The following is a 141,612-nucleotide window of genomic DNA, read 5'->3' as shown; positions in this document are numbered from 1 at the left end:
GACGGCTATTTGTTGCATTATTACAAAGTAATAGCTGTGTAAGTTAGCTCTGTGGCTAATGGTTGTGGCTAACATCAACTTGGAACAAACAAAACACTTGAAATATTTCCTACAAAGCAGATTTCTGACTCCGCTTACACATACCCCTTCTGCTGGTATACTGCTGAATAAAGAGCACTGATCAGGTCAAATAACCATAAAGGAATTTGAACTTGTGATTGTGTTATAGTTTGTGTAGTTGGAAGTTTTATCATCAGTCCAAGTTGAGTGTTTAGATCTGTACACAATGCATATTTTTGTTTGTATGTTTGTGTGTTATGGTGATTATTTCTGTCACTATCACACAGATGAATCTTGAAAAATGTTTTGCTGTTGAAAACACTTTGACAGTTGTTTCCTTGTTCATTGAAGAATGTGAAGCACCCTTTTTGAAATGGCTGATCATTCTTTATTGATCTGACATTCTTGTAGTTGATGAACACTGAGCTGGCTGTTCACTAGAGATGCACACATTATACTAACACTATTTCACTGTAATAGATGCCTACTCAGCAGTCATGGAGTGCATCGTGATTAGTTTATTGTTGAAATACTGGTCCAGTATGATGGTGTAGGTACTCTGTTGTAATGTTTTGCAATGTTGCACAAATAAAATTTTCACTTCTGTTATTCAGCTTACACATAGTGGTCTCCATCTTAATCCCCTTCTTTTACTACGTCCATGCATTTTCTCAGAGGTTTTCCTCTGTCTTCACTGCTCCATGTCCAACATCTGTACAGACTTAATGTAGGTTTTATGCAGGACTAGGTAATAATCAGTCCACTTGCAGTATTTGTTGATATATAAATGTAGTAATTGAAAGTGAATTTTCACATTAAACACACAAAGTGGGTTATGATTGTCTTTGGAAACTTGATCTTTAAAAAAGCAGTTTGATATTTTGCTTTACATCGAGTAAACACTGAAGTATGATTTTGGAAAAACCTTTTCTACCCTGTGCACAACTTTGCCTGTTGTGCTTTCTAAAAAATGCCTTCAGGCAGAAACAGTGTTTTTTCAAAGCTGAAGATATCTTTATAGTTCAGGACAATGACATGTGTTCAGATTATGATTCAAGTTAACCCACCACATGTGTGTTGTTTTTTTTTTTTTTTGCCCAGAGGCAGAGAAGCAGAGTCGCATGGCTGCTCTTTTGGAGAGGCTCCATGCCAAGCACAACGCTTCCCGCCCATGGCAGGAGACCAGCAAGGTTGTGCGTCAGGCCATGGTGAGACAAACACATCTTTATTTCTAGAAAATAAAATTTTCAAAAAAGCACCCTCTGTTTGTAAAGCTGAATGCTATGAGTCTGCAAATTTTTTATGTATTTAGATGTTTGTCATCAAGTGTGTAGTATAATGCCATCACCCGAAATACAGCATTTATCTCAACTTTGATCTTTGATATGTGATATTTTGGAATGGAGGCATTTTACATGTGAAAAAACATGCCAGTAGGGTTGCAAAGAAATATTCCTTGCTGAAGTTCTCAAAACTAAGGCAATAATGTATTTATCCTCCAAACAAATGAATGCTATCACTGGTAAACAGGGTGTATATACAATTCACCACAGTGACATTGTTGTTTTTGAACAGAAAAGGTTGCTTTTGATTGCAAAAAAAAAAAAAAGTACTGCATCTGTGTGTGACAAAGATTTATTTCAGAGAATGTTAAGAACTGTTCTTGGTTTACATTTTCTGTAAGCTTTGTTAACAGAAGCTGCATGCACACACCTCTAACACTGGCTCCTTTTTGTATTTAAACACACACTGCATCAAATCACAAAATCTTGCACAAGATCATTCGTTTATAGCCATTAATCATGTAATTGCTTAAACATGTGCTCACATTAAAAACTTACCAGCATGGAACTTTAACAGTGACATTTAAAAATTGTATGTATATTGTGCTGACTAAGCCAGTGAAAAACCAAGCTCAACATTTGCACTTGTTCATCGAGCACATTTACTTTATCTCAGTTGTTCTCTCATGTATTTGTTCCCAGGAGAAACGCGGGATGATGAATACAGCTGCTCACCAGCTCCTGCTCAACAGCTTGGAGACTCTGCAACGAGCGCTGAAAGGTGAGACTGTCAACTCAGGAAGAAAATATTATCAGGACAGAAACACTGAGGGAAGCAGGGAAATGTTTTCAATCCTGAGCTGTGCTGAATCTAGCTTCTTTTAAACAGAAATAGCAGTGATTTTGCCCTCATTTATTGATTCCGTTCCTCTTCACTCCATATGTCCTTCCTTCATCTGTGCTAGTATGTTTGATATATTCACCTTAACGTCTCTGCCTTTTTTTTTTTCAGTCTCATCTCTCTCCTCCATGACCGATCGTCTCGAGTCCATCGCTCGTCAAAACATGTATGTTTCTTACTGTTTTCCTCACGTAGAAATGACAAATAAGTCCAGAAAGCTGGGGAAGATGTAATTGATCATTATTTACAGCTTTTTGTTCAGTGTGCTTCAACTGTTATTACTTCAGTGGTTGTGAAACAAACTCTTCATGTCTTTTTGTTTGTCGTTGCTGAGCAGGCTGGGTTCTCACCTCAGCCCATCAGGAACGGAGTGCTACATCACCTCAGACATGTTTTATGTGGAGGTGCAGCTGGACACCGGCGGCCAGCTGGTGGATGTTAAAGTGGCTCATCAAGGAGAAAACCCTACGGTGAGTATCGCTCACATGGGAGTTTACGAACTGAGCTATTGTCATTAGGACTTCTTCACTTATTGGAATTGTAAAGTTTCTTCACACAGCTCTAAAAAACTGAAGCCTCTTTGGATTAATGCCTTTTGGAAAAGCTGAGTTAACCTCTGTTTCGAACCTTTTTTGATCACAGAGTTGTCCCGAGCTGATTCAACAGCTTCGGTACGTACAAGCGACACAATATGATGAGTGACAAGCTGACTTCTCACTCACCGCTGTATTTGCATTTGTGTGAAGAATCTCTGAACCACCTTTTTTTTTTGTTTTTCAACAGGGAAAAGAACTTTGAAGAGTTTTCCAAACATCTCAAAGGACTTGTTGATTTATATAAACTTCCAGGTGACAAGTAAGTAGACTTGAAGGCTCTAATGCTGTCTGCGTGAAGTCACTGTCACAAGATTGATTTTGATTTTTCCCCAATGGATTGACTTTGAGTGTACACTTTAAGAAAAATAGAAGAAATTAGTCTTTCATCTTGACAGTCATGTCATTCTTGTGCGATGCTGTTTCTTTATTTCACATTTAGCCTAAAACAAGCATTTTCATACCTGCAAACAGCAGTCGGAAATTATAGAAATAAAAACTAACCCCAGATTAAAAGCCTGTTTCACATGACACAGATTTCAAATTTAATTGAATTACCTTTCTAATCATTCTGTTTCAGTAAGCTGAAGACCAAGATGTATATCGCACTTCAGTCTTTGGAGCTTGATCTCACCAAGATGATGCACATGTTCCGGTAAGTTCATAAAACCTGTTTCTGGACATTATCAGTGTCCGTATGCTGTTAATTCTTAGCAAATAATGGGTCCAGACTGTCTCCCTCCCAACTAAAGAAAAAAACAATGTTAAAGATTTATTTATTTCACTTTAAAGTGTTGTAGTTACAGAAAAGGCTGTTGCATGTTTGGCAGTTTTACCAAGTAGAAGAAGGGGAGAAATTCAGATTGTTTCAGTTGCTCTTTTACTGATTTAGAGAATGTAATAAAGCCAAATGCTTCCCACAAGTGATGAATCAACCCCCCAAAGAAATATTTCCCCAAGTTACTGCATAAATGAATAGATAACAGGGGACAGCTGAGATTTAGAATCCAATTTCCTGATGCAGTAATGTGTATGCTTTTAGATTGGCAACCAATGCGAATACAGTGGAAACCATCCTTCATGGGAGCGTGGGCTTGCTGACAGCGAGGAGCGGCGGCCATCTTGTTTCTCTTCAGTGCTACGTGTCCCCCTATGATGTATTTGAAGAGGGAGTGGGCTCACAGCTCAACTTAACCGACAGCAGCGGTAAGTGTCTGGTCAAGAGCTGCTGTCCAGTGAACGAAGGACACATCAGCTTCTAACCACAACGTGATTACTGCTGTGAAATCTCAGTTGGTTGTGTGGATGTTGCTGCAGTGCCTCGTTCTCTGGGCGTCAGCGTCTCTGTGACCATCGAGGGGACCTCTGCTGTCTACAAGCTCCCGATTGCTCCACTCATCACTGGATCCCACCCTGTCGACAACAAAGGGTAAGGGAATGATTCACGTATTCTAATTTACATCCGGCGTGCCCCGAACTGCTGATAGCAAAATGCAGCGGTTGCCAATTGAATCTTTGCTGTATTTCAGAACACCATCTTTTTCCACTGCGACCAACTCCAACTGCGTAGATCTCCCAGCATGCTTCTTCCTCAAGATGAACCGCCCCATGCCTTTTTCACTCTCCTTCATCCAGAGGATGGGAAACGCTACTTGTGAGTGATGTTTGCTCGGGGTGATAAATCCACTGATGACAGACACGTACTGTTGGAAGAAAGCTTGTTTCTGTGGATTATTTGACTTTTTTTCCTTTTTTCCTCAGCAATCCCGGTGTTTGAGACGTCACCCAGTCTCTCACCCCTCTACCAGTTAATTGTCCAAAGCCAGCTGGAGCTGCTGGAGGAGGGCGGCTCCCCACCGCCAACCTCACACAACATGCATTTCTATTCTGTAAGCAGAGACACAGGACAACACCGGAAACATGAGTACAACGCATGCCTTTATTTTCAGTGATTAAAACCTGTTCCGTGCATTTTTAGGTGTTGCCAGATCAACAGCACTGCTACTTCATGAATGGCGATGCCCCGGTGCAGGATGGACATTCCCTTCAGGGAGCGCTGGTCTCCAAGATTCCCTTCCGCCACCCAGCTCAAGTCCCAATCCTGCTGGACATCATTCGGCACCAGGCAGCTTATAACACCTTAATTGGTAGCTGTGTGAAACGAACATCTGTTAAAGAAGGTTTGTATCCAGATTCTGATTTCCTGTATTTTATTAATCAGCACATTTTCTTTATTTCTTTTCTCTGCATAATGTGTTAAGTGATACAAATCTTTTGTTCTCCCTCCAGATAGTGCAGGCCTGCTGCAGTTTGAAGTCTGTCCTCTGACTGACTCCAGTTTCAGTGTCTCTTTCCAGCATCCAGTAAATGAGTCCTTAGTCTGTGGTGAGTGCTCGCTTACATTTTGGTAGCATTTTTTTTTTTTAAATATGAATATTAAACCCCAGATATTGAAAGAACCCACATTTTCAGACCTATTTCCAGGAACAAAGAGCTCATCTTATAATTCAGACCATTATGGTTAATGAAAATGTACAATCAGCTGATTTATTGTTGTTTTCTTCCCTCTAGTGGTGATGGAGGTGATTGACTCCAGGCAGGTATCATGTAAGCTTTATAAAGGACAGTCAGATGCTCTCATTTGCACCGATGAATTCATCACAAAAGTGGTCCAGAGGTACGATTCTTATTTACTACTCAATGCATAGATGTGGGTGTGTGTGTGTGTGTGTTTTTTTAAAGATAACTCTTCACTTCTTTGCTTAGGTGTATGTCCATCCCTGTAACAATGCGGGCCATTCGGAGAAAAGCAGAGACCATCCAGGCCGACACTCCAGCTCTCTCACTGATTGCACAGACAGTGGAAATCATGGTGAAGAACAACTTGCCCCCCTCTGGTAGTCCCACGTACAATATGGCAGCAGATGGATCTAATCCCATGGGACTGCCAGGACTCACAGGGGGGAACACGCCCACTGGAGGAGGACCACCAGGGGGACCTAATTTTTCTGGTCCAATCGCCTCTTTATTTGGAATTTCTCGATCAGAAAGACAGTCCCAGGGTGGAGAGTGTCTAACTCCTGGAGCGGTGGCTGGCCAGCAGCAGTTACAGCAGCAACAACAAAATCAAGGCCACTCGGACGACTACAGCAAAGTCACCCAGAATCCCATACTGACGAGTCTGTTACAGATAACTGGAAGTGTGGGTTCCAGTCCCAGTTCCCAAAATGCACCACCGCCCCATCAAACTCCACCCCCAACATCCTCTCCTGCCAGCAACACAAAGAATCACCCCATGTTAATGAACTTGTTGAAAGATAATCCCACACAAGATTTCGCTGCCTTGTATGGCTCCAGTCCTTTAGAGAGGCAGAATTCTTCCTCTGGTTCTCCACGGACGGAAAGCATGAGCGGGGCCTGCCCTGGAGGTAACCCCAAGGGTAAGAAGAAGCGTCCGCGGGGGCCTGAAAAGGGAGGCGCTTTGCCTGGAACAGCTGCAAGCGGCGCAAGTGGTGGTATGGGCATGAAATCACAGCAGACGTCGTCCATGCCGCAGCACCACCAGCACCACCCGGTCACTCACGAGGACGATTTCCACCGCGAGCTGCTCTCTATGGATGTGGACGCCTCTCAAAACCCTATCTTTGATGTGAATTTGACAGGTGATGGCCTAGACACACCCCATAGCATCACTCCAGCACCGAGCCAGTGTGGAACGCCGCCTTCCGGTCCCAGCATGCCTTATTCCCAGTCTCATGTCCAGTCTCAGCAGCAGCAGCCACCAGGGACAGCTCCACCACGAATGGTTCGTCTGTCTAGCTCTGACAGTATTGGCCCTGATATTACTGAAATCTTGTCAGATTTACCCGAGCAAACTGGAAAAGGCAGTGGTGGGAGCCATGGGCAACACGCCATGGGCAGTGGAGGAGAGGATGGAGGCCCCCTTGGGACACCCATCCGTGACTCCTCCAGTTCAGGTCAGGGTAGCACGGTGTTTGATTCTGCAGACATTTTCAACACTAACAGCAATGAAAACCCCTTCACTGACGCCGCTGACCTGATTGCTGAAGCAGCAGCAACTGCTGCCACTCCCACCAGTGACTCCTCTTCCACCAACTTTTTTCCTGATGCTTCTGACTTCAACCCAGATCTCCTGACCTCAGGCCATGGTTTTTCCCAAAGCTACTTTGATGATAGTTCTCCAAGCGCTGATGGAGACATGGACCTCAAGGGATTTGGTCCAAGCAGCCAGCAGAATACCCCATCAGGAACTCCTCAGAATCCTACTCCACATGGACAGAGCACTCCTGAGCCATCACTCAAAGACCCCTTCGATATGGGTATAGTTTTTAGTGGCAACAGTGGCAGTGGTAAACCGCTTCTGGGGCAAGCTCCTGATCTGGGAGACACTCATGGTGGAGGGTCGCAGAGCCCAATAATGATGGGACTTGGAGCAGCGTGTGCTGATTTCAAAAGTAGTGAACCAAAAGTAAAACAGCAGCAGGGTCTCATGAGACCAAAAGACGACAACGGGGGCAGCGGAGGGAGCGGTTCTGGGATGGGAATCGGGACAAGTTCAACGGAAGGCAAACAGGTGAAACGCAGCCGAACTCCATCCAGTGAGGGGAAATCTAAGGATAAACCTCCAAAACGTAAAAAGCTGGATCCTGATGGGAAATCTCCTTCTCACAGTTCAGGAGGACGGCCTTACACCCCTCCTAGTGGAGGCTCGGGCTCTGGGGGAAGCATAAGTGGAGGAGGCTCAAAGTCTCCTGGCAGTTCGGGACGCTCGCAAACCCCTCCCGGAGGTGCAACCCCCCCAATTCCAAAAATTACAATCCAGATCCCAAAGGGAACAATAACGGGGGGAAAAACTTCCTCTCATAGTGGATACACTTCCAGTAGCTCAGCCACAAGCAGCACAGGGGGGACTGGAGGAACCAGCAGCAGCAAAAGCCACCATTCACACTCCTCATCCTCTGGAAAGATGAAGTCCAAGGAAAGCTCCATGACGCAAAGCGGCAGCTCCAAGCCAGGCAGTGCAGGAGGTGGAGGTGGACCGTCTCAGTCGAAAAGCTCCTCCCAAGGAATGGGTGTTGGCAAACCTGGATCTTCACCAATCACCAAACATGGGATGTCTGGGCCTGGAGGTAGTGGAGGTGGAATGGGGAGTGGTAATAAAATGAAAACCCAAGGTGGCAAACCTCCTGGGTCACTTATGAATCCCAACATAAAGCCCAACATTTCTCCCTCCCACTCTCGCTCCAGTGGCTCTGGTGACAAACTCTCCTCGCCAATGAAAATGCAGCAGTCCCAGGTTCCAGGGACCCCTCCCTCCTCCAAGGCTAAATCCCCAATGGGCTCAGGGGGAAGCAGCTCTGGTGGATCCAAGTCCTCCTCTGGCGGAGGCATGGGCTCCCAGAAACCGATGGGTGGCGGCTCTTCCTCAGGGTCCACATCTTCATCATCATCCTCCAGCTCCTCTTCCTCATCTGGTTCCATGGGCTTCTCTGGGGGCTCCCAGTCTCAGTATGGAAGTGGCGGAGGTGGAAGTGGCGGCGGCAGCGGTGGAGGAGGAGGAGGAGGGAGTGGTGGTGGAGGAAGTAGTGGAGGCGGAGGGGGAAGCGGAGGAGGAGGAGGGGGATCCGGAGCAGGGGCAGGGCAGAACAACGCAAATAATCCCAACGCCAAAGGGAAGTCTCCCAGTCGAAATAAGAAACCCTCTCTAACGGCCGTCATAGACAAACTGAAGAGTGTAGGCGGTGGAGGAGTGGGAGAGGATGGTTGTGAGGTTGGGCCACCAGGAGGGGGAGCTGGTTCAGGATCCACTCCTGGCGGTGGTCCCGGAAACGTTCCCAGCGGACCCTCAAACATGGGTCCATCAAAGCACACCTCATCCTCCCAGAGTGGCGAGTATAAGCGGGAAAAATCTGACAAAGAGGCGAAAGCTAAAGTGTCTGTGTCGGGGGGCAACAGTGGGGATAAAAAACTGATGGATCCAAAGTCAGGTGGGGTTGGTGGGACCACTCTGGCCAAAATTATCATCAGTAAACCAGATGGTGGTTCTCCGAGCATCAAGGCGAAAGTGACCCTGCAGAAGGCAGGAGATGGATCCGCGGACTCCATGCGTCCCCAGATTTCTAGCCTCAAAGCTTCGCCTCTCTTCAGTGGCTCAACTCCCAAACACGACCGCTCCTCGCCCAGCCACAGCCGCTCCCCGGGGTACACCCCGCTCAACCACGACAGCGAGAGCGAATCGGGCAGCAGCTCCGTGGCGGAGAAGTCCCACCAGAACAGCCCCAGCTCTGACGACGACCAGACCATGCGCCCCCTTCCTCCTCAGGACTACATGAGCTCCATTCCCCTCAGCTCCGGGGAGAAACACAAGAAGCACAAGAAGGAAAAGAAGAAGCAGAAAGAGAAGGAGCGTGAGAGGGACAGAGACCGAGAACGGGACAGGGACAAAGAGAAAAAGAAGTCGTCTATGTCGATGGGTGCGTCATCGCACCCGATCAAAACAGACAGTTGGTCGCGGTCGCCCATCTCAGCCTCGGATTCGTCGCTGTCCATGCTGGGGTCAGATCGTCCATCTCGGCCCAGTCCGATGTACATGAGAAATGAGGACGATGACCTCATGGACTCTGCCCTCACCGGTAACCTTTAATTTCATTTGAACAGTCCTTCTCGTTTCTCCATTTACCATGACATTTTACGACATGCCTTTCAACATACAAATGTCTATTTATTTTACTCAAGCCACAAATTGCAAGTTGATGTGGTTCTCAGAGTAATCATTCACATTTTAAAGCTGTGTTTTCTTGTATAAATATAAGTGTATAATGTTCTGGAATGGAATTGGCAGTTTTTTTGTGAAAGTGAACTGGACACTGTCATCCTCCTCAGATGATCAACCTCCTTTATGGTCAAACAAAATGGTTTCAAACAGTATATTTTCTAAGAAACAGACATTTTATGTGTTCCCTGTGACATCTGAATGATTTTACAGTCTCTAAATGGTATGTAAACTTCTTCATTCAATACATTTTCAATGTGCATGTTGTTTAAAAACATGCCAGAATGCCAGTATACTGTATGTTGTTGTTGTTTTTTTAAAAAAAAGTATGACATTGATCGAAAAAGTATTGTAAAGCGAGAATGGTTCAGTGTTCAGTTGCCTTGTTTTTCAGATACAACAGGGACTTTTTAGATTTTGATACCTTTTAAACTGTTGATGTGTAAATTTGTTAAGATGAAGAAGAAGAAGGCTATGGCAGATCATTACGTTGATGACAAAGGAGAAGGAGACATGTTGGTAGCTTTTCTAACTGTACATATTTTTGAAGCTTGAAATAAAGATTTCACTTCCGATAGAATCATGCGATGATGTATTTTTTTTTTTTTTTACAGATATCCTATTTTAAGTATTTTTGCCACTGCTGCATAAAAAATGCACTTCGGTAATAGAGAGAAGCTCTGCATGTGCATCGCTTCTTTCACCCACAGTGAACTGGGATTGACGCCCACACCATTAATTGTTTAAGTGGTTTCAGGAATTATGGAACGTGTACTGGCCATGCCACACAGCTCCACTAGAGGGCAGCAGTGTACAAGTCTGTTCAATTATTTTTTACTTTTGAATGAGTTCCCAGGGTATGCTTAAAGTTTAAACCCATGTGCACATCTTTACAGTTTACATCGGTTCATTCATGGAATTATAAAATAATGGGTGGATGGGATGGAGAGCAATTAAAGCAAAATGTGTAGAATTCTAAGGAAAACAGACGCAATTGTGCATGGCGTGATTTATCCTTTGTGGAGATTTATTGGTGCAATCATGTGCAAAACATGAGAACAATCTAAACGACGGTTATTTAAAATGTTTGTGAAGCAGGTGCTGAGCTTATATATCGTCAGGAATGTGATGTAGTGACAATGTCTGAAAACTGAGACAGATACATTTTTAAAAAATGAAGTTACATCAAAACAAGACAACACAGTTCAAGAATCAAATGAAGCACGAATGAAGTGTCTCTATGGTCTAGTTTTAGAAAACCTCAACAGATCAGACATGTCTGGCCTCTACTTTGAGACACCCTGAAGGGCAAGAGAGCACAAGTGGGCATCCAACGATGAAGACCACCAAATAAAGTTTTTGCATGTGTCAAGATTAAATGTAATATTCATTTCACTCAAATATGCCAAGCCGAGCTGAATCAGAGTGAGAATAATGTTTGCGCAATAAAAAAGCCAAACATAACATGGTAGATTTATGCATATTTCTCCCAATAATGAAGACTTTTATAGAGCACTCATCAAAATATTTGAGAATGCCAACCACAGGGGATTGTTGAAGTGCACTGAAATATTTATTCACTTCTGACACTTAGATCAACATTATGACTTTTATACATGAAGGAATCTGTTGTGAAGATATGTAAATTTGTGGCATCTGTTCAAAATCATTATTAGGCGAAACATGAAAGGCCGCCTCATCTTTGCATGCTCTCATGAGTTATATGACAACGTATATAAACCAAACATTGCTTCAGGCTTCCCACTCAGCTCATCCTCTGATCAATCGTCTCACATTTCCCCGGCTCTCTGCTGACGGTGCGGTTTTGTTTTTACCCAGAGGCCCTGACCAAACTGCTTAGCTGTCATGAAAGGATGGACTCCTGATGTTATTATGAATAAAGTTGTTAAATTAAGAAGAAAAAAAAAAGCCATGGCATTTAGCTCAAATTGCATAAGAGCATCATCAACCATGTGCACTTAAACAGGCAGCAGCCTGACTTCCCGTTCCTGTTGGCGCCCCCGAGGGAGGTTCTCTAACCCTTTGTACTGTATATGTTCTGAGGATGGAAGTGTCATATTCAGCTAAATACTGAACCAAGGGGTTGCTTGAATGTCAGCGCTGCCATTATAGTTTATCCGCCCTTGTATCTTCCAGCTCCTGCAGAACAGTCTGTTACTCAGATGTCTCCTGTGAGCCACTGCTAAACAGTGAGCCCTTCACCTGCAGCACTCTTACGTTTTAATGCAGTTTCTTAAAATTGTGCTGATCTCCGGCAACCCAGCTTCATTTAGCCACATTAGATCAGTATACAGTAGAACCTTTTGTCACAGAGGCTTCCTTATGGTGACTAAGTGCCCACATCCTCCTGATTTTGTTCTGTTTTCTTTGATCCAAACAAACACCGGCTCGGATATCATCCAGCACTTTGTTACAATCAAAGACCTAATTTCTTCCAGGCCACCCAATTTATCAAACGCCAGAGGAATAAAAGAAACCCTGAGACTGAAAGCCCCTTTCCCTCGTCTCTCCTCTCTGCAGCTCCTTGACTCTTTATTCCCCGCCAAGCTTTTCAAACTGCTGATCTGCTCTTTTCTGCCGCACGACTAATTTCTCTATTGTTGACCCTGCCACTCAGACTTTCCCGCCGCCTTTACACGTGAGCCTACCGCTTGAATTATACATCCACGTTTTCCACCGTTTCACCGCCTTTTGTGCATTCTGTCATCAATCCTCAAGCAGGAGCCCGAGGCCGCCTGGAGGTCCAGGGGACGTCGCAGAGCAGCCGACAGGTCCAAACGTTTTGGTTTGGTGGCTTTCTCCTCGCTTTCTCTCCCGCACTCAATCTATGATTGTCTTCATGTTTTGTGCAGATTTTTCTGATTTTCCAGAAGGGAAATATACCAGTGAAAAAAGATCCTCCAGCTCATTATGCAACTCCATCTGTGGTTCAAACCTGCATATCCTCATTTTTTGGTAATGACTGAAAATAATGTAATGATGTGGCCATTCTGACTATAATGAAATCGATAACATAATATCCTTCCTAATTATTAATATATCTATTTCCAACTATTACACCTATTTTTATTTGCAAAGTTATTTACTTTTAAATGCTGAATCTTGTTATAAATTATTAGGTTATTTGAAAAATGTTCATATTAAAAAGTAAGAAATGGCTTTAGTCAGTGTTACATTACTGGTTCTTATTCATCCATTTAAGGATGCAGGACCCATTTAAGGATCCATCTTTGTATTTCATCGGAATGAAACATCTACACTCTTCACTTTTGATTTAGTCCTTCAGTCTCAGATGGATTTTGGCAGAGATTGTACAAAAACTGTACATCTGTTGACAATTATTTCCACGCATTTTGTCTTCACAAACACACAGAGATATTGGGTCTCAGCATCCCCGACAGCCCAACATTACATCTGCCTCAAAATTAAATCTACTCACTGATCATTCAGATCTCTCAGATTCAATTTCAGTTCTCGTTCCACAGTTATTTTGCTCCACTTGATGTGATTTTTCTCTCACCTTCCCGGCTGACGTCGGGATGAGCATCTCTGTGTGTCAGGAGCAGCGGTCAGCAACACCGGGGGACTGTCCCCTCCTCGCTTCCCCTTCACCCTTTATGTCACAGACTCACCAGAAAACAGATGTTTTCCGACAGCTCTGCTCCACGCTGATGCATCAGCGAGGATGAATACAGGACGGCGATGCATAACTTTCTTTGCATAGTGTGAACTGATCCAGCAGCAGCTCAGCATGGGGGAAGATCAGCAGTGATTACTGCTGGCCTGGAGGTCAGTGAAGTGGACTTGGATTGAGGTTTGCTGGATTGAATCCCACGGCTGACAGGTTACCACTGTGGCTCCCTGAGTAAGGCCCTTGACCCTGCCCCGAGCTTGTATTTTATCTTAACAATGTCAAATGCAGAGAAGGTAATTAATAAAACATACTTTCCTCCACTTGGCGAGTTGGTTGAGGAGACGTGAAGAGCCGAGGCACAGGTTATAGACTCAAATGCATGACCACTTCAGGTTAAAGCCAAGTGTACTCTCTCAGTCAGCGCAGGTAAACAAAGGTGAGGGCATAGTACTGTGGGACACAAGGGTGGAGCAAAAACACACTGAACGCATGCATGAAACATGAATAAATGCAAGACATGAAGACAGATCATGGCACAAACCAGGGCGGTGTGTAAACTGCATGGTATTATAAAGAACGAACTACACTATCTCATAAAGTTCTCATGAAGCTCCAGAAGCAGGGACTTTACCTTGGGACTCATTCCTCGTGAAAGCACCACAAAGCATGTCACACTCTCATTTAAGACTTTTGATTGCATATAAGAAGTTTGTTCATTATTTATTAACTAATCCTCTTTAACATGAGAACCTGGAGAACGAATAATCTCCCCCTGAGAATATGTAAGCAGTCTGATTCTTTCTCTGCCTGGTTGCGTTTCATGTCCGTGTTCATGTCTCATGATGGGCAGCTCTCATTCTGCCTCACGGGTTTAAGCTCCTTTTGCTTTTATGATCACAAAAAAAAAAAGAAAGATTCAGCAACGAGAAAGCCGTTCGGCTGGTGTGGAGCAGGTTCATGAGATTTTAGGGAAGAGAGACACAAAGACGGATGCAGAGTTCAGCAAAGTGCCATCTTCCCTCCAGCACATACGGAAGGGCTGCGGTTCATGACTGCTGATGAGCTGTATAGCATGGAAATAACCTCCCAGCTTATCCTGTAGATAAGCAAGCAAGAAGGAGGGGGGCAGTAGTCATTTGCCAGTTAGTTAAGCTTTATAGCCCCGCACAGTCAGACGCTGGAACGGAGGGAGGGAAGAAGGAGAGGAAGTACGAATAAAAGAAGACGGCAGGAGAAGAGAGTGAAGGTTTATTTTCAGCCTGAGAGTGCTGCATTCTTAACTAAGGATATTATTATCCTATGACAGCCACTGAAAAACTCGAGCTCATCCTCAGAGGGGTACAGCAGTCTGCTCTCGGTATCGCTCAACAATCATAAGCTTGCAATGGTGTCACTGTGCCAGTAATTTGCATCCCTGTGCACGTGGATGACTGAATCATAATTGTTTTGGAGGGAAACAGCAGCTGCAGCTGAGTGATGTGAGACTGAATTTTAATCCAACTCAACATTTTCATTTACAAGTTTTCAAACTGTGAAAATTATAATTTGTTCAGGATAACTTTATTTCTCTGATGAAATGAATTAGTTCATTTATCAACAGCTAGTTTCAGTGTTAAAATATGAAATCATTATTCATGGTGAAATGGGAAAACGACCAAAAGTGGAGTCACTTTTTGTTTCCTGTAACCTCACATGCAATTTACGATCCTTGGGCTTTGGAGGGTCTTTTAAAAAAGGCTGCGCTGAAGAAAGTTTCTCGAGCTGTATCAAGCTTTGGAGTTATGCTGAGGTAAACCGAAGTGAGTGGCCGTAAAACTGTAATGCTTGTGAAACTTCAGCAACACAGAACAAAGTCAAAACGCACTTAAGTGCCGTGGTGTTTACAGCACAGGGCATTTGTCGTTGTTTCCCTCCTATGGATTAAAATCCCCAAAAGAGATGATGAAACATTGAGAGGCACAGCGAGAAATGCTGAAATAACAAACAATAATGGAGCAGGTTCCTCCTGAAAACGAGTTCCAATGAGATTACTTGTATGGATAAAGGTCAAATAAAAAAGCATCATGAAAACATTCATAAAATTCTTTTTTATTCCTCGGAGCTCCACAGTGCATTATAGAAATGATTTAGAATGATATGATAAATATATAACATCTAAAGAATTCCTCTATTCCAACTTTATACAGCCAGAAAGTTTTTTTATGTAATCCTCAAGAGACAGCAGAAGTAGCTATGTCTCCTTTTTTTCTCTGATTAGATTTACACTAATCTTGAAAGGCATGCTGAACTTCTCAACTTTTTGAGCCTTGATATCCAACACGGAGGAGCCTTACAGCAACATGTCTCATTTTCTTTTCTTTCTGTACTTCCCACAGTCTTACAATGTCTCTCTTTTTTTTTTCTCAAACTGAACCATCCCGAGTAAAGTAAGCTCATTTAAATTTCTTAAATGAGAATTTCACTGTCTGATCTCTCCAGGGCTTAAATTACAATCACTCCATATGAAGACTGACAAAACACAACCTGTCCAGTCAGCAGATATTTATCCTTCAGATGTGTAAATGAGGCGTTCTGCTCCGCTTCGTGAACCGTTTGCACCAAATCAAACCTGACGTGGCTGCGAGTGCTGCTTCGAGCTGAAAGGCTGGTGATGGAGCGGGCCACTTAACCTGTGTCCCCCTCTCGCCTCGCCTGTCACTGTCCCTCTCAGCGCAGCTACAGTATCTGTAATCTTCATCATAAAGACATCGTGGTCCATTGTCCCTTATAATCTCAGCGGAGCTGAGGAGTGAGTAAGCAATTGGCAGGACCGACCGCTGTTGACGTGTCGAGCAGAAACCTCAATGTCATTCTGGCTGGCTGCCCATCTTATCTTCTCCCTGCCTATTTCTCTCTCTCTCTCTCTCTTTCCCCCACACACAGAATCAGACGAGCCGATAATCCATCTTCTCCTATGGCACTCTGAAAATCTACCACTGTATTATTCCTGCAGACTACTGCAGCACAGTGACTGCGCTGCTTCATCACGGTTTATAGAGCCTTTACAGGAAGATGTTTCCCAGGGGAATATAATATTCATCCCAGGGAGATTCTACTTTTAATGCAAGACTTGTGTAATATCTAAAGTAATTTATAACTCTATAGTGTCTTCTTTAAAGACACTCTAATGCCTAGCAATGATTTCCAATATGAAAACTGCACCTCCTTCTCATAAGTAAGAGTGCTTTTCTTCTGCTTTCTCCTGGCGTTGGCAGAGAGTTTGATCATGTATGATTTGGCACAGGCTTTAAGCGTTCTGCCGTTTTTGTTCAGGGACTCCAAGCAGTTCGATTCAAACCGGTTCACATCCAGTTACAAGCTGCTTTCCCTAACTTCTAATTTCACCCCATGAGAATACGGTGGCAATGACAAACTGAAAATTGCACTTTTACAACTGAGAGGCAGTCAAACTGATGAATATTTAATGAAGCCAATTAATATTGAAATTATTTTTAACTCTTATAATCGCCTTCCAGAATACATCAGACATTATGTGAAAGAATATATATCAGACATCCAAACCGTCCAGGAAATTTTCCATGAACAAGTTCGACACAGGTTTGCGTGAAGTATTTACAGACACACAAATCTGTTGAGACTATTCGCTGGGTTTAAATCGTAAAAACGGTAAAGACTAAACAAAACTACCCTTTCATAAACACTGAGCTGCTTCTCATGTAGGGGGGAATCATGAGCATGCAGTAAATCCTAAATTTAGTTACAGGCGTCTTGAACTTCTGCAGCAAACCATGTTTTCGTGCAGGAACAACAACGCGACCACAAAGTGTGAAACAGAAGCTCCTTTCGGGAGCTAAAGTTAGCGATCACATCTGTTTAACAAATCATTTTCACACCTTAATCTAAGTGTGCTTCTTGTGTTCATTTGCAGTATGATTCCTTCATTCAATAACCGCATGGAGGGATGGATGGATAGATGGATGGGTTTTTGGTTAACACAGTCACTTATAGGGCATAAGACTTTTTTATTTATAGATGTTGTAGGGCGGTGGTTGGTTCAAGCTGCAATCTATTTTCTTTAGACTGCTGGGAGACCTTTAATGAACTGAGCAAGAAAATTATTTTGGTGCTTCTTCCTCAATTGTTTCTGTTTTTTTTTAAGCATGTTTCTCTTCATGTCTCACTTACATGGCACGCTCACACTTTTACACATTTCATATTTCACAGCTCGCCTGATGAAAAGGCGCTAACATCAGCTCGTACACCAGTTGGTCTGTTTTCACATTGTCATTTTCTGCCTCTCAGTGTAATTTTGCTCCCATTGTGGAAATAGAGCAGCAGACATGAATGCCTAGAGAAAAAAAAAAAAAAAAAAAAAAAAAAAAACTGACGTGTACATGAGGAATCCACACACAAAGTGGGCCATGTATTCCATGTGGATCAAGCTTATGGTGAAAAACTCTTCAAAGTGATAAATAAAAAAAACAAGGCTGTTTCACACATGAGCAAACGTTTGCTTGTTACACCATGAAAGAGATTTGTCTCCCATCAGGAATTAGTAGGTTAATGTTTGACCCAGATACTGCCGGGATCTGTGGATGTTCGTTCCATCAGTCTTTAAATTAAGCTTTCTCATTTCCATAAGAAAAGGGTCTTTAAAATAACATACATTTTTACTGAGTATGGCTTATATTGTGGCTTCGAGGAAGGCTGAGAAACCAGAAGTGTTTCTTTTTTTAATCCTCCAGAGACAACTGAAATATATCTCCTGTTTTCTCTCAGTACACATATACTAATCTCTAAAGACATGTAGGACTTTCCAAGTTATTGAGCCATGACATTTAACACAAAACGCAGGAGCATGACACCAACATGTTACGCTTTCTTTTCCAGCTGTGCTGGCAGCTTTCTACAGTCCTACATGCTGTCCGTTGTCTGGTCTTCTCAGGGTATGTTACACAGAATCGAGAGATTTGCCTCGATCTCAGTGACAACACTGAAAATATGAAGCTCTGCCTGCTTCCAGGCTGAGTTGGCAGGCGAAAGATTTGCACTGTGTGCTGCACACAACAAGATAGAGCACAGTGACAGTCCTCCGTGACCTGTTTCATATTGCACAGACCGGCGTGTGATTGTAAGTTGATCAGGCAGACTCGGGATTATAACACATGCTGCATGAGACTATTACAGTATGTTTGTTTTGGATATTTGTACTTATTACATAAATAAAACTGCAAGTGCTCTGAGTGTCTGGCACATATGGCCAACGGTAGTTTCATTCATGGTTAATGAGATCATGCAGTCTTAGCATATTCCTATAGCGCTCGCAATATTTATGGGTGTGTGAAGGCAAATTACATCGCAGCACATTACACCGCAAACAAAGATTCCTTCCATTAATCTCACGGAGGTCTGCTGGGGGCGACAACAGATTACAGAGAAAGAAAGGGGACACCCTGCTCAGGTCACCAGTCAACCAAGAAATAGACAACCACAAACACACGCACACACACCCACACACACACACACACTGATTCACCTCTGTGTACCATCAAGAGATACCAGTTCATCTGATGCACATTTCTGCACATGTGGAGAAGAAACAAAGACAAGAGAACATGCAGCCTTTCAAAGAAGAGCTCCCAAAAGTGGAGTTGAACCCGAGATAATCTCACTGTGAGGCAAGAGTGCGAACCACGATTCAACTCAACAAAATGAATTTCAGAAAGTCTACTTCTTTATTGACTAGTGGCCATAGTCCATCAATAGAATATTGGTAAATCCTAGCCTTTTTAATAACACAGCATGATATTTCCAATACATTTTCAAAAAAATTACAGTTGAACTTTAATGTATGGATTGTTTTATTGACAATTCATGAGTATCACTCTGTGGAAACACTGAGTGAAGATGATCAATATTATTTCTGTTCTTCTTTTCCGTGCTGCTTTTTATATAACATTTAGTTTAGATTGCCTTTTTAATGAGTTGTTCTGTGCATAATTGAACTGACCATTAATTACTTGCATCAACAGGTTTTTAAATTCACTGCAATGTCATATTTAAATAATTTTTTATTGCTTTTGAGACACATTGTCTTCAGCAGCCGTTACGTATTGACAAGGCCGTCTTTTGACTGACGCTTTCATTACAACTTGACATTACCCAGAAGGATTGTGGATGTAATTTTGGTTATTAAAATCAGTTGATCCCATGCAGAGAAGGTCCTTCAGCCCTGGAAGTGTAAATACATCACTTACTTTCTGGCACATTCTTTTGAAGATGAGGATTACATGATAGAGTTTACATTATCAAGGTCATTTCACAGTATTCTTATCAAGGTTTAATTGAAGTGAGGTGCAGCATGAGAGCAATTCAGCAATTACATAAATATCATGATTTCAATTCTGTTGAGTGCTGTTTAGACACATACATGGGAAAAAAGCATGGGCACTGTTTATATCCATGTATTTCCAAGGTACATTTGCAGCGGCACAGTCACTGTAGCTGCTTAGCTGTTAGTGCTGTTGAGAAAGAAAAAAAAAAGTGCTGAATTGTGGCCAAACCGCACCACATGGGAACCAGTCAGACTCAGCAACCCAAGCAGAGTCTAACCAAAGCATTTTAGAGCAAAAACAAAAGTCTCTGGCCACCCTGCGCTGGGAAAGCAGCTGACGTCAGCTTCCGCTTCCTGCTGTGAGATGGCTCTTTTTCCACTGGAAACAGATGAGAAAACTAGTAGTTGGCATAGATGACGAGTGATAACGAGGAAACGAGGAGGAGTGTTCAGGGTGGCAGATTTTAAAAAATGGAAGAGAAGAGAGGATAGATAGAGGGGAAGCAAAGGAGAAAAGAGGGTTATGCTAATTTCAATGGATGGGGAGATTAGACTCAGGCATATCAGGTTGTGTGCTTTCCATGAGAACCTAATCCCGCTTACTTGCTTCTTGCTGCTCCACTTCGCACACACACACGGTTAAAACCACTCACACATACTCTCATATAAATGCACATTCCTATACAGAAGGTGTTGTGCTGTGAACAGTACACTGTATATTTTAGATGACAGTTATGAAAATGTGATGAGATACCTGGAGCTGCAGGGAATAGAGACACACCAGTGGGACAATTCAAGTAAAGCCAAGTCAGTTTGGTTGTTTTTTTTTTCTTTCTTTTCTTCAAATGCATCTGGGATCAATATCAATGTTCTAGATGTGAGATTCTTCCCATGTGTGCCCTCACAAGTGTTTAAAGGGACAATGCTTTCATATAAGTCAAGATTGACATCCAAACGAAAGCTACCTTTAGGGTGCTGACCATCTTTCAAAGAGAATAAAATGTAATGTCAAATGTATTCCTGGTGTTTTAGTGTGCGGGGTTTTTTTTTTTATGACTGTTTGCAAAAAGAAAAAGAAAAAAAAACAGTACTAGAGTAAGTGGATGCAGGGTAGCATATTGTAAGTAGAGCGAAAAAGTTCCCTCGAGCAGTTAATAAAAGATGATGCTGCAAAATGAATAGCAGCATGAGCTCCGGCACGATGTCGGAGAGAAAGATATCACTACGTGGCTCATTCTCCTTTGACTTCTATATCCTTTTTCTATCGAAGCCTGTTTACACACAAAGAGTCATTTGGGATGTCTTTTTCAATGAAAACACTCAAATAAAACTGGTTGATCGCTATTCGATGGTATTTGCATTCACCAAGAAACTAAACATCAACAATTTATCTATGCAAAAAAAACTTGTCATGATCCAAGGCACTATTTTGCTTGAATAAATTTTTATAATGTATATATGTAGCATGATGCGGTGAGGTCAAACCCTCACAGTATGTGAAATTTCAGAGCTGAAAGCGTCACGCTGGCACACGGGCACTGTCATAAATGAAAGCCTTTCACAGTGCTGAACAGATTTTTCATGCATTTAAGATATAATAATACACAAGCCAATCTGCATAATTACCTGCTTCCCTACAACATAATATTGTTTGGTGACGGAGAAAGACAGGGGCTGTCAGAGCATTGTCAAGCTTCTCAAGGCCAGCTGTGATTGTTTCAGACAACTAGTGGAAGGAAGAAAAAAAAAAAACTGGGACATCGTGTTCAGACCTACTCTGCCTCTGAGAGAACTTAAAAGGAAAAGAAAGATATTCTCAATGATAGATAGATAGATAGATAGATAGATAGATAGATAGATAGAGTTTCTTCTTTGTTCATTATCGTGCCACAATTGTCCCGTTAAATTCACGTTTGCCAGCACAAGTTGCAAAAACCATCAGTAGTCAGTGCCACTGCTTTGTTCTATAATTAGCTTTGTGTGATGGCACACGGTACACACTGCACGCAGGTTGCTACCATGACAAGCACCACCAACTTTGCATGATAAAAGAAATTCTATTATTAAAAACAGACAGAGCTTGGTGAGAATGAATCTGGTTTCACATGGGCTGATAATTAGTGGAGGACTCGCTCACAGAAAGCCATGCAGGCGAGGGGAGCTGTCCGTGGTGCTGAATCAGCCACCCGTGCTTGGCTCCCAGTCCTCCCCAGTCAAAGTCCTTGAGGTGCACTTTCATTCTTCTAGGGCTGTTTCAACCTGTATTGTGTTCTTATACTTGGTTGCTTTCTGCGTCATTTGATTTTGAGAGCCTTTTTTTTGCAAGTTGATTGATTTTGTTGTGTTTTAAAAAATATTCTTGTAAATCATCCTTGCAGGTTTATGTGTACAAAAGAAAGAGCTAGAGAAAAAGCAATATTAAGCCAGTGCTTACACTGTTACTTCTGACTGTTTTGTGAAATCCTTAAAGCAACAGCTACAGATGGGTAACATTGCAGGATTAAGTTGTAACTCAATGGTTACAGATGTTTTCAGGCATGGATGAAATTTGGTTATAACAGTAAGAAGAGTTGCAGACAAATGACCATTAATGGTCTGGAAGCTGTTTTTGTTAAATTGTGCTTACAAATTTGGGAACAGCATACATATAGAGTTTACATCAACTCATTTAAAAACTATATTTGTCATGACATAATATACTAGTTGTACTATAGTTCCTATATGCACTGATATGAGTTAAATATGGAATGTGGGCATCTTGAAAACAGTGAAGTGAAACTATAATGTAACATCAATATAACTGATGAGTGCAATGCGCATATAACTGCAAATGTAACACAGGACTGACTTTGGACATGGGCGGTAAAGCATCTTCAGTAACATTGGTTACGTCTTTTTCAATTGTGTGTTTTTGCTTTTAAAGCAGTACAAGAAATAAGTAAAGAGTAAAACTTTATATGTTTCAATAACATTTTAAATAAACTGGAAAATTATTAAAATCATAAAATAAGCATACAAAATGTCAACTTTTCTTTCCTTTTTTTCAAAAGGACTACTAAACATGCCTTAAAATTGATATGGAGCTTTGCACAGACTACGCAGTGACTGGCTCCATTATGTTCACAAACAAAGAGAGCAGACATTTGAGGCAGCGTTCATACAGTCTGTCCACATAATTATGGTTTCAAGACTATTTGTTTGGCTGCTGCTTCCCAGTTTACGTTATTCAACTAAAAAACAGCAAGACACATTTTGACCTCGCTGAGTTTTCTACGACAGGAGACTGCATTCTCTGTGCTGCACTTAGGTGGTTTGAGTCTGAAGGTGCTCCTGTTGACCAGGACATCCTGGAGGAAGAGAATCATTGTTCTTAACCCAGTCCAGTTTATTGTCTGTATACACCCCCAACTTTATTCTAATCTACCTTTGAAATTGAGGCTCAGTTGAAGCTTTTAGTCACCGTTCATCTCTCTCTATATATATATTTAATGCACCATATTTTGAGCTGCTGGTTTCCCTCAGGCGGTTTTAACAGAGATGTATGACAGGAGGGATTCAGTTACTCTCACCTGGGTCTAGTACCCCCCCCCCCCCCCCAACCCCACCCCCTTCTGTCTGCGTCATCATCGCACCAGCCAATCAGAGGAGTCCCGCTGGCGCTTCTGGTGTATTTTTGGCGTTGTGGGCCAATCAGGACGGGCCGAGCACTTTGTCTCAGCGAAATCAAAGTTGTTGTAGGAGCGCTCCTGCGAGAGAGGAGAGGAAACTGGCTGCGGAGTGAACCGTGCATGACCAGCCTGGCTGCAGCTGCGGGACATTTCCCTCCACAAAGCATCGTTTTTTTATCCCTCTGCTCAGCACGAAGTGAGAGGAGACGCTTCGCCGCGGATGGATGCCAGAGCGGAAAGATGAGCTGCGCGTCTTAAAAACCTTCCTACCTCTTCTCGTGAGACTGTGCAACGATGTTTAAACCTCTTTGTGTCTAGTTTTCTTTTTTCTTTTTTTTTTTTCCCTCCCCCTCTCGCGCGTCGCCGTGGACTTGCCACTTGGGCTCAGCTTTGCTGTCAGAGGAGCTTTTCTCGAGCTGAGATGACGGAAATCAGCGAAAAGGAGAATGAACCTCAGAATCTGCACCGACCGCAGGCCACCGTGCCCAGCCAGCAGGAATCAAAGGTAACGCACCTGGACACAGCTGGAAATCAAATCAAATCAAGGAGATTGAAAGCTTTTCTTGTGACTTGGCTGAAGAAGAAGAAGAAAAGAAGCACACAATCAATTGTAATGTTGCAGAAGTGCGTGCGCTGCGCGTCTCTCCAGGCTGGAGATGTGGTGGCTGCAGGGCTTGCATAACAACTTTAAGCTGCTTTAAGTCTCGTAACTAACCTGACTCTAAAGTTAGAGGGCAGGGATTACGCTAACGTGTGCACGTTTCTGTCACATTTGCCGGTTAATTGATGCACCGCAAAAGACTCCAGAGTGGACAGTAAGTCAGGTGTATAAAATGCTTTTCTTCCAGGGCTGTATTGGAATTTTGGAAAAATTATCGTTCTCACAGCATCAACATGCACCGCAGAAGTCTTGAGCAGAAAAATCAAGGGGAAATATATATTTTAAAAAGTTAACAAAATGCACCACTTTGGAATTCTATTGGTGGGCTCCACAGATGCACGAAAACATGGAAAAAGACCCAAAAAACCCAAAGCAAAACTTTAAGTGCAAGAAAACGAGCTCTGTTATTTGGAGGAACAAAATTCCAAACACTTCAAACATTCCAATCTCAGTGTTTGCAATATTTATTGCAAATTACATAATTTTAGCAATACTCGTCAGGCTTATCTAACATTTCAAGTTCATCTGATATTATGCAGCTCCATTTAAAACGGTCACGCTTCGTAACATCCCTTATCTTCTGTGCATTGATCATTAGAAGTACAGCGTTCTAGCTGAGAGGTGGTGCATATGATGTTCATACCGTCCCATTGGGACCATCATAAGAAGTACAAGATGGCAAGCATAGGGGGAAAAAACTTCAGTTTGTAATAACCCATTTCTTTTCTTGAGTTTTTATCTTCGTCCATTGTGGGTTATTTGATTAAATATTAAGTCTTGTAACCACAACTGATGAAGAAACACTTGGAAAAGTCTGCAAAAGAAACTTATGAGTCTTATGTTCCTGGTAGAAATCTCAATATTAGAACAGAAATGCTTTTATTAGTAAAGGTAAATTCTTGAAATGAGCCTTATTCTACACCAATAGCAACCTCAGTTCCAGAAGATAACACACCAACAGATCACGTCATGATTGTTCATCGCTGGTCCTCACCATGGGGACGTGGAACAAGCCTGGCACGGCGGGCTTTGTGTTGTTGCTGTTTGACTACCGACAGCACAATGGATGGAGGGCAGCGAGGTGCTGCGTGAATTTATGAGCCAATCAGCCAGCAGATGTTTGCTGTGTCTCGCTGGGGGCTGGGTCATAATTCACACAAATGGTCGTCCAGACAAAACACAACCGGGAGGAAACAATCCTCCAAGCTGTGTCAGCCACGCAGCTCGGTCGTTTGCCAAAACCTCTGCTGGCAGCCATGACCGCTTCAAATCCTGCAGAAGAAGAATGGAGGAGGGAGGAGAGGGGGATTAAATGTATGTTACAACCGGGGGTCTTTAACAGTAGTTTTCTGAAGGGTATCTCTAGAGCTTCACTTGATTTTTTTGTGTCGCACTCAATGTTCTCACTTGGCTTTACTCATTTCAAAGCAATTTCTAGCTTCTGCTTTCCCTCCTCTCCCTGTTTTAGCACCTGTCTGCGCAGCCTCTCTCATCTCTTCATCAGTCCTCCTTCATGTCCCACTCCTCTACCTCTCTCGGCTCTCAGAGTATTTATTACAGCGCTAAGTGGGCCCACCAGCTTTCTAGAATCCATCTAATAGAGTGAGTGACAAAGAATGAATAGTTTTTCAATCTTCTCCACCTACAGGCAAGGTGATTGCAGCAGAAAATCTCTAATTCCACTCCAAGTGCCTGACATTCATCCCCTTTATTTTCCTTTTACCTACAGATCATAAAAGAGAACCAACACCACCCTCATGTCTGCACTTGTTATTTAAAACAACATTTAGCCCCAAGACTGAAAAGAGGCAACTGGAAATCTGTCAGAACTGCAAAAAATAAACCCTGTTTGTTTTCATTTCTATAAATGGTCTATAAATGGTCATTGTTCATTAAAGTCCTGGTAGGCTGTCTGAGTAATACAGTGAACACACACACACACACACACACACACACACACACACACACACACACACACACACACACACACACACACACACACACACACACACACACACACCAGCGTCCATGGGGAGCAATATGGAGTTGCCCTCTTTAACTTTGAGATTCGAGGACAAACTGCTTGTTCACAAAAATTGCGCCATTTGCCAGATGTGAATACTCTGAGTTTACAGTACTATTGGGATTATTTCAGGGAATCTTGATCAAATGAAGAGAAAAAACTGTATAAAGAGATTTACTATAGCTTCATGTACCATTTAGCACAATGGTCGTAGTGAGCGCCATCTTGAGGCTGTAGATCTGCTTTATTTATCTGTGCAAAACAAAGTAAAATAACTGCAATGCCAAACTATAAGCTTGAAGTTGTAGTCCAGGTCTGCAAAATATTTGACCGATAAATCAAGAAAGGAAAACCAAGAAGCAAAAAAAGTAAGAAAAACATGTTTAGCCTAAACCTTAGTCAATGTGTTTTCAATCCAATGAGTTGACAATAAATAGTGTCTCAGTGGATCCGTTCGTCTTGGTAGCTCAAATAGCACATGATGGACTGAATTAAGTTTCCTCGGTGTGTGAGCATTCATCCTGAGCCAATTCATCATGACAGGATTTCAAACACAAAAGAAAAGTGCCTTTATTATTTCGTACCTAGTGGCTACAGTGCCAAAGTCAGAAGCAGAAAAATCTAAGAAAAATGGCCAAAAAACAAGAAAATGGAACAAACTGCTCCGTTTCTGAAACACTCTTGGTGTTAACTGCAGACTTTAATGTGATTTTCCAAAAAAACAAGAAAAAGAAAAATCATTCATTGATACAGCTGGTGGAAAATAGGAACAAGAGAAGAGGATTGGTATTTAGAAAGACATTAATATCATATTCTCAAATATATTCATACACTTATGAAAATACTCAGCAACACACAGGGAGAACATGCAAACCCAACTATTAACTGTGATCTTTTCTGCTGTGAGACACTGACCACTGCACTACAGTGTGTCCTCAATGTATACCAGCTCTCCAAAATAAAACTAATAAATACCTTTGAACTTTGTATATTTTTGCGGTCGTTGAAATGACGGCTGTGCACAGAAATATGTAAAACCCGCAGGAACAGAGATTTGCAATCATTGCAGTGTTGTTGCCTCGCCTCATGGAACCTTCATAAAGTTTATACACTTTCAGCCCACACAAAGACGTTTTTATGGAGGTGAAATGATGGCAGCAGTTTCTGTCTGACTTTGCTTTTCTCATTCATTTGTCAGAGCTGCCATCCTGCTGCTTCTCTCACGAAGCCTGGATCAGCATCGCTTCTCCATTTAATTATTGTCCTGCTTCCCACTCGGAGGTTGCATTTGGTTTGTCTTTTGCTATTTAATTGGATTTGTTTAAATTAACCTTTCCCCTCATGCCACTTCTCTTCTCCCTGTGCTTTTTCTTCCCCCTTTGCCATACCTCTCTCCTTTCTTACTCGTTCACTGATGTAGTTGCCAGAGAGTTTGAAAGGATAAAGGTGATTTAAGAATAGGAAAGAACAGCCTGAGATCCTGCCGGGGATAATAGAATCGGTACGAGCGAAACAGGGGTAAATAAAAAAAGCGCAGTGGGATACATCAGTCAGTAGTCCGATCTCTGACAGAGGTTGATGTGTTTGTGTTTGACCTGCCAGAATGATCGACCTGTCCTGCTCACTTGTGAAAACTATAGTTGACTCAGTAGCAGATGATTGGCCGTGGGAGACAGGTTATTTCCAGCTAAAAAAAATGAATACACAACAGAAAGCTAATCTTGGGTGTGTTGGAGTTTATAAATCATTCTTCACCTTGCCCACATTGTGCTCGTGGATCCAGTGTTGACCTTGCTCCGTCGTGATTAATGACGAGGTCATTGAATTACTGTCCTTGATTGAGTTCAGAAATGTTGCTGATCCAGCAGTGTCCCATGTGAGAGGAGTCAGATGGGAATAAAACTGGACTTTAGTCAGCATTGACCATATATGGCTGCTTCAGAGAGTGTGGGTTCATGACGTAGCAGACAGTCCGATAATGAATATCATTTACGGACAGCATCCTTCTTGAAACAGCCTGAAATGATTACTGATTGCTTGATCATTTACAGAATCGTCTGTTACCATCTGTATTTTTAACATTTGCAGCATTTCTACTAATTTTTCCATCTTTACAGTAAGCGGTCTGCAAGTGTCTTCTGTTTTGAGGTCACTATTAAGCACTTTCCCATCTTGTTACAGTCTGATCTATTTTCAAAAGTATTGTTTGGATGTGTTAAATCAATTTTAGTTTAGTTAGAATTTTATAGGTATCTCAGTGTGTTGTGTGACAGTGAACTTGAGTCATTGTCCTCTTGAATGTAATGCGGTTGAATGAAGACGGTTTGACAGTGAACATAATTCATGACAAGCTTTAGCACATCCTTGCGATCAATTACTCAAAGTGGCAACACAGTGTCATGGAATGCTCAATAAAATGCCGACACATGCTCATCTTGTTCTGTTTAGCGTCCTCAAAAGTGTACACACTTAAGCCACCATCAGATGTAATGTAGCTGTTCTGGCCATGGGTTTCTGTTTGCTCTGTGAAGCTTTGTTTAGTGTGAACATTTGAAAGTAGTTAAAGTCTCAGTGTGCTGAGTCAATTATGTGAACATAATTGCAAAAAAAAAAAAAAAAAAAACCTGGTATGATCTCTGCCCCTTGTCTTCCTGTGGGGACAGATGTTTCAAAAATGTATTTTTTCAGATCTTTGGTTCATCTCTAAATTTATACGCTTGTTGAGGCTTTAGGCGATATCAAAGGCAACCAACTGTCAGTTGGTTCTTTTACCTTTTGTAAAGACATCAAAGAGCCATTGTGATTGTCACCTAATGCTAACTGTAAAAGCTCCTTGTGCAGTTAAGCCCTTTAAACGGCCGGATTTGGAACTGCAAGCTTCTTTTGCAGCACGCTCTGGCAGGCAGCTTGTGAGGTTTGGTGGCTCGGTGGCTGCTCGCATGAGGAAACAATCCTTCAAACATCAGCCCGACACTTTGATGCCACGTATAAAGATGTGAACGCCTTCAAGGAAGATGCGATGGCAGCGTTTAGCCATATGGAGACACTATAGTGATATTTCTGTAAAATTCAGCTCAACCACTTCCCCTCTTCATAGTCATATTTGAATAGGCAACATGCTTATCTGTCTTTTGACTTTGTGACCTTTCTACTGTCACCTTATAGGATTATATTGCCGATGCATTCGTCATAAATTAGTCCCAGGTTCCTAGTTGAGTGAATGATTTGAGTTTCATGGTCCAGCCTGAGGGACAGGTGAAGATCAGGTCATATATAAACCATGGGAGGTTTGAGGGACAGGGACAGGGACACACACAGCTCCAAAATTGCTAATGAACGTGTGTCCCTGAGGGTGATGGAGGCTATAACATGGGAACATTAACAGCAGGCTGAACAAAATGAACATGAATTAACAATTCTAGCTCTCAAGGTTAATGAATCCTCCCCTGTTTCTTCTTAATGTAAAAACTAAAATGTCACAACGGTTCAGGAAGTTGTCAATATCTTCTAAACCGTGTTATGAGGAGTACAGCCTGTTCAGCGAGGCATTACAGCTTTGCATTCGCACAAAAGGTCATTTTGGTGGATGCACTTTTTACCGAACAAGGTCCAGCTGGACCCGTTCCTAATGAGGTCACCTTTAATTCAAAGCACAGGGCACTACAAGCAGAATACCAAACTTGATCTGGCTCCAGCGAGGTTTTTAATATCGCAAGCAGCCAGAGATATCCTGAGACACACTGCAGTGGGCTTGTTGTAGACCAAAAGCAAAACAGACTCTGGGGAATAAACAGCTCAACTGTGGCTCAGTTGCAGATAAGGCTTCTGCAGGGCAGGAGACCAGGAGAGAAAAACATCTTCTCAATATGAAGCCGCTTTCTGACATCTGCCCTGTTTAATTATGCAAGCCAGTATATATGGAACTAAACATAGTGGCCCTCATTTGTGAAATGGTCTTACGGCCACATGAAAGACGGGATCGGCGTTTATCAATATGATCGTACGGAAAGATGAAATGTCACGACAGGTCTGACGTCGTGTACGCAAGTTTGGGTCAATGTGGATTTGCGGTGCAGCACAGAAAAACCTGGCGGAGCGTGAAAATAATTATAAAGCAAGCCTCAAACATGTCATAAAGCACAAGCAGCACATATTCAGTACAGAATAAAAAGTAAAATAATAAAAAATAAAACAGTGCTCTTACAGAATATGTAATGAAAACGTGTGTGACTTTATTTTGGCCCTGTGTCACAGATGAAGCACAAACCACTTCGCCCTTTTTGGCTGGATTCTCCATGTGGGTGGGGGTCTTCTTAAGTGGTGACCGTAGCTATGAGTGGGAGTGTTTGTGGTTGTCTCCTTTGTGTTTGCCTTGTGACGATCTGGCATCCTGTCCGCTGCGTACCCCGCCTCCACCCATGGTCAACTGGGATCGGCGCCAGCACCCAATGACCCCGAACTGGATGAGGGGGTTTAGAAGATGAACGGCTGAGTGAATATAATTAATTCTTGGAGCTTTCAGCTAACTGTATATTGTTACATCATGAGTTTTAATGTAATGCAAAAGATAAAACAAGCTCTTATTTCAATTTGAACAAGCATCATGAAGTTGACAGAGCAAGTCTTTATGCAAATCATGGCGAGACTGAGAGCGCTGACTTTAATGCAGTCGCACGGCGCTCAACCTGAGCTGACTCGGTGACAAGAAGCAAAGCAGAAGGTGAGACAAGCCATCTGTAGGCACACATGCAGAGAAGTGTTTTGTCACACATGCCATGAATATGCAACATCAAATAGGATATTGGCCCCTCTGCAGCTGTCCTGCTCACACACACACAAATGCTGGTTTTTATGTTTTTTTTTTCTTCACACAATAAAACATTTCTACAAGAATATGTCTAATATTTTTAGGTTATCTCAGTTTTAATGCCGCGAAATGAATGTAAAATCATTAAAGCTGCAGCTCCATGTCGGCGGCAGCAGCAGGCTGACTTTTTGCCTTTCACAGGCATCTTGTGTGAACACCCACCTCACTTCTTAATCATTAATTTATCCAAGCATTCCCCACAACAGCCTATTTTTAGAAGCCTCTGCCAAACGTCTCTGCGCCGGTTTTGAGGCGGCCGGAGAACAAGGCTGCGACCGGCTGATGGTGGTGCTGCATTTTTTTTTTTTTTTTTTTTTTTCATCTCCCGCTCTCACTGTGCTCCTTCCCCCCACTTCCTGCTGCTGAAATACGCTTATATGCTTCACTTTCTTTGACTGCCCGCATACGCTTACTTTTACGCTTTGCTCTGTCTCCCTCAGACCTCTGTCGGCTCGAGTACGCTACACTACTCGCTCTGTGATGTTACTAATTGCTGTCAGTAGTTCGGGGTGTGATGAGGCTCCAGTTCTGTGATCCATAAATAGATTTCTCAAAACCTTACCGAGAGACGCAAGGGTGCCACGCACAAGCGTGGAGCTTCGCATTCATTAGATGTCAGCGACTTTTCTTCTATTTCCGGGGGAGGTTTTTACAGGATGAGAGACACATAGTATCAAGCAGTCAACAGTAGCTGTAATAAAATATCTTCTAGAATCAAGTTAAATTGGTGATTTGCGTGCAGCGTTATGTTCTTTTTCCTTAAAATATGGATGCACGTACTTGTTCATGATGTTTTCAGTCAACACGCACTCGAAAAAAAAAAAAAAATCTTGGATTTATGAATAGTATTTTACCAAGCTTTTACTACACTGAGATGGAATTCTGACTTCTCGGGAAGCAATTTTTGTGGCGACGATGCATTGAACTGAGGCTGCAGCACACCGTGCTGGAGGTCAGAGCGACTGTGAAATCGAGCCGACCTGCATCCTGAATGAAAACCATCCAGAGTCGCATTAAATTCCCTGTGTTACTAGAATGCAGCGGGAACTGCTTTCACTCTTCTGGGAAGGTTGGGAAAGCTGCCACGGTCCACGGACAACAGCGTTTCTCACTGATGGAATTGAGGCCAGGCCAGGCGAGTTTTCTTCCACCAGATTGCCAAAGCCATTTTATTTGGCTTAGGGACCTTGTTTAACAGGATATTGAAACAGGGGAGAGTCTTGAACGTTGTTTACAGAATAGCACCAGCGTGCTGTGGTGTGGAAATTTGGAAATACAAGAGATGAAAAAGCCATTTCAGTGATAATCATTTCTGCTTGTTTTTCTTTTTGATCATGCGCATATCTGCGAAATGGGACACATTTGATGTTGTTTTTGGTCATTTTTGAAAACAGGTATGATGAAGTGAAATGCAAGTCATCATAAACAAAATGCAATGCAGTGAAGCTCACTCTGGTTGCGTGCACGAATGCACACTGCATGGAAATATCATCTACTTCAATTCCATCATTCAATTGCAGTATTCATATTGGCAGTATTGTTCATTGCAGTGATGATGAATTTTTGATATTTTGTGCCGTCCTAAGCTGGATTATTTATTACTGCAGAAATCATGTGAATAAGACAATTTAAACCTTTGACGTGAACTGTGCAGGTTTATTTTCACTCCTCCATATGGCTCTTCAGATAAGTTTAGAAAGGTATTCTGACACTGAAAACACCGAAAGACTACACACTGACATTTTTCCGTCCTGCCGAAAAATATGATCCCTCTGCGTCTGTTTCATGTAATATTTATCGATAGCTGGCATCCCATCAAATCCATTCGACACTTAGAATTCAATAGAAATCCTGTAAGTACCGACTTGTTTCAGTTTGCTGTCGTCGTTTGGCGTCATAGTGTCCAATTCTCACGGTTACACAAACGTTTGAGGCCGCTAACAATACAACATTCAACAAGCTCTCTATCTTTGACTCTTTCTTTCGGCCCCATTCTTGTCTTTCTTTAAATCTTTTTAAAGCCTCAAAGAGATGTATTAAGCCCGTGATTATTGGATATGTGTTGTCTATTTCGTGCCTGAAGAAGTTGTTCATTTTCCCCTGGAAGCTGAACATAAAGGCGGTCTTTCAGTACAGTGAAGATTAACAAAGTCGGACAAGTTGGAAAAAAAAAAAAAAAAAAAAAGCTAATAGAGAAGAACATCCATTACCGAATGGGCCACCAGTCGAGCCAAGAAAAGGCCATTAAGAAAAGCATGGACTCAGCTCCCTGTAGGAAACATTTACGAGAGGAGCTCACTAATGGGTCAACAGAGAGGACTCTTTTCATCACTCAAACTAATTGGCATCTGTGAATCTGTAGCTCAAAGAAGAGGTGGGGAAAAAAGGAGCCTGCTCAATGCTATTGATTGGGTTTTCTGTGAAGGAGTGCAGATGTGTCATGCGGAGCATTTTTTAAGCTCCGAGATGCAATAAGTCACCACCTTCGACTCGAACATACACAAAGACAGCAATCTAAAATCATCCTGTTAGCTGTTTTTTTTTTTTTTTTTGTTTGGAGAGAAAAAAAATCATCTTATTGTGCTACATTGCTAAAAACAGACAGAAAAGTAAGACACAGACACAGCATGAATCCAGAATATAATAAATAAAGTATGACTTTGAAGTTTGAGGCACGGCGCTAGTGATCAAAGTGGTGTCCTCAACCCGGTCCCGAACAGACAGCTAATGAGCTCCGTGCAGAATAAGGAGGTGCTCTTCAGTCTCAGGGACCGGTTTCGTCCTTGCCCTCATTTTCCACGCCGTTCTCCTGATGAATGAGTCCACAGCAGTTCGTATTTTCCCATGTTGGGCCCCATCATCTCCTAAGTCCCCGTAATTGTTTGTCATCATCAGTTTGTCATTAATGTGGCTTAAGAGCAGTTGATGGCAGGAGAGCAGGAAGCGGAGGGAGGCAGAATCAAAGAGGGACGCAGCGTCCTGTGCATCGCGCTTCACCGACTACATCAGACGCGAAGGTACAGGTCGCTCAATAAAACTAATCAAACATGAGTTTTAAGGGAATATTGACTCTGCTGAATTCACAGGGGGATGGCAAGTTCAGATCTAAGGAGAGGGAGGGTAGAAACTGGAGGTGGAAGATCAGAAGACGGCGTGGCGAGACAAGGGCGTTGTGAGGGTCGAGCCTCCGGACTGATCTGTCAAACACTGCACTTCTCCTTCAGCTGGACTCAACTCAAGATTTCGGACAAGGGCAGAAATTCCATTTCACCGGACGAAACAATAGAGAGAAATATTTCTTAAGGGCTGTTTTCTGTTTGGAGGAGGTACAAAAAACGTTGCACTTAAATTTCCTGGAATAACATCAATATAACTGGAAATAATTCAGTTCAATATAATAACATCATGCTAAATAAAGGCTTTAATGTTAAACTTGTATTTGCAAGAATGAGTCAAAAATAGCCATCTATGTAAGGACAGTCCTACTCCAAGTCAGCAGTGGAGTAACACTCTCATCTCTCCTGAAAGTGTTAGTTGAACAGGATTTTTCTTTTTAATCATAACACTAATAAACACACGCTGAGAAATCTCACCTGAGACTATGAACCTGCCTGACTGTAAAGAACTCCGCTGCCTTCGCCCGACAGCACAGCTATGAAGCTCTGTGTACCGCGGGACGTTTCAGATGATTGAGCTAAATTGCTTTTATTCTGAACTGGATGAAGTGCTGTAGAAGACCGATGGATATTGTGTTTCAATTGTATTGTAGTGTTTTTTGTTTTACCTATTTCTCAACATTTTACTTAAAAACTGAAATAGAAATATCTTTTTTGTTTAATAGTATTTGACACTTTTATTCAATTTGAAGAAAACAAAAAGTGTCTATGTTCACATCAAGCTGAAGTGTGAGTGGCAGCGACTTGCTGAGACAGACATTCCTCACAGCACTTGTTGTCTTCTCTGATGGGTGAAAATCCCTAAAACTCCATTCTGAAGGAGTTTCTTGTCATTTGAAGTCATTCTCTGCGGCAGGAGGTCACCTCAGCGACTTCTCTTCTCTTTCTGTCTGCAGCTGCAGCGGCTGAAGCGCTCCCTTTCGCTCAAGTCCGTCATCCGCAGCAAGAGCATGGACAACTTTTTCCAGCGTAGCAACGGCGAGTCGCGTCCTCCGTCGGCCCTCATCACCACGCCGCCCGTCCCGCCGTCTCCTCCCCCCTTCTCCGAGTCCCCCCTGGCCTACGAGCGCTCCCCCTCCCTCTCCCCTTCCATCAGCCCCAACCCCTCGTTGACGTCGCACTCCCCGGCCATCAGCCCCTGTCTGTCCGTGACCTCCAAGAACCAGCTCAAGTCTCAGGCCCAGCTCATGCAGCCCGTTAAGACCCACTGCTTCCAGGAGCACGTCTTCCGACGGCCCGCCAGCTGCCAGCGATGCAAACACATGATCCAAGGTAGGCGAGAGGAGCCGCCGCTCTATTACTACCGGACGGGTTAAACCGACTGGTTTTGGTGTCATTGCAGGAAACTCCAAGCAGGGGTTACGTTGTAAAGCGTGTAAGCTGGCAGCCCACCTCTGGTGTTCGTCTGAGCTCTCCCAGCTGCCCTGTTATGGAAAGGTAAGGCGACTTCAGAAGGAGGTTTCTCTGCAGTCTTATCAGTCACACCACACGCACATAAATAGAAAAACCGCACAAAGGTTCACTGGAAATGTGACGCAGAAGTAACATCCAGCCTTCCTGTTCTGGAGTGTGAAACCTGTTTCAGCTGCTCCTGAAATGGTTCCTGAATGTAACTGGATTTACAGTATGGAAGGTTTTATTGAGACTTGACAGTGAAGAGAACATGCAAATTACACACTGAAGCCCAACCCGGACTCCGACTGGAGACCTTCCCGCTTTAAAACGAGAGCGCTAACCTCTACACAGCCGTGCAACCACAACCAGAGATAATGTGTTTAATTATTCTGGTCCCTGAGAGAAGCCTGCTCCTTACATCCCTCCCCATTGCACCTCAGTTTATTTAGAGGCTGTTGTGTAATGTCATTAAGGATTAATATCTTGTCTTTCTAACAACAGAATCATTCATGCAATTCTTATTTATTACACCTGCCACAAGCTTAATCCCTGATTAGAGTAGTTTAGAATCCATCTCTAATGTGAAAGTCATTGAATTCTTTTTATTTTCTCCCAGTGACGTGTGCCCAGAAATGTTCGTCCCGTAGTGAATTCCATTTTAATATTTAGTGTAATTGCTTGTAAAATTCAGTGGGAATAGAGAATATTGTCTGTTGGGCAGAGACTAGCCAAGGATGTATCGTGTCAGCAGAATTAAACAGCATCTGGATGCTGTAATTGTCTCTCTCAGTCAGCTGGTAATATGCTTAGCCTCAAAGCCCCCGTCTTGTTAAAAGAGGATAATGCCCTTTTCCAGACCAGCAGAGACAAAGGTAGGGGCTTTAATTGGAATGTGGATTGACCATGGCTTTGCAAACCAGGCTGGAAACGTGTGAAAGGAGCCCTGGGAGGAAAAAAAAAAAAAAGTCTTCTGAGCATAAATGCCACAGCAGCAACAGAAATCCATGGAGGATGACACTGATCAAGTTTATGTGGCCGGGCCCCAGCATTTCTTCACTCAGCCTTTTTGTCCTTCCTCCTGCATGCGCTGCTCCTCTCGCACGACGCCCTCCTCTCTTCCTCTCTCTTGTCTGGGTGCTACATTTCCTTCCTCCCCTTCTCAACTCCGTCGGAAAATCAATATCTCTCTGTACCAGCTGGTCTGGCTAATTCAGTGTGAAATTCAGTGTGTTTGAGGCACATACAATCCCTGGAGGATATGACACGGCAGGCTCTCGCCAAGCCTTCGGCTGTGTCCTTTTCGATCACCGCGCACTCATCAAAAGCAAGGATTAGGCTTTTTACTGGAAGTGGAGGCAAGTCTGAGGCCACATTGATGTATGTTAAGGTCCAGAGTTCACCGACTCGACGGAAGTGAGTCACCTCATCGCATTTCTATACAGAGACATCACTAGTGAAATGTTGCTGGGATTCTAATTAAATCGCTGTAGTCGTAGCAAAAAATGAACATCTAAGAGTTGAGCAAAACGTAGAGAGAAATTATCAGCCGAAAAGAGAATGTGGGAAGGAGTTGCTTGTCTGAGCAGAAATGCCGGCGGCCACACTCTGGGGATGACTCCGGGCCAGACAGAGGCTGGTTGCTGCAGGGGCATCATGTCCATTAACAACAGGGACCGGGAGAAGCAGCCCATCGCAGTGTGACTAATGTGTGACTAATCTGGAATTGATCTTTGCAAGTAATGCATGAAGTAAGTAATTCCTAAGGATGGAGGGTGGCTTAGTACATTTACTGAAGTGCTGCGAATTATTGGATTTTGAAGTCATTTTAATACAAACATCTCGGTTTTATTCATTTTTCCTTATGAAATCGCTGATCTTCTAGTGGTTTATAAATGAATAGATGGAAACGGTATTAAATTATAGCTGCCTTTATTTTATTAGAGTCATTGAGATTACACAGTGCAGATGCACGATGCTACTTGAGTAAGCCTTCATATGAGTTCATTGTAATGAATAACGAACTGTAATGCAAGCTCGTTGACTCTTATTAGGTTTGCACCTATTTGTGAGTTCAGTTTTTTTTTTTTTTTAAAGAAAATCTCAGAGGAAAATGTATTGAAATGCCAGCAGCTGTTGGTCAGCCATGCAAAATATGAAAGTTTCTAAATTTATAAATTTTGAAGATATTTTTTGGATTCAAGCAGCATTTGGTGGAGGTTGGTGAAAATCCTCATGACTAAAGTCAGTTATTATCAGACAGAAAATAGTGGGTACTAAATGAAAAGGCTGTGACGTCTGAATCAAAAGCATTAAGCAGCACAAGCTGCTCTAAATAAACTCACTCCACACGCACACAAAGAATACTTTTACATAATACATAATTACTTTGGTACTTTGCTGCATTATTGGTTATTATTTAGCCATTTTCACTTCTCATCAGTGACAAGAAAGTACAAAAAAAAAGAAAAAACAGAAAACCGATGAGCCAAAAGTGAGTTTTTATGTAAATTAGCTATTTTAATTCTTAAAAAGTATTATTGATGACTGCGCTGCGCTTGGCTTATCCTCAGCACATTCGCTGAGGGCACTGATATATGGCGCACCGCTTCAAAACATCCCCAGAATCAAAGAGCTTTAAATGACTTTGGAATCATGACAACATTTTGGTAATCAATGTTAATTAAACTTAAAGATGTATTACAGTTTTATTGGAAGGCTGGGCTTGCTGAGCGCTGCACAAAATAATTGCCTCGGCAGGAGCGCTCTCCACACACACACACACACACACACGCTCAGTCTTGTATTTCTATCCTTGTGGGGACCTTCCATTGACTCCCATTCATGTCTAGCCCCTAACCCTGACCCTTACCCTAACCCTAACCCACACCACAACAAAGCCTAACCCTAAAGAAATGTTTTTGCACTTTTACTTTTTTCAGTAACAACAACATGGTCAAGAAAACACTGTTTCTCCTACTTAGGACCGGAAAAAGGTCCCCACAAGGCACGTCGTTCCACGTTTTGCTATCCTTGTGGGGACATTTGGCCCCGACAAGGATAGAAATACGAGAACACACACACACACACACACACACACACACACACACACACACACACACACAATCACCATCCTTCAATGTAGTGCGAGCCTCTTCTGTCATATTCCAGTGATCAGGGTCGATAATTGATCCCCGACTGAACAGAGTTTTAACTTGTCTACTTTCTTAAACTGCACATCCGGTAATATTTGTGTTTTCCTTGGTTTCAAACTTGTGATAGATTACTTTATATTCTGCCAGTTGTTGCACATCACCTTTTTTTTTTAAAATAACAGTTTGTAGTGCATTTTAATTATCTCTTGTTATTTAACATAGACTGATGTTAAATGAAGCATTCAGCATCCTTACTTAAATAGAGCCATTATTGCGTCCTGAGTTTTCTATAAAGTAGGCCGAGACACAAATTGAAACGGGGATAATTAAAGCAGCAATAGGAAAAAAAGCGTCAGAAACACCCAAGCTCCTGCATGTGACTGTCTCTGTACGCTCAATCTTCAATGGCTGAAAATCAATTGGACTGTAGAAAAATATGCCGATGATTGATGAATCGATGCCACAGATGTACTTTACCAACAGCGGTGAAGATGTGCTGTTTTCCTGCTAATCCGACCATACTGCTGAGAGAAAAAGGTAAGAAAGTGCTGAAAAAGACGTCCTGGCGGCGACACTTTTCACAATGCATCAAGTAACATAAATAAAAAAAGCAAGCTATTACATAAAACTGAGATACTATCTTTATCGAGTGTTTCTATTTCAGGACTTGAGTGCATTCTCTTCACCGCTCCTCTGTTATCAATAAGACTTTGTAATATTACCTCTGTTGATTTATGTACGGCAGCAAAAACACGTTTGTCTGGCTAAATAAAGAAACGCAATCCGTTATCAAAGTCATACAGTAGCAGGTCTCATCTGGCTGATTTTAAATTTGACAAATCTTTGAGGTGAATTACTAGAAATAGCGTGGGAGCGTGTGACGCCGCAGTGTTTGGGGACGGTTCTTTCCATCATGAGGTGGGCAGCGATAACGCCGCCGCAGTAATTTGGTCATACATCACAACAGCTGATCTAACCTTAATGTGTCATGGCAGTAAAATACACCGAAGGGATTAATTTTGGTGCTCAAACAGTTTTCTTGTGTCCGTCAGGCGACTGGAGGTCGACTCATTACTGTCAGGTTTATGTTTCCGTCAAGAGGTTATTAAACGGTAGGGGGGGAAAATACTGAGCCATCGCCTGCTCGTTTATCACGAGCACTTTTCTTCCTTCTGCAGGCCATAAACTGAAGGACTCGAATGAAAAAAAAAAAAATGTCAACAGCAGTAATTCACTTCAAAGCCCTGAAGAGAGGAGGACGGGTCGACACATAAAGATGGCATTCGCCTGTGTCTTTGACAGATATCCTGGGTCTATATTAGCTCCCAACAATCTTTTACTGCTCAGTTCCGTGTCCTGGTTAAATGTCAAATGGGGTTCTGTTGTTTATAAATGAGTAATTATCTTATGAGCATTTACAGTACATATTGAAAAGATCATAAAATGTCATAAATGTCGCAGTTTTAAGCACATCATTGAATAATCGTATTATTCTGTGGCAGAAATCTAAACACGAGTGGAATTGTTTGAGCTGGGTTCTTACTAGAAATATGTTGGCTTGTGTGTGAGCCATCTGTTTCCCCGTTTTCTTGATTTTCCCACCTGTTTTAAATGTCTCACTGGTCCAACGCACCTGATCATCAGACCCACTTGCACACAGCGTTCTGGAGAAAAGCTAATATAAAAGTGTCGGTTTTATTCTCACATATGAAAGAGGAGTATTTGTGTCAGTAGCCTTTGTTGCAGCTTGAAGCCGGGGCTCTATTAAATCCTGGTCCTGGAGGGCCGCAGAGCCTTCAACACCTCCGTGCATTTACAAGCGCACTTCCCCTCAATAAAAACCACACAGGTTTGCAGTTTCTCTCTCCTCTGCTATCCTGTTTCAGAGTGGAGCCTTTAAGAGGAACTTCAGCTCCCCTCTGCTGACCAGCGATCCTCTGGGTGTGGTTCGAGAGGCTCCTGCTGCCCAGGGTGAGTGATGAAAGTGACGAAATGAGCGACTGGATTCCGGGGATGACTGATCGCCGCGTCAGCGGCCTTCGGCCGTTTGTTGATATGTGTGTCAGGAAAGCGTCGGTTCTAAAATTGCACATCCGTTTCGATCGATCTGGCTTCATGCAGAGGCGGATAATAGCGCCGTTGACCCCGTGTACGAGGCGCTGCGCTACGGGACGTCGCTGGCTCAGATGAGCCGCTCCAGCTTCGGCAGTATCTCAGAATCACCCTGTCACGAGGTAACGAAAAAACACACTCCCACGTATAGGCCGCCATCGCCAGCCAGCCCCTGTCATTCATGTAAACTCATGTTGACATTAATCATACCCAGAAATATTGTTGACTTTGCTTCCTGCAACCTTGTCTTGATCTCAGGAAGAAAAACTGCAAGAGAAGCTAGAAAACCAGCCGATAGCAGAAGAGGAAAACATCCCTGGAAGTAAGTCGTATCATCTTTTTGTTTATTTTCCTCAAATCACGTCACCTTAACAGCTTCAAAGATGATTTTTTCTTTTTTACCCAACAGTGTAAAGAAATTCCTTTGACATTTTTCAATTAACTCTCTTCATTTATTCCTGCTTTCAGTGGCATTTTTCCTTTTTTTTCTTAGATCTTCAAAAATGAATCAGCAGAACAGATTATGATTTAATGGGGTGTATCCATCACCGTGACTTTTCCAGGACAAGAGACGAAACACCATTAAAATCATCGTCCTAGAAGGTGTCATGTATAATCCAAGTAATTCAGGGAATTTAATGTTGCACTAAATGGATAAAATGCAACATGGTAACTCCTTCGCTTCACAGCCGTTCATTGGCGGGTTCAGATGGTTTAATCAAGCTCAAAACCAGCTTTCTTTTCCTTTAATAAGTCACAATTCAAACATTTTCCATTCAGTGTAGTGTTATAATTCAGTCATTCCTTTCCTTTTTTTAGCTTTTTTTCTCAGCTAAGCTGAACCAATGTTTGATCTTAAAACCGACCATTTACTGTACATGTCATTAAAAACTACATCAACATAAACGGTACATAGCTCCTGAAAAATGTTTAGTTTTCCTTTGGAAAAACCTGAAAACATCTCAGTTGACAAATGTCAGAAAAGCTCTATTCTTAGTGTTTTCCTACATGAGATGTTAAGGTGCTTGAAATGATCCGACATGTTTGTATTGAAGACATTATGAGTTAAATGTCAGAGAGTCAAAGCGCAACATTATGCTACGGCGCAGTATAGAGGTAGTGTGTGTGTGTGTGTGTGTGTGTGTGTGTGGGGGGGGGGGGGGGGGGGGGGGGGGTATGTGTGTGTTACTCCACTGTACTTTTGGCTCTTTGTCTTTCGTCCCAGGAGGAGGGATCATCTCTGTTTGTGCTGCTGCCACTTTACAGTAAATGACCTTCACTTCTGCCTTCTCTTCGATTGCTTCAAAGTGACAAGCTCTCTCTCTCTTTCTTTATCTCGTTTCTTTTCCTCACTGGCTTCCTTTTTTTCTTTTATTCCCCCCCACATGTGACCTTTCTTTGTCTTTTGCTTTTCATCATTTCCCCCCTCCTCTCCTTTTCTTTTCCCTCTATCTTAACGTATCCAGTGCTCACTCCTCCTGAAAGCGAGAAGGCTGATTCAGAAGACAGGGTCAGTCTGAAGGTGTGTAGTCAGCATTCCTCTCTTGTTTCACTTTCTTTCCCTTCTTTTTTTTTTCCTTCTTGCTGCAATTGCACTCTTGTCAGTGTCCGTCAAACTCTCCTTCCCTTTCACGCAGTTTCAAACCTCTGCAGGAGGAACCGTACAGATAATCTCTTGATCTCCCTCCATAACTTTCAGACGCCCAAACGAGTTGAGGTTCACTCGATCCACACCTACGTGGCACTCTACAAGTTTCTGCCTCAGGAGAAGAACGACCTGGAACTACAGTTAGTCCAGCAGCCTTTTCTTTCTTTATATACGTCTGTGTGTTGATAGAAGTGACCAGGTGAGAGAGAATGACTGACATTCCCTCGCTGTCTGGGATCTCTGGAAGGACAAACCGCAGCATTGAGTGCATGACTGGTGGAAAAAAAAAAAAAAAAAAGGGGAGATTTGTTTGTTCGTAGGTGCAAAAAAAAAAAAAAGCAAAAAACTGCTGAGTGTGGTAGGACTCCCACCAGTAATCTGGAGGATACATCTGTGCACAGGCAGCAAGTGTTACTTAACACTGAGAAAATATCCCATTCAGAAAAGAGGAGAAGTTGGGACATATGCGGGTAAGCCGTGCAGTCATGAGCGCGGTCCGGCCAATGTTGCTGATTCTTCTCACCTAATAATATATGAGGCATCTCAAACTGTTCTCGAGAAGAAATTATATAATGTATCCTGTCAGATTTCTGCACAAACAAGACCCAGATGAAAGTTCTTATGAGACTCCCTGTGCAGCCTGATACACATTGTGCCTCCTTATTTGAATGGATTTGATCTGTTGTGAATCACTTTACAAACAGAAAAAAAAAAATGCTTTTACTGTATGAAACCAACCAGCAAATCGTTTTTAAGTTTTTAGGATTTTAGTAAACACCATGGTGAATATTAAATGAAGTAATAATATGTTCAAGCCTTAAGAAATGCTGTTCAGAGGCAAAACCGTGCATTGAATCCATTAAAAATTATACAAAATAGTTGTTCATTGACTTTCTGTCCACTGATGAATGGGATAATCATTATAGCGTAATATGACAGGAAGCTGAGAATGAGCTTCCCTAAAGTTTGGAAGAAGTGGGAACAAACCAAGTTCAACAAAGAAGCACATTTTCCTTCATTGTGCGTTTAACATTTGATATTCAAACGCTGCTTCTGAACCTTCAGTCACCCAACACACAAACTCTGCACAAACTAACTTCTGAAACCTGAACTCAATATGAGTTTAATCTTACTTTGAACTTACTTTTCTAACCACTGTCTGTGGAACAAAAGCTATGGATGGTGTTGTTTGGGAATGTTGATGAGTGTATAAGAACTCTCCTCAAGCACTTTGTTTGATCGTCTTTTTTTTCTTCCTTTTTCCTGCAGGCCTGGTGACAGAGTTCAAGTTACAGATGACTCCAACGAGGACTGGTGGAAGGTGGGCTTTCACATAAAATCGCTCAAAAGCGCCGCCTTTCCGCTAAATATTTCAAAAACCTCGCCTTTTCTGTCTTTTCTCCTCACTGAGCTTACGTGAATAAAATATCCTCAGTGAGAATCTCCAGGCTGCTCATATGGCCTTCAATTACACCATTCAGCTTCCTCCATTCCAATCAGCTGTTTAAAAACAATCAGACTGAAGAGTGTGTGGACATGCTTGAAGGAGAGCAGGTGGGAGTGTGAGCGCAGCCGGTTAGTACGAAGAGGAGAAGACAGATTGCAGTTGGTGTTTAATGAGACACAGAGATTTTGACCTTCACCGTCACCAGGAGAGACGCGTTGTTACATAAATGGAACAGCAGAGAAAAGTAACGGTGTATTTATTTCTACTAAGTGACAGGAGAGTCACCGTGTTGATCTTTTTTTTTTTTTTTTTTTTGGAAAATTAGTTCTTCTTTAAAGGACACAAACTGTTCTGATGTTGTTCCAGTGAAATCCACGAGCACAAACAGCCCAAAACAGAGATTTCAGCTCTACGGAAACCTACTACAGTTTCACTGTAAACATGCTCCTGCCTCATATGAGGAGCCAACACAAGCAAAATGGCTAAATTTGGAGTCATGTGACTCCGGCACTCTTGGGCTTTCCACGCTCGTGAGCCAGAATCTCTGAAGAGGGAGAAAGAGGGAGAGAAACCAGGGATTAGGGCTACACAAACACAAACGCATTTTAGTGTGGTGGCGATGCAGCTAATTAGGAAACAAAAAAAAAAAAAAACCTCAGAAATCTCTTTTCATTTCCATTTTCTTGCTAATTGTGATGGTTCATTTGAATTCACTTTTGTGGCATTGATATACAAATGTGATGCATATTTAGGCAGCTGGTGAAGTAAACAAAACGAGAACACGAAGATGGTTATTGTGGGCTCAGCCGAGCACCGTGAAGGACCGCACAGTGGAAGCAGCCTGAGTTGTGGATGCTGCTTGTGCAGACGCACAAGCAGACAGATGATTGAAATACAGTTGTTTCCTTTTGTAAACATGGCAGCAAATCGAGGCTCAAACCAGCCACAGTAATAAATGTTTATACAGAAAGCAATTAATCACCTTTTGCCCCGTTCTGTCCGGCCCAGAAAAGGACAGCGAACACAGAGGCCGATATGTTTGTCCATGTTTGTCCATGTTTGCGCGTGTTTACCAGGGGAAAAGCAGAGACAAGGTGGGATATTTCCCGGCCAACTTCGTGCAGCGGATCCGTCCCGGTGAGCGGGTGTGGAAGGTCACTACCGGTTTCCACGGCAACCGAGACAAAGGCCAGATGACTGTGAAAGAGGCCCAGGTGAGCAACCATAAAATGCATAAAAAATATTTCCCCTTCTATACACACACACACACACACACATACAGTTTAAAATGTATGCAAATGAATGCAGAAAACTGCTGAGATTACAGAGGACAGCGTGCTATGGCTTTCAGTGGAGCTCACTTTTTCGCCCGAGTCCAAAAACTCGCTCACATTACTGAATGTCACTCGCCCCTCCTCCTCTCCTCTCCTCTCCTCCCTCCCTCCCTCCCTGCTTCAATCTCCCACCGACTCTCCCCCTGCAGATCTGTGTGGGGAAGAACGAGGAGGCCGACGGTTTCCTCCGGCTGAGCAGCGGGAAGAAGCGAGGCCTGGTCCCTGTGAAGTACCTGCTGGAAATATGACGGCGGCACGCCTCTCCTTCCACCCCGATGCAGGAGGAATACTCAGGAGTGTTTAGCCAAGAACCTCACTGACCACCTACCACCCACCTCCACCTCCCCCCGCCCTGCAAAGGTGGCGGCAAATTAGCGACCCAAGTGGACGGCAGACTGCAACTTTTGCTTTTTACCGCAGACGACTTTAAAGAGACGCTCTTAAAGAACACGAGGAGCCAACTTAGAGTTTTTGAAGCTACTTTTCTTGTAGCACAACCAAAACTTGGGGTGGTTTTTACAAAACACTCACGAGAAAAATGTAGCATTAAATGGATACATTGTGCAGGAAGCCTGGCTACCTCAATAGCCATCTCCATGGGCCGTGCGAATATTAAAGTAACGGAGAGAGAGGACTACTTTATAATGATGTCAAGGCATGTTGAAGCCTCGAGGACCTTGTGAGCAGTCAGTCTTCATTTCATTGTTTGTGGATAAAGATTGTGGGGAAAAAAGAACTGTTTATTGTCGTCGTGCAAGCACTTTTTGGTTTTTGATGTATGTTTCATACAACTGAGGGTTTGAGCCACAGTAGTCAAGTTCTGTGTGTAAAGACTGCAGCTCACATTGTGCACGTTTGGCTGTTCCGATGCAGATTCATCATGTACATACCTGTCACTTCCGGTCTGACTCAAAAAAGGATTCAGGTATCACATAATGTAAAAAAAGTCTTGTCAAAGTCATAACACACACACACACACACACAGACACACACACTGGGGTTTTCTATGTTTCAGATTACTCTCTAATTAGAATATGTTACGTTTTTGCTCTTCACAGCTCCAGTGTGACAGAAGCTTTTAAAGCACCTCGGGGAGTTTTCCACTATGCCCTTCACTCGCACTCTTCCACACGCTAACAGGTTTTTATAACTCGCTCTGCTCCACGTAGCTCTGAAATCAGCCGCGAGCATCTGCTTCACGCCGTTACAATCTGACCTTCGTCTCCTCTGTGCGTACCGTTTGTAAACTCGCCGTCACGTGGTCGTGCACTACAGTGTGAGAATGGTGTTGTCTTGACTTTGTCACGCGCTTGCTGGAAAGCCGGGAGCGAAGAAATGGCAGAGGACGATTGATTTAAAACCAAATTCAGTGTTGTCTGTAGGAAAATAGTGGTTTGTCAATTTTTTTAGTTTTAGAGAAAGTTGTGTACCAAAACTTGAGTTGAATAGCTTTTATTTCTGAGGGACTGGATCAAAACTCACTTCACAATTTGGTTTATTAATCATATTATAATAGGTGACACAGTGGAAAAGCTGCCTTTGTCGGGGCAATAACTGTACATACAAAACATGACAGTATTTGTACATAGCCTTATAAAGATACTGTATATGTTGGCTCTGAATAGCACTCAGACCAGGAGGTTTGCAGCTATCCACAAGCCAACTCAGGGCATTACGGTTACAGTTAGAACTTACAGAAAATGATTTATGATCTCACTTGCCTATGTATGCATCTCTGTACTCAATAAACACCTAACCCTGTCAGCACAAATCTTTTCAGATACTATGCACAACAAGTTCTAGTCACTCACTTTATTTTGTATTCAGCTTAGTTCCGGTGTAGCCACACATGTAAAAATGTGCTTTTTGCAAAGAATTTGAACTCCAGCTTTTACAAAAAAAAAAAAAAAAAAAAAAGTGCCCGTCTTCACTCTGCGTGCGCCATTCTGCTCCTGAACATTGTCGTCACTGACTAGAACCAAGACTGGCTCAGGATCAGTTCAACCAGGTGACTCCTCCATCTCACCTTTACGCACACTACCAGGCTAGTTCTCTGCATGGCTAGCTGTCCTGTGATCTTCACACCCCTTAATAAAGTCAGATGAACTCATAAGTCGCCTGTGTTTCTTTTTTTTTGCTTGATATACTCAAATTAAGTACATCAAGTATTGACAGATTTAATTTTTACAACTTGGTGATGCATACTTTAACCATGAGCGTTCTTAGCTGCATTGTAGGCCATAAAAGGTGCAGGCAATAGGTAACGTGAATCTGAATATGATGCATTTAATATAAAATGAATTGTGGAATATTCAGCTATACCCCTTTACAGATTTTTTTATCATATATACTGTGCATACAACTGTACTTTCTTGTCATCACAGCTTATTATTAGACTCATGCACAATTCATCATTTTATAATATTTAGCACTGAAAGTCGACTACAAAATTATGGGCGCTATATTGAACATCATTTAATAGTTAAAACCATGATGAAGAAATGGTTACAACATAATGGCACATTGCTATGGGCTAAAATAAACAAGATTTGAATATTCACTCTCTATCCATACAGTAATTTCACAGTTAAAATGATTTCAGTTAATCAGAAAGAGAAAATGTTGCCCTTCGTGGCCGCATCAGTGAGATACACACTAGGATTCCTCATTTGAGCTGACCGTGTAGCGCCTCAGAAGGCTGCTGGTTCTTAATGACCATAAATAATATGATTAGCTCCCAATAAAATTAATTGGCAGCGGGGAAGCTGCTGGCAGGCCATAGACTAAGCTGGCAAAGAAAGTGTGTGTCTGTGCATGTTCCGTGTGTGTGTGTGTGTGTCCCTGCTGTGGTGCAAGGAACATTTCTCAAATCATGACCCAGTTCTGCTATCAAACTGGATCAAACGTGATTTTTGTTTCTTAAGAGAGGGAGAAAGAAACGCGTGCGTCTGGCAGCACATCAAGCCACTCCTATATTTCACGAAACTGCTGACTTCGGTCCTGAAGACGGCGCGGCCCTTCAGCAGCGCTCTCCGCTTACCGTACCGCTGAGCTCAGGGAGCGGAGGAAGCCAGAATCCTCCCCCTGAAATTTTCTTTCTGTGGCGATAAGGACAGAATGAAAAGCTGCTTCCGCTTTAACAAATCATTTTCACTCCTGTTTCACGCTACATCCATCAACATCACAACGAGACTTTGATGTGTTCAGTTCGTGGCGACGAATCCACTCCACCCGTATCAAAGACACTGCTCCTGAGCCTATCATGCCAGCTCCAGAAAACGATATAAAACGGCTCATTAACGCCGCGATTTGTTACACCGTCATGTCGTATCCTATTTTGTTGCCGCTCCGTTCTCGGCCTCTTTGGAAAGTGAGCAGCTGCTGCTGGCTGGCCTCGCAGTCGGGGTGAAGATCGCAGCACAACGGTGCAAACAGGCAACAATAACAGATTCTGGAGGAAAAGATGAAAGAGGGAAGCATTCTGGAGATGAGAAGACACCTTGCAGACTTATGTGTCCAACACAGAAGTAAAAAAATAATCCCCATGCAGGTCTTCACAACCGGATGTTAGTGTACAAACAGGACAAAGTCATCCTTCAGTTTACGGATTAGATATTGTAACATCACAGCTCATTCCCAGTCAGCTCTCATGCTCCAGTTCCATCATGTCGTCACATGTAAGCGCGGAGGTGACGTCTGAAGTCTGAGCGGTGCCCTCCTCGCCGCCCGCAGGGAGGAAAACTCTCGGCTGAGCTCAGACTGGAAGGTGACGATAATAAACGGCCCTTTAGGGAAATGTCAAGCCTGCAGGTGGATTCTCGAGTTGGAGATCAAGTTTATGAAACATTTTATGAGCAGTTATTAATGTACCAGCAGAGCAGAGCGGCGGAGGGTAGAATTCACATTAGGGTCCTGATGTGTATTAATGTGCAGGATATGAAGCGGTGTTCCATAGTATTTACAGCCTTAAGTTTTTTATTTTGTTTTTTAATAACCAGAGATGGAAACAGGCCAATTACCATAACAAAGTAGCATAGCTATTCAGGTAATTGTAACAGTTTGCATCACGCTATATGCTTTGCTACCTGACATTAAACTGTATATGACAACAATTTCATTTGATACTCCAATTTTTTTAATAGATAAATGCTTTGATTAGTTTCGGAGCACAATTTGAGTAGGATTAAGGTTTGGTATTGTGCAATTTAAAAAAAAATATGTTAATAACAGATATTTAAAAAAAACAAGACAAAGAAAAGAGTAAAAAAAACATACAATTCATAGTGTAGTATGCTTATACAAACTTATACAGTACGCCCAAGTTCAGGTCACTTACAGTTCTGCCTCTTTCTTTTCAGTGTCACATTTTCTCCAAATTACACTTAATTGTCTTCAGCTGTGCCTCCTTACTCCCGTTGTGTACTTATTTGCCGGTTTTCTGTTTTCCCTGGTCAGTTTGTCTGTGTATCTGTAATCGCTCAGCCATGTCTTATTGTGGTCATCTGTTTTCAGTTTAAATTAATGCGAGTTTTGATTAGTTACCTGCTTTTAGAAGCTGTTTTGTTCTGTGGATTGAGGGAGTAAAACTTTCCAGAAACTGAAGCAAAACAAAAATAAGCCTTCAAATCATAAATAAAACTCCTGAGATGTCTTTCCTCCTCCCTGCCTTATGCTGCCACCATCCTTCAGGTTACAGTCATGTTTACATTCTTGGCCAACTGGACCATTAAATATGAAGGAGGAACACGGGGACCACATGTTTAATGCATGGTCTCATCTCCTGCCACTGCGGCTGCCTACACTTTCCCAGGATGCATGCTGCTTGCGCAAACATGCTGTCTGTGGCAGGATGAGCGCCGCATGGCAACGTCCAGAGCGAAGAGATGATACAGCAGGCTGCAAGTGTCACCGAGTCAGCGTATATCTGCCGAGCGGGTCTCGGAGGCTGAACAGGACAGAGAAAGTAGACCCAAGGGGCCGACACATGAAAGACACGCTGGAGACACACACACACACACACACACACACACACACACACACGGGCGTACAGTCACATAAAACATGCAAATGCTCACCAGATATAGTGGCATACGTCCTGTAATGAAAGACACTGTTTAAAATAAGTATGGCTGACCGGGAGGTTACATAGATAAAGATGTTGGAATTTTCTCTGCGTTTCACTGAATAATTAACAGATGATCCTCTGAAACGACTGGCGGAGAGATGAAGAAGACCAAAAAAAATCAAAAAGCTCTTAGGATTGACTGATAATCTGTCTATGTTGCATCCTGCCTTCAACAAAGAAGATGGACGGATGTAGAAAATAGAAGTTAAAGTATTTCTTGTGATGTTTAAACAACTAACATTCTACATGTCCAGGCTGACACAACCAAAACTTTTCAATCCCTCATTTCAACTTCAAAGTCGCACCTTGTTGACTGCGATGCGACTGTCTCTGTACCTCAAGTGAATATCTCCACGAGATGTCAGTCTGTCTACCAGATGGCCGTCTCTTTGGTTTCCACAGATGTTTTTTTTGTGAATTAAGCCCTCGTGGCGCCTCACCGAAACACAGCGTGGTGCCCCGGTCTGGCCGATCCACCCCACCTTCACACCTGCTCGCCGTGCCTTACCTCCGCGCCGCCACTCCAAAAGCCGCACACCGCAATGAGATTAAACTCCACAGCTCTTCACCCGCCGTACTCTAATCAGCGAGTAGCACTCCACCCCTCCTCCTCCTCCTCCTCCTCCTCCTCCTCCTCCTCCTCCTCAACTCCCCCCGTCTTTAACCTCTGGCTTGTGATGTAGCTTTGATGTGATTGTTGGCCTCTTGACTTGCCTGCAAAAGGAAAGTCAAGCTGTACAATTAATGTACAAGGACGGGAGGACATGGCTCTCGGCTGGGGAAGGAGAACGTTTTCCTTCACGTTTTTCCAGCTCAAATCGGCCCGTTTCTTTTGATCAAGAGGGTTTAAGAGGGTTAGTTTGCGTCGGTGTTCATGCTTGTTAACAAATGACTGCGAGCCTTTTGGTGATGGATTGCTCCACAAGCCTTCAGCTCTGTGCTAGTTACACAGTCAGAGCTGCATCAGTGTTATGCTGATGAGCTTGTTTAGTTGTGGTTTGCGTCAATGATGGAATTTGAAACCACTGCGAGGTGCAGTGATGCAGCAGTGACGTGTCTGAGTGCTGTTTCACTGAACATCAGCACTCATGAAAGGTCCACATCCATCAGACTTTTGTATTGGATGAAACTTTAGTAAAATGTAACATAAGCTGCAGGAATTTATGTGATCCCTAAACTGCTGCTAGAGTTTCACAGCTGGTGCTCAGCTGTAATGGAGCGTTAACAGGATTTTTATCTGCTGCGAGGAATCGTCTTTCCCCAAACAAGGTGATGTGATGCCTCAAGGTTGGGCAGCATTCTGAAACACCCTGCACTTTCACCTGAGGTCTGGCCGGTTAGTCTGACGCCTGGCAGGCGATTAGAGAGAGTCCGATTTTTTTGTAAAACTGTTTATTGTGTTTGCTGGTCGGTCTGCATTATTTCTGCTGTCAAAACCGTGATGTTTCCTGACTCTGTGGCCCTCAAATTGCAGCTATATGTGTCTTCTAAGGCCTGAGTGTGCTTCATTCCTCACCTTTCATTAAATTGCTTCCAAATTCAACACGCTCTGAAATCTTGAAAGCACTCCGAAATCCATTAAGTTGCTAAGAAAAGGATTTGAATTCCTGCGGACCGATTTTCTTCGAGCTCTCACAGTGCATTTGTGCATCGGAAGATATTAATCTTTCAGCAGGCATACTCCAGCTCTGTCCTCTCGCTGTATGTATATATAAACTGGACACATCACAGTCCTTTGTTTTCATATTCCCATTCAAGACAAAAAAGTTATTTAAGCGCTCCTCTTACAGAGGTCAGATTTATTCTGTTTGAGCTGAAGTGTCACAGACCGGGTCCGTGCTGTTAAGGCACAGGGATCAGAGAATAATTGGAGCTGCTCTGTTTTGTTAAAGATGCTTTGCTTGACCTCAGCTGAAGCTGGTGGTTCTCTCTTCATCCAGTTCAACAACTATTATGACAAATGAAAAGATTAAAAAGCCCAAAAAAAAAAAAAAAAAACAGCTACCATGCACAGTGAAGATTCAGCAAGACAGGCGAGGAGTTGAAAGTAACTTTTGCCTTGCAGCTGGAAGAAAGAGCAGAAAGATGAAAACAGGGTAGAATGCAGGACAAAATGAGCTGTCAGAGGAAAAAGCTGCTGAATAGTCGGGAGCTTATGGTGAGAACTTTCCAGGGTGGAGTCCGGGTTGGGGGGGACCAGAGGCCTTACTATGTAAATTTTACACCCTGTACTCATAACGCAGTCCAAAAACATACATTTCAGACTAATTTGGAAATAGGATCTTTTCAATATTTAGATGTTATATTGAAACAGTCTGTAGACACATTGTGGAAGCACATCGATCTCTTTCATCTAAGATCCTATCTTATTTTACTTCTTTTTGACAATCAAAATTCTTTTTTTCTCACAATTGAATGTAAAAATTTCTTACTGAGTGACTCAAAGTTCAAATGTGTCTTGTTTTTGGTGAGTAAGATCCATTTTCCTGGTCAGTAGGAAGATATGTGAGCGTTTGATAACACCGGGAATCAAACCTGTGTTCTCAGACCAGAGTGATTCTAACCAAATTATGAAACTGGACGCTGACAACTTGCTGATATTAGTGAAAGGGTATTATTAATGTATCCATGTCCATTTTTCTGAACAGTATGTGAGGGCAGTGTTTTCTGTGTGGTAGATATTCTACACTCTATCGCTGTTTCCGCCATTGCTGCATTACCTCCTCCTTGGATTGCTGCTTTGAATGACTTTATACACTGTTTTGTGGTGCAAACTTACACTGGAATGCTGAACAGAGCAGGGAGAGCTGGAGAACTTGGTGACACCAGCTGCACATCAGGGGAATTGTCTTTAAGGTGACGACTTGAGTATTGTTTTCCCTAACTGACATTTGCATCAAACTATCACCTTTAATGATGAACTTCTGTCCTGCCATCTGGTATTTACAGGTTTATTTTTTGTATCTCTGTTTTTCCTCATCCACTGCTGCATCTCGGTGTTTGATGCATTCAGCGCTAAACCTTCTGTTAAGATGATGTTGGAAGCGGTACGTTGTCTTCTCTCTGAACTTTATCTCCGCCGATCTGACTCTGAGCTCCTGGCCTTTTGTTCAACTCTCACTTTCCTCCAGTTCCCTTGTGAGAAGCTGGTTTCTTTTTCCCATCCAATTTAAGCTGCATCTCATATTTAGTTTGTCCTGTAGATCTTGTGTGCTTCCATAGATGGTCCAAATTCATATATAAACTGTCGGATGATCCTGGTCCAATAGATTAATGAATAAATCCTTGTAAACAATTCAAATTGCCCTGTGTTACCCAACCAAACACGGAATACATTACATTTCACACACTTCTTGCAAAATGTGGGAAAATGAATCATCTCTTCATGCAGTAGAAAACAGTTTCATTTAGCATTTTAATCAGTTATTGATGAATGAGCTTCTCTGACTCATTTATCATCAAATGGGGCTTTCAGTCGACGGCTGCGTACAGCACCGTTTACAACAGAACCGATTAATTCTGGTTGATTCGCAGTTAAGCTGCGGCTGTGTTTTCCAAACAGTAATTGGCAGCTGTATTTGCGCCCCTTTAATTGTCATTAATGTCTTCAAATGAGGCTCCTTAGAAGTGACGGCGTGAAGAGGCCGCACGTATAGTACTCAATAAAATAAGAGAAAACACATTTTTAGAAAACTTTCATGTGATATAAAGACAAAATGACAACATAATATTTCAGAAATGCATAAAGTCACCATTTTATTACTCAAAACATCACACATACTGTTGTCTAATGGTTCCCCATTGTAGGATTTTACTCAAGTTCAGGCGATCTCTTATCGAAGTCTAATTCTGTCTGCACTATGTGGTGCAACCTGACCTCTAACCGGACGCCCGTGTATCCAGTGACCACATGTCACCGCACACCGAGCATGACGCTGCAGGAAAAGCAGTGAACTCGTCATTCACAGGGGCGGCTCTGTAATTTATTCCGGTTTCTAAAAGCCGTTGTGTCCTTCAGTCAAACAGGGAACAAGAAGTCCTCTAATGGTAAAAAAAAAAACTCTGAATCTAGACCGTCTGAATTAATTGAAGAGGATTTCTGTATGAATCATACATTAACAATGTCTGCTCAGAGTACAACATGAACATATTTGATATGCATCCTGTCGACCTGGGACAAACTTGCAGGTCATGGTTTTTACCTGAAAAAAAATGGGAAAATAACTGTGTTGAATGTGTTGCAAATTGACTTTCTGGAGATGGAGGTTTTAAATACACAAAATAATAAACTTTTATGAATAACCCTAGCCTGAAAACCGTTTACTTTCACTCCAGTCTGGACCATGGGACAACCCCTGTGCATGCTCAGGGATAACATGGAAACTCCACTAACGATTACAGAACCAAGCTTACTGATAGAGTGATCCACTATTAAATTATCCATGACTGCTTACATAATACTCTGATTGAATGCATAAAGAGATGATAAAAGTGACGCCCAAGTTCAACAAAATGCGTCCAGAAAGCTGCCAGTTTTAATCACAAGGCAGCTCGGAAAACTCCAGCGGATGAGAGTGTTTAATTTGCCCTTTACAAGAGCAACAGCTTCATCAGAAGTCAAGGTACTACCGCCTTGTGAATTGTCCCTCCCCTTTCACTGGATAATTAGAGACGGCCCTCTTTGAGCCAGAACAATCACTGCTCGGTGTCTCATGTGATTTTCCTGATGGTTACATTTGTTTTAGTGCAGAGCACTGAGGATCTCCTGTAGCGTAGCACAAAAAACACAATACCTGGTGCATCCGTCTTATCTGACCCTGTGTTAAATCTGATTGATGTGTAATTTGTAACTCTGGGCACTGGTGATCCTTCTTTAATCATCACACATGAATGAGAGTTCATGAGAGAGCCCTCCATCCTCTATCAAGACAAGGATCTATAAAGGTGAAGGCATAGAAATAACTGAAAAGATAAGACTGACGGAGGACGATCAGGTTCATAATCCTGGTCCATATGCAGGTGTGATCTTGATGTGTCTTTCTGAAAAGGATTGTGAAAAGGGTATCGAATGCTCAAAATAGAAATGATCCGGCCGTATTCAAAAAGCCTGCCACATTAAAAAATTTAGCCTCATGGTGAACCTGATCACAGCTGTCCGTAAGCAAAAGCAGGACACATGCTGGACAGGTACCCAGTTCGTCACAGAGATTATATGATTACGTAGGCAATATGTTGAAAGAAGATGACAAAGCACTGACATTACAGCGCCACTCTCAGTAAATACCAGTAATTAAACTGTCATAAGAAGGGCAATTCATTTAGTGTTTTAGATGACTGTTTTTACATTTAAAAATAATCTCCCTTTAATTGCTCTCATCTCCACGTTTCAATTGTTATTAAGGAGCCTCTGAACTCTTCAATGTGCTCCATTTGTTTGCCTGGGTTGAAGGCCAACTGTAATAAAGAGGTCTGCTTCGTTTCGGCTCATACTTCTCTCCTTATCTAATCCCATTAAGCCTCACGCTTCAGGAAATAGGAGTGCCTCCTGGTAATGAAGAAATACATTAATGGAGCTACAAAACGGCTTGGCTGTACAAAGGCTGGTTTCTCCTTCAGTAATCCCTGTGACATCTTTCTGCAGCGCTCACATTTATTTATGTGGATAGCCTCTGCAGAGGCATTTGTTAATGACCGCATGCTGATAAATTACATTTTTTGTGAAAGTACACACTTTGACATTGTTGTGCATCTAAATTAAATCAGGATATTAAGTTTAGTCCACCTTCCCAAAGTCTGATTTTAAATGTGACTCTTCACAAACATGACTTGCAGCTTGCAAACTATTGTTTTTGCACAATAAATAGGACACAAAAACCAACTACAACTCAAAACAGAGTAGCATGGCAGTGAATGAAAAGCTTCGACATGCAGTCTCTTTATATTGATCTAAAGTTTCACCATCATTCTTTTGGTTAGAGCACATATAACTGGCAGCAAAAGTACGCCTGGTTTGACTCGGGCCTTGGGAGCTTTTCTGAGTGGAGTTTTCACGTCTTCTATGCATGCATAGAAGACGTGATGTCTGGGGACATGTCTGGGGACATCACGTCTGCATGTCTGGGGACTCGTTTCCCACCACAGTGTAAAGCATTTCAAGCTGATTTGGTGGCTGGGAAACTACCCATTGGTGTAAATATAGGTGACCGTTACTGGTAAACTGGTATAGAATATGCGTTCTTGCGGTCTGGCCTTTCATGACTCACCATTTGCTTAAAACACACCTTGTGCACAAGTATTATAGATTTTTTTTTTCTTTTAAATATACTTGTTTAATCACAGATTTTTGACCTGTATTCACAGACTTTACTCAGAAAACTTCTTTGATATTAACTGGACAAAAAAAGAAAGGCAGGGCATCTTTTTCAATTTTGCCTGCTTCTCCTGCCAAAACAATGTTTCTCTCCTTGTGCTTTGCTGCCACCTGTTGGTCAATAGGAATAGTGTGGACGCATAAAACTTAAATTGATTGTTGCACATTTTACACAAATTTTAAAGGTATATAGGCAAGTTACTAGCGCTTTTATGCATCATTTTAGCATATATGTATATATATAAAAAAGTAATGCTAAAATTCCATGAGGAAGGGAAAGCAGCAGCCACACAATACAACTCCTTTTGTCCAAATTTATTACCCTCAAAAAGCTGATTTTGACAACACTAATTAATATATTTGGGATTTATTTTTTTGCAGTTTCCTCCTCCTTTGACAGCATCTTCATCATCTCTTCTTTCTTGGCCAGGAGACGCTCTTCTCTGCGTTTGCGAGCCTCCTTGGTCTTGGAGCGGCGAGCCTCAGCCTGGTCACTGAGTGGGTAAAAAGAAGCAGAGATTGACTTTTAACATAAGAAGATAAAAAGAAGGCCTGAGCTCTCACACTGAGGAAAATATCTTTTTTGAAGAATTAAACTTTGATGCGACTTACGCCAGGAGCTTCTTGCGAGCCTTGTCTGCCTTCAGTTTGTGGATGTGCTCCATCAGGATACGCTTGTTTTTGAAGACGTTACCCTTGGCCCTCAGGTAGAGACTGTGGTACCTGAGGACAAAGATAAATACCTTAGCACACAACAAAACAAGGCCAATCCTCCTCAAGTTGGAATCAAATCTACACTGGCTTCATCAGCATCAGTGAGCACATTCACACTTACATGTGCCTGTCAATTTTCTTGGATTCCCTGTAACGGCGGAGCAGACGGCGCAGGATTCTCATGCGTCGCATCCAACAAAGCTTCTCTGGCATACGAGCATTGGCTGTACCCTTTCTCTTACCTGGAAAAGAAAGGAGCGGCATTTAATCCTCAAAGGTAAAACTGCTACTGGTGGGAGGACTTAAGGGCAAGTCTTCAATTTTTTTCAAGACACAGCTACTCAGTGTAATCTAAATTTGTTAAAAAGATCACAAGTAAAAATGTAGAGTCTAAAATAAACAATACTAGAAGATTGATTACTGACCGTAGCCCATATGACGTCCCTTGCGGCGTGCCAACGTGTTCTTGCGGCAGCGGGCACGGGAATGAACAGTCACGGGTTTCCTGATGATCAATCCATCCTTGACCAGTTTTCGGATCTGCTGACCTGTGGTGCAAACGATTTGATGAAGGCATAAATTAACAAAGACCAATCGAGACTGGCCTCGAAATGAACTAAATCTCTTAGATTTGAGGGAAACCACTCACGAGAGTTTGCATTGGCAATCTCATTGGTCTCGTTGGGGTCCAACCACACCTTCTTCTTGCCGCAGCGCAAGACGCTGGACGCCAAGCGCTTCTGGAGCCTGAGCATGCTGAAATGAGAGACATGTTTATTAGAAGAGACATTGACAGAACTTCTACAGAATGCATATTTAAAGAATTCATCCTCCTAGTATCACTTTGAGACCAATCAAAATCAGTTAACTCGGGAATGCATTGTTGAGCTTTCAGTATGGGACTTGGGTGTCTCGGTACAGTGTGGTCTTTTGTCAAAATTTTAGAAAAATCAAGCAGTTTTATTGGTGGAAATAAATGTTTAGTGAACACTGTTAGGTCAACGTGTAAGCCATTTATGGCTCGTGGTCAGCACCTATTTTTTTATGACTTGACACATTAAACCTTCCAAGTGAGCAATAATTTATCACTTTGTTGTGTTTGCTTTCATTCAATCTGTGGCCATTTTGTATCATTCAGATCATTCGCATTTGTCTCCATCGTCTTTTAATATCACTTTAAAAATTTGAGGCTCACTAGTTTTGTGTTTCAGTGGTCAAACGCAGCTTTGTAGTCAATTTGCACTTCAGGTCACCGTCATTATATTAATTTTATCCTCAAAGGCATTTTGTTTTTGACTCGTTATTAATGGACTATAATTGTGATGATCCACCCGGACATTTAATTCACAGACTTTAGAACACAGAACAACAAGCGAAAGAGGGGAGCGGCGCTGTTCTGTAGAGAGAACAGTAGATTTACAACAGCTCTTCCAATTAAAAACCTGTCTGACTGACAAACACTGGACCGATCCCATCTAAAGATCTTTTTTTCTCCCAGCTAAGGAACTGCTCCACCGAGGCTGCTCCGCTAACGTGTTATGACATGTCTCGGTTAGCATAGCTTGGTTAGCTTAGCTTAGCAAAGCAGGCCCTTTACACACACTCGTAAAAACCAGTCCCTTTACTCCAGTTCAAGCTGGATCATACCTTCCCACAAGCTCTTAGATAACGATACAAACTACATCACGTAAACATCGATCAGAATAAAGGCAAAGCTTGGACATATTTAACCAGCAACCTTACCTCATGGCTGCTGCTGGCTCGACAGAGACGACGGAAATAGACCGAGCAAGTCTGTACCATTGTAGATATCGTCAAAGGTGAGACAAGTACAAGTTGATAAATAAAAATCACAAATTCTGCAATTAATTAACAGTTCCTGAAAAATATCTAGTGCTATAGCTCAGAAATAGTAATTCCTTTGTTGTATTTTTTGTTATTTAACTATGCACCATCACACTAACTTTGCTGTGCTATCCCCTATCTCCCCAAAGTGGTGTATTCCACTAAAGAAGAAGAACGCTCAAAAGAATGAAAAATTTCTGACTATTTTCATTTTGAGAATCTTTTAAATTCAATTAAAACCAGTCATGGACAAATTCAGTTTCTCGTCAGCAATATGTCAATAAAGCTTTCATCATGATGCAAACATGTGCAATAATTATGTCATCAATCCTATGAAAGCAGGATTACTTTTCCAAAACATCATTTTTGGAGATTGTAAGATGTTTATCTGGTGTATTTAGATATACAAGATGCGATTCAATTGAACAGAGTTTTTCAACAAATTTTGATGGAATTACATGACTATTTTGGTAAAATATGACATTTCAAAACTAATCACAGATAAGAAGAATTCTGACTGAAAGAGTCCAGTTTTCCTCATAGCATTGTGAGATAATGCTGTGAAAAATGGATAGAATGGTGTAAAAATAATCCATAAATTATAATACAAATCTTCGCAATCTGTGCATATACTTACATGTATGCAAAGTTTATTATTTGGTCACAACAACAACAAAAAATGCATTGATCTTCACTCCTATGGGGAGAAAATAAACAAAGAGTAATGAGTAAAATACGGTCAGGAGCAACAGAGATAATAATATTTTTACTTAATTAAAATATGTTTTCTTCATGTCAGTGTGGCGAGCAGAATCATCTTACTTATCTCGATGTTGAAAAAAACTGCCCTCTTGTTGCCTTAGTGCTGCAGCGCCCTCTGTTTGTATTATTTAGAACTGCAGCATATTATTGGATTGGAAGAACTATATCGCCCTCTACTGGTGGCGGTCAGAACCGCAGCACCCTTTGCTTGTCAAAGTGAGAACCGCAGCGCCCACTGCTGGTCGCTTGTATAACCGCAGGCTGGTTATTGGCTGCCGTCTGTACCATAACAGTCGTGAGTGGCGCTGCCTCCTGTCACACATCCCCACCGGAGCCGGAGCCTTGCCGACCCGTCCTCTGAGGGCAGAACGCAGCTTGTGCGCTGATATTCGGTGGCCCTCGCGTCCTCGACGGCTGGCTGTTTTGTCGACGGACTTATTTTTCCGATATGAGTCAGCGCAACCCAATATCAAAGGTAAGCGAGATGCCGGGGAGACTGAAGCTATCAGGCTACATGAATGCTAGCAGCCACATCGGCAGCGGTGTGGAAGAAACTGTTAGTTGCTGTTCGTAACGCGGCCGACCGGCTCCCGTCGTGGAAACGGTGACCGTGCTCACGCTGCTTCACGCGGCACCGTGGACAGGGCTTTTACCGGCGAGGGGAGCATCATTTGTGTCGATGAGGCGCGATTAGCCTGGTTAACTTTACATTGACATTGACTTCCAGAGGAGCCGTCACGCTACACGGTTCTGCAGCCTCCCATTTGTCGTCCCACACGAACACTTATGAGGATAAATCATCAGATATCCACTAAAAGGAGCCCATCGTGGGTTCTCCTCAGCCTCATCATGAGGCTCGGCAGCATGCCATGTTCTCTGCGTACAGACGGGACAGAAGCGGGTTTGAATAACGGATCAGCACATGGGAATAACCGGAGACTTTCAGAGCACATGTCATCGGACCGCAGCTCCAGCCAAACAAACAAACACACACACCTCGGTACAGTGTGGCCGGGCAGACGGCAGGCTGGAAGGGTTGTGCTATTGTTGTCTGCTCAGCTGGTTATCCGCACTGCCCATCTGTCACAAAGAGACTTCTCGTGTTTGACCTGCTTATTGGAGGCGTCTCGGGGCGTCTGCGATGGATTAACCCAGTGATGGACTGCAGCGATACAGAGATGTTTCCCTGTTGTTAAAACATAGACGATTTATGATAGCGTGGGGGGGAGCCCCGCCTTTTAAATAATTATTTCATTCATGAATGATGCCATGTATCAAATCGTGTGGCTCTTCAGTCTCACTATAGCGGTTTCCTAAAGCTGGAATTAATTTAAGACGCGATTACAGAAATATAGGCAAGATACTTGCTTGTAACAGGTCAATGAAATGAATGAGCTTTTTTGTCAGGGATTATCATCTGCTCATATTAACACCAACACACACAAGGACGCAACTGAGATTATAACTCTGTCCTGTGCTTTTAAAGGGCATTCCTGTAGCCACTTCAAGACATTGAAGTCTGTAGATACACCTTTACATGCCTATTACTCTATCAAAATTATACTGTCCATCCAATTACAGTCACCATTGACCTACACTCTCCTCCAATACACTGGTTTATACACAAAAAGTACACTAGATCACAAATGTACAACACTGTGGTGTTGATGTTATAATGAATACCAATAATTAACAGCTATCTTAAAAAGCCTTTCCTGGGTTCTGGTATGTTTTTAAATTTATTGTTGTTTAGCAGAAAACATGCAATGATGCACAACTCCATCCATCCATCCATCCATGTAAGTGGATGCATATGTGAAGTATGAAAAAACTACTAAAAAAACATCACTATATAATGCACCAATTCAGAATCAGAGGTGTAAAGGCAGGATACATCCTCAACAGATGACCAACCTGTCACAGGGAAACACAGACTCCTGGTTTATTGTATCATCCCATGTTCCTCAGACAGCTACAGATTTTCACCCTTAACATGAATTTTAGAGATTCTCTCATCACATCGTTCAAGTCTTAATAACTTTCAGTTGTTTACTATTAGAAATGAGAAAACTGAAGTCGTGAGTTTATGTAATTATTTCTGTAGCTCTGTAACTTAAATCCCACAAAGGCTCCCTTCGCTGTTACCTAATCTCCCCCTCTCCTCATTCTCCGGCTCTTTTTGTTTTGCTTCCAACAAAGTCACCCCACCAACCAGAGCTCTGCCGGTCGTTGACCCCGTCAGAAACCCGGCTTCCCCTCATCCTGCGTATCACCTGCTCCGACCCAGACACCGCAAGGAGACAAAGGCTCAGAGTTCATTCACTCATTGTTGGACATCAGTTAGACAGGATTAGGTTTGCCAAGAGGCCGGCATGTCTGCTGTTTCCCTCAGGCTTATTATTCACGGAAAGATGGAGCTGCGCTGACACACATACTGTACAGTGCTCGGTGGCACAGCATTCATTCATAAAGTGACTCACTAACCCACTTCCGAACTCCTGCAGTGTTTTCTGTTGATTAACTTTGTCTCCAGATCGCCTGACTCCACATCTTCTCCGTTTTTTTCTTGCTGATTTGCAGAAAGTAAGACAGGAGCATCAATATGTCATAATGATACACACCAGTCGTGAATTATTTAAGCTTGTTTTCAAAGTGAGTAGTCTTGGAATGAGGCTGAAGATGTTTCAGTGGTTTGTAATATGACAAAGTATTTTGCTCCAACTGGGGTTCAAAGCATCACAGCCTAATATAGCCTCCTTCTATTAGAAAAGTAAACCATCATGTCAAATAAATGTTTGATTATGCAGCGTGAACCTGAACTATGAGTAAAAGAAAAGGATTTTTCTCACGGAGTTGTTTCCTTTTGTTCAGTGTCTTATTTTTGTGTAGGTAGTAAAGCTGGTCAAACCTGAGCAACCTGGTCTCTGATGAATCCGTTCAAATCTGAGGCTGAACATTTCATTCTTCTTCATCACAATCCGTATCTTCAAAATGCAAATAAAGCAAATGCAGGACATCACAAACATGACTTCTGTGGCCGGTAAAGCAGGTCATCCTGCAATCCAACGGCTGGAGGGTTGATTCTCCAAGTTCCTCCCAGTAGAGGTCAAGCTGGTTGTCGTTGGTGTGTGAATGAGTAAAAGTGATTGTGTAGTTCGAAATGGGTTTTACACGGTCACCTCAAAAAAAGAAAACACAATGGAAAAGGTAATCCATCCTCGACACTACTTGTTCAACTCGGCGTGGCAGCAGAGCCAGTCCAAGACGACTGAAGGCAGGGTGGACCTGCCCTGCCCTGCCATCGCCCCATGAGCAATTTACATCACCAGCTCAGTGAAGAACACACACACACACACACACACACACACACACACACACACACACACACACACACACACACACACACACACACACACACACACAGTACTGTGTGCCAATCCTACAGCACATGTTTTTTTCATATAATTTGTCACAAACATTGAAGCTTCCAAATATTTTTGCACAAGCCGAAACATCATTTGCAAGCATGTGTTTTAACCCATTGAGATTTAACCCCGGTCTTGACCTGACTATTGATGGAAAGATGCAGTTTTCAGTAAACTGCTGTCTTTATCTATTGAGATATGCATGCGGTGTGTTTGAGTAATGAGATCTGTTTAAATGTCATCCTTTGAAATGCCTGTTTCTCTGTTTCCAGCTTGCCAGCTAGTGGTGTGTGAGATCTGGCGGGAGTTGAAAGGACAGCTGTGGACATGGAGCTGTCTGATGGCCTGTTGCTGCAGGTCAACAACGGCGAGCAGTGGTGCAACCGCTGGAAACATCCCAACGACGACTCGGTGAGCCACAGACCGCAGATTCATCTTCATAACGCCACATTCACCACGTCAGATCAATACGGTCTCGGTGCAGGTCCTCTCATGTGTTTGATGTGTGTGTGTGTGTGTGTGTGTGTTTCCAGGACCGCAGCACCAGCCCGTCAGTCCTGCGCTGTGTCGCCAGCACGTGGAAGGAGGGCCTGCTGAACAGAAAGAGGCCTTTTGTAGGTCGCTGCTGTCACTCCTGTACGCCACAGAGCTGGGTAAGGTTACATTCTGGCTAATTAGCTCCAACTTCATTTGCTGAGCTGTAGTTATATTGTACTTATCATAAAACGACAGAGGTTTTTACCCAAGAAATGCAAGTTTGTTTGTTTTTTTTTCCCCTTTTAAAGTGTAAAAACTGTTGTCACCACAGAAAGTTAGAATTCATATAATAAATGACAAACAGTGAAGCCAAGCAACTGAAAGTTTTCCTTTCTGCAGGAGAGATTATTCAACCCCAGTATTCCATCTTTGGGACTGCGCAACGTCATCTACATCAATGAGACCCACACGAGGTAAACACACACAGATGCAGTCTGCTGGCATCACATGGTTCTTGCAGGTCGAGCCTCACAGATGTCACGACGAGTCAAGCTGTTTGACTTTTCATATGTTACCGATGAAAGCCCCCTCCTGTGTGGTGGAGTCAATACAGTTCAGACAGGTGAAAGAATAGCTAACAACCTGTGCATAGTAAATGCATCTCAGTCAAAAGGACCCATCTGTGAAACCTTGGAAAGATCGACAGGTGAATAATTTAAAGTGTTTGTCAGTGGACACCAGACACATGCACACTCCAGCGACTGCAGGCAAAACCCAATAGGACAGCATAATAATCCAACACTGAAATAATTAAAGCTTGGTTTAGTCTAAAATGTGTCTTCATGAAGACTGGTTGAAATAATAAAAACTACACAATTCACTGTAATAGTAATACTATGTTTATCATCCCTAATGGCACTCTTTCTGTAGCTACAAAGTACATTTTATCATTTATTTATGTAAAACATTACAAATTGAGCTTAAGTTTTTAATTATCAAGACGAAAACAGGAAGTCTTAACTTTCATCCATTATTAATGCAGCTTCATCATTCTAAGCATGGATACCTGCGACCGTCAGCTGCTTTGATCTTTTCTCTAGATCTCTGAATCGTAGAGGTTAAAACAAGAAGCGAGCCAGTTTGAAAGTTGCAATGAGAAGAAGGTAAATATCTTTAACAAATTAAAAATTAAAAAAAAATCCCCCGAAAATTCCTCAAACGAAGCAACAATGTCTGAAAACCTGTTTAAGTACAGTGACTAAATAAAGACACTTACTTGCCTCCTCTGAGTCAGACATTTCAGATTAAATCAAATATTTAATAATATGGTCGGTCTTTGTTTTGTTTCAGTGGAACAAAGCAAATAAAGTCGAATTGAACACGTCTTGACCTGAGCTGCTTTTTCAAGCTTAAAGTTTACCTTGAATTTACTAGAAAACTGTGGAAATCTGAACAGTTCTCCCATATACGTGCTATTTTCCGTGACCATAAATGAATTTTTTCCCTGCTGTTGACACATTGTTGTGCAGAGTGTTACCAGCACATGTATCTTTGTTGTTTAAATAATCTGTCAATTTTTTTGCATTTCTCCCATTAACATCATTGTTAGATCAATTTGATCTTTTCTGTACAGTGTTGGTTATCAGACATTAGAACTAAGTGAAAACTGGTTGTTCGGTCAGTTCATGTTGTTTCCCTCCATCTGCCGTTCATGCATTACATCTCAGATTGTGCTCCGTTATTTCCATATCGTTAGTATTCAAAAGTGCATGTGTGTTGGTGTGTGCTTGTGTTTGCAGGCAGCGGGGCTGGCTGGCTCGCAGGCTCAGTTACGTGCTGTTCGTCATGGAGAGGGATGTCCATAAAGACATGTTCACCCGGAACGTGGTGGACAACGTGCTCAACAACAGCAAGTAGGCGCCAACGCCATCTGAGACTTTTAGTTATCGTTCACACACACACACACTACTGTGTGAGGCCTGTGTTGGTTTAAAGAAAATCTTTAGTAGTAGTCCTTGGAGATACATCAGTGAGTCAAATCCCCCCAGAGAAAACAGGCACACAGGAGTGTTTTTACATGAGTGCGTTTGTGCGTCGCTGTTTCTCGCTGGTGCCATGTTTCCTTTGCTGATTGCAGAGTGGAGGCTGCCATTGTGAAAGTAGCCACAGACTCGGACGGCGCCGGCAGCCAGTCTGCCATGGAACTCAAGGCTGTCAGCAAAGTGAAGCAGAAAGCCAGGGCCTTCCTCCAAGAAATGGTCGCCAACATCTCCCCGGCCTTCATCAGGTCCTGACGCCACATCTCGCCTTTGTGAAACACAAATAAGAGGATGTCCGTGTTTCTGTTCTCCAACTGAGCGTCCTGTTCTTGTTCAGGCTGACTGGATGGGTGCTGCTCAGGTTGTTTAATGGCTTCTTTTGGAGCATCCAGATCCACAAAGGACAACTGGAGATGGTCAAAAAAGCTGCTACAGAGGTCAGACCACGTTCTTGTCTATTTACTGTAGACACAATAAACAGACATATTGATTTCTAGTATCGTTTCTAAGCTTGTTTAGACAAACGGTGTGTCGTTACATAACCTGACTTTGTCTTTGCTTTGCAGCAAAATGCGCCCATGGTTTTCCTCCCCGTTCACAAATCCCACATCGACTACCTGCTCATCACTCTGATTCTCTTCTGTCATAATATCAAAGCCCCGCACATCGCCGCTGGAAACAACCTCAGCATCCCCATCCTCAGGTAAACCGCAAACGAGGCCTTGTGTGAAGTTCGCTCCGGTGTTTTTGCTCTTTGTAAGTGAAAAGATCAGTGCGGAATCAGAAGTGAGCAAAAATCCCCAGAAGCATAAAGGAGAAATGAAAGCTTCACTCAGCAGTGAGACTACAAGCTTCAAGCCTTCACATGTTTGTTTTAGTCTCATCTGATGCAAGTCAGGTTTTATTTTCTGATCCTCTTTATGTTGACGAATATTTATAGTTTGAAGTGAGAAAAGCGGTGAAATTAGACTGTAGGTTTTTGCTTTATGTTAGCAGACCACATGAGTCTGTTTAGGCACACAAATTCCAGTATTTTTGTCTCACACTCTGTATATTTGACACTTTGAATTGAATTCATTGGCACATCTTAAAATCCCATGAGGTGCTTGTGATCGTGATAAACATGTTGCTCTGGTGGAAGTCTGTTTGGAAGCCACCTGATGAGACTTTTTTGTGTTTTCAGCACTCTGATCCGTAAACTTGGAGGATTCTTTATCAGAAGGAGAATGGAGGAAACTGGAGATGGGAAGAAAGACATTTTGTACAGATCGCTTTTGCATGCAGTAAGTTCAATCTTTCTGGCTATCTTAATACTGTTGTCTCTGTTTTGTTTAGTTTTTTTTTTTAATTATTATTCTGTACTTTTTTCCCCCTGAACTTGCTTTTGGGGCGCAGATCAAACATAGAAAGACATTTTCAGAGACGATTTCAAGTAAATTGACCTTAAACTAAACCCCACACAGCACTCCGAGGCCTCTAACGTCACATCATCGTAGTTACATTCTGTAATATCTGAACATGAAGAGAATATTCAGTGAATCTGATATTCCATCTGAAGCTTGTAGGTGGATGGTGGGAGGATGATTTCTGCTCCACTTGTGGATTTCTTGACCTCAGAGCCATCAGGGGCGCATTCTTTTAACTGATACTTCCAGCTCTTTGCAATGTGAAAACTGGTCGGTGTGCTTCATCGTTTGAAACAACTGAAAGAATTTAAGAAGAATGACGAAAAAGCATATTTTTCCTGCTCTCAGAGAAGTATTCTACTCAATTTGAGAAACAGCTCAGTGAGCATTTGAATTCTGGTTTTATTATTGCCGATAATTTAAAAAAATAGACCTTTTGATTTTTAATTTTGGGTGTAAGTCTTCTATGTAAATAATGATGATAATTGAGAGTTTAGAGTGGCTTGGTGAGTCAGAACTAGAAAGTCTTTGTTCAGTGTTACGATTTTCACAGTAATCATACTTTTTGTTCTATTTCTGAAGAAAAAAAAATTCAGGACAATGAGGGGAAACAACATGCTGTGTCACTAAGATAACTCAGTATTGTCATCCTGAGATAAGTGTTATCGGTTATGAACACGCTGTTAGAAATGATAAACTAGTTTGTCCCATTCTACCAACATAACTACACCAGACAGCGCATAAACTAAACATGTACAGTTGGGAAAAGCTCTCAAAGTAATTTAATAAAACGGGTGATTAGATTTTGATCTAAAATGCCAGTGTGACTGGCTGAGATATAAGTATCCAAGCTCCTTCAAAGGCCCGAGCTATAAAAAGCCAGGCTGGGCTCTTTATTCCTCGTGAAGCCAGCGCTGGACGTCTGCCCGCTCCACACACAGCACCGTCTATTTCCAGACAAACGCTCTCTTCTCTAAAGTCGTCTGCATGGCGAAAGACAGCTGTGCGCTCCTCAGGAGGATACCGTTACACGGCGGGACCCCCTCGACACGTGTCCCGTCAGGGGTCACACTGCTCCTGGCACCTCGCATTGTTGAAACCTGTATTCAGGGCAGCGTTCTTCAAAATAACCTTGGCTTCTGTGATGAAGCCAGTTTCAGAAATATTTACACCAAATTTAATTTTCACCAACCTTTCCATACAGCGTTGGCCCGGCCTTTTCATTCACCTTTGTCTCATCCCCCCCGCCTGTGCGTTTTCCTGCGTTTCATCAATCTCCCTGCAGTACACAGAGGAGTTATTGCGGCAGCAGCAGTTTTTGGAGGTCTACCTGGAGGGCACGCGCTCCCGCAGCGGAAAGCCGTCGACGGCGCGCGCCGGCATGCTGTCCATCGTGGTGGACACGCTGTGCACGGGGGCCATCACAGACGTGTTGGTGGTTCCGGTCGGCATCTCCTACGACCGCATCATCGAGGGCAACTACAACAGTGAGCAGCTGGTAAGCTGTTGTCTGACAGTGTTGTCGTGGATTGTGATGATTGTCGAGCCTCATTAACCAAACTGCTCTCTCCTCAAAGGGAAAGCCCAAGAAGAACGAGAGCTTATGGGGAATAGCATGTGGAGTGTTCAGGATGCTGAGGAAGAACTACGGTTGTGTCCGCGTCGATTTCAACCAGCCTTTCTCTCTGAAGGTAACTGATGGGTGGAGCCCAATGAATCTGATTAACTTTGCATCATATGAACACTTTGAACGGATCAGTTTAGGTCTGTAAACATAATTCATTGCATCCGGATCAGATTGTTTCCTTTCTCATGCAGGAGTACCTGGACACCCAGAGGAGCCGTCATATTCCGCCGCCGATGTCCCTGGAGCACAGCCTGATGCCCACCATTATATCTGCACAGTAGGTGCAACCACACACTCCCTCCACGTTCCTCCTCTGTAACCTCCGCAGCTGGCGCACCAACGGTCTGTTTGTTTTTATGAGACATAGTAAATCTTCATGTCCAAATATGCAGGCCCTGCTTGCTGCTTCCTCACAGCTTGGTTTGTTGTTTGACACGGGAGAACAGCTCTTGAGTTAGCATTGTAAACACTGAAGGGTTACTTTAGTTCAGTGTCTTTTGTTTAGTTCACAAAGACAGACGCAGGCGATCCCCGACGGATTCAAGTCTCAAGTCTAGAACTTGTGTCCCTTTAGAGAAAAACCAGGTGAACTGCTGAAGATTAGTCGATCCTCCCGTGATAATGCTGCTGATTAAGATATGTGCTGTCTTTATAAGCCTGACATGGAGAAGAAAGAATTGGATCAACTCCAGCGCAAAGACAAATGACTTTGTGCTTGACTTGTTTAGTCAACGTAACAGTCAGTTTGCAAACAAGTCGCAACACAAAGAAACCCTGAGAAGATTAATGCCCGTAGTAAATGTATCGACTCTGTCTTTACGTGTCATTACACGATGGCTGTTAAACTTTTACAGAAGTATTTATAGTACTTTTCATCCTACTCCCCCCCCCCCACCCCCCCTTAGTGTGTCGTTATTATTATTATTATTATTTTACATGCACTCTTAACTCCGGTTCCTCGTGGTGCATTATGAATTGGAAGTCTTGACCTTGAGTGCGCGTGACCCGGGTTCAAATCCCTTTTGCATGAGAAGGGCATGCAGCGAAAACCAGCCAAGTCCAGGATGCAAGACGCAGCGACTTACTGTTGCGAGGGACTGTGAAAAGAAAACCCCTCAAACAGAAACACTGCCACTCACATATTCCTTTGTCCTGCATCTTATATATTTACATATATATACAGCTGAACAACGGAGGGTGGGGGGGGGGGGGGGGGGGCTGGTGGGTGCAGTGTTTGTTTTGACATGCAAACTGCCGTCTTAAATCATCCATACTACCAGCAAGACATAATAAAGCTCATGCACTGTGTCACTGCTGTTTGTGCAGGCCCGATGCTCAGATGTTCGAGGGGCAGGAGGAGGAGCAGATGAACCGAGAGCTGCCCGACGACATCTTCAGACGACAGCTCATCGCCAACCTGGCCAAGCACGTTCTCTTCAGTAAGACAATCGCCACTTCATTTCACTCCGTGTATGAAAAACGGCTTTAATTAACAGAGCAACTATTTAATTATATGTTTCAGTCTTGGTGCATGTGATCGCAACTGTGCTCCTTTCATCATTTTAATGCACAGGAGTCTCATTTTTTTGTCCAGTGTGAAAGGTGCACCTGCTTTAAATGGCAGCGCTCATGAAATCCTACCCATCATGCTGCCTCTTGTAATTGAAATCCAACACAGCACCGTGCAGCATCAGTCCATCCTCTCCACATCACTCTGGGTGTTTTGCCCCAGGGTAGCACTCCGCGAACCGGTTCTCCCCAGCTCATTGAGTTGAGCTTTTTTTTTTTTTTTTTTTTTCCTCCTCTCCACAGCCAATCAGGGAGCCTCCAGATGGATGGCATGTTGTTTTCAGCCAATAGGGAGAAGGGGAGGATAGACATGCAGAGAGGAGAAGAATGCAGTACCAGTTTTGGTGCTCACTAATGTTCGACACCTCTCGGCTTATGCCATGGTGGAAACGACCTGTAGTAACCTCAGACATCACACTGACACAAATAGATTTTTATCTGTTTACTTTTGTGATGGTGAAAGGTGAAACAGCATCAGTCCTACCAAGAATAGAGTTGTGTGTCTGTGATCTAGGTGAAGTTAGATATGAAGCTGGACTAATACATGTTTTATTGTCCTTAATCTGTGAGATTTATTTTACCAAAACATTGATAAAGGGGAATTGGTCACTTTGTAAAAGTCCATAATTTGGTATTTATATTGTTACTTCATGTCATGAAGCAGAAGTCTTTGGTAAATAGTCCAGATAAGTTTAATTTAGAACTTATTTTTAAACATCATCGTCATAGATTGAGGTTAGATTGACACACGGTCTTGTTTTATCTACAGTTATGCTGATACTGCGTAAACCAGACTCCTAAAATATACCAGTCTGTTAGAATTGCATAACTGTTCATTTCTGTTTTTCTCGATCGCTCTTAATGTCTTTTTTTGTATTTCCTTCCACAGCGGCGAACAAATCCTCAGCGATCATGTCCACCCACATTGTGGCCTGTCTGCTGCTGTACAGACACAGACAGGTGTGTTTCCTCTCTGCTGACATCCTGCTAGTTTTCATCTGCTTTATCTGTATCTGTTCTTTTTTTTACATATTTCTTTTTCTTTGTAAATTGTCCACTGTACATCCCACCTCTGCCACAAAAACCTGCTTAGTAATGTGGGGAATCTTTCAAATGCATATATTCCTGCACAATAGTGGTGGTCTACTGCCCTCTACAGGCACACTGCTGTAAGTGCACACCAGTGAAAAATACATGATCCCTCTGTAAAGAGCACTCCTCAGGAATTTTAGGGTCTTTATTTACTCAGCCTGGACTTTGATTGATTTACCAAGTCACGACTTGTTTTATTTACATTTCATCGTGTGTATTCTTCTTTTTTCTCAGGGTGTAGTGCTGTCCAAGCTGGTGGAAGACTTCTTCAACATGAAGGAGGAAATCCTGGCTCGTGACTTTGACCTGGGGTTCTCGGGGAACTCGGAGGATGTGGTCATGCGCGCCCTCCACCTCCTGGAGAACTGCATCAATGTGACCAGCAGCTCCAATCGCAACGGGGAGTTCACCATCGCGCCCAGCCAAACTGTACCTGCGCTGTTTGAGCTCAACTTCTACAGCAACGGCCTTTTCCACGTCTTTATTTCGGATGCAATTATCGGTAAGTTAAGCGATAATATTCATGTTAAGACAAGAATAAAGATCCTTTTTTTTTTACTGTACATGTTGTACTTTTATGATACCACAAGATATTTTAGAATAAATTCCTTTTCAAGATGTACAGTATTTGTCTTTCTGCCCTTCATGTACCGTTTCAGGGAGATTGTGTACCACATTATTAGCTGGGCTCAGCTCCAGCACCCTGCAGCCCTGAATTCTAAATAGACAATAGATGGATGTATAATTATTATTCTCATCAAGCAGCCATGTTGTTTGCTGTTGATCGTGTCTGGTTTTAATTCCACCAGCGTCATCAGTCAAAAGTCAGGTTAATTTCCGTCTTTTCTTTCCTGTCTCTGCCGCCAGCCTGTAGCATCTTGTCCCTGCAGCGAGAGCTGGTCTTGGAATCAGAGTGCGATCAGCAGGACGGTGGTCCCGCCAGCGTCCTCCTCAGTCAGGAGAGACTCCTCCGTAAGGCTGCCGGTCTCTCTCACTTCCTCATCAACGAGGTGTCTGTAGCTCCAGTAAGTCCCACAATATGGTCCTTTCTGTTTAAACCTTTAGTTTATAACTTTGTCGTCATTCACAAAACACACATGAGGCATGAATCTAGTCTCATTCAGTCTCCGTCCCCTCGTCCACAGCCCTGTCAGACGATTTACCAGGTTTTGCACGATGCAGTGACCCGCCTGCTGCAGTACGGAGTCCTTTACGTGGCAGAGGTGAGTTAACAAACACCACATCCATTGAAACCGATATAGGAAGTACAGTCACTTATTAATAATGGGCTGTGTGTGTAAATGTGGACGAATCAGGAGGACCAGGAGGAACTGAGCCCGAGCCCCACAGACGAGCCCTGGCCCAAAAAGTTCTCAGAGCCACTTTCTTGGAGGAGTGACGAAGAAGATGAAGACAGCGACTTTGGGGAGGAGCAGAGGGATCGCTACCTGAAGGTTGAGATTAATAATACTCATGAGAAGAATGTTTCCATCACTGTGTTACACCAAATCGAATGATTCCATTTATTGATCTGTTCCTGTTGTATTTGTTTTCTCTCAGGTGAGCGCCTCTGCAGAGCACCAGGAGTTCTTCGTCTTCCTCCAGCGCCTGCTCAGCCCCGTGCTGGAGGCCTACAGCGGGGCCGCGATCTTCGTCCACAGTTTGAGTCAGCCCATGGCCGAGTCCGAGTACACCCAGAAGCTCTTCAGATACCTGCTCACCCGCACAGAGCGAGGAGTGGCGGCTTACGGTGAGACACGGCATGACGTTTTGATATCCACTCCGCAGGTCAATATCGAAACAAAATGTTAAATAATGGATCAGGAATATAACGGGACCTGAAAATACTCAACCCTAAAAGATTAGCTCAGGACTGAACATTCAGACATCCTGAAGTAAAACTTTAAACTACACATATTTTATAAGATAATAGTATAGTAAGAATGTATACATATCAATTATCTGTGATTTTTCTCTCTCTGAGTACGTTATTGTTCTCTGTTGCAGGTGAAAGTGCAACACATTACCTGGTTAAGAATACAGTGAGGACATTCAAAGAGCTCGGGGTAAGTGTGTGTGTGTTTGTGTGAATGAAGCTGTATTTCATTTGAGCAGATGCAGCTTGTTTCCAGCGTCGTATTGGCCCGTCATCCTCACACCCGTCCGCCCCGCCTCGTGTTTGTGCTTCCAGGTTCTGAAGGAAAGGCGAGAAAACAAGGTGACGACGGTGGAGCTGAGCAGCACCTTTCTACCTCAGGCCAATCGGAACAAGCTCCTGCAGTACATCCTCGGCTTCACCCTGCTGTGACCGAGACGCCCTCCACACCACAGGCTCCTTCCCATGAAAAGGGCTTCTACTGGTTACTCCTAAACAATCCCAGGTGCTACTCTGTGGAAAGCTTTACCAGGAAGTGCCTTCTAGTAAAACCTGCTAACTGTCAGCCGTTAGCCGGAAGAGACTTGAAGTCAGTCTTCCTTTCTCACTCTCTCTCTCTTTTTTTTTTTTTTTTTTTTTTTTTGGTTCCACTCTGACTTTCTGAACTGTGCAGCTGACAATCGGTATCATGTCCAGATGATATCGATCTTTGCTGAGGTACCTCTAGCAATCACCCGTTGTTTTTATGTGAACTCTACCAGTGAAGTAAAAAAAAAGGTTTTCATTTGACTGACCTGTGAGGAAATAAACTCAAGCAGATCAGAGATGTAACACTTTTACAGCAGTCCGAACAGAACAAGCTGCCTTTCGTCGATACGTCAACAAGCAAATTATGCATAGTAACAAATTGTAAACAACAAGAGGCTTTTTTTTCTTCTGTTAACTCTTTCTGCTCCCGTGTAGAGTTGTCCTCTGTTTCGCACACTTCAATATCATACAGTACAAAACATGTCAAGCTGTAGTTAGATGACATTTTGCAAACAGAAGTCTGTACATAAGTGACTTACAGTGTTTCCGGTTGAGCGTGCGTTTAGGAACAGATTTTCGTCAGAGACCCTGCAAGATATGTACATATCCAAATTTTTTGCTGCAGTAAAGAGAAAGCGTCTCCCTGCAGCGAAGGTCAGATATTCTGTCCAGTTGCTGGTTTGACATGTGAACAATCAGCAGTTTGTCCAGACAGAAATATCTCCTCGGCAGATGCGATATGTACATGGTCTAAAATTACACACAGTCATAGTTAAGTGCATTCATACTACTGATATCTAAGTGCTCTCACTGTTTTGTTTTGGTTTTTTTTTCCATACTCTGCTGTAAGGCCATTTCAATTCCTTTATACTTTTCAATGAATGTTGCACAGCTGAGCACTGAACGTGCTGCCAGACGTCTCTCACCGCCTCCGTACAAGCTCGGACACTCCGAGCTCACCTTACGCTTCAGGGAAAGCTCGATATTTTCAACCGTCACCACTTAGTTCCTTCATAGCGCCTCTGCTGAGCAAAGCGACGTTGAAGCCGTTGAGAAATACAGGACAGTGTGGTGAGCACAGGAAGTAAACGCTGAGGGTCTGTCTGGATGAAACTCACTGCGCGAACGACGGAGAGGAAGGAGCATGTATGAAAGGGTTAAAGGAAGTCGAATGAATCTGAGCCCGACGGTGTGAGGACGTTTTCACCGAGGGTGGAACCACACAAACGCGTTTGTACAAATATTTATGCTGCAAGTTTTTTTTTTTTTTTTTTTGTGACAATGGTTGACAATGCTGCTTGTTCCAATACATTTTAATCCTTTTTTTCCTGTTCATACCACTTATTTATTGTAATAAATCTGCATATTTTCATGCAATTTCTAGAAGCTGTGTAGGAAAAAAAAATAAAAATCCCTTCAGTCAGTGGTTCTCAAAGTGTGGGGTGAGCTGGAATCAGGGAGTCAGGATTTGAAAGGTAAAATTATGAAATATTTTAATAAAACACACATGCAATAAAGCCAGATTTCAAGTAAAGCATGAGAAGAGTTACTCTTTTTTCTATAATGTGAAAAACGTAAAATCTGTTCCTTAACCAGGAATCCATCGGCTCACCTCCTCTCGCTTTGAGAACCTCTTCAGTGAACAAAGTTAGTTTTTTCTGAAAAGAGCAGAGAGCTGAAACGGAAACGCGTCGGCGCCGAAAACTCGGCCGTCCTCACGTTCCCGGAGTCGCTCGCTAAAGGGAACCCGCCGCCAAGATCAAACCACGACCCGTACTGTACTGCATGTTCCCTCCAGTCGCCTTGAAGCATCGATCGGCGTGAACTCTGCTCGTGTGTGTGAACAGTCCCTAAGCGAGAGGTATTCGTGTGCGTAGGAGACGGCGTTTTGTTACCTCTTGAATGTATCCCGTGTGTCTCTGAATAAGGCCGATGTGATGTTGTAGAATACTTGATGAAGCCGGTACGGAAACATTCTAGTTTTTAATGAGCCGCTCGTGGGAGTTGTTGACATTCATGTGCTGCATTAACAACATCCCACTAATCTATGTAATGTTGTAGGTTATTAAAAACACACAAAAAAAAGAAAACCTTGCCTGTGTCTGGGGAGCAGGTGCCTTTTTAATGCACTGTAGTGTTCTTTTGTTGTGATTTTTTTTTTCTTTTTCGTGCATGTTAGTTATTTCATATGAAATCCTAAAGAACACTGTAGATTGTAACTTAAAAAAAAATACTCAAATGAAAGAATGTGTTATGAGAAGAATCACCAGCTACTAAATTAAAGTGTCACTTTTCTGTTCTTGCTAGCGAAGCACAATTGGCATTATTAGAATTTGTTTTTAAATAAATTAATAATAGATTAACAATGGCTTGGTCTTCCTGTTTGCTTCTTGGGAACTGCTCAGTGAATGTTGAGGCCAGTAATCCAGGAGGCTGGATTGTGTTGAGAGAAGAGGAGGAGGAGGAGGAGGAGGAGGATTTAATGTTGGTCTCAGTCAATCCGAGGCTTTTGGAAGAATGAGGACGACGCTGAAGCGCCTGGTGTGTGTCCTCCTTCCCAACAAGCAGCGCCTGGACTGTACGGTCACGGTGAGAGCCGCCTCCTGAATATACTGCAAGCCGAGAAACATATTTTTATTTTCGCAATAGAGGGAAACCAATCAATTTAAGTTTTTAGTTTTCTTTATCTCACTACAGTTTTACATCTGGAAATTGTTTTCTAACATCATCTAACTGCTGAATTTAAAATACACTATTGAAAAAAAAAAAAGTCATGATATTTCTTATTTCTGAGTGTGATTTCCAGGTGCGAGCGAGAGGCCGAGAGGTGCTGAACAGTGTGTTGAAGCAGCTCGGTGTCAGCGACCTCCAACTCTTTGGCCTGGCGGCTCTCAAAGGTCGGTTTAGTGTCTGCGTGGGAACCCAGGTGGAAATGTTTGCTCTTCATTTAATGTGGAATGTCTCAGATTCAGGGAGTCGACTCACTCCGCCACCCCGTCTGGGACTCTGAATGTTTCTCCGTGTCTGGTTTTCTCAGCTCTTTACCCGGTCGGCTGGATCATTATCTTCCTAAAAAAACAAACAAACACAGTACTGCCAAACTGCTCAGGAAGTAAAAAGCTGAAAAAGAAGAAGTAGAAATATTAATGTTTCCAAGAAATCCAGTTTGAAATGGTTAAATAATATAATTATGTACATATTGCTAAGGTTTGTTAATCACGGCCGCCTGGCAGCCTTCACAGCATGAAGAGTAGATCATTGATTAATTAAAGCCGGCCCCCCTCTTACAGTCTGAACTAACTGAACGCATCCTCCTTGTCACAGACAACGAGTATCTCTTTCTTGATCTGGACCAAAAGCTGAGCAAGTACTTTAACAAAAGATGGAGCAGCGGATCTTTAAAGGTCGGATGTTTTTTTTTTTTTGAATGAAGCTGTGCGAATTTTTTTCCACCTAAATATTCACTTTGATTACCAAATGCATTTAAAAAAAACATTCCTTCAAGTTGAAATCATGTGATGTATTTACATTTGCAGGAAGTGTGAATGAATGAACATTCTTTTCAGGTGCCATTCATCTTGTTTCTGAGAATCCAGTACTATGTAGAGAGTGGACTCATCATAATGTAAGCTTGAATTTCCTTTAATCCCCATCGTCAATTAGATTTATCAGTTGCATTTAGTTTACAGTCGCTGTCAAAAGTAACATGTTTCAAAATAACATTACTTTCATGATTTTGTCAGTGAAGTGAAACTGACACCTATAATTAACAGTTAAGGAAATGGTGATAAGGCTGCTGTTTCTTTCTACCTGCTCATATTATTTTTGGCAAAGTTATTCCTCCACTGAGCCAGAGAAGTTTTTGCAACTGAAAAAAAAAGCAGCAAGATTTGATGTTGTGTGTTCTTGCAGGAGCAGCAGAGAGCAGCAGCTCTACTACGCCGAGCTGAGGCAGGAGGTGCTGCAGTCGCAGAGCCGCCATCAGGAGGATTCCTTCTTCCATTTGGCAGCTGTGGCGCTCCAAGCCGAAGTGGGAGATCTGGAACTGACGGATGTGAATGATGAAGACCAGGAGGGGGGGAGAGCCAGGAAACTGCAGAGAAAACATCAGAGTTACTTTCTTCCTGAGGATTACTTCCCCGCTTGGGTAAAAATTAAGAGTGGAATAGTGGTTAGCACAGCCTCCTCACTGCAGGAAAATCCCAGGTTGTGTTAACTGAGATGCTGGGACAGCCTTCGAGACCTCAGCTTGGATAAAGTGTGTGTGTGTGTGTTTGTGTTTGCAGCTGATAAAGCGCAGAGGAAGAGACTTCCTGCTCCGACACAGTCCAGCGTTGCACGGAGAGCTGAGGGGACTGTCCCTCCATCAGGCCGCTCTGCAGTTCATCAGAGAAGCCAGCAGGCTGCAGGACGGGCCGGTCACCTTCTACAGGATGAAACAGGTCAAGCTCTGGCTCCAGGAAACCAAGCAAATCTACCAAATCTGTTTCTGTGATGAAGAAATCAGGTTCTTTTCGCCTCACTGAAACATATTAATTACATATAAATTAGACATATGTATCTTTTTTTTTTAAGTTCTACCTTTTTGAAATCCACCTAATATGAATATTTCTCACATGAATTCCTGTGTGTGTCTCTATGCATGTAAATAAGATTTGTTGATTCATTAGATTATGTGACATACATTTTATATCATGTATTTAATGAATTTAATGTATTTAACATTTAAATATAAAGTGACAACTTTTAAGAAGTAAGCCTTGTAGGACACACATTACAAATGTTGTTTATTTTGAATTTGGACTGAATCTCATGTTTGTCTTCATTTTGACGCTCATATTTTAATAAAGACATGTTGCTTTCATACTAATTAATTAACCAGATGGACAGTATATAATCTATTCCTGATCTGACCACACATCCTGACAATTTTCTGTTAAAAGGTGTCACTTAAAACTTCTCAATCAAATGTTGTTGTTTTTTTTTATGTTCAGGAGAAAAAAGAGCACAGAAGTTTAATCCTTTTTGGTGTGACCATGAAAGGAGTCCATATTTATCGGGTAGGTTCTCAAAAATCATTGGGAACACTTAGAATCTGTCATTTCTGTCCTTCAAACTGAATGGATTCTAAATGTGACGATTCCTCAGGAGGTGGAAGGCAAACAGTGTTTGCTGTACGACTTGTCCTGGACAGATATTGACTGTTTCACTTTCCAGGTTGGTCACTTCCTCTCACCTGAAACAGGCACTTTGGTGATTTCTAATAATATCTAGGAGAACATTTTCCACAAACTTAGTTCATGCACTGATTACTCTGTTCGGTTTGATAATGGATCACAAGTTGAACCAGATGATAGATTTTCACCGGCTCTTCTTTTGTGTTTCTTTCACGCTGCAGGGCAGCAGGTTTGAAGTCGCCGCCGTGGGCTCTCTGTGCCTCCCCAAGCTGCTGTACTACACCCGCTCTGCCTTCCACTCCAAACACATCCTGAAGCATCTGACTGACAGTCACCGGTTCCACATGCACACCAGAGAAGCGGTCAGCTACATCCAGCAGCTGGAGAACATGCAGGGTGAACTCTGGTTTATCAGCGTTATACCAGTCAGAGTGTCTGGTTGTGGCGAGTGAAAAATTAGATGAATAAAAGCACAGAGTGAAAGTGATTTTATTTCTGTCTTCATTCAGCCAGTCAGTTCTACAGAGAAGCCTACATCTGCGACACAGCAAGCCTCAAACAGAAGCTTCAGTGTCTCAGCCTCACATCCTCCATGTCTGACTGCAGCGTTGCAGTGGAAAACACACCAGTGTGGTCCAGACAGGGAGAGGAGGAGGAGGAGGAGAATGATGGCTCCACATCAGGTCAGCTGAAAGAACATTAATTCATTTAAATTTAAACATCAAGGAAATACATAGCTGTATTAAATTGTTGTTGAATTTTGATAAAACATGGCTTTAATATCTAATTAAAATGTGGTTTGTTTGTATCTGGATGGCAGAGGCTGAGCTACCGTTGGATGAATCAGAAGAAGATTTTGTTGATAACCCTGCAGAGGTGTCCTGGCTGGCTGAGCTGGTTTATGGTGTGTCAGTGGATGGAGCCTTAATCTTTCCCTCGCCACACTGGGCAGGTTAGTCCAAGAAAAATCAATGTAATAACAGTATATCAAAATATTATGCTCAGTTTTATCTTCAGAGTGTAACCTTGTGCCTTCTTTTGTTTTTAGCTGTCACCATGGAAATGAAGCGGGTGAGCAAAGTGCAGATTTCTCTCTTTGAATGTTTGCTGCACAGCTTTGCATCAGTCCTGTGTTTTCTCTCACCCTCAGGTTCTGTGCAGGAGAGCTGCTGAAGGCGTGTCTGTGGACTAATGTACAGACAGGAGGTCAACATGAGCGCTGAAGCACAGGCCAACAAGACATTTACATATGTTTTATTACAACAGCTGTTGGTAGAGTAATGATTCCATTGCATCCTATTCAGATATTAAAGGAACTTTCTGTAAAATACGCTGTAAGCAAGTATGGTGTGACACATCGTTGCGTTAACTGTTCCCTGTCTACTTCTTTGTGGAATTCATTATGTCATCTTGTTGTATTGCAAACTTCAAAGCTAAATGAACCGGGACAAATTAGAATACCTGCCAACTTTTGGTCACTTTACTAGTAGAGTATGTCTGAATTGTCTTGAGATAGCGTCACATTTATACATCACAGTTTCAGTCTGTCACATTAAACAAAAATATTACACACTGAACCTCTAAGCAATAAATGCATTTGTCTTAAATTCCTTTTGCCAGCAAGTGTTTCTAGAGTCAGAAGCAAACGTGAAGCAGAGGACTGACGCACACTTCTTTTTCCTCAGGCCTTCCACTCAACTTTAGATTTTATTTATTTTATTAACTATCTCAATAAATCTCATTATTCGCACCTTTTTAAATTGCCTTGTTTTGCTCTTTCCTTTTTCTCTTGTAAAGTGCTATGAATTCCCCAGCGTCTGAGTGATTTGCTTAACACCATAGACAGTAAAACAAAAGAGGTAAATAAATATTTTACTGATAATGTGGACTGAATGGAAAGATGTAATAAAACTAAACTGCAACGAGCCAATTTTATTTTATTATACATCAGCTTCGGTTACGTCATCAAACTGAACCAATCAGCGAGCAGCAATGATCCAAACACGGAAGTGGGTGAGGCCGCGGCAGCTGCTGCCGAAGTGAAAGTTGGGCTTTTAATCATGAAGTCAGCTTGAGAGTCAGGAATGTAACAAACCAGCAGAACAACAACGAACGAAAGTCTCCCAGCTGGTTCCTGATGGGTTTGTCAGGCTTCCACCTCGCAGTTCCGCTCTGCGTGGCCGTCCTCTCCGTGGCTGTCGCCGTCAGCGGGCTCCTTCCAGGTGAGCGGACAGCTGTCAATGGAGGAGGTTTGCAGCTGCGTGCTGTTTTTACTCTGGATGTACACTAGATGGGATATAGCGGTGTAACGTTGACCAACAGCGCCCCCACATGGCACACCACCTCCCGTGTGTGGTTGTTTTGTAACCCCGGCTCCTCTCGTGCAGCCATGCCGCCCGCCGCGCTGCCCGCCGCCGTCGGGGTGTGCTCCCTGGCCGGGGTGGCTCTCATGTGGAGGAGCATGAGCTCCATGAGGAGAGGGGAGAACCGCTCCTTCGGCAGTCTGCTGAGCCAGTTCGTGGCGGTGAAGGCGGTGGGCTGGCTGGGCAGACGGCAGAGGAGGAAGCTGGAAGCCGACACGGTCAAGGTGAAGCTCGCCCAGGAGGAGACCTTGCTGAGAAGACTCAGGAAAAACGCCAACACGTGTTATGGAAAACAATACGACTTCAGCTCAATCAAAGGTGAGCAATAATCAGTGTTCATCATGAGAGCTATTAGACAAAAGTCAGCAGTGCTCCAGCTCTGTCCGCACATGCAGTGTGATGTAACATTATGTATGGACAGTCAACAGATGAACATCTATTTACACTGTCTGCACCCTACATAATCAACTTTTTTTTAGTTCAGATTTTAAAGCTATTCTCCTATCTGAATAGTGTTGTATATATTTGATACAACACTGCTATTTAGAGCTAAGTTTGCCGATTTTCGTCTGTCACTGCAGGTTTGGTGGATGCATGAAGTTGGAGAAACAAGACATCTTGGCATTTTCTAAACAATTTATTCATTTAAGAAAGATGAGCCTGGGTTGTGTGCATTACCCTGTAGTTTTAACTGCACTCTTCAAATGCATGCTGTTAATTTTAGGAAATTTGTAGTCAGTAGAACTAATTGGTGCACACAGGTTTGATTCAACTAATGGTTCCCCAAATGTTGACTAGTCCTTTTGTATTCAGTGTTGGGTTGTGAGGGCTGTAGCTGTTCTCAACTGACTAAATGTGAAGGCAGGCTCCGCTCTGAAAAGGTCACCAGTCACAGAACACTTTCACACACTGAATATTGCAGGAAGCCTGCAGAAAATCCATGCATACAATAGAAAAACACCCAGGCTGGAAACACTAGATTAAATTTCATGCATTAGTATAGAGAATTTGATTTTCTAAATGAAAATCCATATTGAACTCCTTTTGAATTACAAAGAAGATCCTTATAAATAATGCATCTTTTTCAGACATTGACGGTTTTCGTGCACGTCATCCCATCACCTCATATGAGCACTATCGAGCGCTCATCAGCCGAATCGCAGTCGGTGAGGAGAACGTCATCATCGCTGAAAAGCTGCTGATCCTGGCTATGACCTCTGGGACATCGGGCCCCAGCGCCATGCTGCTCAGCACGAAAGACACCAACTCAGAGTTCTTCCTGCAGGTGAAGAGGCTCCCTCATGACTCGTTGTTTCCCTGGCTGTAGCATTTGTATGCTGTGCATGTTGATAGTCTGTCTGTTTCTGCCAGGGAGTGGCCGTGTGTTTAGATGCCATGAGACAGGCTTTTCCAGACACCGATAACCTCCAGCGCACCACCAAGTTGTTCTACACTCCTACTTTTCGCCAGTCAGAGGCCGGCATTCCCATTGGACCGAACTCCTCCACACCAGCATCGTCTCGCCACATGTTGAACCTCTACACAACTCCAGCTCCTGCCTTCGAGGTGCGATTGATAACTTTGAAAGTCTTGAGCCTGAGAGTCGCCTGTTGATGCATTAGTGCTGTTTATTCTGTCATACAGCGTTCCTCTTGTGCTTCAGGTTCCCAGTGAGAAGGACACGCTGTACCTGCATCTTCTGTTTGCTCTGAAAGATCCCAGTGTGGGAACGCTGGAGTCCAACTTTGCTTCCACAGTTTTCTATGCTTTCAGTGCTCTACAGGTACAGTTTTATGCTTAAAAATATTTTAAAAATCTACTTCTGCATCCTAAATGTTAATGTTTATCTTCATATTATATCATTCACAGCCTTCGTAGTCTTTTTTGTGAACTGAAAAAAATTGAAATTGAAAGCATTGCACTCTAAGAGGCCTTTCAGTTCTGGATCCTTCATGCATGCTTTGTTTCCATCTCACTGGGACTTTTTCTTGTGGAGTAGAATAAAAATCTCAATTCAGGTGTCAAGATCTCATCAACTGGAGTAAAAACCTCACTGTGCTTCATGAATAAGGTATTCGGAAAGTCATTTCTTCCCGATGTGCTCAATGTCCCGTAGGAGCGTTGGCAGGAGCTTGTTGAGGACATCGAACAAGGAAAAGTCAGCAGCGCTCTGTCTCTGAAGCCTGAAGTGAGGACCCAGCTAGAAGCTCTAATGAAGCCAGACCCTGAGAGGGCAGCCGGGCTGCGGGCTCACTTCCAGGACGGCTTCAGGGGGATTGCCAAGCGCCTCTGGCCTCACCTCCACTTGGTGCTGACGGTGGACTCGGGCTCCAATCAGATCTACGGTGAAATGTTGAGGGGGAACTACTGCGAGGGAGTGCCTTTCTATTCACCCTTTTATGCTGCGACTGAAGGTAAGAAGCAGGCTGGACACCAGTGAAGGCGGGGTGGAGATTTTATCAGTTGAATTCAAGTGTTTTATCTGCAGATTCTTGAAATTTTTTCTAACCCTTAGCCAGATTTGTGGTGATGGTTGTTTTAGTTTATTTTCTCCATGTGTGCGTTGGTCTGTGCAGGTCTAATAGGGGTGAACCTGTGGCCTCGGGAGCAAAGCAGACATTACCTGCTCTGTCCTCGCTCCATGTTCTGCGAGTTCCTGCCCGAGAGCAGCCTGGAGGAGGAGGCGCCTCGCACTCTGCTGATGGAGGAGGTGAAGGAGGGAGACTGCTATGAGCTGGTTATCACCAACGCTTCAGGACTTTTCAGGTCAGATCTTTATTCACAAACGAATACTGAACCTAGATTTCACACAATTTGCAGCAGAGAGCTCCGACTGAGTGGAGCAGCAGGACGTCTTTTAGGCAATGTGGATAAATCTCGATTAGGAGGGATATATTCTGTTCATATGTTAAGGTTTGTGTCACTGGAGCTGAGATGCGGTTTTACTTGCTCCATCTTCAATCTCCATTTGTGCCGTGTCTCCATTAGGCACTGTGATATGCAATTAAAACTGAACTTCAGCTGTAATTACACACCATTGCTGATGTTTGGTCTGTTCTAGGTATCGCATCGGAGACGTGGTGAAAGTGGTTGGATTCCATAACCAGTGTCCCATCGTGGAGTTTCAGTACAGGTAGGCTGTAAATGAACCTGCCTTTTCATACTGTGCAACACTGTTAAGAAAATGTTCAGAATATTATGAATTTACTACATGTAATCAAAATAGCATTGACTTTGATTATATTTTTGGTGTTAGATTAAAAAGAAAATAGGAAAAAAACATTAAAACATAAAATTTTGATGTATTTTACTTACGATTTTCATGACTTGTATGTGAACTTATGTGTCATGTCTACAGCTTTCCTACTTTTTTACATTTTATGTTGATGCAAAGAGTGAGCAGCAGCTGTAATGTCGTATGTATAATGACAATAAAGCTATTGTAATCTATTATATATTCAAGTTGTAAAGAATATAACAAAAATGCGTTGTCATTTTTTTGTAGTCAATGAAAACTATATGAAAGTTTCACTGTTTGAATAAACTTTCTGGTAAAAGATGAAAAAGCTTTTTTTAAATGGAACTGCGTGTCTCTCCTGTCAGACGGGGTCAGATGTTGAATGTTCGGGGGGAGAAAGTGTCGGAGGCCATGTTCCTTGATGCTTTGAAGAAAGCTGTTGCTCAGTGGCCCGGAGCTCAGCTGGTGGATTACTGCTGTGCCGAGAGCGGCATCTTGGGTAAGACGTGTCGCTCACACCCTGCAGAATCTGGAGTCTGGTATCATTTTCGTTTATCTCAGTCAACTTTACAAATCTCAACACTATAAACAGCTGAAAGAGTTGTCAATTAGGTGGGAATAAAAGTTTTCAGTGGATCAGTTCAATAAGTTTTATTTTGAATGACTTCTGTCTATTTTTATTGCATTGCAGAAGACTCCTCGGGAGGGTCGGACCCTCATTACCAGGTGTTTGTAGAGCTGAAAGGTGTGAGGAAACTATCGGAGGAACAACGATATAAAGTAAGAGCAGAACTGTCGATCATGTTTTCTATGTGATAACTATGTAACAACTCAGTAACTGTCTCTTTGTCTGCTGTCTCCGCCGCCTCCGTCCAGCTGGACGTGTGTCTGCAGCAGGACTCGGCGGTCTACAAGTCATACCGGATCAAAGGCAGCATCGGACCCATGAGGGTGCAGCTGGTGGCAGAAGGTGCTTTCCAGGAGCTTCGTAAGCAGATGATGGCCTTCTCCAACACCTCAGCCAACACTTTCAAAATGCACCGCGTGCTGCGCAGGAAGGAATACGCAGACTTTCTCTTGGGGAAAACTGTTTCTTGAGATAAAATGAAGGTTTTGGACTCCAAACTGGTGGCAGGAAGAAAGAAATGTGATTTGTGCCTTTGGACCTTTTTTTTTCCCTCTGCCCTTTTTTTAATAACTGCATATGAAAGAAGTGGTTTCACGGTTTGGTTTTCTGAATGTTTGCAAAACACCAGGATGCCACATCAAAACTAAACCATATCCAAGTATACACCATCATTAAAAGTCAAATTAAAGGTGCTGTAGGCAGGATTTTGCTAGTCAATGCTAATTTTTCTGTGTTTTCTTTGGATTAAATGTTAGAGTATCCATTGATAATCCTTTAGGGGTGTAGCATAATTGCACTACCGCGAGGGCGCAGCATTTCCATCTGTCTCTGTTCTGAGCTGAAAAGGAATCTCGACAGCTCCAGGTATCTTTGACCAATCAGAAGAGCCCATGAGGCTTTAACCGTGATTGGTCGAGGGGCGTTTGTCGCACGTTCTTGTGGGAGGGGCTTAACTTGCGTAAGGGCGTGGTGTCAGAGAAAACAGGACAGGATTGGCTGTGCTGGGTTTCAAATCACCATCTTAGATGGGTCAAATCGCCATCTTGCTTAGGTAACCCTAAGCAAGATGGCGGAGATGCGGAATCCTGCCTACAGCACCTTTAAATTGCTTTAATTTTCTGTTCAAACAATTCAATTTTATTCCATTCTCTTTAAATCAACAATAGAAAATAATCGGCAAGCAGTGAAAACGGTCATTCCCAGTGGTGAAAACTGGGTGTCATGTACGGTATATTGAGTTCAAATTATTTAATAATAAAGTATATAAAAACACAAAAGATACACGTTTATCTGTTTATGTTATCTGCGTATGAATGTGTTTGTTATTTATGTTGATGCATTCCTAAGCCTTCACCAGAGAACTCGGTATTTATTGAAAATGCTGAGTTTGGTTCTTGTTCGGTTTCTCGTCTCTGTCGGAGTCTTTTCTCTTTGTTTTTAGCTGCGTTTACAGGTCGACTCTGAGCAGCAGTGGAAGATTCTGATGATACACGCAGCGTCTCTCCAGCCAGCGGTCGTCTCCTGCTCATCCGTCACCTTTTACTTGGCTGCTCTGGTTTTGCAGCCTTTCTCAGGTGAACAGCTCCTTGTTGTTGTTGTGCTGCTTCTGCTGGAGGAAGATAGATCTGCATCAGATCATTGGGATTTTATAAGGATCAAGTCACAAAAAGTAAAGTTTGCCTTTACGGAAGTGTCAGTATTTGAATTGAATAATCATAAAAATGAATCTTTTACATGTTGTTGTAATTTCTTGAGTTGAACTTACAAATTAACAAACCTCTGATGATTTTTCAGCTCAGCTTTCACTGCAGTAGCCTGATGAGAAGCTCTTCTCAGATGCCCGGCATGTTTTCCAGACTCCTATCCTCATCCTAATTGACGTGTTCTACAGACGTGAGCACAACCTCCACTTCAACCACTTTGTCGATCTCTTGGCCGAAGATATGGTACCTGAGCTGCAATGTGAAACATCAGTGAAGGTCAGGTGGTGTGTTCAGTGAGCTTCACCAGGACTGTGATTCAAAGGTAACTTTATCTCCAAAGTTTTAGAGTGGGGTTTTAGAAAGCACTCTTACATTCAGCAGGTCATCCAGAGAAGCGATGACTTGCTCCGTGTTGCCCTTTCAGGAATTGTGTGCGTGCGCTGATCCTGGATTGGTCTTTTGTGCAACCAAGTAAGCCTGAACCCTCATGTTTGGGATTGGATGAGCCAGGCTCATTGGCTACAAGCTAATAACAAGAAAGAGTTGTAAAATCTTCACCTGAAACTGCCTTATTCCATTTTTTCAGTATATTTAAGAAGTCATTAAACCGAGTTTCATGAAAATCTGAGGGGGGTCTTGTTAAGCCTGTATAGGGTTTCTGCCTGATTTTCTCAGAGACAGACCGTTAACTGTTTCAGGATCAGTCTGTAGAACTTGCAGCAGACTGGGTTAGTTGTTTTCTGTTATATTTCCATTGCTCAGAAGGCTTAGAAGGTATTGTGAGATGTATTGTGAATTTCTCACCTGATGGAGGTGAGAAATTTACTAAAGAACAGAAAAATAAGGGAAAGGATCACCTGCTTATAAGAAATTCAAAAACTGATTAACTTCTAAAAGGAAGCAAACATTTATCGAAAGAAATATTCCATCAAAAGAAAAGCAAAATTAACCAAAAGCCAAACCAGATAATATCAAAAGAACAAACGAGCAGAGCATGGGATGACATAACCCAAACCAAATTAGAAATGCACTGAGTATTTAAAACTACCTAAACATAAGATGGTAAAACAAACGCATAGCATTGATATCGTAATCAGTCTTCACCCTTAGTATGACCTTAGACCAGATCACATTTTTTATAAGAAACTGGAGTTTCATCAGTGAACACAAGCAAAATTTACAGTCACAGAGAAGCAGTGACAGTCTGACATTACAGAAACATTTCAATGAAAAGAGAAACATCTTAAAACAGATTTATTTCATTGATCAATTACAATGAAACAAAGTTCACTTTCAATAAAAGCCCCAAAATGGACGTTGAAGATTTTGGTGTTTTAATCAATATGATAAATGATAACGAAAGACTCTCAAATATGATTGTAATAGTGTTTAATACACAGTGAAGCTTAAATGTAACACAACGTATGATGAAACAAGGAAGAATGAACATTTGGATCCTACAACAAATTAGGTTTTGAATGAATGAAAGAAGTAAATCTTTTTAGGAAAATGACTCATGCAGTCAAATTGGATCTATGCAACGTGCTTGACAAAATCATGTCTTTCTTAATGTCAATGTTATTTTTGCAATAATTTACCATGCAAAACCCAAATAAACCTCAAATCATGCGCAGTATTTTATTCTCACCACTAGGAGGAGCTACGTTTATATGAAAGATTGTATTCTGGAGTACATGGACTTCTTTGTTATTTGCTTAATGTCAGCTGGTGTCTGGCTTTTGATCAAGCTCTCACTTTATCAATGCCGGTTCATTGCAACGCAAACAAAACCGCTGAAAATTTAATTATAATTGTCATTAAATGTTTTTTTTTTTTTTCATTTTGTTTTGTTTGTTACATTGAATCCATCCTTGTCCTCAGATCAGTGAAAACACTTTAGTGTAATATAAAGTAATATCAATATCTTTTAAAAAAAACTTCTTATGGTAGTGTATTTGATGAAACATTGAGAAAATGAGCCTTTTAAGATCCAGGTTTCGGAGCAGCCACCTCTCTCTGTTTGTCTGGAGTTGCATAGCTTGCTTTCCTCCTGTAGGCCTCTCCGTTCACAAAGTGGGCTAATATTTTTAGTAACGCCCCATTTCGGTGGAGGTTTGACACTGTTCTCGCTTTATTTTGGCTGCACAATGTCATTTCTTTCAAAACCTAAACCAAAAAGATAAAGCATGTTTGGGAATAAAGAAAAGCATCAGGCAGAGAAAACTTTAAACTGTATTTGTACGATAAACTATCTAAATGTTGCACTGCAGACTGCATGGGAGTAGGAAGCACAGACCATAAATTTCAAACTCCATAGATTTAACAGAAAAGTACCAAGATTATCTGTCATTACTCCCACTGCTTCATTTGGAAAAGTAAAAATGAGTTGTTATTGCATTCGGTTTCGTTCTGTTTTAGTGATATTCTAAAGATCTGACTGTTTGGTTTTCTCTCGGTGCAGAACACTGTAATTCCTGGCACCCTCCTGTGTTTGTTCAGTCATCACAGACTGTCTTCTATTTGCGGCCGGCGTTGAGATCGGCGGCGGCGGCGGCGGCGGCGCAGGTCTCCTTCTGTGTGCCGTCATCACGTGCCGGGTGGATTTACAGGCACACAAACACTCGGGGGGGGGGGGGGGGGGGGGGGGGTCTATGCACACGCATCTGCTCGCTCACAAGCTGATTCAGTGTAAACAGCCGAGATTAGAGAGCGACAGACCTGATTTCTCAATGGGCCCGCAGAGGGAAGGAGGATCCGTTTAATTGAGATGATGTGGGAGCATGTTCAGTGAATGATGCCGCCGTATAGCTTATCTGCCGTGCAGTCTCGGGAATAATGTGTTTTCATTCAACTTGTAAGATGGTAAACAAGCAGTCTGTTCGAAAAAAAAAAAAAAAAAAACATTAACAGCTGTTTTACAATCAAATTCAGCAGGAAAATGAGTAAATTTGCTAAATATCAGCTACAAAGAAGTTTAATAGTGTACCTGAATTTTGGGAAATGTAGTCGGGTTATAATGTCACCTGGACACCTGTGCGTCACCCTGCTAGATTATACTGCAGAGTAGATAGTGGGCATGTTTAATGGATTAGCTCCTTTATTAGTGACATGTAGAGACGGATGAACTACACGAAGAAAGGACAATGAGAGGCCATTAAAAATAGAGAGAGGTGAATGGCTGCCAGGGCCTGAATAGGATCCGAGAGGGGGAACAATACTCCATACAGTCTGCGAGCCCAGCTTTTACTTTCACTGCCTTTTTTCTGCTCGCATTGCAGCTTACCTGCACTTCCCCCCCGAGATGATTTAGTATGTTTTAACCACATTTCCTGTCCGGCGTTTGCTTACTGATGGTGTGTTAATTAGTGTTCCAAGGACCATTTTCTCATGTACTCAGAAACACATTCCTTTCTGTTCAATCCAGCATTTGCATCCTGTTAAATGAGAAGAAAAGGATTGAAAAAAACATCTCTGTGTTTTTGCTTCACTAGCCTAAAAATTTCCAGCCCATCAAGTCTCAATTAACGATCTCTTCTCGGAGCTCATCTCGGGTTGTTGCCTGCACTGCCGGTCAAGATCAGAACAGATATTCCAGTTGTTTTTTTCAGAATAAAGATTAGACATGTCTGGCTTGAGGAAACACCCACGCAGCTGCTGAATCTGCCCAAAGCCTCCAAGATTACCAACACCCCCACAAGAAACTTGTGTATTTCTGTTTCTTTCCTCATCATTTCTGTTGACTTGCCTCCGGATTTGCATAAAGCTGCATTTGATTCATCTCGATGGGAATATATATATCGTGTGAACTGAATTTCTATTTATTATTTTATAGCTGGTTTCGTTTTACGTGCCGATGAGCTTATGTGTCGTTGAAGGAAATTGCCTTGACTGCTAATTGGAATATGGAGCACTTGGTGCTGGAAGATGCGGAACATTTCATCTTGATATATTGCTGTGAGACGATTTCTTCGAGGACTTCTCGCTGCTTCTGGGCGTCTCCATGCAAGTGCGGGCTTCATCCTCCAGCTCCATATAAATCATAGTGACAAAAAAAGAACAATTGCAGCTTCACAGTTGAGTAAAACCTTGACCATATCTAAAAAAAAAAAAAAACATCTCGCTTCCTGCTTTGCGTAATGAGGCAGAATGAGCTCAGGATTTATTTTACTTCCTCCAAAATGCAGAAAATATAAAAATTCAACTGTTAACAGCAACAGAAATACAATGCCTTCTCGCATTTGTTATTCAAACCCAGTTCATTAAAAGACAAAGACAAAGGCTGGATCACTATTGCAAAATCACTCAATATCAGGTTTCTTAATATAGTTCACACACTTTAATATTTAATTGCAAATGCATTAATTTAATTAATAGCTAGGGGTCATCTTTCCTTGAGAACACTGATGAAATTCTTTAAATATAGAGAAGATATGATACGTGCGCCACGATGTGATGCACCTTCGCCGTCTGTTTCCTGAGCTGGCTAAGCATTGTTGTTTGCTTGGGTAAAAGTGAGATAAGTTTGGAGTGTTTAGCATCAAGTCCTCATGAAAAACATCTCCGGGCTTATCCTTGTAATCCGCTCTTAGCCGCTTTTATCCCAGAGCCTTAATTCTCTCATGGGAATGCCGTATAGGGGCTGATCGGGCATCAGTGACCAGCTCTGTCCAGAACAGATAAAAAATTTAAACAATACTCCAGGAGCTGCCCGGTGAGGGACTGGAGTCCTGTCCCGAGTGTTCTCACTTTTAGACTACGCGTCTATATATAGTCAGCTGGGATCCGCTTGATAGAAGATGTATGTATGGTGGCTGCAATTCTCACAAATTATGCAGCTGGTTCATTTAGAAAGTCACATGTAAAGAAAAGATGAATCCCAATATTTATTACCCGTTGCTTTGGCAGTGTTCCCTCTCGCAGACTCTTATATCGAAACAGCACAATGGCACAGAGACCAGTTGAATACAATGGCCTTCATTGACCGACATGCAGGTAATCCATCTTTCCCTGATTTGCAGACATGCACACAAAGCCATGTGCTGATAGCAGCACTGTGGGGTGTAATGGTGCTGTCAGACGCTCCAAAAGCATCCTCTCTCCGCTCCTCCTCCTCCTCCTCCTCTCCCTTTCCTTACTCTCGCTCTCTCTCCCTCTCTCTGTAAGCCTCCACCACAGATGAAAACAGGTCCCCACAGAGGATGCCAGCGTCTCATTGGCTGGGATGCCACAGGAGTGGATGGGAGCAGGAGCGAGAGAGAGAGAAAGAGTGTAGAGAGATGTAACTAGTGTGCCACAGCAACCTGGCAGATCAATGAGCGAGGGGATGAGATATGGTGTTAGAGACATGCCCAGTCGTTTTCATGCTGGTGTGTGACTTTACCCATGAATCTGAAGCACAGTGGACTTAACAGGTAACTTCCTTCACACTGCTGCAAGAAGACGCTCCAAGACCGAGAGATGCAGACAAGCAACAGCTGGGCTGGCTGATCCGAGGCTCGTTGGATCCCAGCTTCATCTCCACTTGATCTCTTCTTGGTGACCGAGCAGCTGCTTGTTGTAATCGCTACTCTTAATTTCTTCTCAGCGAGACAGCACCCCAGTCTCTGCGTTGTTGGGAGCGAGCTATTTTAGTCCTGCCAGGCTGCACTGTTGTCTTTACGGGGGAGAGGCAACACTCGGGAGAGAGGTGGCTGCTTTCTCTGTAAATGTGCGTCCCCGCGACGGGCGGCGGACTGTCACCCCCAGAGCGTCCTGCGGCTGCTGAGATCTCCTGGAAAACACCCGCCTGCCTGCGCCTGTGGGATGGTGTGACCTCCAGCCAGCTGTTGGCCGCCCCACATCTGGGTCAAGATGCCAGTGATGAAGGGCCTCCTGGCCCCGCAGAACACCTTTCTGGACACCATCGCCACGCGCTTCGATGGCACCCGTGAGTACAGTGAGATCACATCACCTGATGTCATTGTTTTGTGCTGTTGCAAGGACTTGACAGTTTGTTTTTTTTCACAAAAAAAGCTCCAGATTTAAATTGCATTTTCATTCCATTACTTAAATAAGCATGTATTTAATTTCATTCCAAGCTCTGGCTGCATTAGACCAAGTCTGCACCACTGGATCTGGAGCTCGTTCCACTGACTGAAAAAAAAAAAAAAGTTTGTTTGCACTTTAACAGGGACACACAAGCATGGAATTGACCTTCACAGATCATTCACATTTGTTTCACTCATTCGACTTCGGAGTAGCCGCTGGGCAGCGCTCTCCCTCCTGCTTGGTTTGCGTCTCTTGTTTTGCACCTTGTGGGCCCTCGGGGGAGGCTCCGACTCGTTGTAAAGCAAACGCCGTGGGGACGTCTGTGTTTGCCGGCGAGTCGATTCAGCCGGTCCTCCCTCAGCTGCCTGAATGAACGGCGAACTCGCAGTGATTTCGGAGGGCCGGGGTCTCGGTTCCACTCGGGGGGGGAATTAGCACAGTGAAATGAGCGACATTACTGTGTAACTGTGTGCAATTACAGCTTTAATCTGTGAGCCGGACTTTCTAATGAGGCGCTGGGAGGATCTCATCTGTCAGGAATTGTTCTCGTTTCCAGTTGTCACACATGCTGAGAATACAGAGTTGGATGCTGGAGACACTGTGGGGACTGCACAGTTCAGCCGGTAGACCAGGTCATGCCCTCGTGTTGCATCTGCACTGCTGAAGAGTCCTTGAGCTAAAAGTTGGACTCCCTGCCAACTCTGGAGGGGCGCTCTGCTCGCCGGTTGAACCTCTTCTCTGACCTCTTAGTGCAAGCTAGCCAGAGGAGAAAATACACTTCCCTTCCAGGCGCGTTGTCTTTTCAAGTGTGTATCACTGCTTCTCTCAGAGGAACACACATTTATCAATAACTACAAAAGTGAAAAGAGAAAAAAAACCCAAAACAGCAAAAAGCCCAAGCTACTGCACCTTCAGTTTAACCAAATGTTGCTTGTGTTGCTCTTCTGAGTTCTGAGCTGCCACAGGAGTCTTCCCCTTTCACATTTTGTGTTGTTTTAGTCCTGCAGCACTTATTTCAAACCCTGGAGCCGTGCTCCCACACACACCACCTGATTTATGCCGCTGTAATCCGAAAAACCAAGAGACAAACCAGACGAAAGTCTGTCGGTTCCACAGTGTCTTTGCAAATAGTTGCCAATCTTTTGCTCCTCTGAAGCCATTCTCAACGCTTCCATGAGGCCGAAGCTCCTGGAGGGGTGGCAGAGTGCCCACGGCTCAAAATAGCTTCCTCCCTGTTGCCCCGGTGACGGGGTCCTGCCACTTGACATGGATGATGCTTCAACACTTTGGTCTTTGAGGAAAAGATGGGCCGTTGGAGAGAAAACACTTGAACTTGCTTCCAATCAGAGACTTTTCGAAAGCAGCTGGTCTCTCGTTTCAGGAGGGAATCTTTAAGAGAACAAGTGGCATTGTGGGTCACACAGCTGCCGCTCTTTTCACCTCAAAGTGCTACAGCAGAAGGTGCTTTTCCATTTTACCGCATTAAAATGTAATACTCTGCTACAGAACGCAATTTAGACAAACAAAATCCGTTTTTGAAGCAAATCTGTATGAAATTGCAGTCTGATGATGTACGGAAAAGCTTTGACCAGTTTTTTTTTTTTCCAGATGTTGCTCATTTGGTGCAAAAACTTCTGTAATGGTTTTTCCCTTGCAGCTCATTATATCCTGGGTAGTACATACTGCACATGATAGAAAAAAAGCAATAAACATAATTTCACATTAATTTCAACTTGTTTGAAAAGGATAACTTCTAATAATCAACATTTAAAAAAACACTTTTTAACAAAATGATATTAAATTGACATTATGTAAACTGCATTGTTGAATAATATTCATGTTTTGGACCAGATTGACTTTTACAAGTGTTTCAGTGGTGCTGCTACAATTTATCAGTTTATATTGATACTGGGATTAAATAATGAAATCTGAATAGTATGTAATACTCTGCTGTGTGTTTGTTGGTCAGGTTGTGTAATTCTTGTGAAAGGGTCGCTAAGGCAAAAGCAACAACTTAGTGACACAAGGCCGTTAGCCACTTGTTAGCCCATATTGACAGATAGCCTTGAACACTGGAGAAAATCAGCGGTGGCTGTAGTAAGACGACCAACAAGTGGACAGAGTCCAGTGGATGATGGAGTGAGCTGGTCAGTGGTAATAGTTCCGATCATTTTCAATACAATGAACTGTACTGTGCAAAAAAAAAAAAAAAAAGACAATTTGGTACTGTTGTATGCCTGGGTAGTTGTTAGGGTTTGTTTTTTGCCATTTCACTGGCTTCTTTGTATTATACAGTCTGCTAAATTAGTATTATCATTAATCATGTTTCAGCTGTGAGATTATGGTTATTGTAATATTTGTTGCCCACAGAAATCAGACAGCCCAACCTTCACATGATGTTGTTGTATAAAACAGTGACGTCTCTTATTCTTGACAAACTGATAAATGCAATTTTAGGTCATAAAAGGTAAAATTTGTTTTTACATATATTTTCTCCACTTCATCTCAGATATGTGAGAAGTGTATGTATTCAGTCAGGTTAGAAGTATTACACAGCTTATGAATGGAAAATTATATAAAGGCTTCTTGTTAAGTCCTTTATTAGAGGAAATATATATGAATTTGTTTCGCTCAACATAACTATAGAAATCTTGATTCCTTACAGGGCAGCAGCTTTGTCAGTGTCCAAAATCTTTTCTAATCTGCATTTTATCACTCTGATATACTCCCTTTGTAATAATATATGCAATTATTTCATAGTTTCTCAAACCAGCTCTGCTGAGCTGTGCCTATGAGCAAAACCGTTTTACACTGAGGATTAAAATAGTGCTTTATTTTGGCTTTAAAAGCATAAAGTCAGTTTTACAGTCATAATCCTTCGGGAAGCTTGATAATCTGAATTTTTATGCCATCAGGATGTTTCAGGGTAATTTTGCGTGTTTGCTTGACCTTAAAAATAACACACACAGAATTTTTTTTTTTTTTTTTTTAATTTAAGAGATTTCTGGATGGAGAAAAATTTTGCAGCCTAAATGTACACACTCTCCCCACTGTAAGCGAAATGTCAGAAAAGGTTAAGTCAATAACCTTTGACACAAACACAGCACAATATGAGGCTCGCAGCAATGTCAGCAAGCCTGTTTCCCCAGAGGAAATGTGTTCAGTGTGTGTGTGTGTGTGTGTGTGTGTGTGTGTGTGTGTGTTTCCACAGTGGCTCAGGGCTTTTTGTGCTCTGTGTGTTGCATTTTATTAACTGTTGACGTTGTATTGCATGTGTCTTGTGACAATCGTCTTCCAACCCCCGAAGCTAAATCATCAGAGGTCATGGGTCAGGGTCACTCTGCAGAGCGCCACCTCTGAAGCCGCGCCTTGCTGCGGGGCCCATTAGGAAAGCGGGTGTGTGTTTGGCACACAGACTGAAAACCAGAGCTTCCAGTATCCTACTGGCGTAAACACTCCGCCGTGTGGATTGTGTGTTAGCCTCTGCGGCTCCTTTCCCCGACCTCACCGGCGGCGTCTTCACGTTGACAGCAGAGCTCACCCCGTGGGGCAGTGCAACCGCGGGGCAGCTGCAGGCGGAGATAAGAACCGGGTTTATTTCCTCCCCTAAACACATTTCTGTGAAAAGACAAGCGAAGAACCAAAGGGGGGGGGGGGGGGGGGGGGGGGGAGACGGGGATGACTGTCAGGCTGAACCTCACCGGGCTCATTGTGACCCCGCTGATGAACAGGTCTTAACAGGCAGCTGGAGGCTCCGGACTTCTTCTAATGGCCACTTCTCTGTGTGGTGGAATTTGATCCGTCCATTTTCATTTGGTGCAAAAATCCTCCGATGCAGCGATAGCTCGGTTGCTGTGAGGTTGGTGGTTGAATTCCCCAGCTGCTCGGATTATTCTGGTGTTTTTGAGCAAGACACTGAAATAAATCTGCCTCTAATGTGCAGGTCTGCACCTTACATGGCAGCTCCGCCTCCATCAGTGTGTGAATTTAGGTGTGAGTGGGTGTGAGGCTTTGTAAAGCACTTTACACTGTTCTGGGGATGAAGGCTGCTGCATGCCTGTAGTCTTTTTGGAGGATTTTGCAGGATTCGGATCACTGCTACTTAAAACATGCGCATGGATGTTATTTTTCTCGACAAACTGTTGTTATCACTGACATGAAAGCGGGCAACAAGTGGCTGAAAATGTCCCCTCATGCCTCCTCAGCAGATCAGTGACCTCTCACCCCTCAAAGTCCACTCCCGCTTGCGCGCTCACCCATCTGCCCCAATAAGTAATTACAAGTTACTGGATGTTAATTAACTGCTGGGGAAGTGGCCGAGCCTCATGGGCTTCATCTGTCTCTCATACACAGGGGGGGGACTTGTACGGCATGGATGCGATGCGGGTGGCTTGCTCTCAGCCGCGGCGCACGGCGTCATCATGTCAGATTACAGTTGTAGCCAGTCAGCACAGATGTGTAATTAAGGAAGCTGGTGCGGCTGAGCGGCCACTCGAAGCAATATCCCTGAGAGGATTACAGCCCCAAGAATTGAGGCATTGTCACAGTCGCACGCACACACATCCTCAAATAAACTGTTTATGAAGTGCTTTCTGCGGCGGGCAGTGGATTGCTTGTTTACAAAGTTATTAGGGAAGAAATAAGTATGCAGCAGAATGAGGCAGTGGTGGGTTTTTTCACGTTATTAGTTTTTGAAGCCACGTCTCAGCAAATACAGCCCTTTTTTTTCCCTTTTTAACACAATCAGGTTTTTTGTATTGTAGCTCAAAATAAAAAGAAATGAGCAATCATTAGACTACGTTAATAAAGTCTCAGCTATAATCTCACATATACTGTAAAACCATAAAAGTATTATAGTCATGGATTATGACATTTTCTGTCCTGTTTTATTCATTCTGAGGGGAATTCTTTTAGGTTTCTGGTTGCAGAAAACAAGATTTGTCACAAACAGTGTGACATTCCACCTCATCCCTCCCTTGGTCAGCCACAGCAACTTCCCAAGAGTAATAAGAGGAAGATGCTGTCATGGATCATACACCTTCTTTTATAGAAGGACAGCTTGGGCAGAGGACACATGGCAGACCGCAGATTTGTGGTGGTGCAAGATTTTCCTTCATTTTATGGGGGCTAATCTCAACCTTTTCTCCAGAAAAACAAATAATTGTAACATTTTATAGGATTTTCAGATGTAAACATGATATCAAAAATATATACTTATGTAGACATAATTTTGAAGCCAAGTACTGCTGTCCTGAGTGTCTCTTTCAAACCTACATACTATAAACCTCACACTTTGAGAGCATTAGTATTTATTCCCAAAGCAAGTGTGGAATTTTTCCACTTCCATGAACTCCTGAAGGCATCATAATATGACTAAAACAACAGTCAAATAACATCAAAGTCTTAAACTTGTGATGTTATAAAACTGCAGGTTGTGAGGTTCGGGTCAGAGCTGCGTGCAGAAGTGGGAGGATAAACACTGAGCGGCTGTGAGGGCGGACGAGCCTGTGTTCATCGCAGCGTCATCACATCAGTGAAGATCAGATCAGCAGTGTCGTTCAGCCACTTCAGACCAGCTGCTGTTTAGAACCAACAAGTCCAACGTGGCAATTAGACATGATAATTTGGTGACCCTTTACTAAATTCAGACTTTATCTCAGGGATATTTTTTTTATCCAATAAAACCATTCAGTGCAAGAACAGCGAAATGTCGGATCAATTCTGAGGTTTAGACTTCATCCCTGCGGCTCTCTGAGGACAATTCTGTCAAAGTTTCAGACTTTCCAGCTGAAGTTAAAGTTGTCTGAAATGCACAGATGACTCTGGCTGCTGGTCTAATCCACTGTGTAAAGCAGCGAACTTTGCTGTTCCTCCAAAAATTTGGCACGGGAGTCTTTCCTCCACAGGTCATCTGTGTGAATGCATCATTAAAGTGGTTGATGGCTACACCTGCACCTTTCTGGTTCACAAAGTTTAGCTTTAAGGGATGCACTGAACATTAAAAGAGGGCATGTTTTTGTTTTGTTTTTTCATTCTAATGGAAGATGATGCATTTAGCCATTGTTTTCCTGAACCTTTTTTTTTTCCCAAGCAGAATATTTTGCCTGTAGAGCTGTGACTTTGTGAAAGCGTCATATAGAATAAAAATGAATACTTATGACTCCCCCACGTCACCAAAGAGCTGCAGCAAACTGCGGAGCTGAAATATCACACGTTCCTCATTGAAGTGTGGGGAGCTGCAACAGAAGCAAGCTATAGGCTTAAAAAGTCCTCTCCCTGTTGATGGATCAGACTAATGCCTGTCTCTTTCTATAATTCCACGGTGACAGTTTAGTCGCTGCTCACTGCACACCCAAGAAAGGTTGTCACTGCTCAGAAAAGACATCCCCTATGGACTGCTTTCTGCTCAGTCTGGCCAATTAAAGTGTTAGATTGTGAAAAAGTGCGGTAGCAGCTGTTTAATACTCCTCCTTCATAGGCTTGCTCTCAGCGGAATCGGGAGAATTCTTAGCGCTCTGCCTGTCTGTGCGCTGCCTGTCTTCTTTGGCATTCAGAAAATCTGGAGTTTGATGGCTTCAGTTTAAGCAGCAGAGAGAAGACAGTTATTTCAACCCAAAGTTTGATCCCTGTAGTAACGTAAGCAGCGCACGTACAAGAAAAGGTGGTTCAGTATTCCTTAAAATATGCATGGATTCTATGTATAGATGAATGTAGGGCTCTCTTGTCCCCTCACATGCAGTGATTTTTAAGGAGTGTGCATGTAGCCAGTTGAATCAGTTACAGGAACGAAATCTTGACTCAGCTAAAAAAAAAAAGAGTAATTATGTTTGTTGAAATTATAAACGTCTGCATTCTGTTTGATATATGAATGATCCTGTGTGATTCTGGTGATGCTTATTGCATTTCCAAAGTATTAACTGATAATAATCATCCTGCTCTACTAGTCAGACAGATTTACATGTGAATGTAGGTGATTTAGCAAAAAGAAGAAGGAAAGAATTGGTCTTCAGTCTTTGTTTTGGTTTGAATGCAAGCTTTGCCAAGCCTGCAAATCCTTCTTCCATCCATCGTTTATACCTGTGCCATTCAGACTTGGGTCACGGGCAGCTGGAGCCAATCCCAGACGCCACGGAGCAAAAGGCAGGGGGCAGCCTGGACAGGCAAAGCTACTGATACAGGATAAAAATAAACAATGATCCTCTTGTCTCTTGCGTACTCACAGATCAGCACACCCTGTGGTGAAAAACATCTTTCAAATGCAGCGTGAGATAATAGTGGAAACCGCAAACAATTTTTTTTTTTCGAATTCCCTGAATGTTTTGTAAAAGTTTCTGAGAAAATGTGTAAGAGATAAACAGTTGCTCTTCTCAGAGAGCCGAAATATTTGTCTAACAAAGAAAACCGCTCTGCAGCAAAAAACCTGCTTCAGCTTATCAAGGTCACATGCTCCTACCAGCTGGGGAGCGCGTGACGTCAAACCGCACCTATCACCAAGATTAATATATGCAGGTATGCAGAGCAAATGTCTGCAAGCGCCGAGTTACTGGAGCGAGATGTTAGTCCGGAGAACCAGCGCCGTATTTATGTCCTGCAGACACGACTGAGGAAAACACAGCAGGAACACGCGGCTCAGTACCGAGAACTGTCCGTGGTGCTGAAAGCAGGATAGGAAAATAGGCGAAGCGAAGATGCTGTGGTTCCTCCCAAAGCTCAATGACTGGACCAACATCATATGAGTCACATGAATTCTGATATTACACCATTTTATCTTAACATGTATTTGAGTTGGGTAGATTTTTCTCATCTGTCTCTATACATTCATTACAAAATCAGTGAGTTTTAAAGATTTTGCCTGAGTCTGTTTACTGATGTCTCATATGTTTGTTTGTTTTTCTCTGGTTCATTTTCCTTCTTTTTTTTTTTTTCTTCTCAGCCCTCTAGTATTCAATCAGCTTTAAAATTCAAAAGGTCAAAGCCTTTCAGGCTTCAGATCATCCAATTAAATGAAGCCAGGGTAATGTGGAGATCAATCAGTAACCTTTGTGCTGGTTTTATAACCCCGGTCAGCTGTTGTGTATCTCACCATCTGCAGCGCAATTCTTTCAACTTCTCACAACTGTCCTGACTCACCCGCAACAACGTAATTCTCTTTAGAAATGTGGAGATGATGGCCTGGGGAAATTAGTTTAGCTCCGAAATGAGTCCACCCAAGCCGGATAGATGTTTTTACTTTGAACAGTTCCAACATCAGTTCAAAGGCCTAAACACTCTCTGACTGTGGTGCGGTGCCAAGAACCAAACGTGGGCACCTGGCCGGTTCCGTCGCTTGAGTTTCACACATTTTTCACCTCGATGCCAGAAAATCCACATCTAACACCTCTTTACGGTCTCGTTTCCCCCTCTCAGACAGTAATTTCCTGCTGGGTAACGCTCAGGGCCACCGCGGCTACCCCATCGTCTACTGCTCAGATGGCTTCTGTGAGCTGACGGGATTCACCAGGACTGAAGTGATGCAGAAGAACTGCAGCTGCCGCTTCCTGTACGGCGCAGACACCAGCGAGCATGTGGCCCAGCAGATGGAAAAAGCTCTGGAGGGCCGAGAGGAGTACCAGGCCGAGGTCCACTTCTACAAGAAGAACGGTGAGTGCGCAGCCAAGAGGTGATTGATGCGGTTCCCGTGGTTTAACTGCAATCTGATCAAATTGGTTCATTTGGTAACATCAGGGTTTTTCAAAATGTGGTTTAATGCCTGAATTCAAGATGTTTTTGAAGTCCTACATTATTGGTAACAGCAATAAAAAGCTTCTTACTTTTATTTGAAATATCTAGTAAGTCTCTGTGTACAGTCTGTGACAGTCATAACTTTTATTCTCATGGTTTTACACTCGGTCTGTTTTTGCTTTTTTTCTTAATTTGTCTTCATTTATATAGTTTAATTTTTTTAATCATGATTTCTTCAAAACCATCCAGTGGAAAAAGTAATTTGGTAACGGGATTACCATCATCCCCAGATTTCCTCTGCCACTCTTCAGCTCCCCTCGGGGAACGGCCACCTCCCGCTTCAGCTGGATCTGTGACATTTACATTATGAGAATTTTATTTGCTGGAAGATCACTTTTATATTGAAAGATCAAAGCTGAATGCTTTAATTAAAAGATTAATGAAGAGCTTTAAATGCAGCCTTTCAGTAGTGTGGTTAGTTCTCCCTTGTGGAGGTAGCACTCCCTCAGTCTTCTTTATTATGACAAGACAATCAGTTGAGGTGAAATCAGTTGGTATTTCATGTGACTGATTTGTTCACTGTAAGTGGCGCTTGACGGCAGAGGGTTAAAGTTTCATTCCCCCAATAACAAGCGCCTCTGAATAAGCTAATTATGTTTTCTTATGACAGTACAAAGTACTTTACATACTGTCTTGAATTTACTTCTCCCCTTTAAACTTGTGGCTAATCCCCCTGGCGCAGTCTTGCGCTGAAACCATGGTGTCACGCATGAGAGGAGAACATACAACGCCGTTTAAGCCTCCCTGACTGGCGCATGGGATTATATTTATTGAGCGGAAACCCAAACCTGCAGCCGCAGAGTGTTTGAACTGCTAATTATGCTGATGGATTGCCAAACGCAGACTACAGCAAAACGCTTTTTCCCCCCAGCTCCTTTTTCTATTTATTTCTTTTTGCAGTAACATTGAGGCATTACTTCTGAACGAAATGTGCGGGAAGCGTCACTATTTACCCAAAACTAATATAAAACAGATTTGATGAAAAGCGAAAGCGAAGAAATCTTAATTCTATGGCCATAATCTCAGTGAGAGATGTTGACAGTTGGTTTAATATGAATACATTTGATGTGAAACAGTCCTCTTTATTAATCTGTGTCTTGAAGCACAAACACACACCGATGCTGTACTGAAAGATCACTATCTTTATTGTTTATTCCCTTCTCTTCCCTCATCTTCGGCTTACTCACACACATGCTCACTAGGGACACTACAGGAGACATGAAACATCTGTTTGGTGGCAGAGCATCGTTTCTGCACAGCCGATAATGAGCATACTGGGTTACAGTAAGGTCCTGGATCTACGGTGCGGATTCTTTCAGATTTCTTTTCGCCAAAGCTCCTGGTTTACTCTCTCACGTTGCACACAATCGTCTTCTAGAACGTGATCCATATCTAATTTGGCGATTTTTTTTTTTTTTTTTAGAAAGGCTACGCCAATACATTTACAGTTGAGGCATGGTGAGAGCTGACATGACATATGATGGACCGCTGCATGAAAAACAGCAGCCATTAAGGAGATACGGTGATGGAGGCGGGGCCAGAGGAGGCCGCTCTGCAAGAACGGTGTCAGCCCCTGCTGTAATTGATTGCCACTGCAGACTGCAGACCAGAGGCAATCTGGGTGACAGTTTTAATCTTACGCCTTTGACAGACATCTGCTCTTGGAAGGTCTATCAAAACTCCTTACATTAATTGCAAGGAAATGCAAATTAAGAGAGAGAGAGAGACAAACTACAAAGACAAACAGAAAACGAGGCAGGCTGTGGCTCCGGCGGTGCAGCAGGTCCCTGCTAATTGGAGGATTAGTAGTTCGGTCCTCGGTTTCTGGTGGTCGTGCATTAAGAGCTGAACAGGTACAAGCAAATTAGAGTAAATTGATGGGTTTGGACTGTGGAAGGACACAAAAATACCCCAAAACTCAGCATTCACAGGTAGATCATCCAAACTTTTCAAAGAAAAGCCCCTGACTTTAACCTGCTATGGAGTGACAGTGCAAACCTCTACAACAACACTGTGATCAATACATGAGGATTTTAGATCCATTGGTCTGAGAAGAGAACCTGCTTCCAAATTGAAAAAGAAAAAAAAGATCCTGTCTTTATAACTACCTTCAACCTTCAGCTCAGAGAGAGAAATATGCACTAACTGAGCCTTGCCGGTTTTGTTCCAGGCGTGGCGTTCTGGTGTTTGCTGGACATCGTGCCTATAAAGAACGAAAAAGGCGAGATGGTCCTCTTCCTCTTCTCGTTCAAGGACCTCAGCGAAACATACGGAAAAGGCCTCCACAACAGCAGGAAGGAGGGTAAGACACATGCCCTGTTTACAAAAAGAAAGAGAAAAAAAAAAACCTCCCATTATTTGCTTACTTTGAAGATGATTTACGAGGAGGCCGTCCTCTGGCCCCTAGCTTTCATTTTCTCCGTGCGCTCGTGTTCATCACTGTCACATCCCACTCAGCAGTTTTGTTCGGGCTGGCATTTGTTCGCTGAACTCAGACAATGGGGGGGGGGTTTGATTTGAGCCTTGAGGTGGAACCTGAACACAGCCTTCCAGAAACACTGAGCGCTATGCCGGGGGAAAATGGCCTGTCACTTTTGTTATAACGCAGCTGAGTGACAGTCAAGTAAATGCCAGCAGCTGTGTTTTTGTTTGGTGGTTGTTTTGTGTGGAAAAAAAAAACAAAAAAACTTGATGATTCCTTCAAGTTTCCTTTGTCTTGGCCTGACACAAAACTTTTTGCTAATGAGCCTTCCGCCGTGTGCTGATCCGAGCGACTGTGTCACAGTTTCAGAAGACAAGAGGCACAGGAGGAAGAGCAGTTCCCACTTCAGCGAGGCCAGGAAGCGAGGGCGCACCATGCTGTACCAGCTGACCAGCCAGTTCTCCAGAGGGGGCAAAGGAGAGGTCAACCTGGGTGGGGTGAGTTCATCTCTTTTTCTACTTGCTTGGTTGGGATGTGTGTTGATCCACGGATGAGAACCCTTTGGAGTGACTTTAACATGTGGCACACTCATCCTCGAGCTTAGATTATTTAAAGATAATATTCTTTTTAAAGGGAAACAACGCTTGATTTAGTAGCTTATCTCAGTAGCAAAAATAATCACATGGCTTACTATTTTAAGTCTCTTGTTTGTTTCTAATCTTGCTTCTGTAGCATCTTTTCCATGCAAGCTGTTGTTTTGTGGGTTTAAATGGTCAAATGGGAAGATCACTGAGACGGCGGTGGTTGCTTGGAAGCACAACTGTTCTCGTCTCTGCTGGCGAGCTATCATTAGCTGGAGAAGCAGCTGGATGCCTAAATATCATTATCCAAACAGCAAACCAGAAGACGCTTTGCGCGTTATGCCTTCAGTATTTTCACACATATTACCTCAGCTGCCCTGTCCAGCGCCTGAATATTTATCTCTCAGACAGTAAGCACGAGGTTTGAGTGGATTGTGATTCAATCCCCAGCCACTACAGATGTTTACCCACCCTGTTCAAATAAGTGCGTTACTTTGCCGGCGTGTTTGACTCTGTCCATTTCTCCAGTGTGTCTCGAGTGCCTCCAGAGAGGCTATTTGTTGTGCTGTAATGGACCCCAGCTATGGGGCTGGTTCACAGCCACCCGTCTTATTTCTAGTCATGAAGTTCTACTTTACTCCGAGCAATGTTATTCATGAGAATACGCTCACACGTCGCACTCCAATGAAATGGGAGCAGATTTTCTCGCGGCGCACCGTTTTGAGCTTAATCCCGCTTCTTCCCTGCAGAGGCTTAGTTACCAACTGAGTCTGTACTCAAACCTGCCCTTCACAGTGTGACTTGTAATACGGAGAGGGGAAAGCGAGTCAGAAATATTCTTGGGGGGACAGAAAATAAATAAACTGGAACATTAACAGCCAAACTGGTGGACGCTCCCACCCTCTTCAACATGCAAAAGAATTAGGCTTCAAATTAAAGCAATGTTCTTAATCTAGATTCTACAATGCTGCCGACCTGCAGATGTCTTCACCGGGAATAAGCGCGCTGCGCCCTCCCTCCTGTCTGCCAAACCTGCTGCTGCCCCGTTTCTACATCCCACCTACATACAGATGGCATACTGCGCTCGCCGGCACCATGCGTGCGCACGCCACGCCGACATGTGTTGCAACACGCGTGCGCTTTCACGTAAACATTCACACTTAATCACCGACGCAGACGCTACGGGACGGCTTGATCTCCGAGGAGAGCAGCGGAGACATATGCAAAACATCAACGCACTGAGAATCAGATGCGGCGTATTTATCATTCAGATTCTCTCTCAGCGTGAGACAGACGTTTTGCACTGTTTCCCTGTCGCCCTCACACATAATGTGGGAATATGAAATTCACTAATCAGACTTAATGAGTTTGCTGCCTGCTTCTCCCCCCGCCCCAACCCCCTTATTCCACCTAATAAGCAGACGTGCACGCCCTCGTGCAGTTTCCCACTTGTCCATAACCTCCACTGTTCCAGTTATAAGTGTTTAACAAATTCCCAAAGTTAACGGTGGAAAAAAAGCTGAGAAAGAATCGATAACGTAAAACAAAACGCGGAAATCGCATTGAAGGAAAGATAAAATGGTAGGTAGGAGAGGTAGCACATCAGAGCCCACAGCAAGACGGAAATCATTATGAAGCATTTATGTTCTGGCTTTTGCAAACTTTTAAGACTTTTTATCTGAAATCCAGAACACCATGAAATCCCACTCAAGACGGTACTCTTGCTTTATTCCTTTGTAACCTTAGGCTGTGTCGATGACATGCAGGGCCACCATAAATAGTGATTTCTCAGGAGCCCGTGATAAATTGGCTCATTAAAATGTACACAACTGCAGGATTTTTGACGCGAAAACAAAAAACGTGGACTGGAAAGCATACAAATCTAATATATTTCTTTGAGACTTGTTTTGTTTTTCCCGATCCTGTGACAGCTCATTGGACCGTGTCCTCTGTTCAACAAGTCACCGGTGTTAAACAGATGCACTGCAGCCTGCTTGAGGATGACATTCAAGGCATTAATAGTATGCAGCAGGCTCAACGCGAGACGTACTGTTTGCTTGGATGCAGAAGCTTTTCCTTAGATCTTAGCATTCAGTTCATGCTCGGGCCATTTCTTTTCAATGTGCACAGTTGAACAGAGTATTTTCTATCAAATGTCAATACTTCAGGAATCTAAAGTCACATGTTCCATGACAATCTGGTTAAAATGACGAAAAACCAACCATCATAAAGTTTATGGGCCGTGTTGGCCGGCAGGGTTAAATGCGGTGAATAATTTCCAACAATATGCTCAATTAAACTGCAAAATCATCAGGTTTTATTGAGTCTTTGTTGGAGCCACCAAGGATAACAGAGGCAATTAGAGTTAATGTGAATGCTATATATAGAAAAAGAGCCAGTCGGAAATGACAAAATGTCTCCCAGAAATGTTAATTTTGACCTTGCGATGCACTCGACAGATTGAAGTGGCTAAAACCACCCAACGGGTCGACTCCTGCCCCCACCGTGACATTACTCATTCTAAAACTGACAAAGTAGACAATATCTGTACTTTTTAACGTAAAAGTAACTGCTTTTCTTAATTTGTCCTCTAGAGGTTGCAGTGTTTCGAAATGATCAGCAGACTGAGGGCAACACTGAAAGCTAGAACTGGACAGTGGATGCATACTGCACTTTTTTTGGAAAAGTGCATCAATTAAGAACATTTTCCTATTGCAAAGGTATACCCGTGAACTTGACTTCATGTTGAGGTTATCATGCTGTTATTTAACAGTTCCAGCCCAGCTGAGATCAAATAGGACTGTATGTGGACATTTCTTTTACCGTGCTAAGTAATGCTATCAGAAACAATGCCTCTATAATATTCTCTACCTCTGCAAAGCTTGGTTTATCGATGTATGCTTTCGCCACTGTAGAAAATGCAGTATTTCTTCATGCCTGCTTATTACTGAGGTTGCGGTGGGTGGTGGGGGTGGAATACTGGAGTCCATTATGTTGAAAGGGGTTTCTAATATTCTGTTATTGTTGCAGCAAACGTATGAAACACATTTGTTAATATAACACAATTAAATCCAAAGCCAAATGGAACAACGAGCTCAATAGTAAGAGAGCTTATGGCATTTCTTTATTTGATTTTTATTATTATTAAGCAGAATATTGCACAGTGAAAAATATTTTGTCAAAAGCAATTAGCCTAAAAGTGTATATTATGAATTTGGTGGTATAATTACTTGTTTATGATCCACATTTTTATTTAATGTTAAAAAAGGAAACTGAAGTGTAGAGATGGATGAAACTCATTCACTCACTAAAGGAACAAACAAACACACACACACACACAGTGCCATGACTGCCAACATTTCTCCCACATGTGTATTAAATTCATGATTCAGCGCCGCTGTGAGAGCAAATTCATGTTCGGGGAAAAATTAGTAGTGTAAAAAAGAATATTCACTGGAGCGGCTTCCTGACAGCGTGGCCACCCGAACCTCCCAAAATGTGATTTTATGAGGCTCTTGAAATTCTAATTGTTTCTAAATGTTGTCATTCGCTGTGTAAATTTGCCACACATCATTATAATATAAAAAGGTAATAAAACGCAAAAGTTAATCATGTGAACTGGGAGTGTGGAATGAGATTTATGATGATTTTCACTCTGAGGATGGTTTTTTTTGTTATTTATTATAAAAAAAAACTTGCACTACCGATGTTGTTCTTGTTTGGATTCGCCTGAAAAGTTTACTAACAGGAGAAACACTGGACATTTTAAACAACTGGATTTCTCCACTAATAGGCTCTTTTTCTTTTACAAACACAAAGAATAAACTAACAGCGGAACACGGGAACCTTTATTTTCAAGTTAAGGGATTGAAATATTCAAGGGAGATATTCACTCCCAATCGTAAAATATAAAAGATGAAATAAAATTCAGCTAAATACCAACATGAACTATGATAAGTGATATAAATGGCTTAAAGAGCAGGGTGCAGCAATGCATCATCTGGAAATAAATCCAAGAAAACTTTTTTCATTAAATGAGAGCAGCAGAACCTTCTGGTAGCTTTAACATTAAGCCCGGTCGTGTCTCTTCAAGCCTTATGTTTGCTCCCTTCCCTCCACCGGGCCTCCTCTCCCTCTCTCTCCGTCTCCATCTGTCACTCTAACCTCATCACTCTCCTGCTTCATCCTGCTGTCTCCCCCATGCTGTCACTTCCCCCAATTTCAACCACTTAAACTCTCTCTTCAGCCCTCTCTGTACTTCCAATATTGAATCGACCCCAGTGATATCAGTTACATTTCTTCAGATACTGTACAGTTGGCTGCCTCTCCTCTGTTCCATGTGGGCTTATAAGATATTGCTCCTTTGAGTTCACAGTTGCTGTTATAATATCAGGGTGTGAGTTGCCTCGGGGCCGAAATATCCAATTGTTGTCGACTCCGGGGAAATAAAATACATCTCCTTCACTCACAGTGATTAAAACTACTTCTCTAGCAAAACACATCAAATAAATCCATCTGTTGTCGATATGGCTGTTTCCTGTCCGCGGTCCTGAGAGGCTGGAGGGTGACGGCAGGGGGACGGATCGTAGCAAAGGACAGAGAGAAACAACCGGCACACTTTTTATACTTTGGGAGAAACTGGAATATGCAAACTTCCCAACTACACTAGAACCGGGTTCTTGCTGGATCTGCTGCATCTGCTGCTCCATCAATCTTCTCCACTGCTTTATTAGAAATAAGACGCAGCTGATTTTCAGTTTACACCCTCCGTCACGGGGGAAACACAGAGAGGCAGTCAACAATCAGCTTTAAATCAGAGGGGAAATCACATATTCATCAAAAGCACAAGTACTGTTGCATTGATTAATTTAGACACAATTACGAGTCAATGAACTAGGAGTGTGTGTTTTATAACAGGATTCCCACTGAGTGAAGAGCTGAACGCCAGTGAGCAGGGCTTAAACACGTCTCTGGGGTCATCGGGGAAGCCGCTTTCACTGGTGTTTCATTTGGTCGTAAGACACCTTCAGGAGGATGGAGAGTGAACCCAGACTGTGTGTGTTCAAACTCAGTGTACAGACAGTTACATTTGTCTTTACAAAAAAAAAAATCTAAACGTTCAAATATTAATTAAAACTGTGTTCATCTTCAGTAAAAGTCCCTAAAATACTAATGAATGACTTCAATGTGAGGATTTGCGAATTGCTACTGACACTCCTGCTGAGTTTTATTTAACTCTTGTTTTGGCAGTTTTATTAAAGCGAGCCAGCCTCCACTTCCACGGCTATTATTATGTATTTCCCATTCTGTTTCTCTTCCTGCTTGTCTGAGTCTGTGCGGCAGTTAGCTAACAAAAGTCCTCCTCTGCCTCCACACCGGCTACATCTCTATTTGTGGTCCACTGGCCTGCCTGCCAAGGAAGAAAAGACAGGAGTTATACCTTTCTTAAAAAGAAGAAAAAGAAAACATATGGACATGCTCATGGATGTTGAAATAGAACTAAAGCTAAGAAAAAAAAACAAAAGAAAAAGTAGGAGGTAAGGTGATGGTTAGATGTCCAGGGTGTAACATACAATTTGTACCAATATCTGCTCGGATAAAACAGAGACTGAAGCTGCGAGGATAACATATATTCATGCATTTTCCAGACCGTTTTATTCAATTCCTGGTTGCTGAAGCTGATCCAAAGACGAGCATGAGCAATCTTTGTTTAAAATGTGTTAAAAGCAGTCGTGAAGTCAGGCATGATTAAGATATTTAAGAAACATAAATGAATAAAGTTGCATCTATCATCAATCCACATGACTGGAAAGGAGAAAAAAAAATGACAAAGGCATGTTTGTTCCTTCTCTCTATTCCAAAATGATCCAAACTGTACCTGTATATAGGTAGAAAATAGATAGTATTACGATGCAACATGAACATGAAGATCAATATTACTACACTTTTGAATTATTCACAATACAAACACAGAAGAATAGCAGAGATGACTACAATTACAAGCACATTTCCACGAGTAATGAAATATTCAGTCACATCAAAAGATTCATACAAAGTTGGATACAAAATAAATAAATAGCGGTTATTGTAGTTCCACACCTCTCATCGCCGCCTCCTACAAAACCAATTCAACTCTATATTTTCTCTTTCAAGATTCTTCCCAACACAAACCCTCTCACTGAGCGATTGTTTGTGTCTGTTCTGCCAGTTCTGATGCTGTCGGCCCAACAGTGAATCAGCTGCTGTGGCCAAGTCGAGGCACGCTGACAAGTAACTGATTTCATGCGACTCCGTTTTCCCAGAGGAGAGAATTTATTGATACTTTTTACATGGAATCGAAAAATACTGAGCTTCACAGGTTTTTTAAGTAGTGATGAAAATGTTTCCCAGGCTGAGTCCAAAATACTGAGTTCATTAAAAGAGTCTGCGTTGTTAGAACCTCAGTTAATTCAGTTTTCACTCACCGGTGCACTTGCAGACAGCAAGTTTTCATCAGCCGTGTCCTGCTGTAACAAAATTGATTTTAGAAAAAATTGGATTGTTGAAACAGAAGACGGTGTTTTATGCAGGAAAAGTCAGAATCAAGCAGGATATCGAGACATATCTGGATGCCAGGTGACAGTGCTCCTGCACAGCTATTTGAAAGCGGCTGACAACAGAATAATGAGAGAATCATTAGAGGTTTTATTTTATTTAATAGTTTATGCAGATTTTTTTTTTTGTTGGTTGTTAAAAACTTGCAGCAGTAATGAGATGATGGTCATGAACTCTTCTCTCTGTGCGGCAGCGGGACATGAACCCACAGTGTGTCGTCGCCTTCAGTCACATGTCGCGCCATGTGTCTTTCTTTCCTCTTCCAGAACTGTCTGTCAAAAACAGCTAAGCCCAAAGCATGCTGGGAGATGTAGTGGAAAACAGTGAGCTCAGAGCAACATCCTGAGTTGATGAAGTGTGAGTCCCAGCTGGAGCCGTGTCCCCGCAGCGCGGGGGCTTTTCTTTTCTAATCACGCCGATGTGTTTGGCCGGCAGCTCTGGGTGCCACAGGTCAGATGGACAGCACGACCTCAGTGACGTAAAGCAAATTAAAAAAAAAAAAAAAAAAAAAAAAAAAAGCAGAAGGAAAGAAACAGTCCAGATTTTTGCTGACGCTGTCATTAAAGTGGCCACAGCTGTTATTGACAGACACTGAGGCTTTTATTCCAGATACTCCTTAAATCCTAGAAGCCGTTTTAACTCACCCAAGTGGACTGCACAGCGATAACTCTTCATCCCTCAACTTAGAATTCTCCTGCAGCTAGGAACCACAATCAATTTTCCTTGGAACACTTTCATCATCTCCCATTCTTACGCTCAAACATTTGGCTGTGTCGTCTCGCTGGTACCATTTTCTTCAAGTACAAGAACGGGTTGCCAGTTATTTCCCAATTACTGAAAAAGAATCGGCCAATTTCCATGAAATTGCAGGCAGCTTCAGGGCCCTGTACAAGAAAAGCCCTGGTTAAGACTTCATCCGCAGCCTCTTGTTTCTGGGCTCACCTGTTTCCGAAGTGGCCACATTGTCCTGAGATGGATTATTGCTCATTTATCTCTCCTTTCTGTTTCCATCTTGCCCCTTGTCAAACGTAATGGCTTCTCCTCCTGTCTCCCTAAACATGGTTAAGGCTATTATGTGGCAAGTGCATGGCCCCGCTTGGAGAGCTGCAGCCTCATTATGTGCGAAATGGACTCCACACTTCATCGGCGATGGCAATTCATACGCTTTTCAATTCAATTTTTCTCACTAAAAATAAGAAGAGTGCAATGAATACACAGATTTCGGTAATAAAAGCATTGAATGTTCAGTGTTGCAGCGCCTCTTGTTTTCCTGCGGGTACCAGTGAATAAACTAATTGCATTCAGATGGGGGGAGTCAAGCTGAGGTCGCGCTATGTATGAAACCATCAAGCGTCAGTCTTGTTATAAGCCCAAGTTTCCCCCTCGCTGACCACAGTTATATCACTGTCATTTTGTATTGTTGCTGCACAGCCATGAGAAAGGTGTATCACTGTCAATAGGAGGCTGCCAAGGGGAGATAACCAGCAGCAGTGAACCATGATAACTAATCAGCAGAGGATGCTGACATTTATATTGTCTGTGTCTGCAAAAAAAAAACCAAAAAAAAAAAATCCTGGCTCTGCTCTGTCCATCTGATTATTTATTTTCACATCATTCTTCTTCATGACCGTCTGGTTATCAAGTTCTATGTTGATGCAGCTTTTCTCTGGTAATCATCAACTTGAGGTTGTTTTTTTTTTTTGTTTTTTTTAACCCTTGTTTCCTGTTGCAGAGCATCGTCGACAAGCCGTCCATACCGGAGTACAAGGTGGCGGCGGTGCACAAGTCGCGCTTCATCCTGCTCCACTACAGCGTGTCCAAGGCCCTGTGGGACTGGCTCATCCTGCTGGCCACCTTCTACGTGGCCGTCACCGTGCCCTACAGCATCAGCTTCACGTCGCACGACGACATCGTCAAAGCCGCGCGCTCCACCTTCATCAGCGACATCGCAGTGGAACTGCTCTTTATTATTGGTGAGTGTGGCCGGGAACAGTTAGTGGAAGGGTTTCTATGTGATTTCACCATCATCATTTAGAGCAGTGGACATTTTGATGATGTGATTTTGGCCACAAACTTCAAATGTCAAAATTAAATCTTCGAATGAGGCTTTGGAAATAGTTCCGATTGACTGATGTGAGAGTTTCTCAGGAATATTCCACATTTCTTTGCTTACAGCCTCATTGAAACAAGAATAAACCAGACATTCTGATTCTGATCCTGCAGGATCACAGGAGGCATTTAATATAATCATATTGTTGTATGGATGTTATGCCAGTTAAAATAATGTAAATCTTTCTTTCTTTCTTTCTTCCTGTGTAGATATCATCCTAAACTTTCGCACCACCTACGTGAGTCAGTCGGGCCAGGTGGTGTACGAGGCTCGCTCCATCTGCATTCACTACGCCACCACCTGGTTCTTCGTGGATCTGGTGGCGGCTCTGCCCATCGACCTGCTGTATGTCTTCAACATCACTGTGGTGAGTGTTATTGAGGGGGAAAAAATCACTTATCTTAAAACCTCTGGACCAGTCGCCCATGAATTGTTAAATACATTTTGAATGAAATGACTTCCTTCTTGTCTCGCTTCTCTTATTTCCTGACCCGTAACCCGCCCTCCTCTCCAGACATCTCTGGTCCACCTGTTTAAGACGATCCGCCTCCTGCGCCTCCTGCGCCTCCTTCAGAAGCTGGACCGCTACTCTCAGTACAGTGCCATGGTGCTGACCTTGCTGATGTCTGTGTTTGCCCTGCTGGCGCACTGGATGGCCTGCATTTGGTACATGATCGGACGCAAGGAGATGGAGACGAATGAGACGTGGGACATTGGTGAGTCGGTTCGAGCCCTAATGGAGGCGGATTGTGTTAAAGTGTTGAAAACAGGCTTAAAAACATGAAATTTTAGATATTAAGCAGGAAATAGAATATTACATCTACTTTTAATTTACCCAGAGACTGTCCAAACTGTTTTTGTTTATTACTTGTGCTACTTTTTCAGGTGTTTTCTGGCAGACAAATAAGACTTCCTCATATTTTCCCCCATCCAATAAGCACATTTGTTTTATCCCCACTCAGCTATAAATAGTGACGGTTCACACACTGGGCGTTCGGCAGTGGTGTGACGGAGATGGACACCCGCTGCGCTAATGAGAACCATCTGAAACCAAATCAAACGCTGATATAAAACTGGCCGGCGGGCAAGCTGGATGCTAATGTCTCCTTTGTGTCACCGTTTGAAAACGGAGAACACATAAAAACCCAGAATTAGTATTTTTATTCTTCAAATTATGCAAGGAATAGCCGAGTTGTCTCATTATTTGCAATGCTTGCCCGTGTCTGATCAAAGAATGGGTCTATTTTATGGTTTTATCAACAACAAAGAAAAGTCCTGCTAACAAGCATTGGATTACTCTCTCAGCTTAACTGCCTTCATCTGTTTCCAAAGAAAAGCAACAAGAATAATCTGACATAGTGCAAGGTATAACAAAATTGAACGTCTAGCCTAGTGAAGTGTGTGTGCACGTGCGCGCGTGTGTGTGTAGACATTACTGTGCTTACTTTTGAGATGGCATTGCATCTATAGGGACATTAGGTCATACCTGCTAATTAAGACTCGGCCTTTATTCATCCCTGGAGAAGCCTGTCGAATTCTGCCCTGTCCCACATGACTGAACCAGCCAATTTACACACACACACACACACACACACACACACACACACACACACACACACACCAACGTACACTTTGTTTTTTTTTTTGTTTGATATTTCATCAGCTTTCTGCAGCTGCCCGCAAGGATAGAAGAGAACGTGGCAAAAAAAAAAAAAAAACTAACAAAGAGCCACAATTTATGCACTATTTATACTCGCGCTCTGGTTCTTCTTTCCAGGGTGGCTTCATGAGCTGGGCAAGCGTCTGGAGACGCCCTACATTAACAGCACGGTGGGCGGCCCGACGGTGCGCAGCTCCTACATCGCTGCCCTCTACTTTACCCTCAGCAGCCTGACCAGTGTGGGCTTCGGCAACGTCTGTGCCAACACCGACGCTGAGAAGATCTTTTCCATCTGCACCATGCTCATCGGCGGTACGTCTGACTCTTGGGTTCATACCAGTGCAAAAAAATAAATAAATAAAATCAGCAAGTGGTGGGTTGAATGGGTTGGTTGACCTACAAATCATAGCTTGTTGCCATCTTTATATCCCAGAAAAGTGATAATTTGAGCTCCAATGGCGATTATTTGTGCAAACGCCCAGACGATAATTATGCGTTTATTTTACAGCTTTATGAGAACGATGAAGTAAACAACGCTGTAATTTATTGGTGCCACTGAGTGGATCAAGAAGCAAATAACATTTTACATTAATTCAGGAGAGATCACTTTGCAAATGAAGATGCATTTCACAGCGAGACCCCTCAAAAAAATGTGTAAAATTTACAATTATAATATAAACTCTGCACAGTGTAGCTCTGTGGTGTAGTGATTAACATTCGTGCCTCAGAGTGGAAAAAGAAGTCTTGGATTCCAGTCTGGCTTGGACTTGGGGATGTTTCTGTGTGGAGTTTACATAAAAGCTTAATTTGTCAGAACATTGTGTCGTTTCAGCTTTATTGACCTCAAGTGTGAAATTATAACACTTGACTCCTGGGAAATAGCACTCTTATAAAATGTCAACGGCCTTCAAAGAGTATTCCCCATTTAGTTCAAGGCTTAGAGGGCCTTTCTGTGGATGCACGTTCATGAGTTTGCTCTAGGTCATACATTCCCTCCCACCGTCCAAAAACATCCATTTCAGCTGAATTGAGTCCAAATTAAATGTGTGTGTCTCTCTGCTTTTGCCCTGTGTTAGCCTGTCTAGAGTGTATCCTGTTTTTGCTTCCAGTCAACTGGGATCGTCGTGATTTGTTTATTTTTTTTTTTTCCTCGCGCAGCTCTGATGCACGCCCTGGTCTTCGGTAACGTGACGGCCATCATCCAGCGCATGTACTCGCGCCGCTCGCTGTACCACACGCGCATGAAGGACCTGAAGGACTTCATCCGTGTCCACAGCCTGCCCCAGCAGCTCAAGCAGCGCATGCTAGAGTACTTCCAGACTACATGGTCCGTCAACAACGGTATAGATGCCAACGAGGTAGGAGTCCCTTTCATTGCGGCTGTCATGTAATACCTTTGGACACGGTGCAATCTGTTCTCGTGGCACTTCAAGGCCCTATTTAGATGGCATTTGAACAATGAAACCTCTTTAGACATCAAGTGCGAGCCCTTTAAACCTGTAATTGTTTATGATTTTGCACAACACATGGCTGGCTGTGCAGCACCAATTGATATCCTATTGGAATTCAAAAGAGGGTAACTGCTGGCAGCGCAGTCCGTCCCCCTAATTACCAATCTGTGTCACACCTCATTACATCTGTCACACATCCCCAGCTCCTGCACGACTTCCCTGACGAGCTGCGAGCCGACATCGCCATGCATCTGAATAAGGACATCCTCCAGCTGCCGGTCTTTAAGGGGGCCAGCCGCGGCTGTCTGCGCTCGCTCTCCCTACATATAAAAACCTCTTTCTGCGTCCCTGGGGAGTACCTGATTCGCCAGGGCGATGCACTGCATGCCAACTACTTTGTCTGCTCCGGTTCTCTGGAGGTGCTGAAAGACAGCATGGTCCTGGCTATTCTAGGTCAGTTTGAGCTCAACCACATTTTAAATCGTATTTTAAGTTTTTTGTGTCCTGCAGACGTGATTATCGTTTACATTTTAGGCAAAGGAGACTTGATTGGGTCCGACCTGCCTGGAACAGACCAGGTCATCAAAACGAACGCCGATGTGAAGGCGCTGACCTACTGCGACCTCCAGTACATCAGCGTGCGAGGCCTGAGGGAGGTGCTGGAGCTCTACCCCGAATACGCTAGCGTGTTCGCCTCGGACATCCACAACAACCTCACCTATAACCTGCGCGAGGGCAGCCAGGACGAGGTAGTGAACACACACTCACGGCACACGGCAGTGCAACTGAAGTTCATTAATCGTGTTTTTGTTCGAACTCAATAAGCAGAATTGTAATAGTTTATTGATCCACAGGAGGAAATTGCTTATGTTCAAAAAGTCACATGCAAGATTAATTTCAAATGAAGACCATGCACAGAAAAAAAGGAATCTGTTGTTAGATTATTCCTTTTTTTTTGTGCTTGTATGCATATATGCATGTATGTCTGTTTGTTTTTCTGTTTGAATTGGTGCTGCATATGTAAGGAACATGCATTTGTGGAATGAGCAGCAGAGCTGAGTATCTGCATTGTTCTCACAAAAAATTAACTTATTCTTTTCTACCAAAAAGAAAATAGAGAACTGTAAACAAAGGGTCCTCCCCTACCTTTTGGTGGTATATTCATTTAGTTGAAAAAGGGAAACGAGAAGATTTGCAGCACTTGTGCTTACACAGAGTCATTCTTTATTTATTTGTTTTTTTAAAAAAATGTAGTTCTAACTCCCATTTGCTTGAATTCGATCATTTAGTGCCTGAAATATCAACAAGTAGGAATAAGAACAGAATAAATAGTTTGATAGCAATATTGTTAAAAAGCTGTTTCATAAATTGAGCACTGGTTTCACAAAACTCTGCTTCAGTTCTGTTCTGTTATTTCTGAACCGTTCCTGTGGTGCATTATAGAAAAAGTTTCAGAACAACTATATCATAGTACAGCATCTTAGAACTAACCTATAGTTTCTATACAAAGTGTCGCGGCGCAGGGCCAATTAAAAAGCCTATTTGTGCCCCAGTTGCTGCCTTTGTTCCTCTCGTTGACTCTTGTTCTCGTCCGTGGCCAAAAGGCTGTGTGTGGCTTGATTGTCACACCAATTACCATACGTGCTCGCCACTGTCAGGCACCCCCTATCGCTTCCACTCGCCACCGCGGAGCCCAGCAGGGTGGCATTACACCCAGACGCTGACCTCCTCTCGGCGCCGCGTGTTACCCTCGCCAGTTATTTAAGAAGGCATTGCATAAGTAAGGGACACTGCCGAACACGTTGCACGTAGTGTGATTGCAGAGGATAACACAAAGACCGAGAACCGCTCAGAAACTTTAACAACAGAGGGGAGTAAAAACACCCTTAAAGTACTGTATGTCTTCCTCTTAGCCGAGCTAAAAATATCGGTTGTTAAATTACACATGTAGTTTGTCTCAGTCTTACTTTCTTTCTTCAACGCCAGTCCGTAACCTTCGGATTTTCTACTATTGGTGTTGCTAGGCAACATCCGGCTGAACGCAGAGGACCTCACAAGACTCCAGCAGGAGTTTTCTGATCCTGACAAGTTTTAATGTTGTGGAGGAAAAAGAGGATTTTTCACTGATTGCTGTCAAATTCAACAGCAAAGAATTGCGAAGGAGCTTGTTGCATGATGTTATTAAATCCGTCAGGTTACACAGTGAAGTCTCGCATGCACAGGCTGCCACAATGCCCAATCACTGCCTCGCTGTATCGCTCCCGCCTTTGACTCCTTCCTTTGGTGTGTGATTCTGTGTGTTTCCTGTGGGGTTTTCTCCTTTACCCTGCAGCTATCCTTCATGCTCACTGTGGGCTACATTGTTATGACCTGCTATTTTGAGCCCTCATTCCTCTTCCTCCCAGGAGTTTCCAGATCCACTCAAAAATGATGCACATTTCAGATTATGTTTCAGTGGCTGATGGCTCGATAAATCTAGCTCCGGGCTCTGTTTTTTTAAGAAACAATTCTAGTTTCAGAACAGAGTAAACACCCAAGTCTGATCAATGCATGTCCAATTACACCTGATTCACTTACATTGGTTTTGAACATAGTTGCTTCATTTGTCTAAAAGAACATTCTTATGTATTCCCTTAAAATGTAACAGCTAATTCACTGATTTGTGTGGCAAACATATTATCAAATCAATCTAACTCTGATGTATCTTTGATCAGCGACTGACGAAGCTGACAGAGCTCCCGAGGACTTTCTTTCCAGCCTCATCCTCATTATTCTCCAGCAGAGCGTTCCTCATGGTTCCCACTCGCCATTTGATTTATTTAAAAATTTTCGTTGCTCATTAGTTTAATTAATTATACCCTTTTCTTTCCCAGGTTTTGTTTGTTTTTCCAACGCAATGAACGGGGACATCTGTGCTGGTGGGATAAATTGCCGGGTGTCTTTTTGTCAGTCAAGAGGAGTTAAAACAACTTGAGCTGCAATAACGAGAGCGTCAGGAGCGGCTTCATTTCCTAAAGTCACAGAATTTTCCACCTTGTAAAAAACACTTTCAGAAAACGAATTTTACAGTAAAAGTCAATTATCATCAGATCTTTCTTACTAATGTGTGTGAGATTTGTCACTGATTTTTTTTTTTGGGGTGTGGCAAATCCCGAGGTGGAGGGAAAGCACCTCTCTCACACCATCTGCTCTGGGTTCCGACTCGAGTGCAGGATGAAGGAATGATCAACTACCAGCCTGCCAAGCCCCACCGCGTCCTCACACACACACACACACACACACACACACACACACACACACACACACACACACACACACACACACACACACACACACACACTTATTCAGAGTTAAACCCATCAGTGTTTGAGGTGGGACTTGCTCAAGGAGCGGCGGTCCTTTTACACTCAAGAGATAGGTATTTGAGGGTTGTATCCTGACTGCACAGCAATCACTCATTTGTTGTGAAATAATGCCAAAGAAGCAGATTGTAGAAACGCCTATTACAGGGTGAGGTATCCAGAGGGGACTACTTTATCTTCTTTCCAGTGAAAAAGAAAAACACACTGCCAGATGGAAAATGAGGGATTTTTGTCAACTCTGTAATTAAATGTCAACGTTTATTCCAGTTGCTGAAAAATTAAAATTCTTTTCACTGGATTCTGGTCAAGACTGTCAAAGTTTTGAAGCTTATTTGCTCTGAAAACTGTAGCTGGATGTCGTACTTGAAGCAGCTCAAATATGTAAACTGTTTGTATGATATAAATAATAATTCCAGGTATTTGTACGGGTAATGTAGGATTTCAGATATTGTTGCTCAGGAAACTCACACCCCTAATTAAGAGTCAATCCAAGACTCCAAGGTCAATTATGTGACTCAGGAGTGACGCTTATTTGTTAGAGGTTGTGCGTTTTGAGGGAGAGGGAGTGACTTTGCGGTCCTGGATGGATCGGCTAGGTCATTCAAACACCAGAGACCCTGCAGTGTCTCCAGTATGTTGTCCTTTAATGATCATATCACCACAGGGAGAGTTAAGTAGTCACAAGTCAGGGAGTGTGAAGAACAGGCTGGTCAGTGGAGGGTTATGGGAATCCCTCTGGCCTCTTACATGAGCAAAACAAGCTGAGGAATTTGATGAAGGCAGCGTCTCATGGCAGCGTAAACAATCGGAGAGATGAGCGCAGAGTTCTTGACGCACTGGGCGAGATATAAATATCAACCTGTAGGAGTCAGAAGGAACACAGAGAGGAGATGACAAACAACTGTCTGAGGTGACTGTGACAGTCAGACTGCATTATCATCACTCTGACTACATCCATCAAGAGCATGAAGATTGGGATACAGTTATACAGTATTGGAAATGTATTCTTTTAACAAGCAGAAGCTGCTGTAGTGCGTTGAAGAGCTGCACACAGCCACATTATCCTGGGACCTCCCCCTCACGCTGGCAGTGCGGTCACATGGACGGCGTCCATTCTTCACCTTGTCACAAGCCCACGTGGAATTGTGTGTAAACATACCCAGAGATGACTGTGCTGTATCTAGTGGCACATAAATCAAATTGAATAGAATAAATGTGACCTCATGTAGATGGAAAACAAATCGGATTTTTAACAGAATCTTATTAAATGCCACAAACAATCACTCATCATTGTCTATCCTTTTCCCAACATTTAGGTCCCTATGTGGGGCACGTGTTGCATCAGTGCCACATTCATTGATATTCGATGCTCATTTAATGTCATTTGACACTAATATTCCTCGCTGGATGGTTAATCATTTCCTTTTCGCCCCGGGTGGGTTCTCCTGCCTTTCACATAGCTTCACCTTCAGAAGCAATGCCGGGTTTCACAGCCACACCCTGCTTCCACTTCCTTTTAGTGGTGATGATCTTGAAAGTTTCAGTTTTTGCTTCACTGAGGGCTGAAATTTACAGCATCTCCTCGATGCTCCCCTCCGTCAAAGCGCTCCAGACCGCAGCCTGTGCTGTCACGTTAAGCCTTGTTGTCAGAAGCACATTTTTCACACATGAGGAAAAAAACCTTCGCAGCATTACAGTTTTATTTGCCACCCAGCTAGCAAGTATGCTAAATTGCTCATAATTTATCCACACCCTGCCAGACGGTCCAACTGTTGCAGGATTTCTGATGCAATCGAGTGCAAAAAGAAGATGGGCCGTGGCATCAGTCGTGAGCCATTTAGTAAAAGCTGTGGTAATCCACACAGTAGTGCTTCAACAAGGTTATTATTCTAATGGTGTCATTGCTCAGAATTATTTTTAATTTTGTAGACTTTATAGAAATAGCGTTCCAACTTTAACTCTTTGTTTCTGGAATTTTGGAGGATTGAATCTTGTGTAGAAATAAATCAAGGCATCTTCCATTAAAAAAATAAACAAACAAACAAAAACAAGGCAGTCACGTTGCATGCAACATGTACGCTTGTTTTCATTTCATGAATTGTTTGTCATTGACCTCATGTGGGCTGGTCAGAAACAACCAAAGGGCTCTCATGAGGCCTGCGGGCTGCACACTGTCAAGGTCTGCTGCAGAGGATGGATGGAGATTTAAAAGTGAAATTGATAAACACATAATGCCTTTAACTGTATTTTTTGTAATCCCCCATTGCTTTTTTTTTGCTACTGCAGGGCTTCAGAAGATTTTCAAGGTCACCTCGGCTTCACCATGTGAGTTCAATGGAAATTCATCACACCTCTCCACAACGTGCCATTATTCTTGAATTCACTTCAAACTTAAAACAAATAAACAACAAAGACTTCAATTCAGTGCTTTTTAAATGTCTTTTAAGCAGGACCGTAACACATTTTTCAAAAGGTGCGTTTTTTGACTCTCTTATCCAACCTTTTTCTGGAAGAAACTGAAATGCCGGTGAGTCTGGTTGGACTCAGTCTTCCCCTGCAGGTTGAAACTCATTTGGAGCTCTGAGAGAGAGAGTAGTCCCAAGAGTACAGTTGCGATTCTGATGGTAAACCCTGTGAGCTGCACGGTTCACAATGAACTGTTGGCTTTATTCTTATTGACACTGGAGGTTCTGTCTGCAGTGCTCACGTCGCGCGTTGTACAGACTTTCTTGTGACATTGTGTTTGGGAGTGTTAAAGATTGTTAACAGGATTGAAGCAGTGTGACTAAAATCTAATTATCTGTAACTCATTAGAATAACAAAGTGACTGCTGTTTATCAGTAGCTGAACACATGCATAAACTATCACTTCAAGTTATAATAAATGTAAATGATCGTGTTGTTTCACCCCCTTGATATTATGGGATTTGTCAAAGCACAGTGGTGTTTTTCAAAACCATGTTATTATTTTGTCGTATGCAGGAATCCAGGCTTCCCTCCATCGTGGAAACGAAGGGCGATGACTCCGATGACTCTGCCCACCTCTCTCCAGCCACCCGCTCCCGCCGCAACCTCCTGCTGCCAAACTTTGCCAGCCCCGTCCGCCGCACCTCCCTGGGGAACCTCCTCGGGGACGAGCTGCGGCAGTTCAACGCCCTGCGGCGGTGCCGCTCACCAAACCTCAGCCGCGGCTTCCTCGGGGGGCAGAGCTCATCATCGCCTCAGCCGCCCACGAAGAAAGACCACAGCAGTCCCACGTCAGCGCCGGCCTCGGCCTCGGCCTCGGCTTCAGCCCAGGAGGAGGCAGAAGCTGAGCAAAAGCCTTCAAAGCTGCTCATTCCCACCGTCACTTGTTTTGGGCCTCCGGATCTCAGCCCCAGGTATTGTGGAACCTGTCCAACGCAGCGATCCCATAATAAACAAATAAAAACACATTTAAGAACATGACATTCAGTGATTTGCAGTCAATTACATTAACAATTTAAATTTTTAATGTATCCTTTTGATTGTATGCCATCTGGCACCATTAATCACATTAAAATTACACACAGGTCTTCCACCCGTTTTCACCTCCGAAAAAGAAAATTAAAACATTTCTCTTTGTTAAAACAGTATCATGTAGATTGTTGTCATAAACATAGTGAGATAAGTTCATCACCATGTTTTTCTTATTTTTTCATTGCCTATTTCACTTTGCTTTCTCATTTCTGTCTCAAACAGTCTGTTTTAAACTGACACTTGAAAAAAGAAGCCTAAATGATATTCTGTGTATTTATTTTCTGTGTTATCATAAAAATACTTCATCATAATATGTCAGCCTTAATGGAATAGTCCCCCACACCCTGTGAGAGAGTCTGGAGTGTGTTGCCGCAGTAAAGAACTGCTTGAGAAGCCCTCATCATGTCCCTAATGTAAATGGAGAGTATTTGCATTGCATATTTCAACAGACGCCGCTGCATTTTATCACCAGCAAACCTTATCCTCCTGCCCCAGCCGTCTGTATTCATAATGCATCTCTAAGTCATCCGGTAGGTTCTAGATATGGGTGAGTGTTGGATCGAGTGTCCCCCCCCCCACCTCCACCCTTCAGACCGGCCTCCTCTCTCCGTGTTCGAACCCACGTCGGCTGCTGCCAGCAGCTGCTCTCATGGCACGATCCCCAGTCCTCCGCCGGCTCCAGTGATAATTGAAAAAGCTCTACTATTACATTAACTCCCGTCCCCCACCTCTGCCAGGGTTGTAGACGGCATTGAAGACAACGGCCACACGTTCCATTTCAGCGTGGAGCACAGCGGGCCCAACGCCAGTGCGGGAGGCGGCACCCAAGGTAAGTCAAACCGCCCCCCAGCTGCGAGGGTCACCTGGGTGCCAGATGGCCGAAAGAGGAAAAAAAAAAGAAAAAAAATGCAGAAGGCACAAGGCAGGCCTGCCTCCCTCTGGGGAAATATGAGAACGCAGCAGAATGAGATGACAGCCAGGTGAGCAAAGAGTCAGAGAACATGCTAAAGGACAAGTGAGGTCAGAGCGGGGCTGCGAGCGCCTGACCTGCTCGCTGAGAAGGAAGACCATGGAGTTCAGTCGAGGTTCAACAAACTTACTTCATTACAGAAAGTGCTTTTGCAGCAGATGCAAAGAGACAACTTTTTTTTGTGGAAAAACTCAGACTTCATTAAAAATAGTGGAGCTTTGTTTTGAGTAGTTCGGACTTGAGGTTCAGTAAATACTCTCTGAGATGACCTGCTCTCCAAACCCAGCCAGTGCAGTAGCTCTACATTACAAACGCGCAGCCCTTTCACACATCTATTGCTTGATGTCTGCTGGGCTGACACATTATATTTCAGTTCATCTTATATTGATAAGCCCCGCTGTGCAGTTTGCTCCCACCTCTAATATTCAGATTTTCTCCTCCGTGCCTCTGCAGACGCCACGCAGCCGAACGCCGCCCTGCTGCTGGAGACGGAGGAGGTCAGGCAGAGCATCACTCAGCTCAGCCTTCAGGTGAGTGCATTTTAAGATATGCCACGGTTAGCGTCCTGTGAAGGGTTAATGCATTTTGATGCATCTCTGGCATCGATGAGGGAAAAACACGTCAGATCAAGCAGAAGTAATTACGGCTTGTCTGTTTCTGCACTTTTAATCTGACTGTAACAAGTGAAAGCAGGTGGAGCAGAAGAAACCAGATGGGCCCAGGTAGGTGCTGTCTGAAGTCAATATTAATTAATCAGCAGGGCGCTTCTGCAATGCAGAGAATAGTTGGCTGTGCTGACTCGGCGATCTGTAGTAAGAAAAAAAAAAAAAGAACCTGCCTGATGACAGCCCGGCTCTAATTGTGGCTGCTGTGGCCCCTTTTCCCTTGTTTCACTCTCCTGAACCCAGTTTCCTCACTTTTTTTTTCCTTACTGCTGCTTCTGTACTTTAGGATTTCACCACTGCACATATGCAATTTTTGTGAAGTCATGGAGATTACAAATTGTCTTTCAGAGGTCATTAGAAAAGCTCATCAGGAGTGGGAGATTAAACTTTAACGGTAGAAGTGGTCGCTGCTCAGGACTCAACTGCGGAGAATAGTTTTTCTCTTCTTTTTCCAGCTGTTCACTGTCCTCCTTGTGTGTATTAATATGTTGCCAATTTTAGAATCTCATAACTGAAATGTTTGCCTTTCCTACACAGATGGGTGCATTAAACCAGGAAGTGTCGGAGCTCACCAAGGGGCTGCACCACATGATGCACCTCCTCCAGGCTCACGTGTCCGTGCATCACTGCAAAGCCTCGTTCCCTTACTATCCGTACGGCGTTCAGATGGTCTCCAGTCCTCCGTCAGCCCCCAGCACCGGCATTCCGTTCAACCCCGCCGCCTGCCAGCTTCATAACGACCCGGGGAGCCACGGCTATCAGGGTGCCCTCGGCGCCGGCCAGTGGAGCTACGGCGGATCCGTTGAAATCCAGACGGAGAGCCACCGCCGGCCTCGGTCCTCAAGTCCACCTGCAAACTCAAATTTAGCCCCCTGTCAGAACTCAGAGAGCACAGTCGGTCATCTGTGGACAAACCCGTCTGCTCTCAACATGGGCCGGGGCCTGCAGGGGTCAGGCTCTGAACCTCATGCTGGGCATGAGGACTCCGGCAGCAGACCTCTCAGTGCCAGTGCGCCCGCCATCAGTCAGTCCCAGCCCACTCTGTGCCTGCAGCCCCCGACTGACAGTGATGAATTTTCCTGCTTTTTGTCCAGCGCTCCTGCAGGTGCTTCCTCGCAGAGTCTGTTGGACTCGTCGCCTGGCTCTCTCTTCGATCTCTGCGCGACTTCCGAGTCGCATCTGAACCGTCCGAAGGCCCCCAACGAGGCCGTTCGTGTTCTGACGCCTCGTAATCGGACGGAGGACTCACACCCGTCGAGCCATCCCAGCTCTGCACCTTCACCCGCGTCACCCTCTCTGGATTCAGGATCACCGCGAGCAGGTGTGCATGAGCCCCGCCTCCCGCTGGGCAGCCCGTCTGCCGTGGAACACACCAGCCTGGAGTGCTTACTGGGGAACAGGGGCTCCATGGACAGCAGGGACAGCGAAAGCGCGTCGTCTCGCCGGTCCAGCATCGGCGTCCAGACTCAGAGCACAGAGCAGTCCTGGTGTCTGGACCTCACAGACTGAAGCGTCTGTGGCAGTGTTTAAAGGGATCCTCATTATGTGCGCAGTTTCTCCCCCTTTAAAGTCCTCCCTTGTTTGTCAAGCTCAACATTATTTTTGAAATCTCTATGCAAAAGCATGTCATTTGTGCATTATCTTGGCTTTACTGAAGTGTGTCTTGACAAAGAGCTCTCTAAAAGTGCATTTCCACTATATGCTGTATATTTTCTCCGACATCCTCAGAGCAATTTGCAGTTGATGATACCTGTTACCTCCTTGCATGGTAAAGTTGTTTATTCTTTTTCCTAAGGAAAAGGTTTTCCAGATTAATGTGTAAGCATTCTACATGACAACCTGTTGATTGTGTACACACACACACACACACACACTGTATTCATATGGCAGACTGCTCAGAGTGGTTTGGATGTTTTTCATGCACAGGAAAACGATGGTGACACATGCTTCCCTTTGCATGTATGCGTTGTTTTTGATGGAATGTTTTCTCATATTCTTATTTTTTAAAGCGGATTCAGTTATTTTATTTCTGTCATTTGAACTCACCCAAGCAGTACGTAGTACATAATGTCAGTCATATTTTCGCTGAATATTTCCTTTTCAGGCAATGAAAAAGACACTACGTTTAATTGAATTATTTCGTTTTTCCTCAACAAGGCTTTTATAAAAAACATGTTAAACTGCTCTCTCAGCAGTAATATACATAACACAACATACAACATCTCACCCTCTTTCCAGCCTTTTCTACTGTTACACCAACATTCTCCACTTCCTCCTCCAGATTGATTCATCTTCTCCGAGGTCTCCTACGCCTGCCTGGCGTCTCCGTCTCCAAATCACCCTCCGTCCACTGTGTGTCTGTGTCCACCACCACTTCAGGCTCCCGTCTTTCAGACAGAGCCTCCGTCTCCTCACCTCACTCACTGTCAGTCAACATACATGTTTAGCTAAAAATAAATGGGTCCCAACAAATATTCAAATTTGTATCCCGATTCTAAAGAAATGAATGCTGCAGAGGAAAAACACAAAGTTGAGATCTTCTATAGTATTCAGGAACTTTTTTTGAATGATTTCTCCTTGGCTGACACAATAAACATTCTGAAAAACAAAATGTGTACTTTAATGCAGAGTCGTGACTGCTTATACACATCATCCTCATAAAATGATTGATCCCATTGGAGTGAAGGCTGAGCTGTCATAAAATATCTGTCATTGGTGGGAAAAGAAGAGCTTTACTGTCTTTAACTTTAAAAAGAACATTTGGTGAAGTATTTTGCTGAGACAAGCTCTGGTTTAAGCTCGGGAACAAATACAGACGCTGCGTTATTTGTGTCAACACTTGTTGAAACGTTGATGCCTCAAGTTATGTGAAGCAGGAAACAGAGGTGTTTCACTGTTATCTGACAAGGAAGTAACGGTGCTGACCTGATTCTCTGCATTCACGAAAGCTCTATTTGAAACTGTGTTTGCTGAGTTGTTGCTTGACATTTGAAAATGAAATGATGAAACAACTTTAAATTAACACAAATATAACAAGGCGAGACACTATCGCAACTGAAGTGCACAAAATAACTCATGATGACAAATGAAGCTACACTAAATAAAATTAATTTTGTCATTTTAAGCTATTTCAAAATTGTATGGAGCTATGGCAACATATGAACAGGAGCTGAAAAAAAAAACATTAAAGAAATATTTTACGTCTCTTAATCTCTTCACACTGCTTTGCCCAAATATGGCTCCCATCACTGAACGCCTACCAGACCTCTATGTGTCATCTGAACTGTCAGAAGTGAGGTGAAAACAACTGATGTGCATCCAAAATACTGACATTTTACTAATATTGAGGTCACAAAAGTCACTTTATTTCATGTTGGAAAAACATTGCTTAAAACAAGGGTGTCAAACACACAGCCAAACCTGGTCAACAGGAGGATTAAACCTGACTGATAGGATAACTTGCTTCAGAAATGTTGCAATGTATTATTTTCCTGGACAGGCAAAGGCAGATCAAATTGGACTGTATTTATTCTGTAAACTACAATGAGTTGACACCCCTAATTTAAGGTCTTTTCTAAGCTGTTGAAGATTGTGTTGAGCCATTTTCAGCATGAGGTGTTGGAGAAAGACCACAGATTCCTCAGCTCTGGAAGCAGTCTGCGACCCATATAATTCACTTCATTACGTTTTCATGAAAAATTGAATGTTAATTTATAATATAATTTAATGAAGAATGAATAATTTCTGCATTAATGAATCAAAGAAAAAGAGAGGCTGATAAAAGAGCCAGTCGACGACTTACGCAGCATCATTGTGTTCAGTATGTTTTCAGATGATCTAACATGGAGCGCAGGTCAAGTCAAGGTGAGCAAAATGCTGTGTCACTAAATTTCACATGAGTGTTTTCCTATTGATCTCTCCTGTCAATATCACTATTTATAACACAGAACAGATTCAGTACAGCCTGTGAAATTTGAACAATCTGAATCCAGAGGAATAATTTACATCTTTCCGAACACTTAAGACACACCAGTCATTGAACCACACACCTCAGTGGGTCCAAATTAAAATAAATGTGTCACTTTCGTTAAGAATAAGGATTTTGTAAGATATTGTGGTTCACACAAGAATGATTTTCTGTCTGAAGTAGTTATATTTTTCACTTTTGAACTTCTAAAATCACTTTTTGAAGTCCTTGGAATTTTAATGCGTTTTTGACTCACCTGTGGACGTTTCAGTTAATAATCCAAAAACTTGGATTTTATAAAATATGAGGAAGTTAAGCCATTAGAACAGTGGCACAGTTTTTGAAAAATATCTGGAAAATGAAGTGACAAGCGCTTTTCTTTATGAAGATAATGCAAGAAAACAACCTTACAACCTCATGTAACCTCATGTGTCATGCTCCTGAAAATGTCTCGTTTCAGCACCTCTAATGTTATTGCCCGTATATTTTGAAATATACCTTACAGTGCACTTCTTACAGTGAGTCAGTTGTGTGAGCATGCAGTCTCCTGGCAGTCTTGATAAGTCACCCTGTGAAAAGCCCCAGAGTTTAGAATTAATAATACTCTAAACATGCAGCTGTAGCAGTTACACAATGGGACAATATAAAAAAGGAAAGCCAAGGTATTAGTTGAAGTAGGACAGCTTGGTCATCAGGTACGATGATTTCTTTACCTCATAGTAAATGTGTGCTGGGCTTTGAATGCAGTGTGGGGGTGTCTGGTTATTTGACCCATCTGAGGTGCTGATGGCTCATCACTGTGGCTTCCTGAAGTGCTTTCACGGTATGACCTGCTGTAAAATAAGGAAATAGCGCTTTGTCTTTTCACACCTCCTCGCCACATCAAGAGTTGTATGTGATCACGAGACTGCTCCAGAATATCAACTGCTACTCCCTGCAAGACTGATCTCTGCAACAATCAAATGCACAATCCTCTGAGGAATAAATAATCTCATGGAATGCTTTAAATGCTGTATTTCGCCTCTCTCTTATTTGGTTTTTGCTCTCGCTGTGATTGTTTCTCTTGTGATTTCAGGAATTTCTGTAAAACACTAAAAAAGGCAATAACTGTGAAGCTCAGGCCAAAACAAACATGAGCTCATAATATAATCTTCTTTTATGACCATTTTTATGATCAGTCAATCAAGTATTTTTCTTGCCAGTGGGATTTCACAAACAAGAACAGGAAGATCATTTTAATGTGTAATTTTTTTTTTTTCACTGGAGGCAAAGTGTAAATTACACAAGTGACTGGTTGGAGCTGACTTTCCCAATTAAGAATTTTATGTGGCACCCCAAAAGAGGGTCAGATATATAATACATTCTTCTTTCCAGCAATTTAATATCCCCACATATCTAAACTGAATGCCTCCTTAGTCAAATAAGACTTTTTTTTTCTTGTGTTTTTTTTTAGGATGTTATATCCTTAACATTAAGTGCAGCAATACAGTGAACCAACCACACACAGGACATATGAATGAATGAAGCATGGTAAAAATGAAATGTCTTGAGACAGCTTTTACCCATCACACTATTAAATACATGATGCACATCCAAATACATGAAGCCAACTTCCATCGATTCCTGGTGCAGTTTATGCTTTTATGGTGTTTTTAGTGTGAAAAGCTATAGCGCTTCTTTTTAATCCATATTTATTCAATACTCCCTCGCTGCTTGACAGTTTCTGACAAGTTGTTTTTTGTTGGGATTTTTGACTGAGCTTGTATTTTCGTTCTGGAGTAGATACATGTGTGATCCAGTAAGTAAATCATTATAACAATGAATTTGAATGAGAAGACCTACAACAATGACACTCATCAAGTGAAATGCAACAGTAAAAACTCAAATTTAATGTGCTCTTTTTAAATTCAAAGTTCAAATTAAAACCTTCAAACAGACACAATTCTGCTAAATCTTGTTTAATGCTTCACCCAATGTTGACAATACAGACTGTATGTTCTATTGTGTTCTATTCTATGATTATAAGCAGACTATTTTTGGTCATCAACTCTATTATGAACTTGATTCCTTTCTTTTATGGTTTCACTGCGCCACCATGTGGACAACGATGTGTGTGAAGGAGCGCCCAGAAAGGAAAAGCTGTGGAATTTATTTCTCTTTTCGAGATCAAAGCTGTTGTAAAATAGAGAGGCATAAAAAATTACCTTTGGCCCTTTGTCTGTAAGATATAGACTCTTGAAAGGACGGTTTGGTACATCATTTGTGAAGAGGACATGGAAAGGCAAATAAAGGAAATAAAGGATATGAATTTAAAACAAGGAATAGGATTATGAAATGCATGAAAACAAAGCACCTAAGAAATGTATATAAAAAAAGTACAAACTTTCTTAAGATAGGGGTAATAAGATAAGTACAATATATTAGTTGTTGGCAAATATAAGCAAATAATAGTGTTTTAATGAATGGTTCAAAACAAGTGAGGATGGTGAATGAAAAAAATGCAAAAAAATGGTTAAAGTAAAAATCTCAACTCTTTTTAGGTGTTCGGGATTTGCGATATTTAAAGACGTTTTGCTGCTCTTTTTTCAAAATACAAAAATTAAGTCTCAATAATTAATAAATACAAAGATAGATAAATAAATAAATAAATTCGCATGACGTCACCCCAAATCTCATTTGATTGGACGTGACGGCGTGTCACCTGACTGACGTATTCAGGAAGTATTTTGGTTACACAAGGCGGAAGTGAATAATTTTGTGAACCTGAAACCTTTTTTGGGGGGGAGAAAGAAAGAAAACGCCGCCACTACGTGAGAGTGCTGCGCCAGTTTGGCGTTTTTCGTTTCTGGTAAGGACGCTGACATGTGGTTTATTGGTCTTTTTTTGTTCTTTTGTGTGATATTTGATGTCAGCCGATGTTAGCATTGCGAACTCATCCCAGCATTATTCCAGACGGGCGTTAGCCTCGGAGCTAACTCTGGTTTAGTCAGTTCTGTCGTCACTTTGTTTTAAGTGTATTATTCTCGTATTTGGTTTATCTGTACTTTCTCTATTGGGGTGTGATATTGACAATTCATGGCTTGTGCGGTTTGTGAGGTCTAAAAACAAAATGTTACCTCCGTTATGCTGCCAGATGTGATTCACTGGCGGCTAGTTTTCCATTAGTGTTCAGGTTCTGTGGCTCTGTCTGTTGATATGCTGACTGTTGTAAAGCACAACAATGAAATGGCTAAAGGTGTTTTCTCTAGAGGCTCATATCCACTTATTTATATCATATCGGTATTGTATCTGTCGTCAAACTTATTTTATAAGGTATTCTCAGCACTATATCGGACGCAGCAATCCCAATGCTTTCAACTTTTCTAATTTTCATCAGTGTTTTGATATTGAACGCTTAATTTTGCTCTGACAATACATGTAAATATTTAAAGCTCTAAAATATTCTTTGGTTAAGATTATAATGTCATTGTTTGCATAACAACATGCTTCATGTCAGTGTTATTGCAAGTAATTTGCAGAACAGGTATTATATTTAGTATCTTTATGATGTTTGATCAGAGGTTCAAGCAGATATGCAGGCCTAGATTGCAGTTCAAACCATGACCGAAATGACCTATATCAAGTACTTACAGCCTGGGACGTTTCCCATAACCTGATGTTTGTTCAGATTCCTGTTATTACACCAAGCAAAGGCATGTATGTGATTGGACAAAATGGAAAAACCCATCTGCTCGTGTGAGATTGTTGGCCCATGATAAAGGACTTTTAAGCAGTTGTACTGTATCAGAGATTGAAGTATTGTTATAACAGTAGCCCTATTCTCATAACTTTGTCCACTGACTTCTTGTGTTTTTGTTTTTCAAGGTTAAGCTGTGTCACTCCACCTGTCCCATCTGCTATTTGCCACCTAAAGTGTGATCCTGCTCACCTTCAGTGCCTCTGTGCTCCCAGTTTCACACTTCACCGACCTGTAGTTTGAGGCCATCTGACCTATCACAGTCTCTGTCAGACTATGGCTGGGCGCAGTGGAGGAGCGAGCAGGCCTAACGGTGGCGCAGCAGCAAACAAAATCTGCCAGTTTAAGCTGGTGCTGCTGGGGGAGTCGGCGGTGGGCAAGTCCAGCTTAGTGCTACGCTTTGTCAAAGGCCAGTTTCATGAATTCCAGGAGAGTACAATCGGAGGTAATGGGCTTCTACACTTGAACAGGAGTGGTTTCTTTTGAAAAGTCAGATTTTTTCAGAATGTCAGTGATTGGATTATGTTGTTCAGTGCATGTCTTTTTTTTTTTTTTGACTAGTGTTGATAATAATGATAAGAATTCTCAAATAAAAATTAACATGACCTTCATGTTTTAATCAACCAAAATCCAATTTTAAGCTGCATCAGCAGTATTACAAGGAGTTTGCTTGAATTAAATGGGAATATTTGGTTTTTAATCAACAGTTTTGAGACTAGACTAACATCTGATGTGCAGATTTGATTCTCACTCAAATATTAAACATTCCCTTTAATTCAGGTTCACCTGGAGCAATATTCTAAAAACACTGAAAGTGTCAAGAATAAAATTTGGACTTTTGAGTATGAATAATACAGTTCAGTGTCTAATTGAAGTCTTGCAATGAACCCCTCGCAAATGAAAAGCAGAACATCGATGTTAAATTTGTTACTTTTCAAATCGATATTCTAGGCCAACATCAAGACAAGTTCTGTTTTCACTTTGCTCTAAAGAGCAAAAATATGTACCTTTGTGTATTGGGAATTACAAGAAAATTGTGCACAAGCTTGTCTGAAGTGATTTAAAGCCTACTTAGTTCTCAGCGACATTATTACCAGTAAAGTCAAAGCCTCACTATCAGTTCATTGATGTACTTTGTCCTTCCTCGATCAGCTGCCTTCCTCACTCAGACGGTTTGTCTGGACGACACCACTGTGAAGTTTGAGATCTGGGACACAGCAGGTCAGGAGCGCTACCACAGCCTGGCCCCGATGTACTACAGAGGTGCTCAGGCGGCCATCGTGGTCTACGACATTACCAACACAGTACGTCCTACGCAGGGGTCACCTCAAGTCATGATATAAACATGTGAATTTTATCAATTTGTGTTGATGGCATGCAATGTTTACTCATCAGTGCAAGAGTTTAGGTTCTCTGTTGCTTTAAATCAATGTAGTGGAAAATTACATTTGTATACGTGTCGTATATGTGGGTTTTTTATTGATTATCATGGACATTTTGTCAAGTAAAACTGTTCTGTCAGTGTGTAAATCATTTGCCATCATGAGAGGAAACAATGCAATGTGTCTGTTAATCAGGACACATTTACTCGTGCAAAAAACTGGGTGAAGGAGCTCCAAAGACAAGCCAGTCCCAACATCGTGATCGCTTTGGCTGGAAACAAGGCTGACATTGCAAACAAGAGAGCTGTAGATCTTCAGGTATAAAGATCTCACTCGGTCATTAATTTGTTTTGTGTTAGAACTATAGATAAGCTTAATTTGAGTTAAATTGAACGAATTGATGTTTTCAGGAGGCGCAAGCGTATGCTGATGAGAACAGTCTGCTCTTCATGGAGACCTCAGCCAAGACCGCCATGAACGTCAATGAAATCTTCATGGCTATTGGTATGTATCTGTTATTTATATTTGCCTCTTCGCTGCTTTTACCAAATCTTGTGGTGAGTTTCTGATTTCAACCACCAAATTGAAAACACACAAATTTCATTGTGTGAAAATGAGAACCTTGACCAGATTTGATGTGAGCACAGCAGCATTGTTTGAGCAGTTGACAGAAAGCACAAAAAAAGCAGAGAAAGAACTGACAACAGGGATCTTGAGAAAAGTATGTAATTAAAGGTGCAGGCTGTGAAATTTTAATATCACTTTTGTACATTAGATGGCAGTATTCAATCACTTTAGTTGCTACTTTACACAGCGTTACACAGTGTTTTCATTACAAGACATGACAATGTACAGCTAATCTTTCTGACTTTAAGATATTACCTCAACACATCAGCGGTGTCTTCTATGAGCCTTTATCAAATTTTAATCAAAAATATCACACACTGTGTCTTTTGAAGTAAGCATTGTGGTCCTGGATAAAAATAATGTTTGTGGATTAATACATCTGAAGCACGTCTGCATTTTTTTGGTTTGGAATCGAAGCCAAACTGATCAAAACTGGCAAAGATGATTCAAGCTGTTAAAACCACAACACATTTTCACTCTGCACAGTGAAGCAGGTGTAATCCTTAAAAAGAGCTGTTCCATCATATTTTGATCATTCGTTTCCACTATTTAAGCTTAATTTCTGTAAACCATGTGAATATGCATACAGTAGATCTGATAGTATTATCCTTCAATTAAAGTTGCATTGGGAACGCAGAAGTTCCAAAATATTGTCACTCTGCTTCAATGGGGGGGTTGACTGTCTGTTCTTTTGTCTCTGTAGCAAAAAAGCTACCGAAGAACGAGCCTCAGGGCGGCGCCGGCCAGGGGGGCCGGACGAGGACAGGAGTGGATCTACAAGAGGCGAGCCCTCAGGGTCGCAGCAGCCAGTGCTGCAGCGGCGGCAACTAGCAAGTACAACACCACGAACTTAGGGAACGAGCCGAGAACATCATTGTAAGGACAGCACGTAGCTTAAAAACAACAACAACAACAACAAAAACAACCCCAGAGAGGCAGGAGAGGGCAGAGCCACTCACCACTCCTGCACTTAAACTGAGATTAGAGATGAGATTATCTGGATCCTCTTTGATTACAGGAACTTTTTTAAAAGAATCATAAGCTAGAGGGAATTTCCACAGTCCCTCACTACTTCTGTCTTTCCCTGTGCGTGTGCGTATTTCCGTGTACCTTCCTGTTTATCTTCAGCCTCTGTCTCTCCATCGATCGAGAACTTTCAAATGAACTATTTTGAAGCGTGAAGCTGAGGTTGTTTGCCATCTTCCCTGTGTGTTTGAGCGTGCGTGTGTGTGTGTGTGTGTATGTATGTGTGTGTGTGTATATGTCCTGTTTGTGTATGTATGTGTGTACAGTATTCACAGCACACTGTATGTTTATATATGCACACAAACACGTTTTGTACTCCTGTCATCTCCCATTACATCGATCTTTATGGAAGAAACAAAAACGACTAATATTGATGCTGAAATTGCAAATAAAGAGCGGCTGAGCTTTATGTCTCATTGAAATTGAGTCCTCAGCCTTTTGACCTCGTTGGCATGAACATGTTATAAGTTTTCTGGATCAGAACATTTGATTATAGCATTTACACAGAGTTAAAATAAAATGTTGTAATCCTGTTAGTTTGGTGCCTCCCTTGAAATTACTGACATATGTCAGTTTTTCAGAGAAAAGACTCACTCACAGCTCAGTTGAAGCTTTATGAAGAAAAAGATCCTGCTTTTTATTTTGGCCAGACTGCATTCCTGTGAATGAGATCCAATCACAGCTAAAGGATGAATTGTTCTAAATGTGGCCTTGTAAACCCAAAAACCCAAAATGTGTCTTTCCAATGATCTCGATCCAGATCACATGTTCATGTCAGGTGTGAAGGGGATATTTGTTATTCTTATTATCGACCTAATGAGACAAAACGGGAAGGAGAGCTCGCCACATGTAGGCTGAACATCTGAAAGAGGCCCCGATCCATGCGACAAGTGCAGTTCTTCTCAATCATCTGTATTGATAATTGTAACCGCAGAGTTGTTAGCCTTTTTTAAAAGAAGTGTGAAATAACTTGTAAATCTGAAAAAAGTAATAAATACCATGCGAGACCCAGCTGCCTGCAGGCCTCTTCTGTGTCTTTGTACCTTTTTTTTTTTTTTCTCACATAAATGCTCAAATAACATTTATTCCTATATTGATTTTTTTATGCTCATTGACAGCTGTGTTGGGAGTCAGAGTAACATGTGCTTTGAAGACTGAATGGCAGTAGGTGAAGCTGCTCCACAAAAACAGGGAGTCAAAAATTGTCGTGCCTTACACGGAATTTTGTGTTCGATTTTTTTTTTTTGTTAACCATCCAAGTTTCTGGTTCTCAATAATATACTATTTAGGAAATGCTGAAATTAAATATCTTTAAATTTGTCACAAACATTCAGAAACTTTTAATAAGCCTCCTTAAAGCTGCGTTTGATTAATTGTTGCTGCTGAGAGTGATGGAACTTGGGATTGAAACCTGCTTGTAGAACAAAGGTTTAATCCTACACTAACCAAGTCTATGTATAAATTGTAATGACTTCCTGTGATAAGACAAGCAGCCACTGAATCTACCATCATCATCATTCAAGAGGGAAACAACTAGATAGTGGAGCTCAAAATCAATGTCACCTCAGTTGTATCCCTTATCGTGAATGCAGATTGACAAACATCTGCATATTTAAACAAATGTTAATGTCATTTCCCTGATCATCTCTCCACATCTATCTTTAGCCTAATCAGAATTCAACACATACTCCAGTCAGTCTCAACATTGTGCTGTATTTTCACTGTGACACTCTTCTCACTTTCATTTCTGTGGCATTTTGAGCGACAGCGGTTCGTCCAGCCTTCACTAATGTGTCACAGTCATCCATGACCCCGTATTTTATTCCTCCATTTTCTGTCCTGAGACTCATCTTTTGACAGACACGAGCCGCACAGAGTGTGAATGAACCTCATGATCTGCAGTTTTCAAGATGATCTCACCTGGTTGATGAGGCGCTGTTAAACTTTCCTAGTTTCTCAGTAAGAAATTAGTTATACTTTCTAGATATGCTAATAAGCTGCTGTGCAAATCGGATGATGATGTCATTCAGAACTTTCCTGATTGAAGACTTGGCAACAATGTATCCGCTTTAAATGACATCATCATCTATGAGCAGCCATGCAAATTAGATGATGACATCATTTGGACTCCCAGCTCAAGAGTTGGCAACAATGTTTTGCAATAGGTTTAGCAATATTTTCTTTTTCTTTTTTTAAAGCACATTAAAGTGCATCATATTTAATTATTAATCTTTTAATGTAAATATTTCACATTATCCACTTTCTTTAAAATCATTATGACACTGTAATCTGTATAACACAACCCACCATTCAGTTCAATTCCGCTTTATTTAGAGAGTGAAAACATACAACACAATCATTTCTTGGCACTTTCACAGAGAAAACCCAACAGTTCCACATGAGCGAGCATAAGTGGAAAGGAAAAACTCTGTTTTAAAAAGAAGAAACGGAGAGGGAGAGAAAGAACAGACCGAAGAGAGATGCAGGTTACTTGTTAGCTGAGATTTTGTCGATTTCTGAAAGCAGATCACCTTAAATACTTTTGGTGTTGACATTTACATTGTGTGGATCATGTTTTAGTGCATCTTTTAAAAACATCGTATTAACAGTTTAAAATTTTCAATATGGTGCATGGAGTTATTTCTCTCTGAAAATGTTCCAAAGTTTCATTTATTTAGCTATTTCTCTTTATTTTGATGTGTTTTGTTGATAATTGCACAATAGAAACCTTTAATTGTTGTTATTGCTCATAAACAGGTTCTACAAGTGAAGTATTTGTTCGTCATAAATGTACTGCTCAGGTGTCTGTACCTAAATATTGATTTTTCTGATTGCTTTTTGCAGATGTTTTCTTCAGAGCACAGAGTAAGAAGTTTTTTCAACAGAGTTGAGTCATGATTTGTGTCAGGGCAAATAATGAAGCTGCTGTATTCACAGTAACAAGCAGTAATGCAATAGCAGTAGTTGTGTATCTTTTTGTGTATTTTGTCCTGAGTACATTTCAGAACCATTAGTAATAAGTTGGTACTTGTACCAAAGTGTTTTTCTTAAAAAATGAATCTTAGTGAAAAAAGAAATTTTCATAGAGAGAGCATAAATACTTTTATAAAAAATATCAAATAATCCTTTGGAAATTATTAATTGAAATTGCAACAATGTGTTGACTTACATTTTACACGCTGTATCCCTCTTATTTCAATTACATGAACAGAACAGAACTTTATTTCTTCAGTCAGAAGTTTTACAGATTTCAACAGTTTTGTTTTTCAGTGATTCACTGCTCATGTCCCAGCGCCTTTTGTCACTGAACACAGACCTGATGCCATAGCAGAGTTAATGATGTACTGGAATTACAAAAATTGTGCAACAAAATCCAAATTAAAAGGGAGCCGGGGATCTGAGCGGCACACAGCTGAGGCATCACACAGCAGCAGGACCATTTTCCAGGTGAGACTTGATGTTTCTGAGTGTGTGGATTACAGAGAAACTACTTTCTGAAAGGACATTTCAGTATTTTTCAACTGCTTGTGTTTTCATGCACAGGTTGGTGCAAAGAGACGAGAAACTGTGAAAAGATGAAGACTGTGATTATTGCTGTTGTGGTGTTGTTGGTCGTCCGTCAAAGTGAGTTAACCTGCTGACCTGCAGCCTGATGTTAATGTGTTGTAAAAGTACATTTGAGACATTGATGAATCTTTTCTTGAACAGCTCAAACTGCTGTTTCTGGTGTTTATATAGAAACTGTACTGAAATACATCACTATGCAGCTGACTGCAGCAACATGCTGTCATGTATCTTAACCCATTTTTTGCTAAATGCATTTTATTGCCAGAACTGTTTAGGTGTTTATTCTACTGTGAGATCGAGATGAAGCAGAACAAAAAAAAAATTGCACTTATAATGAACAAAATCAACAGACAATCAGAAGACTTCATGCTCCGAGGTTAGGAAGAGAATGTGAAAACATGCAGCTTGAGAAGCAACGTCCTATTTCCCAACATAAGTCTGCAGATAATCACTGCAGCAAAGAAGATTTTAGATTGCACTGGACAAAAAAACATGTTTTTTGCTACTTTGGACAAATTGAGACCAAACTGGGCAGAGCATGACCTCTGACCTGAAATGAGTTTGACATGTCCCACATATTGACAGAGTTGCCAAAAGTACTCACGTCTTCATGTCGAAGTACAGATCCTTCTATACAGTTTAGTATATTTTGGTCAACTGTGATTGGTTGAATGGGATAAGGCTGGATCATGCATCTAGTTGTCAAATTTAACAGCATATCAATACATCACAAGTCTATACCGAGAAAATGTTCAAAATGTATATGAAGATACCTAAAATAACTGTTGATATCCTCAGTAACCACATTTATACACTAGATGGCAGCACCACACCTGACTTCAGCTGCATTTGAGCCACAGCTTGTTTGAAGATGACTTGTGTTAATCCATCAGGGTTTTTTTTTTTCATAATAATCTGCTTTTTTCTTTTCAGCAAAATAATTTGGAATCTTTGAAGAACAGTTAATTGGTTTCAACCACTGTCTGTAGTCACAACATAACAGCAAAACCCACAACTCAAATGCGAAGATGAGAACGAAAGTTACAGTTTTTTTGACTTACAAAGGGCAGATGAATTCAAGTCTATGTTTTTAATTCATTATTAGCAATTTCTTTTTTTTTTCTTTTTTTTTTTGCAGTTTCAGATATTAAACGTTTAACCTGAATAAAAAGCTGATATGTGACTGCCTTTTCTTTGGATCGCCTCAAACATTTCCCCTCACAGGCATTCCAAACAGCAGTGTAAATGAAATATATTTTTTTAGTCGAGTGTTTTGTAACATTTTGCAAAATGGCATGAATTTGAAAATTGATTTAATCAGGTATATCAATAATATCTTAAATATCAATAAACCGTCCAACAAACTGCGGAAAACAAAATACTGAATTAACTGTATTACAATAAAATGGATCATTTCATTGTTGTATTTGGAGAAGTGGCTGCAGCTGGACACACAACGGGCTGCATGGTGGTGCAGTGATCTGGTTGAAGTACTTCCCGTGTTTGTCTTGCATGTTTCCCTTCAGTATTATGTGAGTGTTATCAGAGTCCTTACCCTGGAGTTTGCATGTTCTCGGCTGTTCTGCTCATATAAATGGTATCTGTGTGGAGTGATGATGGAAGTCCATCATCAGGTTTTTTGATGTGTTTTTTTAAGCACTGATCAAAAATGAAACAACCCATTAAGAAAGAAAATCTAAAAATTTTCTCATTGTTATTTTTAATAGCAAATTTCTGCAATTTAAAAAAAAAGATGTGACTAATTGGCACATGAATGTCATTACTCATTTTGTCATCAGTGCTGAACAGCTATGTATCTTCCTAACTATCCATTAAATGAAATCACTGACCTGTGCTCATGCAGCTTGGCTGCAATTAGATAAATGGTTCGAGTCCTGTTTGTTTTCTTTATTCATGTGCAACCGAGATGTGATTGATGATGAGTGTGAGCATCTGAAATCGCCCTGAATTTCATCCCTGTCACGATTATCATCTGCTGGCAGTCGCAGGCACCAGAGAACTGATATGAAACCATGAGCACTGACCTCAGAGACCACTGTGTTTACCTCTGTAAGACAACAAGCTGAAAGTAATATCTTTTTTTATTGTTTCTTTGCCACT

General features: G+C 42.4%; 8 protein-coding genes across 11 annotated transcripts in view; 7 read left to right on the top strand and 1 right to left on the bottom strand.

Moving 5' to 3' along the window:
- med1 (mediator complex subunit 1) overlaps positions 1-9,936 on the top strand; it is a 10,262-nt gene extending 326 nt beyond the window's left edge. The window contains exons 2-16 of the mRNA XM_030098021.1: positions 1,162-1,268; positions 2,046-2,124; positions 2,356-2,410; positions 2,582-2,714; positions 2,887-2,915; positions 3,028-3,099; positions 3,418-3,492; positions 3,880-4,043; positions 4,155-4,266; positions 4,367-4,491; positions 4,599-4,726; positions 4,816-5,017; positions 5,127-5,222; positions 5,409-5,514; positions 5,604-9,936. Coding sequence (XP_029953881.1) covers positions 1,162-1,268; positions 2,046-2,124; positions 2,356-2,410; positions 2,582-2,714; positions 2,887-2,915; positions 3,028-3,099; positions 3,418-3,492; positions 3,880-4,043; positions 4,155-4,266; positions 4,367-4,491; positions 4,599-4,726; positions 4,816-5,017; positions 5,127-5,222; positions 5,409-5,514; positions 5,604-9,501 — 5,381 coding nt within the window. The 3' untranslated portion in view covers positions 9,502-9,936. The remainder of the gene's footprint in view (positions 1-1,161; positions 1,269-2,045; positions 2,125-2,355; positions 2,411-2,581; positions 2,715-2,886; positions 2,916-3,027; positions 3,100-3,417; positions 3,493-3,879; positions 4,044-4,154; positions 4,267-4,366; positions 4,492-4,598; positions 4,727-4,815; positions 5,018-5,126; positions 5,223-5,408; positions 5,515-5,603) is intronic.
- A 13,717-nt stretch (positions 9,937-23,653) lies between these two features.
- LOC115393194 (SH3 and cysteine-rich domain-containing protein 2-like) lies at positions 23,654-45,484 on the top strand. Its single transcript, XM_030098055.1, has 11 exons — positions 23,654-23,792; positions 34,911-35,286; positions 35,357-35,451; positions 40,448-40,532; positions 40,683-40,795; positions 40,932-40,995; positions 42,140-42,195; positions 42,373-42,461; positions 43,591-43,642; positions 44,845-44,982; positions 45,252-45,484. Exons 1-11 carry the CDS (start codon positions 23,709-23,711, stop codon positions 45,348-45,350), a joined length of 1,251 nt encoding a protein of 416 aa, XP_029953915.1. The 5' UTR covers positions 23,654-23,708; the 3' UTR covers positions 45,351-45,484.
- An 11,413-nt stretch (positions 45,485-56,897) lies between these two features.
- On the bottom strand, positions 56,898-59,105 carry LOC115393677 (60S ribosomal protein L19-like). Its single transcript, XM_030098784.1, has 6 exons — positions 59,055-59,105; positions 57,961-58,067; positions 57,737-57,859; positions 57,433-57,553; positions 57,210-57,320; positions 56,898-57,091 (listed from the first exon to the last, which is right to left on the bottom strand). Exons 1-6 carry the CDS (start codon positions 59,057-59,059, stop codon positions 56,965-56,967), a joined length of 594 nt encoding a protein of 197 aa, XP_029954644.1. The 5' UTR covers positions 59,060-59,105; the 3' UTR covers positions 56,898-56,964.
- A 1,091-nt stretch (positions 59,106-60,196) lies between these two features.
- Positions 60,197-96,289, top strand: gpam (glycerol-3-phosphate acyltransferase, mitochondrial). 3 transcript variants are annotated; one of them, XR_003931909.1, is made up of 22 exons: positions 60,197-60,393; positions 63,616-63,754; positions 63,877-63,996; positions 64,220-64,293; positions 65,620-65,733; positions 65,958-66,107; positions 66,197-66,296; positions 66,426-66,562; positions 67,043-67,142; positions 68,551-68,763; positions 68,843-68,956; positions 69,084-69,169; positions 70,219-70,331; positions 71,351-71,421; positions 71,788-72,055; positions 72,421-72,578; positions 72,699-72,776; positions 72,870-73,007; positions 73,114-73,303; positions 73,561-73,619; positions 73,745-74,176; positions 96,258-96,289. XR_003931909.1 is itself a non-coding variant. In XM_030097544.1 (21 exons), exons 2-21 carry the CDS (start codon positions 63,671-63,673, stop codon positions 73,859-73,861), a joined length of 2,484 nt encoding a protein of 827 aa, XP_029953404.1. In that variant the 5' UTR covers positions 60,197-60,393; positions 63,616-63,670; the 3' UTR covers positions 73,862-76,179. The 3 variants fall into 3 exon arrangements, 1 of the variants encoding a protein (XP_029953404.1); XR_003931910.1 differs by lacking the exon at positions 96,258-96,289 and adding an exon at positions 78,217-78,231; XM_030097544.1 differs by lacking the exon at positions 96,258-96,289 and having other exon boundaries at positions 73,745-76,179.
- On the top strand, positions 76,475-80,394 carry LOC115393784 (FERM domain-containing protein 6-like). Its single transcript, XM_030098893.1, has 13 exons — positions 76,475-76,546; positions 76,764-76,854; positions 77,282-77,361; positions 77,524-77,582; positions 77,870-78,104; positions 78,244-78,399; positions 78,952-79,017; positions 79,106-79,174; positions 79,356-79,530; positions 79,644-79,817; positions 79,955-80,086; positions 80,183-80,205; positions 80,285-80,394. The coding sequence occupies exons 1-13, from the start codon at positions 76,475-76,477 to the stop codon at positions 80,324-80,326; spliced, it is 1,374 nt and encodes a 457-aa protein (XP_029954753.1). The 3' UTR covers positions 80,327-80,394.
- Positions 81,143-86,159, top strand: ghdc (GH3 domain containing). The gene is made up of 11 exons (XM_030097545.1): positions 81,143-81,356; positions 81,522-81,815; positions 82,586-82,782; positions 82,869-83,063; positions 83,161-83,280; positions 83,614-83,911; positions 84,074-84,263; positions 84,559-84,630; positions 85,101-85,234; positions 85,427-85,515; positions 85,612-86,159. The coding sequence occupies exons 1-11, from the start codon at positions 81,272-81,274 to the stop codon at positions 85,831-85,833; spliced, it is 1,896 nt and encodes a 631-aa protein (XP_029953405.1). The 5' UTR covers positions 81,143-81,271; the 3' UTR covers positions 85,834-86,159.
- Positions 92,319-127,144, top strand: LOC115392882 (potassium voltage-gated channel subfamily H member 4-like). Of its 2 annotated transcripts, none has more exons than XM_030097543.1 (16): positions 92,319-92,992; positions 101,500-101,733; positions 104,045-104,176; positions 104,666-104,793; positions 113,204-113,444; positions 113,791-113,948; positions 114,096-114,297; positions 115,359-115,553; positions 116,400-116,599; positions 116,896-117,145; positions 117,227-117,441; positions 122,341-122,379; positions 123,036-123,433; positions 124,289-124,380; positions 124,975-125,051; positions 125,724-127,144. In XM_030097543.1, exons 1-16 carry the CDS (start codon positions 92,917-92,919, stop codon positions 126,693-126,695), a joined length of 3,609 nt encoding a protein of 1,202 aa, XP_029953403.1. In that variant the 5' UTR covers positions 92,319-92,916; the 3' UTR covers positions 126,696-127,144. The 2 variants fall into 2 exon arrangements, with proteins under 2 accessions (XP_029953403.1, XP_029953402.1); XM_030097542.1 differs by having other exon boundaries at positions 104,660-104,793.
- Positions 127,145-131,871: 4,727 nt separating this feature from the next.
- On the top strand, positions 131,872-136,941 carry LOC115393471 (ras-related protein Rab-5C-like). The gene is made up of 6 exons (XM_030098468.1): positions 131,872-132,001; positions 133,018-133,334; positions 134,042-134,193; positions 134,467-134,589; positions 134,682-134,775; positions 135,602-136,941. The coding sequence occupies exons 2-6, from the start codon at positions 133,166-133,168 to the stop codon at positions 135,727-135,729; spliced, it is 666 nt and encodes a 221-aa protein (XP_029954328.1). The 5' UTR covers positions 131,872-132,001; positions 133,018-133,165; the 3' UTR covers positions 135,730-136,941.
- Positions 136,942-141,612: the final 4,671 nt, after the last annotated feature.

The sequence above is a fragment of the Salarias fasciatus genome, chromosome 8 (assembly GCF_902148845.1).
Source record: "Salarias fasciatus chromosome 8, fSalaFa1.1, whole genome shotgun sequence".
Classification (NCBI taxonomy): domain Eukaryota; kingdom Metazoa; phylum Chordata; class Actinopteri; order Blenniiformes; family Blenniidae; genus Salarias; species Salarias fasciatus.
Note: the sequence above shows the minus strand (reverse complement) of the source record. Positions and strands in the feature narration are given on the sequence as shown.

Bases quoted from the DNA above. Each gene is read 5' to 3' on its own strand.
- LOC115393471 (XM_030098468.1), top strand. From the start codon at position 133,166: ATGGCTGGGCGCAGTGGAGGAGCGAGCAGGCCTAACGGTGGCGCAGCA. The intron at 134,194-134,466 runs GTACGTCCTACG...TCTGTTAATCAG, and splicing joins TCTACGACATTACCAACACA to GACACATTTACTCGTGCAAA. The intron at 134,590-134,681 runs GTATAAAGATCT...TGATGTTTTCAG, and splicing joins AGAGAGCTGTAGATCTTCAG to GAGGCGCAAGCGTATGCTGA.
- LOC115393677 (XM_030098784.1), bottom strand. The intron at 57,321-57,432 runs GTAAGTGTGAAT...CTTTGTCCTCAG, and splicing joins AAGAAAATTGACAGGCACAT to GTACCACAGTCTCTACCTGA. The intron at 57,092-57,209 runs GTAAGTCGCATC...TTACCCACTCAG, and splicing joins GCTCGCAAGAAGCTCCTGGC to TGACCAGGCTGAGGCTCGCC.
- LOC115392882 (XM_030097542.1), top strand. From the start codon at position 92,917: ATGCCAGTGATGAAGGGCCTCCTGGCCCCGCAGAACACCTTTCTGGAC. The intron at 114,298-115,358 runs GTGAGTCGGTTC...TCTTCTTTCCAG, and splicing joins GAATGAGACGTGGGACATTG to GGTGGCTTCATGAGCTGGGC. The intron at 115,554-116,399 runs GTACGTCTGACT...TTCCTCGCGCAG, and splicing joins CTGCACCATGCTCATCGGCG to CTCTGATGCACGCCCTGGTC.
- LOC115393784 (XM_030098893.1), top strand. From the start codon at position 76,475: ATGAGGACGACGCTGAAGCGCCTGGTGTGTGTCCTCCTTCCCAACAAG. The intron at 78,400-78,951 runs GTCAAGCTCTGG...TTTTATGTTCAG, and splicing joins CCTTCTACAGGATGAAACAG to GAGAAAAAAGAGCACAGAAG. The intron at 80,206-80,284 runs GTGAGCAAAGTG...TCTCACCCTCAG, and splicing joins TCACCATGGAAATGAAGCGG to GTTCTGTGCAGGAGAGCTGC.
- gpam (XM_030097544.1), top strand. From the start codon at position 63,671: ATGGAGCTGTCTGATGGCCTGTTGCTGCAGGTCAACAACGGCGAGCAG. The intron at 71,422-71,787 runs GTGTGTTTCCTC...CTTTTTTCTCAG, and splicing joins TGCTGTACAGACACAGACAG to GGTGTAGTGCTGTCCAAGCT. The intron at 73,304-73,560 runs GTGAGACACGGC...TCTCTGTTGCAG, and splicing joins GCGAGGAGTGGCGGCTTACG to GTGAAAGTGCAACACATTAC.
- ghdc (XM_030097545.1), top strand. From the start codon at position 81,272: ATGGGTTTGTCAGGCTTCCACCTCGCAGTTCCGCTCTGCGTGGCCGTC. The intron at 84,631-85,100 runs GTAGGCTGTAAA...CTCTCCTGTCAG, and splicing joins ATCGTGGAGTTTCAGTACAG to ACGGGGTCAGATGTTGAATG. The intron at 85,235-85,426 runs GTAAGACGTGTC...ATTGCATTGCAG, and splicing joins TGCCGAGAGCGGCATCTTGG to AAGACTCCTCGGGAGGGTCG.
- LOC115393194 (XM_030098055.1), top strand. From the start codon at position 23,709: ATGACGGAAATCAGCGAAAAGGAGAATGAACCTCAGAATCTGCACCGA. The intron at 23,793-34,910 runs GTAACGCACCTG...TTCTGTCTGCAG, and splicing joins CCAGCCAGCAGGAATCAAAG to CTGCAGCGGCTGAAGCGCTC. The intron at 40,533-40,682 runs GTGAGTGATGAA...GGCTTCATGCAG, and splicing joins AGAGGCTCCTGCTGCCCAGG to AGGCGGATAATAGCGCCGTT.